The 144,179-nt window shown below is 36.7% G+C and overlaps 2 long non-coding RNA genes across 4 annotated transcripts; one reads left to right on the top strand and one right to left on the bottom strand.

Annotated features, from left to right (window-relative positions):
• Nucleotides 1–539: 539 nt before the first annotated feature.
• On the bottom strand, nt 540–64,357 carry LOC102552459 (uncharacterized). 2 transcript variants are annotated; one of them, XR_015644660.1, is made up of 5 exons: nt 64,240–64,357; nt 31,240–31,324; nt 16,332–16,462; nt 1,880–2,000; nt 540–1,770 (listed from the first exon to the last, which is right to left on the bottom strand). It is a non-coding gene; the product is annotated as an uncharacterized LOC102552459 (long non-coding RNA). The 2 variants fall into 2 exon arrangements; XR_015644661.1 differs by lacking the exon at nt 31,240–31,324.
• On the top strand, nt 64,175–106,222 carry LOC120098787 (uncharacterized). Of its 2 annotated transcripts, XR_015644663.1 has the most exons (4): nt 64,175–64,467; nt 68,399–68,510; nt 97,021–97,240; nt 105,870–106,222. It is a non-coding gene; the product is annotated as an uncharacterized LOC120098787 (long non-coding RNA). The 2 variants fall into 2 exon arrangements; XR_015644662.1 differs by lacking the exon at nt 68,399–68,510.
• The last annotated feature ends 37,957 nt before the right edge of the window (nt 106,223–144,179 follow it).

A 144,179-nucleotide genomic window follows, 5' to 3' on the forward strand; every position in this document is an offset into this window, starting at 1 on the left:
TACACATATCTTTAATATTTAGACCAAACACCATCTTTACTTTTTTTAGCTGTAATTCTAAGAGAATCACCTTGCCACCTGCTAAGTCCAATAATCACAGTCAGGGATTTTTCTAAGAGAAACAGCCATCAGCTCCCTTTCCACAGAAGCTGAGAAGCTGTTGGCACCTTTAAGATCAGCTCAGGCAGACACTCAGCCCTGGGGAACTTCTCCAGCTAAGCTAGGCTCCTAGCTAGCTATAGGTGCAGGGCTCCAAAGGCCGATTGAAACTCTTTTTTTATTTATTTGTCCCCTTTTTGAAACGATTTAAAACCAAATCAAGGTGTGAGAGACTGGCAGATAAAGATTTTACCATTTTTTTTTCTTTTGAACAAGAAACATAAAACATTTAAGCAACGAGAAACAAAGACCACAGACATAAACTGACAGACATGGGCAGCTTGGTGCACCAAGGACTGAAAGACCCCCGGAGCGGGGAGATCCTTACTCAAGTCTCGGGATGATGCGACCCCTCCCCAAGAACTCACGTGAGACCGTCCTTGCTGTAATAAACATGAGGTTTATTGATAGGAACCAGTGCACTGGGGTCGAGACTCATATCCCACGCAGGGGCAGTGGAGTTCGACCCTGAAAGGCTGGGAGAAAGGGTATTTAAAGGGAGAAACCACAATCTGAGGGGGCAGGGATGGTGTCATTGGAAAGTGTCGAGAATACTAATGAAAAATCACAAGCAGGAGCTTCCTGTTTCTCAAGATTGTTAAACTTTATGGCCTATCAGTTCCTGGGAGGAGCTTCCTGTTTCTCAAGATTATTCTCTAAGATTTTAATCTAACTTTATCGTCAGCTAGTACAGGTAGAGGGCAGGGTCTGGAATTTGAGGTATTTGGGGCTTTTTTAAACTTCTGACTTCTTAGCTGCATTTTTTTATTCTTTCAGGACAAACAATAAACATAGAGGGAAAGAACTAGATGGTGTCCCACCAAAGGGACCCAGATATCCTACCTATGGAACCCAGAATGAGAAATAAGCATTTCTCCAATAGGATCTAGCAAAGAGGTAGGATGTCTCCTGCCTTTCTTCTGTCCCTAGGAGAGCTCTGAAAAAGCTTAAGCTCATTTTCCTTCTCTTTCTCCAAAGTATCTGCAGAGTCCAGGAGGACTGTGTATCTCAAACCCAGACATGAGAGCATGTCTAGGGTGTAAACTATCTCTAGTCAGGGTCCAAAGACTAAAACTGAAAGACCTCCAGAGAGTACCTTTCCCTCAGGAGGAGACCCAAGCGCCCAATGACCGAGCCGAGGCCACTCGGATGCAATCAGCAAGAGGGTTTATTGGAAAACACAGGTACCTGCGGGCACACAGTCTCTTCGGAGGACTTGCGCGCCCAGCAGCTCCAGCATGGGGCTTTTATAGGGTTTGGGGAAGCAGAAGCGGGCGTACAGAAGCAGATGCATAGTTACGGGGATTGGTGGATTCAAACGAGGCACATAGACATGTTCACGTATGATTGGCTATTTCACATGATGAGGTAATAAGGTATAGCTACACACATTGGCAGGTTTGGGGCGTCCTGAATGTCGGGGGATGGGGGCTTATCCCTTCCTGCCAGGTGGCCTGTGAGTCAGATCCGGTACTCCTGGTCTGTTCTGCATTCCTTTCCTTTTATGGTCTGTTAGTGACTCAGCCCTAGGTATCTGGGCGTACCTGGGCTCCTTCAAGCCAGTTGCAGCTCTGAGTTAAGACTCATGGGGGGGTCTTTCAAAACATCACTCTAAAAGAACACATAGGCAAAAACACTTTACCATTACCTTGTCCCTTTATTTTTTCAAGTTTTATTCATGCTAGCCCAAATTACTGAGGCCTTTTCTGGCCCTTCTTACCAGTATGTCCCTCCTTCTCGGTTGGCCTGTGTCCCGGGACGATCCTGTCAAGAAATCTTCTCTTTCCCGGTTTTGGTGGAACCTCCAGTTGTCAACATGGCAACGAGAACCAGGCATAGGCCTGTGGGATTAAAAAACACACATATTAGGGTCATTCGTTTCTTAAGAATGACAAATCTGTAGCTTTATTCACCAAATATATACCCCAAGTTCACTGGGTGCAATATTCCAGGAAGCACAGGGAGAAAACCCAGCTTAAGGCTTCAGGAACAAAAGACCTAACACATGCCCCAAATTCACTGGGGAGAAATCCAGGAAGACCACCCTAAGTTCTAGGAACAAAGACTGAGAACAAAAGACAGGAAGAATGGACCCTCACCCAGGTGTACCAGGAGATGTGTTGCTACCAGGCCAGGGTGTTGTTCATTAGGAACAAAAGGCTTTCACAGGCATCAGCAGGGCTCAGCAGGGGTCAAACATTGCAGGGGACCCAGGAGAATCTGACAGGTCTTTTCATAAGGTCCTGGATTTCCTGGCTGTTTTATAGCAGGTATTTTTTCGTTTTAAGATATTTTTGACCGAGATATTTATTTCTTCTATTGTGTATTCAACATCTGATTTCTCTCTTTGATCTCTTGTATTCTTTTGGCTTGCCTCTCAAGTTCCTGTTAAAGTTACTAAATTTCTCCTTTCCATAGTTTTCTTAGTTTTGGGCTTCTTTATTGATTCTACTTTCACTTTTGGGTCTAGAACTTTTAAAATTATTTCCTTATATTCTCTGCTAGTGTTTTCAGTTTTCTTTAAGGACCTCTAATCATATTCATTAAGAAAATATAAAACCTTTGTCTTGTGCTTCTGCTGCATTACAATAGGCCCTGCTCTTGTAGGGTGGCTTGGCTCTTGGGGAGACATATTGTGCTGTCTGATATTAGTTTTGTTTTTCTCCTCTTGTCTAGACATCTGGGTGAGGAGGGATACATGCTCTTGTCTTTGTTATTTGGGCATTTAGTTCCTTGGTTTCTGACACACTCTGTGGATCTTGGGAGTGTGTGGTAGCTATATATTGCCTAGGAGAAAGTTCTTCTTAGTTCCTGATATGTGTGGCTACTTCTGATTCCAGATAAAATTTCTTTCTAGGTACTTAGAGCTGACCCTAAGAATGGGGATGTACTAGGAGTCATTGGGGTGGGGGTTGATGAAAAGTGTCACAGAAGGAAAGCAGTGTATTATAGCAGAATATGCTCAGAATGGGGCATAGAGTAAGGAGAGGCCACAACAGATACTCTTCTGCAGAACTTGGGATGGCACTTGTGGATTTTATGTGGAGGAGAAGAGGGAGGGTGAATATATGATGTTTTCCTACCTCGCAGACTACCTACTTATTCTCTGAAAGTCTTGATTTTGAAGTTGCAGAGAAAGTCTGAGAGACTCAGGACAGGGGAGTGAGGAGTTAAGTTGGAGGGGAATATCTAAGTGTAATTTTGGAGATGGGGTGAGAGAGGAGGAAGAGGTCACAGCAGATGGTCAGCTATAGAGAAGGGGATGAATCTGGGAGTTTGGACTTGGAGGAAAGAAGAAAAACATAATTCTCTGCAGCAAAGGGTAGCCTACCTGCTTCCCTGACCAAAAAGACCTGTGAGTTCCTAGAAAATACCTTTTGGAATTAGGGGCTGGATAAAGCAGTGAGTTGGGTAAAGAAACTTTTGAGGGAAGATCTTTGTGATCCACTTGTGGAAGGGAAGAGAGGAAAGGCTACAGCTGGTGGAATGCTGTGGAGCTGAGAATGAGACTAGGGGATTGGATTTGGAGGGAGTGGGTGAGAATTTTCAGTTAGATGACCTGCTCTGCTGGCTTTTAGAGAATGGCTTCTAGAGTTAGAGGTTCAGATAAACCAATGTGCAGAAGGTAGGAAGGTTGTATGAAGAGGTCTATGTGACCTGTTGAATAAGAAGGCAGAGAGGAAGAGGAAGGTTGTAACAAGTGGCCTGCTACAGAACTGGAGAAGAGACGTGGAAAAAAGATTTGGAGGATTGGAGAGAGAAAGGCAAAGATACACAATTAGAGGACCTGTTTCCCTGACTTGAGTGCATTAAAATAGCATCTCAATTTTTCATAGAAATTTGGAATTGATTCTTTGAGAGAATTGTTAAAATATTGTTACCAAGCAGCCAGCAAGTTTCAAGTTAAAAACAGAACCACTTAACTGTATAAAGCTAGAACTTATTAAAACCAAATTATACTTAATGATGCACATGAAACACAAAATTATTTAGTATGTGGCTTCAACAAGGTTAGTTATTGATGAATGCAAGAGTTTCAGGCGCATTCATTACTTAGTTTGCAATCAATTCAGTGTTTTCCAAAATCATTAATAAAGATTATTAATTGCATTTTTACTACTTTTAATTATTCATTGATACATTTTGAGAAATGTTTGATTTAGAGAACAAAACGTTCTTTCCCTTGAAGTTTTTGAAAAATAAGCAATCTGCTTTAGTGATGTTTGTTTGTTTGTTTGTTTCACAGAACCCTAAAGCTATGAAATTAGGGGACAACAGAGAGTAAAAAAAAATACTATTTATAAATGAGGGAGACAGAATAATCTATTTGACCCAGTCATGAAACATGTATTACATGTAGCATAGAACTCCTTTGGAAATTAAATGGAACCAATTTCTAGTAATCATTAAATTAAGGAGACTGTTATAAATATTTCACCCCAAATATTAGCAAAATGATGAAACATGATGGGTCTAGACCTAAATATAATGTGATATCAGTATGATATGAAAACAAAAAGGCTAAAATGAAGTAGACTACAACAAGAAAGCAAAGGATTACAGAGTACCTATTCTCTGAGGTTTCATACTGACCATCTTCCTTTGCACATTCTCACTCAGTTTTGCATCTCATACTTAATCCGCTAGTCACATTTATGTGCACATGTGGGTGCATGCTTGCATGTTTACTCTTGTGTACATGTGTGATTGTGTCTTGACTTTCAATTTATTGTGTAAAACGCCAAATTTTCCTTGAATATTTGCTGTACATTTTGGAGGTTGATGATATATACTAATGCCATGCTCAGCACAGCACACTCACATCAAGTCATACTTGGTTATCTTGTGTTGTAAAGAAACATTCATCATCATCAAAAAGATGCACTTGCATGCAAATCTCTATGTTAAGTTGTATTTTGATTGGCTAGTTATGAAAATAGCATTCAAAACGAATGTCACATTTGCATAAGAATAATAAAAACAATAATCACATACGGAAGGTGTCATGATGATCCAGAAGCTAAGACCTTATATTACCCTTAAAGAGGACTCAAGTTCAATCATCAGTGCCTTTGTTAGAAAGGTCACAACCACCAGTAATTCCAGCACCAGGAGTCTGAGGATTCTGGATCACACAGTTATCTCTGCCTTTGTGAACGCAAACACATGGACATGAACAGAATTTAAAAATGAAGATTTTGTAATCACAAAATCTCAGCAATGTGATCGCCTAAAGATGTGTTGGGGAAAGGTCATGCCCAGTGTGGTTAGAAAAAATTATACATGGTTCTACCCCTAGATGAAGGTGGTAAATAACAGTGATTGTTAAGAGTTGAAGAATCAAGAATCATCTTTTTCATGGGGTTGGGGATTTAGCTCAGTGGTAGAGCGCTTGCCTAGCAAGTGCAAGACCCTGGGTTCGGTCCCCAGCTCCGGAAAAAAAAAAAAGAATCATCTTTTTCAAGAATGTGTTCATTGATATCCTGAATTGTAAACTCTAAACACTTGTAATTAGAAGCAATACTAAATAATGTACTTGTGTGTGTGTGTATGTGTGTGTGTGTGTGTGTGTGTGTGTGTGTGTGTGTGTGTGTATGTTTTGGTGTGAGAGAGAGACAGAGAAAGTGAGGGACTTGTATATATACTGTATTTGTAATTGTAGGAGCCATAACTTTGAGCTGTTATGATACAAAAAAAAAAATGGAGAAGTTAGAATCGAAATAGGGAAGGGCAGAATCAATGTAAATGCAGTACTCACGTATGCAAATTTTTAAAAAACGTTATAAAAGGGAAATAAAGCAATGTTTACTGTCTTGTTCTGTAAAATGTTATAAATATGCTACTGTTGGATTTTTACATATAAAAGGAGATACTGGCTCCCATTTCTTTAAGGAGAGTTAAAGTTCAGCAGTAAATTCAATACGAGAATTTCACTATGATGTTTTCATATTTGTACAGAATGGAGTTTAATAGAAGTCACCCTGTTATTTAGCTTGGTGCATATAATATGAATAAAAACAAGCACCGGTATGAAAATAATTCCGCCAAATAATCTGAACTCTGTTAGTTTTCAATGGCAAACAAAATAAAAAACAAAAATGTAAAGACTCAGTAGATAGAGCAAATGAATAGTAAGGTATGACGTTTACGTTTAAGGTGTAGAAGGCTTAGTCTCTCACAAAATTTCTGTTCTTAGTTTGCTGATGGCCATCACCTTCCGTTGTCTTCACATAGTCTCACATGTGTGTGCTCATGCATTCCTGGACTCATCGTATACAAGGATAAGATGAGTTCCCACTGGGTTAGAACCTCATGCTCATTACCTTCATTAATTCCACATCTCCTCTGCATTCTATTACTAATTTCAGTAACTTTGACCATAAAACATGAGTTTAAGGGTGGCAGTTGCTCTGAAAAACTCTGTAGATTATTTTTTAACTATACTATATAATTATATATATTAACATTATTATATTACTACAATAATTTATCTTTAAATGTACAATTATTTTATTATTGCTAATATAATATACTATAATATAAATATATAACTTATTAATATAACACATTATGTTAATCTAATACATACATGGTACATAGCATTGCAATTATATATTATTTATTAGAAAATTTGAAATGCAATGGTTAAGTGAGCTATAAAGTTAGAGCTTTATAGGTTTCCCTCTTAGTAGGAAGACGATCTGAAACATAAAACTATGGCGAAGTCAATTTTTACCTCACGAAGTTTGCTTGACTATTTGAACTGATCCAAACTATGTGTTTGGCTCTCTGGGCTAGGCCTTGTCCAGAGGAGCTAGAATTGTACTTGAATGGACAGTGAAAGGATGGACTGGTCAGGTCTCTCATAGCCTTCTCTGTAATAACCAGGGTCAGTCAATCGTCTCTCCATATGAGGTCTGGCCATTCAGAATTTGAATCAAAGTCATTCACCATTACATGCAATCTCTAGTTACTTCATATGAGCTAATATTCTATCAAAACTATTTCCACAAACAACCCAGATTTAAAATGAACAATAACTTTATTATTATATTATGTATTATTAAATAGCACTAGCAATGATAACTGTGTGCGTAATAGAATACCCATGGTCAGCAAACCGGCTGCCTGATCTAGCTTCTATGCCAAGACTACAGGATTTACATTACTACAATTATCTTCCTCAAGGACTTGGGGATGATAAGTGTATTATTGCATGCCACTGGCTTCTCACATAATGAGTCTATCCCTATAACCAACTCTCTGGACTTCAAGTTGCCAAAGTCACCATTAAGTGGAGATAATAAATTGAGAATATAGTTATCACGATATCATCTATCCAATTCTGATAATTTTAAATCAATCTAACCCTAGGAAATAAAAGCCTGTGTTCAAAGCTCTAATGATTCCAAACAAATTTATCATCTTAACATTGGTAAGTGGTTCAGATTACTACACTTTTTTTACCTGCTAATCTTTTCATAATCAAAATACACCATGTATAATCTTAAAGAAGATGTGTTGCATGTGTGTGTGTATATGTGTGTGTATGTGTGTGATTGTGTGTGTATGTGTGTGTATGTATGTGTGTGTATGTGTGTGTATGTATGTGTGTATGTGTGTATGTGTGTGTATGTGTGTGTATGTGTGTATGTGTATGTGTGTGTATGTGTGTCTGTGTGTCTGTGTGTCTGTGTGTCTGTGTGTGTGTGTTACATGTGAAGTGCAGGCACTTCCTACTCAATAGTGGTTACTCCTGTGAAGGCCAGAAATTAAACTTCTGTGTCATCATATATTGGTACACACAAGCCAGGGTTTCTGGAGGATACTCTAGTACCTACCTTATACCCAACACTGAGGTTAAAGGTGTCTGCCACAAAGCTTGGCTTTTATGTGGGTGCTAGAGCTCCAAACTTAAGTTCTTATGCTTCTGAGGAAAGTACCTTATCCACTGAGCCATATTTCCTGATCCACATATTGCTTTTATTACTACTTTAAAAATATATTAGTATCAGCACTGAAAAGTTATACATATGTATTACTAGTCTTTGAAGATCCTGTCATTTCTGAGAATTAGAAGTAGAATTTTAAGTTCCCCAAGCCTCCTACAAATTCCCCATTTTTTCTTTAAATCAAATTACAGAAAACATCTTTATCATAATATCTTCAGTGCATGATGGTACCTGGTGCTTTAAACATGCAAAAGTGATGCAGAACTCTTACTTGCAATGTGGAGTCCCAGCATCATTGATCAGTTTCTTTGCATCCCTCTTCTATTCAGCCACTATTCCATAACAATTTTAGCTCTTTATGTATTCATGTAGTCTATAATTATATATGTGGAATCACACAGAACATAACCCTATATGTCTGTTTCTTCCACTTAGCGTAAAAAGAGACTAAACAGCTAAAATGCAAGATTTTAAGAATTGAAAATACTTTGCATAAATCAGTATTAAAATTTGTGAAATGCTGCTAGCAGATATTTGACAGATCATTATTCCTTTTACAGTGTGTTACAGAATACAGACTTAAGTTTCACATATTTTAAATTAGGATTCCTCTAAATATCTATATTTATTACCTCTTATCTATACACTATCTGGGTATCTATCATGTATAATTTATATTTTCATGCCCATCCACTATGTTACAAGAATTTCCAAAGATCAATCCAGACAATATTCAAATATTGAGAAGAGGAACTCCTGAGCCATAACCCCTACCTGAGGAGTTATTAAAGGTTGATGGCTTATGGGAAAAGAACAGTACATTTTCATTAAAGGTATATCCCTTAGTCTGTTATCCAAATTCCAGCGGCAGGACCAAAAGCCATGCATTTATGTGCAGCACAGATTAGATGACCAAAGTAGAGAAAAATAAAAGGAACCTGAATTTGGAACAGACGGATTGAATCTTGTCAGAATTAGAAAAGAGAAGGTAGAAATGATCAAAATATATTGTGTACATGTAGGAAACTCTCAAAGAACTGATAAAAATATTCTTTTTTTTTTTCTTTTTCTTTTTCTTTTTTTCGGAGCTGGGGACTGAACCCAGGGCCTTGCGCTTGCTAGGCAAGCGCTCTACCACTGAGCTAAATCCCCAACCCCTGATAAAAATATTCAAATAAAAATAAATTACTTTAAAAATGTTATAATAATGAACCATTTACTTTCAGAAATAAAATATATAATAATAAAATATGAATGGGACCTGATAATGAGAGAATGCTTATAACTCGATTGGCATATATATTTAATATTCAATTGTAGATCCTTTTTCCTCAGAGATTATGAGAATAATAGTAAACATTCTCTCTTTTCCTTTCATTTTTGAAGCACAGTCTCATTGCCAAACCCAGGCTAGAATCAAACTTGTATTCTTCTTTCTTCAACTTACTGAGTGCTGAGATGTCAAGTGTATGTAACCATTACTTACCGGAAAATGCTGTTTTACTAAACAAATGAACAAGTGAAAAATAAAAACCATAGATTCATCAATACTATTATGTCATCATTGAAACATACCATAATTTTTAAAAGAATTATAATAACAAATAACCTTCAAAGGAAAGACAGACAGAAAGACAGACAGACAGGCAGGCAGGCAGGCAGGCAGATTGGAAGGAAGGAAGAGAAATTACTTGTATAGATTTGTTTTGTTTTAATAGTTTATGGTAAACTACCAAAGTAAATGAAACTCATAAAAGAAGTGATAGAACAATTTTTCTAAAGAATACACACAATTATTTAAACGTTATTTTCTTACACTCCAATGCCCTGAATAGTTTTTTACTTTAAGTTAAATGGCATCATAAAATATTTTCCAAATATAAACCTGTTTACTGAGCTAATAAAGTAATTAGTTTGATTAAACTGATGGTCAACTCAAGCAAACAAATTCTGTCAACACAATCTGTGTTAACATAGGGAATATTTATAATTTAATACAAATTGTGTCCAAATGCAATAATTTATGTAGATGGATTCCTGGCCAGCCATGGCAAACTAAGCAACTGTTTGGAACATGCTTAGAAGCCAATTAAAAGATAAAACTGACAAAGATTAAATAAAATAAAACAGAGATAAGAACCAAATTCATGTACATTTATTTCATTTATGAGATGTACAATTTAATTTGAATCTAAAGATAATAAAGACAAAAGAAAAATGAGCACATACAATGCAGAAGTTCTGGCCAATCAGGGATTTTCAGGACTCTCCACCCATTCTAACCTTCTGAAGGTGTTGCTGTCTAGGCAGAGGGACATTGTGGGAGCTACTAGACTAAGAACTTGATTAATTTGGAATATCTAAGGGAAATGATGTAATGAGTAGAGCTCCTTCAATCTGGGAAAGTGGGTAGAAGAAAGTTAGTGACACCATTTGAGGACTTGAGTGAGAGTAAGGATTATGAGATGATGGAGGGAATCACGTGATAAGAAATGAGGTGGCTGGGTTCTGAGCAAAAACAGAAGGATACAGAGCATCTCTGGATATACTAAGGAAAATCTACAACCATAAGGTACCTTGATATATTGCCTCAGGGAAAATTAGCCAAACTTCATACAGTGGTAAAATAGTTTTATATATATATAAAATAGATCTTGGTAATTTGTGTGGACAGATTATTCTTACTAATGTATGACCACTTTGATAAGAAACTATTGACAGTCACTTGAGAATATGAAAGCTTAATAATGAATTTATAATGAAAAGTAACACCTTAATCAAAGCATCACATGCTTTAGGACATTGCGTCATTTATATTGTGATAACATTATAATTGTAATATGACCTCTCTTCAAAAGGAACTTTCATAATCAAACCACACAGACTGACAAGTCAGGAAAAGTCTGTCAGCATAATGAAGGAAAATAATTCCCCAAAATAAAATTAACTGTATCCTTGAAAACTTTATGTAAAATCTCCAGTAAAGTAGACAGTACAGTAAGTAAATAGTTGTTTTTTAAAGAATGTAGAAATGGCAGAGAATCAATGGCAGAGAAATTAGGAAAAACATTGTTTTATAAAGAAAAGCATTTAATTGAAGATGGTTTATGTTTCATAAGTTTAGTCCACTGTCCAAATTGATAATCACACTCAGAGAGTGATTTAGCTAGCCTTTTTTTTATTATTCTTTAAGTTTGTTTTACAGTCCAAACTTTATCCCCCTCCTAGTCCACCCTCTTTTCCAAATCTCATACCTTCCCCTCTACCACATCTACAAGAGGATACCCCCACTCTGTCTATCTCCACCCCACTAGACCTTCCCATTTCCTGGGGCCTAAAGTCTCTTGAGGGTTAGGTCCCTCCCTCCTTCCTCCTGTGATTGCTTTCTTCTCTCTCTCAAGTGGGTTTGAGACAGCAATGGAGAAGTGTTCCTCTTTCTCCACATCTTCACCAGCATGTGCTATTAGATGAGGCTTTGATTTTAGCCATTCTTATTGGTGTGAGGTAGAATCTCAGGGTTGCTTTGATTTGCATTTCCTTGATCAATAAAGACTTTGAACATTTCTTTAACTGCTTCTCAGTCATTTGAGATTCCTCTGTTGTGAATTCTGTTTAGTTCTACACCCCATTTTTTTTTGATTGAGCTCTTTGGTTTCTTGGTGCTTAGCTTCTTGAGTTCTTTAACACAATTCCCATCAAAATCCCAACACATTTTTTCAAAGACAGAAAGAGCAATTCTCAAATTCAACTGGAAAAGCAGAAGACCCAGAATAGCAAAACCACTTCTTAGGAATGAAAGAACTTCTAGTTGAATCACACGCCTTGACCTCAAACTCTAATACAGAGCAACAGTGATGAAAAACTGCATGGTAGAGGTACAGAGACAGGCATGTTGATCAATGGAATAGAATTGAAGGCCAAAAAATAAAGCCACACACTTACAGACACTTGGTTTTAAAGAAAGACGCCAAAAATATACAATGGAAAAAAGAAAGCATCTTCAATAAATGGTGCTGGTCTAACTGGCTCTCTGTAAGTAGGAAAATGATAATAGACCCATATTTGTCTCCTTACACAAGAGCTCAAGTCCAAGTGAATGAAGGATCTCATCCTAAAACCAGATACACTGAATCTAACAGAAGAAATTTTCCTGAATAAAATGCCAATGGCATATGCTCTAAGATCAAGAATCAACAAATGGGGCCTCATAAAACTGCAAAACTTCTGTAAGGCAAAAGACACTGTCATTAGGACAAAACGGCAACCAAGAGATTGGGGAAAGATTGTTACCAATCCTACATCTGATAGAGGGCTAATATCCAAAATATACAAAGAACTCAAGAACTTAGACTCCAGAGAGACAAATAACCCTATTAAAAATAGAGTACAGAGCTAAACAAAACATTCTCAGCTGAGGAATATCGAATGGCCAAAAAGTACCTAAAGAAATGTTCAACATCCTTAGCCATCAGGGCAATGCAAATGAAACCACCCTGAGATTCACCTTACACCAGTCAGAATGGCTAAGATAAAAATCTCAGGTGACAGCAGATGCTGGCATGGATGTGAAGAAAGAGGAACACTCCTCCATTGTTGGTGGGATTGCAAACTGCTATAACCACTTTGGAAATCAGTCTGGAGGTTCCTCAAAAAATTAGACATACTATTACCTGAGGACCAAGCTATACCTCTCTTGGGCATATGCCCAAAAGGTGTTTCAACATACAAGGACACATGCTCCATTATATTCATAACATAATATTTCCAATTTATAATAGCTGGAAAGAACCCAGATGTCCTTGAACAGTGGAATGGATACAGAAAATGTGGTACATCTATACAATGGAGTACTACTCAGCTGTCAAAAACAATGACTTCTTGAAATTCATAGGCTAATGGAATGAACTAGAAAATATCATCCTGAGTGAGGTAACCCAGTCACAGAAAAACACACTTGGTATGCACTCATCGATAAGTGGATATTAGCCCAAATGCTTGAATTACCCAAGATGCAATCCACAGACCACAGGAAGCTCAAGAAGGATGACCAAAATGCGAATGCTCCCACTCCTTTTTAAAAGGTGAAAAAAATATCCATAGGAGGGGATATGGAAGCAAAGTTTAGAGCAGCAACTGAAGGAATGGGCATTCAGAGCCTGCCCCACATGTGGCCCATGTGGACCATATATATACAGCCACCAAAACTAGATAAAATCAATGAAGCTAAAAAGTGCATGCTGAAAGGGACAGGATATAGATCTCTCCTGAGAGACCCATCCAGAGCATGTCCAATACAGAAGTCAATGCTAGCAGCAAACCACTGAACTAAGAACAGGACCCCCTTGGGGGGAATTAGAGAATTGATTGAAAGAGATGAAGGAACTTGCAACCCCATAAGAACAACAATGCCAACCAACCAGAGCTTCCAGGGACTAAACCACTACTGAAAGACTATACATGGACTGACCCAGGGCTCCAATTGCCTATGTAGCAGTGAATATCCTTGTGGGGGCACCAGTGCAAGGGGAAGTCCTTGGTCCTGCCAAGGTTGGACCCCCAGTGCAGGGGAATGTCGGGGGGTGGAGGTAAGTGCATAAGGGGGTGGGGGGGAACACCTGTATGGGGGAAGGGGAAGGGCATGGGGGCTTATGGACAGGAAACTGGGAAAGGGAATAATAATATTTGAAGTGTAAGTAACGAAATTTATCTAATAAAATATAAAATGAAATAAAAAATATTTTTAAAAAAGAAAGAAAAATGAAAGAGCCTTGAACTCATTGGTATTGGGGAAAATTCCTAAACAGAACTTCAATAATTCAGGCTCTAAGATAAAGAATTGATAAATGGGAATTCTTGAAACTGGAAAGCTTCTATAAGGCAAAGGACATAGGCAATAGGGCAAATTGGCAACCTACAGATTGGCAAAAAAACAAAAAAACAAAAACAAAAACAGAAACCAAAACCAAAACAAAAACAACAACAACAAAAAAGAAAACAAAAAACAAAACTTCACTAACCTCACATCTGTCAGTGGGCTAGCCTTTTTTCTTTTTTAATGTTTGAAATAATCAGATAGGGAACCAAGAACCAAGGAAATAATGAAATAATAGTATAAAATTTAATGTGTAATATATAAAAATAACAAGCACAAAGAAACATGAGTAGCAATTATTGTCCTGATTAAACACAAGATATATAAGTGTAGTGCTGAATTGTTAACCTTCTCTGAGCCCCCCAGTAGGTGACCCCTTGGCTCTGCACCTGCCCAAGATCTCTGGATTCACAAATGAAAAAAAAAGCACATGCAATGCTTATATTTAATAGCCTTCACTAGCACAATGGCTGGGCACTTTCAAACCTCCCTGAGACTATCATTCATTCCCCACCAATATTTCTGAATTAATAGGTGCTAAATCCCTACTTTATCTCTGTTCTCTTAGACCTGATTGGAGGAGTGGCACCAGAGGCCTTTTTTTGTGGATTCTTACAAATCTGTAGGCCTTTAAGTTTGATCTCTCTGCTTCCCCTTCTGTTGTCCTTTCTCCTCCTCTGCCTCCCTTGCCCAGGAATCCTAAAAGTCCCCCTTATTCCCTCTGCCTAACCGTTGGCTGCTGGCTCCTTACTAATCTATCAAAACCAAGTTAGGGACAGGGATCCTCAGCATTTGTTCAAGTAGATTCCTATGTGATTTTGGAAGCCGAAATACGGCAAAGCATTATAATCAATCACTTACAACCAAGATCATCCAATATAAAGCAAATGCTTAAATTTCTTGTCAATAAATTTAATATAACCTACACATTATAGAAATAATTCACTATGCCAATTAATTAAATGAAATGATTTTTCATCAAGCTTGGACAAGTTACAACATAGACTACAGCTCAAATATACTTAAAGGAACACTTACAGCAAATAATTTTAATTTTAATTAAAATTGATGCTGTAGATATGGTCAGTTTTACAGCATTTAACAAACATTTTCAAGTCCCCATGTTTAAAGTTATGCATCAGAAAACAAGAATAAAATAGCATAAAAATAAAGCAACTTGAGTTTCAAATAAGAACATGATACACTTTCGTTATTACCAACCATAGGTGGATATCTCTTTTAAACATTTGTTAAATGTATTTATTTGGGGCATTTGTCTGTCTATGTGTGACATATTCACACGGAGAGATAATTGATTCACTCCCTTCCTGTCATCCAGGAATCAGACTCTGGTTCTCAGTCTTGGTGGCAAATACCATTACATACTGAGCCAACTCTCCAAACCCCTCGATATTATTTTTAATGTTGTTAGAGCTTTGCTATGGATATCCAGAACATAGCAGAAAAAAGAATGATAAAGAGAAAAGTTGTTTAAAAGGCCATTAGTTCTGACAGTGAACTTATATGAAAATTCCAAAAGAACACATTGAAATTGTTTTTATTAAAGATATTCGGTACAATGTCTTACAATAAGGCAGCGGCACCAAAATCAATAAGTTTGCTGATATCAGAGATGGGTTGCTAATATTCTCTAACAAAATAAAAGCAATAAAATTTACATATATATGGAAGACTATATTTATCATAAACTCAGAAGTAGCAAATACACAGAAAACTGTGTCCTGATTCTCATTTATATGCTTAAATGTCACAAGATCAACTGTATTTATATAATTCAATCCTTATAATTCTCCTGTGGAAACTTTCACTCCTAAGTGTTATGATTTTCAAAAGTAGTTATTATTCCTAATAGAAGTATGCGAGAACTATCAAAGAAAAATACATTTTTTAAGAATATTATACAGTATATCACACTTTGTCACAGTCTCAATATAATGTAGGATAAGTGAAAATAATTATCTTCATTTGAACTTTTGGCTTTGGTTAGAAGTAAGCTAATTAAATCTGTATACATGGCATACTGGATATTGTGGATGGTGTATGTCTCTTCCCACATTCACGTGATGATACTGGAATGGTCTATTGTAAGGTCACTAGCTTGACATGAGTAACATTCTGTTATAGGAACCAAATAAAATAAAACTGTGAAATAAAAAAAAAATATCCTTTTGGAAGCCATTTTGGAAGCTGCCTCCCTGGCAGAGCTTCTTCTGGGTATCTCATTCTTTCAGAACCAACAATTCCAATAAAAACCTTGGCTCCAGTTGTTGGGGGACCTGTTTGAAGACTGAGATACAGATCTGCAACAACTGGAGCAGGGACTTAACCTGACTCTGTTTTCTGTCTGTGTATCCTCCTCCCACGACTGGGCAATCTTGTTTGGCCTTGGTATGATTGGATGTACCACGTCTTGCAGTGACTTGATGTGCCAGAGTGGGTTGTCAGCCACTTCTCAGACCTGAAAGGGAGGGGAGACGGAAGGAGGGGAGTGAGGGGAGAAGAGAGTCAGGGCTGTGATCGAGATGTAAAGTGAATAAATAAGTTAATAGAAAACATAAAGTACATGAAGAGTCTTGGCTCACCTCGTGGATACATTTTTTTTTTAACCACTAGACTACCACATGGGTTACGATACTACATACAGTCCCTGAAGGCAGCCTAAAGCATCCTATCTCCAAATGGAGCCTCAGTTGATTCCTGATGTTACGCTGCACCATCACAACATTCACAATTACTTTGATTAGACTAGGGGTCCTCGATCTCCCTAGTGCTGCAACCCTTTAGTACAGTTCTTCATGCTGTGGTGACCCACAGTGATAACATTATTTTCATTGCTACTTCATAGGTGTAATTTGGCTACTGTTATGAATCATGGTGTAAGGACGTGAAAATGCTATACCAGTGACAAGTTCAGGGTCATGACCCACAAGTTAACAAACACTGGCCAGATCATTGCAATTTTATTTTCCCAACCCTTTTCCTCAGAAAGGAGAGCTGGAGATTTCTTTTGCTACTTTGTAAATTTTGACGAGCCTAGTTTCCAGACTGCATGAGACGCAGGAGCCCCGAGTTAGTATTAATTAGAAGTTCCTGTGTTTAGTGACTTAATTCTCTAGTGAGAAATTGATCATTCTTTCAAGAGTTTCCACCATAACTTTCTGTTTGATAATTACATAAAATCAGAGTCAATGGAAAATTCACCTCATCTTTATTTTCTCTACACCTCAGTTTTATTGCATTGGAACTTCATCCCTTCATCTGCTTCTCCATCTCGGCAACTTTCTGACACAGTTATAATTGCACCTTTACCACTGGCGGTGATGAATGGCAATATCTTTACAATCTGACTCTGAAGCAAAGCAAGACTTGATTCAAATGTTAGCTGTATTGAATTAAATGAATTTTAGAGAAGGTAATAGATATGCATTTATAATCTCTACAATAAAACACAGTAGAGCAGATGGATATGTCTTGTGCTTCTCAAAATATATTAGACATTAGGCAAACCGTCTTTGTTTTCTATTATGACAGGCAAATCCTATAGCAGTGGTCCAACACATATCACAAAGAAACTCTGTAACAGTCTATTGCCATTAGGAAGTGCAATGCCAGTGTGTGTTGTGGTTTGTCCTAAAATTACTGTATTTTGATGCTAATTCCACTGCCCCAAGGACAGTTGTCTAGTCAAGGACTCAGAACTCAGGTGACTTCACCAGAACCACCTCTCCATTAAATTTGTAAGGTACTGGTAAGGGGCAGGTACAGGATAGAAGGAGGCCTGTCATTGGAGGAGAAGGAAGGATGGGCGGGAGAGAAGTTTGAAGGAAGAAGAGGAGATTAAGGGAGAGAGAGAGAGAGACAGGAGGGAGAGAGGGGAGAAGCCTTGGCAGGACAAGATGACAGGTGATGTTAAGATTCTGCTCTGTGTATTTACAGGTTGTTATTAATGTTCTCAAGGGATGGATGGTACCGGGTTTGTATGTTTAAGTGGGCAATCATATCTTACTCATTGGATCTAAGATTATTGTGTTGTGTGTTCTTTTATGTGAGGGTTTGAGTGTAAGAAAGTGTGCGACTGGGATGTGTTTCCGCCAAGATATCTAGCAGATATCTTGGGGCCCCGAGGTATAGACCCAGCGAGGTAAAAGACAACCATTACTTTTTTATTTTTATATTTTTACAACAACAAGTGTGCAATAATGATAAAATATCGCATTGCCTCTTACATCTCGTAAATGACTAGCACTGAAAAGTACCTTTAGTTTGTCAAGTATAAATAAAACCATTAATGACTGGGAAACTTAAAATATAATTTCTTTATATTACTAAAAGATACAACGGCAAATGTTGGTTCAGAAGAACAATGAGAAAACTGAGACAACATTAAACACAATATTGATGCAACTGTTTAATAGATCCAGAGTGTTTTCATTTGAGCTCTACATTGCAGAAATTAGCAGCACACAACTGTATCACAGGATTTGGATTTCCATATTCACAGAGCATCATTTACAGAAGGTCAAAACTATACAACAAATCATCACCATCTTTGTCTGCAGTGATTTAAAACCTGGTAAGAATGTCTAAGATTGGGACTAAAGAGATGGCTGAGTGGTTATAAGTCCCTACTGCTTTTCCAGGATGAGGTCCTGGGCTTGGGTTCCAGCACCTACCTGGCAGCTCAAAACTTCATGTAAATCTAATTCCAGGGATTCTGATTCTGTCCTCTGATTTCCACAAACACCAGCACAGACAAGGAGCACAGTCCTAAGCAGGCATGCACATACCCATAATTTTAAATAAAATCAAAAATTAAAATTGGTGCTAACATCTACTCTCTGTAACATCTGCTGACACAGCACAACTCGATGAACTCTAGCTCTGTGCCAGATTCATGTACTTTTCCTACAAGCTGACACTCACCAATGACATATACATGATAATTGTGCATTTCCAACAGCAATGCTCACAACTATTTTCTGTTAGCATGGGTCTTATTTTTTAAAATCCATGATATGATTCCAGAGGACACAGAGTGTTTCCAAACTAACAAAATCAGACATGAAAAGGGAGACATAACAACAGAATCAGAGGAAATTCAAAAAATCATCAGATCCTACTGAGGAAAAAAAGCCTATATTCAACAAAACTTGAAAATCTGAAGGAAATGGACAATTTCCTAGATAGATACAAGGTACTGAAGTTAAATCAGGAATAGATAAACCAGTTAAACAACCCCATAACTCCTAAGGAAATAGAAGCAGTCATTAAAGGTCTCCCAACCAAAAAGAGCCCAGGTCCAGACAGGTTTAGTGCAGAATTCTATCAGACCTTCATAGAAGACCTCATACCAATACTATCCAAATTATTACACCAAATTGAAACAGATGGAGCGCTACGAATTCCTTCTATGAAGCCACAATTACTTTTATACCTAAACCACACAAAGATCCAACAAAGAAAGAGAACTTCAGACAAATTTCCCTTATGAATATTGACACAAAAATACTCAATAAAATTCTTGCAAACAGAATCCAAGAGCATATCAAAACAATCATCCACAATGATCAAGTAGGCTTCATCCCAGTTATGCAGGGATGGTTTAATATATGGTAAACCATCAACATAATCCACGATATAAACAAACTGAAAGAGAAAAACCACATCATCATGTCATTAGATTCTGAGAAAGCATTTGACAAAATTCAACACCCCTTCATGATAAAAATCCTAGAAAGAATAGGAATTCAAGGTCCATACCTAAACATAGTAAAAGCCATATACAGCAAACCAGTAGCTGACATTAAACTATATGGAGAAAAACTTGAAGCAATCCTACTAAAATCAGGGACTAGACAAGGCTGCCCACTCTCTCCCTAGTTATATAGTTCTTGAAGTTCTAGCCAGAGCAATCAGACAACAAATGGAGATCAAAGGGATACAGATTGGAAAAGAAGAAGTCAAAATATCACTATTTGCAGATGATATGATAGTATATTTAAGTGATACCAAAAGTTCCACCAGAGAACTACTAAACCTGGTAAACACCTTCAGCAAAGTGGCTTGGTATAAAATTAACTCAAATAAATCAGTGGCCTTCCTCTACACAAAAGAGAATCAAGCCAAGAAAGAAATTAGGGAAATAACAGCCTCCATAATAGTCCCAAATAATATAAAATACCTCGGTGTGACTTTAACCAAGCAAGTGAAAGATCTGTATGATAAGAACTTCAAGCCTCTGAAGAAAAAAAGTGAAGAAGATCTCAGAAGATGGAAAGATCTCCCATGCCCATGGATTGGCAGGATTAATATACCAAAAATGGCCATTTTACCAAAAGCGATCTACAGATTCAATGCAATCCCCATCAAAATTCCAATCACATTTTTTGGAGAGATTTTTCAGATGTGGAGAAAGAGGAACACTCCTCCATTGTTGGTGCTAGTGCAGACTGGTACAACCATTCTGGAAATCATCTGGAGGTTCCTCAGAACATTGGACATTGAACTACCTGAGGACCCAGCTATATCTCTCTTGGGCATATGCCCAAAAGATACCCCAACATATAACAAAGACACATGCTCCACTATGTTCACAGCAGCCTTATTTATAATATCCAGAAGCTGGAAAGAACCCAGATGCCCTTCAACAGAGGAATGGATACAGAAAATGTGGTACATCTACACAATGAAATACTACTCAGCTATGACAATAAACCATGACTTTATGAAATTCATAGGCAAATGGATGGAACTGGAAAATATTATCCTGAGTGAGGTCACCCAATCACAGAAAAAGACACATGGTATGCACTCATTGATAAATGGCTATTAGCCCAAATGCTCGAATTACCCTAGATGCACAGAACACATGAAACTCAAGAAAGATGACCAAAATGCAGATGCTTCACTCCTTCTTTAAAAGGGGAACAAGAATATCCTTTGGAGGGGATAGGGGGGCAAAGTTTAGAACAGAGGCAGAAGGAATACCCATTCAGAGCCTGCCCTACATGTGGCCCATACATATACAGCCACCAAACTAGATAAGATGGATGAAGCAAAGAAGTGCAGGCTGACAGGAACCGGATGTAGATATCTCCTGCGAGACAAACCCAGAATACAGCAAATACATAGGCGAATGCCATCATTAAACCACTGAACTAAGAATGGGATCTTCGTTGAAGGAATCTTAGAAAGGACTGAAAGAGCTTGAAGGGGCTTGAGACCCCATATGAACAAAATGCCAACCACCCAGAGCTTCCAGGGACTAAGCCACTACCCAAAGACTATACATGAACTGACCCTCGGCTTCAACCTCATAGGTAGCAATGAATAGCCTAGTAAGGGCACCAGAGGAAGGGGAAGCCCTTGGTCCTGCCAAGACTGAACCTCCAGTGAAAGTGATTGTTGGGGGTAGGGCAGTAATGGGAGGAGGATGGGGAGGGCAACACCATATAGAAGGGAGGAGGAGGGGCTAAGGGGTTGTTGGCCTGGAAAGGGAATAACAATTGAAATGTAAATAGAAATACCCAAGTTAATAAAGAAGAAAAAGAAATTAAAAAATAAATAAAAAGGGATGTACAGATTCAATGTAATCCCTATCAAAATTCCAATCTACTTCTTCATAGTGTTAGACAGAACAATTTGCAAATTCATCTGGAATAACAAAAACCCAGGATTGCTAAAACTATTCTCAACAATAAAAGGACTTCCGGGGGAATCACTATCCCTGAATTCAAGCAGTGTTACAGAGCAATAGTGATAAAAACTGTATGGTATTGGTACAGAGACAGGCAGATAGACCAGTGGGATAGAATTGAAGACCCAGAAATGAACCCACACACCTATGGTCACTTGATTTTTGACAAAGGAGCCAAAACCACCCAATGGATAAAAGACAGCATTTTCAGCAAATGGTCCTGGTTCAACTGGAGGTCAGCATGTAGAAGAATGCAGATTGATCCATCCTTATCACCCTGTACAAAGCTTAAGTCCAAGTGCATTAAGAACCTCCACATCAAACCAGACACAGTCAAACTAATAGAAGAAAAAGTGGGGAAGAGTGTCGAACACATGGGCACTGGAAAAAAATTCCTAAACAAAACACCAATGGCTTGTGCTCTAAGATCAAGAATCGACAAATGGGATCTCTTAAAGTTACAAAGCTTCTGTAAGGCAAAGGACACTGTGGTTAGGACAAAACTGCAACCAATGGATTGGGAAAAGATCTTTACCAATCCTACAACTGATAGAGGGCTATATCCAAAATATACAAAGAACTCATGAAGTTAGACTGCAGGGAGACAAATAACCCTATTAAAAATGGGGTTCAGAGCTAAACAAAGAATTCACAGGTGGGGAATATCGAGTGACTGAGAAATACCTAAAGAAATTTTCAACATCTTTAGTCATAAGGGAAATGCAAATCAAAACAACCCTGAGATTCTTCCTCACAGCAGTCAAAATGGCTAAGATCAAAAACTCTGGTGTCACCAGTGGAATGGGTAGCCCTTGGCCCTGCCAAGCTGGACCCCCAGTGAAAGGGATTCTTTGGGGGGGAGGGTGATAATGGGCGGAGGATGGGGAGGGGAACACCTATAGAAAAGGGGAGGGGGAGGGGCTAAGGGGTTGTTGGCCTGGAAACCGGGAAAGGGAATAACTTTTGAAATGTAAATAAGAAATACCCAATTTAATAAAGATGGAAAAAAAGACAAAAGATATTATTGAACTTTATTTACTAAGCACAACATGCTCCAGGTTCATCTCTCTTTTTCTTTTTCCATAACTGATTTTTGATGAATTTTCTAAACTGCATTAATTTTTGCAACTGCTTTGAATTGGCTGCGACTATATGTTATCTGTATCAAACTTAATATTTATATAACCATCATTTATTTTTGTGCATGCAATAAAGAGATCATGTTCATATTTTACATGGGAAACTACTATTGCACAAAATAGAATGTGAACAAATTTAGGGCACTCAACGAATATTATTAAATTTGAATAGTGTTATTGCTTCTTTGTTCCGAACCTGAGGGTATCTTTCTGTTTGCTGTAAAAGATATTAGCAAGTATTAGAAGGATGTCAAGGGACAACACCAAATGAAGACTTTACTAAAAGCCTGCACTAGAAATAGAGCTGGAATTTTGTACTTTTTATTCTTTTGGTGCATTGCTTGAAATACTTGCAAAAAATACTGTTTCATTATTTTTTTAGTTTATTTGTTTCTACTGAAGTCATATTCCTATGATTATGATACCCCAGTTGGTTTCTTTGGAAATTATAATGATATTAGAAACTGATTATGACTTCTTAATGAGACGTGCGGTTGGACCAGGCTAAATACACAAGCAATAAAAAGAATGTGTTTTCAAGCAAAATCTTGAGTACTATTAAAGAACAAAGAGAATGGGAAACAAGGAAATGCAAAGATACAAATAAAAATAATAAGCAATTATGTTATGACTACCAATACCCCCTGCTGCTCCCATCAATGCCTCTGCTTCTGTTTTCTCTTCCAAATAATTATGCTTATCTGGGAAATATATCCGGCATACTCCAAAACACTGTAGCTGCTTTCCTGTGGTAATTAATCCCTTCTCTTTTAACCATACGACTTCACTGTATTTTTAAACACCATACATAAGATTTTATTCAGGGTCAATCTAAAAGCGCGTAAGTAATTTCGAGAGTTCAAAATTCAGAAAGATTCCTATTTCCGCAATGAAAAGTCCTGTAGAAAATAGAAGGGTGTGCTTCGTAAGGCATTTGTTTATTATAAACAGTTCTCAAAAGTTGTTCTACTGTCTCTAAAATGAACACACAAACGTTATCTAGTACATAGATTATAAAGAGCCAGTGAACCCAGAAATCTGATTTTGACTTCTGCCTATGACAAGGGAACCACATTCATGAAATTTCAACAGTATCATGCTTAAACAATAACTCAATAAACACAACACCAATTGACAGTACAATGTCAATGGGAGAAATCTCAATGAGTTTCACCCACAGAAGAGCTATAAGCAACTAATGACAGAGAGAGGGAAACTTAGTCCCACTCAGGGATGACTAACCTAATTAATTATCCAACAACAAGTTGTCAGCCCCAAACTATACACATACAAGAAACTTATCAGGCTGTATTTACATATTTATTTCTTTACATAAACAAGTCTACTTCTTTCTGTTGCTTTTCCCTGCTCCTGTGACACTTTTCTTCCCATCCCATTGCCTTGTCCAGCCTCAAAATGAGGTTTTTTAACTTGTATTATTATTTCTCTTTTCTCCTGTTTGTTGTCTCTGGAAGGTAAATATTTACTTATATAACACTCAGTAGCATAGTCTGACCACCACTCTCCTATACCACTAGTTCCTACACTGTAGATGTGAGATAACGAAGATGGCACTAAGGAAATACTAACTCAAAATCAAATGTGTGATGAATCTAATCTGCTTCCAGCAGTATCATTTATGGTTTATATCAAATGATTTTCATGTAGCTTGGGTTTCATCAGTCACTATGTACACTGGAGCCAGGGCATACTGTGTAGTAGACGATAATGCTGCCTGACATACCATAGCTGAGATTAGAGAGGATTGTATATTACTAACTACAGTGAAGTTACTGTACACACAAGGTTTTATGTGTTCATAAAACTATAATGCTTATTTTTATGGGAAAATGAGGCTTTTAAATTCTTCACTCCATTTTTAGCAGGTAAATATTAAATTAATATCTAAGGGTTGTACTGTTTTAGAATTATTAGTTTGAAAGTAGATGTTTTGATTGATGACAAGTTTCATAAAAATATTGGTAAATGACTTTTGACTTGTTGTTACTGTCTGATTTCCAGTAATTAGACAAATTTGGGCATGACAGGCTATGGAATGGTACAGTGTAGAATTATCAGAATCAATTAATAATTGCAAACATTTTTCACCTTTGAATAATGTTTAAAATGCTCCCCATTGTAAAGTATCAAACATTCAGCCGAGGTGTAATACCTGGGCTGGTGGGTGGTCTCAATGCCTAATAGATGTTGTGGCTCTGATTCTGAGCCCCTACTTGGAAGATCACAATTGTCCAAAATTCTCATTCCGTGACATTTCCTGCTGTCTTCTGACATTCACAGATGCCATGTATGTAAGTAGTACACAAGCACACATTTAGGCAAAAATACACGTAAGTTAAATGAATAATAAAAATAAATAAATGCAACAATATACTCTATGCATTTTGAATACCTTATATGAAGTTAAATATACATTCCTCATCATATTATATATAAATTAATTATCAGCTTTAATAAACAGAACTCTATGTACAGCAAAGTATTGTTTTAAAATAATGTTTTTATGATGTATCATCTATTTTTGACATAGCTTTCTTTCCATATTTATTCAAGAGAACTAGTAAAAAATGTGTAGGTGAGAAGAGATTGTGTGTGAAAAAAATTAAGAAGCCTTGTTGGAGATGATTCCAGAAGAAGAAAAAGATGTCTATGTACACTTACATGTTGTTGTTGTTTTTTAATTTTTAAGTTTAGTGTGTTAAATTTTTTTTAAGTTACTTATTTCCCCTTTCCCTTTCTTACCTCCGAAGCCTCCAAGATACTTGTCCTTGTTCTCTTTTAAGAATACATTTCCCCTTATTGTCTTTTTAAAATTTGAGTATGTGTCATGTGCCTATGTATAGACATGTTCACTCTAGCACAGGTGCCATTCAAACCAGACACATGAAATACCCTTGACTTGGAGTTACAGCTTGTCATGAGATCCCTTTGATGGTTCTGGGAAATGCAGTTTTGTCCATTTAAGAAAAGGTTATGTTGGTACTTTTTGAGCCAAGCCTCTAGTTCTCACATTTTTTTTTTGCTTTTAAAAATACTAAAGTCCCAGGAATATATGAAAATCGGTAAGAGTACTAGCTGCATGGGATATCGAACCTGAAATGGTCACCTCCTGAAACCAGGCAAGACTTCCAATGGAAGGATGTGGACACCAAACCAAACACAAAACCTAAGATACACAATTTGTCCTGACTATGCGATATGCAGAGATAACAATGGAGCAAAGATAACTGGTAGGGAGGGAGTAGACAACAAATAACTAGTCCAACTGGAGCACCATCCCAGGAGAGAGCCAACCCCTGATAATATTTATGATATTCTTTTATACTTGCAGATAGGAGTCTAGCATAGCTTTCCTCTGAGAGGCTTCACCCAACCCCTGATTGAAATATTAGGCAGAGCGAGGGGGGTGTTGTGGAAGAACGGGAGGAAGAATTGAAGGAGACTGAGACATAAAGGAGAACATACAGAATCAACACATCTGGGTCCTTAGGGATGTACAGAAACTGAATTCCAAACCAACAGGCATGCCCGGAATGGACCTAGGCCTCTTACATACTGTAACAGGTTTGCAGCTTGGTCTGGATCAGGGGCTGTCTCTGACTCTGTTGCCTGCCTTTAGATTGCTTTCCTCTATCTGGTCTGCCTTAGATAGAAAATGAGCTTACTCCTAACCACGATATGCCAAGGCATCTGGATATCCATGGGCGGTCTCTTCTCTGAAAATAAAAGAGGAGATGGGGGAAGCCTGTGTGAGAGGAGGAAACTGGGAGAAGAGAAAACTGAGGTAAATGAATTCATTAGTTAAAAAGAAACAAACAAATAAACAAAACCATTGAATTCTCCTCTTTCCCTATGATGTCTATTGCTCTGCTTAGTTGACACCAAGTTTCTATGTTTTTTTTTTATTTTTAATAAACAAACACACATTTCAAGGATACCTCACACACAGGAAACCTACAGTGAACCCTTTCTCATGACATGAGAGACACAAAGGTTTTGAAAGAATCATATGTCTTGGGAATTTGTAAGGAACATGATCATACTGGCTGAAGCCCTGCACCACATGCTGAATGATAAATATATCGGTACCTACGGAGAAACCAGTGCTACCCAGGTCTCCACTGAAGAGTACAGTTCCAAGTTATTTTTACTCTACTACCAAAATCATGCTAAAAATTTCCAACGAGCAGGAAGCATATGGATAAAATACTCAGGAAAAAAAAAACCTAGACTTCACTAATTCACACGTCTGTTACAGTACAAGAAACACTTTTGGTTTAGATCACCCAACTTTGGGCTGGTCCTACCACATCTGGAGTTCCAAGTTACCAACTAATAGAAAAGTAATCAAATCCCGTGTTATCAACCAAATAAAAAGTCAGGTTCTATAGACTTCCTTCTCAGCCTCATTTCCTTTAACCCAATCCTACCCCATTTTAAGAAGTGCTCCCTGACATTAGTGTAGCCTGGCATATTGAGATGAATTTAATTAATATCCCCAGGTTAATATCAGCCTCGAACTTCCTTCAATGGAGACAAGTTTCAGATTACTACAGTCAAAACTTTCTGATTAGTCTCAATCTCACCAAACCTTTCCCTAAATATTTGCCTAATTATTTCTTTAAAACTTTATTTTTCTCCTAGCTTATCTATTAAAAAGATTTATAGCTATTTTAAATCTACATATTCTTTTTTCACACATAGAAATATACTATAAAGGAAGAAGTTAGTTATTTTTTCTTTACTTCTTTTTTTGAAGAAGTGATATTTTTCACTTAACCTGGTGTGCTCTGTGTAAATCTACATTTTCTTTAAACTTCATCAACCACGTCTTGGGTGCTTCTATAACTTGACAGTTATAAACGGTGTCACAGTAAACACGATGTTATCTCAATTATCTAATGATTTTTGAATCTATCAAGTGGCATACCTGGATTATACAGTAGTTCAGTCTTTACATTTTCATCAGAAATAGTAGGAGGACTGTTTCTAGGAACCCCAAGAACTTTCTTGATAGACTTTAAGGCCTCTGCTATGGATTGGATATAAGCTGGTCAAAATAACATGGCTTGGGGATATACGAGCCCTAGAGAAGAGACCGTGGGTGTTATTTTTCTATATGATCATTAAAAATAACATTTGCTTTCTAAATATGAGTGTGTGTTTGCATGTGTTTGTGTGGGTCTGTTGGTAGGAGTATGTAGGAGTATGGATAGTTGAGTGTATGGTTTTTGGTGTGTACATATATCGGGTCTATGTGTGTGCTACTCCCAATCTTATTATAGTGAGGACTGAATAATATAGAGGCACGCTGTTAATCAAATTGTTAAATAAGAAATTTAAGTGCTCAAGACATAAACGGGACATCTATAGCTATTCTTCTCGAACTTACACCTCAGGGAACACATTGGCAGGAGGGCGAGGAAGTGCTATGCAGTACTGTTTTTCAGACACGATATGGCTATGGTAAGTTTTCAGGCATTTCTAGCTACCAACAAGGGTATATTCATTATAGTAGATGTTCGAACATTTTTTGAATTGTGATTTTGTGGTCAGTGCCTTCGGGATATTCTTGTTAAACTGATGCAAACAAGTCTTAGATAGATACTTTGATTCATTAAAAGTATAATAGCTGTTACAGTGCAAAAATAACGAGAATTGCAAAATGATTGAAAAAAAGAAGAGTCTAGCGCAATACATAAATCCAGAATACTATAAGCTAATAATATACATCGAAAGCTGATAAACATTTCAGTCTGTTGTCCCAGCAGTCTGGTCACCCTGGAGCTACTATTTCTCTGGAGTAGTAAAGTGAGCAGCTGTTAGTCAGATGAGTGACGTAAAATATCTTCACCTCATCATCGAAACAAGTTTCTCCAAAATTGGATTTTTGTAAGAAGCAACAATACTTCCAAGCATTCTCTGGGATCTTATTCAAAATCTTGTATATAACCACTGGCATGATAGTTGCCAACCTATCTGAAAGCATATTAACCCTTTTAGAACACACTACACCCATAAGCAGCTAACTATGCAACCTGGCTAGAACTGGCTCTGTTTGCGCCAGCTTTAAATGAGAATTAAAGAGGAAAGTACTTCTAAGCACGATAATAGTTTTAAAATAGTCTTTTCTGATACTACGTGGCAGAAAACTTACTCCAGACTTACTTTCTTTCTTTCTTTCTTTCTTTCTTTCTTTCTTTCTTTCTTTCTTTCTTTCTTTCTTCCTTTCTCTCTCTCTTTCTTCTTTTTTTAATTTTATCTTACCTTATCTTTCAACCAGATGATATGTGAACAGCCACTAATGTGGCAGAAATTAAATTGGGCCTGGAAATAATTTTAGGCATGCCAACTTTTTGAGTATTTAGGTTGCAATGCTGACTGGTATTACTGGAAAAAACAGTACCTATGAAATATTAGCATATGAGCAGCGATGGGCTTTTACAGGATGTGATCATTTGCCTGAAAATATTAATTAGATTGAAATAAATGTCTTCTTTGGAAATCATTTGTCTCATGATATAATTCAGTACTTTCTTTCTTAGACTTTTACCTGTTCCTGTAAATTGAGATAATTAATTTGAAGAATAAAAAATTGAAAATCAAGTGAAAAATACTAAAAAGCACCCCACTACTATTTTATTGTTTATTAGCTTTAATTACCCTTATTATTATTATTGTCACCAAAACATTATAAATAGGACATGAAAGAGACAGTGATTAAGGAAAGGTATTTCATGACATCCACCAGACTCTGTTCTTGGGTCATGTGATTTATCTGCCTATTTCTCCAGTTGTTTCCCTTTCTTCTCTTTTTGCTCCGCTGTTCTCACAACTGAGAGTGAATAGAAAGCACCGTTCCTTACAAGACATTAATGATTTAAAGGTCTGTTTTACTTTCCTTATACTCTTTATTTTAGAAGGATCCAAAGGACACAGTGAGAAATATTTATTTTGGAAGCTCTTTCTTGTAGTTTCGTGTAGACTGACAAGCTCTAAAAAATAAGACCACACTTGGGCATCTACAAACACCCATAATGCATATGCACTTTTTATATAAAAGAGAATAAGATGCTTAGTAATAATCATATGCATATGGTACTTATTATTATGCATTAACAATAAAATATCAGTCTATGAATGGACCAGCTGATTTTGAGTTTTGCCTCTGTTCCAAGAGGAAAACTAAAAAATAACCAGTGCAACATAGTCTCCAGGGAAAGTCTACTGAAATTTTTGAACAGTACCGGTTTTATTCATGAAATTTTTTGTTTTATTTTGTTCTCAGAATAAGAACTGTGGGGTTGGACACAGTAAGTTTATTTCATCACTTTTAATGCAAAGATTATTACCGTGATTTACATATCTCACTAGGAGCCGGAAGCTTCCTGCTGTGGCTTTTCCCACCAATGTGCTACAAATTAACAACCAGGCTACATTAAAACAAATGAAAAACAAAAGTTAATTCTTTACAATGTAAGAAAATATTCTGCCTTTGAGACTATAAAATTCCCTCAAAATTATTCCCAGAAAAAAGAAAAGAGAATTTTTTTTGTGCAAATTACATTAATGTTTTAGACTCATACAAAAGAATGCCATCATTCTCAAGAAAATGTAGTCGAACCAATATTGATCATCAGAAATGAAATCATTGATGGTGAGGCTGTGAACTAAACCAAAGTTTCAAGAGAAAACACTTGATACCGGTAATACTTCTCAAACCACTAAGGTCTTAATAACCTAACAGTAGTTATGCGAGCGATGAAGGTTTTTCCATAATCTGTAATCTCTATTTATACCATCAGTTCCTGGTAAGCTTGTAGTTAGATGATTTAATGTAGATCACCCTAAATCAAGACAAGGAAATATCACTTCTAGAAACTATGATATTATTCATTAGGCACCAGAGACATAATGATGATTTTTTTATGTCTCTTACTTCCTTTTGAAGCAGATCAATTTTACCCTGCACATTTATATTTAAATAAATTAAATTGCATGTCAAATGAAGTTAGCATATTTCTTTGAACTATAAAACACCTTCGAAAAGACTTTTTCGGATGTCATTAATGTTTCTCATCATAAAATAAATATACTGGTCCTAAAATGATCTCTCTATAAAGTGACTATGAAGTCACCAAAGCAAAAAGTTGTTATAACTCGGTTTAAATAACGTATCCCAGTTATTTCAGTAATTAATGAACTTAATTCAGACCAGATGCATCTTAACTTTTACACAAGTTTATTGTGTTCCTGGTAGAATAACAGAATTTCATTAATTTATATCCAATTTTAGGTATCTTCTATAAAAAGTAAAGAGTGAAATAATAAAATGAAATATGTTTTATGGGAAAACTGCTAATTAAGATCAAAGTATACCTTTGATGGAATTGTCTTCTGGCACATAATGGTGGACATCCTTCCTTAACAGTTATTCCTTCTCTCAGCTCACAGATGCCTCTATCTGAGGAATGACACATAGCTTCCATTAGTGTGTAGGATCAGTTTCCTCTCTCTTGATATAGCCTGTTCAGTCAGCACATGAGATTCCTGAAATGCTTTTCTATGCTAATGAGGCATTCTGCATAAGCCCTGAGCAATGACCTCTGCCCATCCTGGATGTCTCTACCCTCAGTCCCCCAAAATACTAAAAGCCTTCGATCACCCTAAGTAAAGTTAATCTGCTAACTGACAAGAGTCCCAGTATGCTCATTCTCCATACATACACATACCATACATGCACACTGTGCTTCTGAATCCCCTGTTCTACATCTCTGCTCCCACCACCCTCGGAGATAGAATCAGCAGATGATGTATGAGATGAAGGAGACACACGAGTAAGCACAAATAATACTCAGGAAACACTAGGTTTTAAAAGAAAGATTGAAATAGTTTTTATAACATTTAACTACTGTACATAATCATGTATTTATTGCTAACTGACATACAGATTAACTTATTTCCTATTGATGAAAGTCAACCAAGCAAAAGAAAAGCATTCTTACAATTTCCTTAGTGTCCTATAATACAAATATATTCACTAGACATTAAGCTATATTACATAAAGTGTATTACATGGACTTTTATGTATTTAAACAAAATTCATTTAAGAAGTCACTAAATCAGTTCAATATCTCCACTGTGTTTAAAATACGTTCCATAAAATTATAGTTTTATCTACATTAAAGCTATTTTTTTATTAACGAGTATTTCTTATATATATTTCGAGTGTTATTCCCTTTCCCAGTTTCCGGGGAAACATCCCCCTCCCCTCTCCCCTTCTTTATGGGTGTTCCTCTCCCCATCCTCCCCCCCTTGCCGCCCTCCCCCCAACAATCTAGTTCACTGGGGGTTCAGTCTTAGCAGGACCCAGGGCTTCCCCTTCCACTGGTGCTCTTACTAGGATACTCATTGCTACCTATGAGGTCAGAGTCCAGGGTCAGTCCATGTATAGTCTTTAGGTAGTGGCTTAGTCCCTGGAAGCTCCGGTTGCTTGGCATTGTTGTACATATGGGGTCTCGAGCCCCTTCAAGCTCTTGCATTTCTTTCTCTGATTCCTTCAACGGGGGTCCTATTCTCAGTTCAGTGGTTTGCTGCTGGCATATGCCTCTGTGTTTGCTGTATTCTGGCTGTGTCTCTCAGGAGCGATCTACAGATCTACAACCGGCTCCTGTCGGCCTGCACTTCTTTGCTTCATCCATCTTGTCTAATTGGATGGCTGTATATGCATGGGCCACATGTAGGGCAAGCTCTGAATGGGTGTTCCTTCTGTGTCTGTTTTAATCTTTGCCTCTCTATTCCCTGCCAAGGGTATTCTTGTTCCCCTTTTAAAGAAGGAGTGAAGCATTCACATTTTGATCATCCGTCTTGAGATTCATTTGTTCTATGCATCTAGGGTAATTCAAGCATTTGGGCTAATAGCCACTTATCAATGAGTGCATACCATGTGTGTTTTTCTGTGATTGGGTTACCTCACTCAGGATGATATTTTCCAGTTCCGACCATTTGCCTACGAATTTCATAAAGTAATTGTTTTTGATAGCTGAGTAATATTTCATTGTGTAGATGTACCACATTTTCTGTATACATTCCTCTGTTGAAGGGCATCTGGGTTCTTTCCAGCTTCTGGCTATTATAAATAAGGCTGCGATGAACATAGTGGAGCACGTGTCTTTTTTATATGTTGGGGCATCTTTTGGGTATATGCCCAAGAGAGGTATAGCTGGATCATCAGGCAGTTCAATGTCCAATTTTCTGAGGAACCTCCAGACTGATTTCCAGAATGGTTGTACCATTCTGCAATCCCACCAACAATGGAGGAGTGTTCCTCTTTCTCCGCATCCTCGCCAGTATCTGCTGTCACCTGAGTTTTTGATCTTAGTCATTCTCACTGGTGTGAGGTGAAATCTCAGGGTTGTTTTGATTTGCATTTCCCTTATGACTAAAGATGTTGAACATTTCTTTAGGTGTTTCTCAGCCATTCGGCATTCCTCAGCTGTGAATTCTTTGTTTAGCTCTGAACCCCATTTTTTCATAGGGTTATTTGTCTCCCTGCGGTCTAAGTTCTTGAGTTCTTTGTATATTTTGGATATAAGGCCTCTATCTGTTGTAGGATTGGTCAAGATCTTTTCCCAATCTGTTGGTTGCCATTTTGTCCTAACCACAGTGTCCTTTGCCTTACAGAAGCGTTGCAGTTTTATGACATCCCATTTGTCGATTCTTGATCTTAGAGCATAAGCCATTGGTGTTTTGTTCAGGAAATTTTTTCCAGTGCCCATGTGTTCCAGATGCTTCCCTAGTTTTTCTTCTATTAGTTTGAGTGTATCTGGTTTGATGTGGAGGTCCTTGATCCACTTGGACTTAAGCTTTGTACAGGGTGATAAGCATGGATCGATCTGCATTCTTCTACATGTTGCCCTCCAGTTGAACCAGCACCATTTGCTAAAAATGCTATCTTTTTTCCATTTGATGGTTTTGGCTCCTTTGTCAAAAATCAAGTGCCCATAAGTCTGTGGGTTCATTTCTGGGTCTTCAATTCTGTTCCATTTGTCTATCTGTCTGTCTCTGTAACAATACCATGCAGTTTTTATCACTATTGCTCTGTAATACTGCTTTGTTCAGGGATAGTGATTCCCCCTGAAGTCCTTTTATTGCTGAGGATAGTTTTAGCTATCCTGGGTTTTTTGTTATTCCAGATGAATTTGCAAATTGTTCTGTCTAACTCTTTGAAGAATTGGATTGGTATTTTGATGGGGATTGCATTGAATCTGTAGATCGCTTTTGGTAAAATGGCCATTTTTACTATATTAATCCTGCCAATCCATGAGCATGGGAGATCTTTCCATCTTCTGAGGACTTCTTCAATTTCTTTCTTCAGAGTCTTGAAGTTCTTATTGTACAAATCTTTTACTTGCTTGGTTAAAGTCACACCGAGGTACTTTATATTGTTTGGGTCTATTATGAAGGGTGTCATTTCCCTAATTTCTTTCTCGGCTTGATTCTCTTTTGTGTAGAGGAAGGCTACTGATTTATTTGAGTTAATTTTATACCCAGCCACTTTGCTGAAGTTGTTTATCAGCTTTAGTAGTTCTCTGGTGGAACTCTTGGTATCACTTAAATATACTATCATATCATCTGCAAATAGTGATATTTTGACTTCTTCTTTTCTGATCTGTATCCCCTTGACCTCCTTTTGTTGTGTGATTGCTCTGGCTAGAACTTCAAGAACTATATTGAATAAGTAGGGAGAGCGTGGGCAGCCTTGTCTAGTCCCTGATTTTAGTGGGATTGCTTCAAGTTTCTCTCAATTTGGTTTAATGTTAGCAACTGGTTTGCTGTATATGGCTTTTACTATGTTTAGGTATGGGCCTTGAATTCCTATTCTTTCCAGGACTTTTATCATGAAGGGGTGTTGAATTTTGTCAAATGCTTTCTCAGCATCTAATGAAATGATCATGTGGTTTTGTTCTTTCAGTTTGTTTATATAATGGATCACGTTGATGGTTTTCCGTATATTAAACCATCCCTGCATGCCTGGGATGAAGCCTACTTGATCATGGTGGATGATTGTTTTGATGTGCTCTTGGATTCGGTTTGCCAGAATTTTATTGAGTATTTTTGCGTCGATATTCATAAGGGAAATTGGTCTGAAGTTCTCTTTCTTTGTTGGGTCTTTGTGTGAAAGCTATTAATTCTAAGTGAGTATGATGGAATTTTCCTGGAAGACCAACACAGAGGAGGCTGAGAAGAAATGTGCGTTTCTGTGCCATATAGGATATTTTTATTTCATAAAATATTAAATATACAAAATTACATGGAGGCATAAAAAATAACTATGAATTCCATTCTCTCAATACTCATAAGATTTATATATCACATAATATAGATTTTACCTATGTAAATTATATATTATAGAGAAAATTATCTGTATTATATAGACATATGCATACATATTAGATAAAAATAGAAATAATATATTAATAATATACCTATATGTGTAATCTACATAAAATAGTTACATGTATACATGGGTAAATCTATATTATATAATATAGATATATCTGTATTATAGATAATATATCTAGATAATACAGATATATAATATAGATTTATGTAGATATCTACACAAATGTAGTAATTATGTAGAATTCTATAATTATGTAAGACATAAAAATGATATAAAACGTTAATTAACAAGTTTAAAAATGAAAACAATCCATTTTCATAAAATATACTTGGAAGAATGATTCAGCAAATTATAAAGGAATTTCATAGTTAAAAGAAATGGCAGGAAAAAGTTTCGCAATGTTCTGTGAATAATTGATCAAAATAAACATTATATATCATAAAGCTGGTGAGCGATTTTGAAGAGAACAACTTTAAATTACAGGAGACATGCTTAGCTTCATCCTGTTATTATAATATTATCCGGATATTATAATGATATCTAAGAGAAACAACAACAGAAGCCATGTGCCTGAAGGTACATGGATGGTGCATGATAAAATGTATAGAGCCAAAGCAATGACCTCATTTAAGTCAATTAGAAGAGAAAAACTGTGAACAACTGTAATTGGTCTTTCAATATTTATTAGAAAGATCTCCTCATTGAAATACCATGATACTAGAATCCAAATAAATTAATTGAGAAATGGAAAACAATAGATATAAAACCATTTTGTACAAGATCTTACTTATTCCAAATTTAGAACAAACTCATTATATAGAAAAGCAGAATTGAATAAAAAGCTCTGCGACCATTACATGGTCAATTGGGAAAAAAAAGACTGATCACTTACTTCATGATTTCTACAAATTACTTTAACTTTCATCATAAACATATCTTGGAAGTAAAGTGGTATAATTTTTTTTTCTGTATATAACATCCTCCTTTACAAACTGATAGAAGTAAAGTTTACTAAGTAGGACATAGAAAACACATAATTTGTTTGTTTGTTTGAAGCAGAGTTCATCAGAATATCCTTGGCTGTCATGGAACCCACTTTGTAGTTCAGGATGGCCTCAATTTCACGGAGACCTGACTGCCTCTGTCTCCTCGGTGCTGGGAATAATGGTTTGTGTCACTGCTTCAGCTACCGAAACAGCATTTTTATTTAAAAGTACACCGTGTTCAGTTTCATAATTAAATATAGATGATTTTGATCATCATAACAAACTACTATCAGATTCAGTAAAGAAGCACAGAATGTCACAAGGTATCACTGATGTTATGTCTGGTCTCAAAGAAAGCAGAACACAGAGAAGTCAAAGGTAAACCAATAATAGAGAATTAAAATTTTTTCTTAAATGTTTAAACATGTTAAATACATTTAAACCTGTGTGAAGATGTTCAATAGCTTTACTCTTCTGGGAAAAAAATGTTAACTATAGTCACAGTACAATATCAACATGACTATACCCATGACAAAACCTGAAAGCATACAGTGTGGGAGAAATGGTACCATGTCACCAGACAAAAAGTGGGAAGTTTGAGTGGATTCCAAAACCCTGGTAAATTCTCTTATCTGAGAATTATAGGCGTTTCATCTAGCACAGACTCGGTTCCAGTCCTGGAGCATGTGAACAGGACCCCTCAAATGAGGATTATGACAACTGGTCACATGACACAGAGCAGAGTTCTTCATGCTAATGAGGTGTCTAGATAGATGAGCCGACTCTGAGGGCTTAGACAATGAACTTCCCTTCTTGGATATTCCTTTCTGCAAAAGGTACTTAGTCTCTGGTCCACGCTGATTAAGTCGAATGCATCCATTCTTCATTACCAATAAAGTTTGGACAAGTAAGGACTATCGCTCTCGGGGTTGGGGATTTAGCTCAGTGGTAGAGTGCTTGCCTAGCAAGCGCAAGGCCCTGGGTTCGGTCCCCAGCTCCGAAAAAAAGAAAAAAGGGGAAAAAAAAAGGACTATCGCTCTCATCAAGAACAGTCATCCATTGGGGAAATCCTTGTCATACAGAGCCTCACATTTTAAGTCTCTGACAGAAGGCCCCTCTGCTTTCCAAACATGGAAACTCACTCCTAAGCTAAGTTGGAGTTCCCTCTCACTCTGGCCACAGGCTCATAGCTAGCCCATGGGCCCCCTCTGTTCCCGACCTTTGTGCTGGGTGTCCAGGAGTTAGGGAACTCCAGGTTTGGCCCCAGCCGATCTAGTCTCTCACCTGATCTGGGGTCCCCATCTTAGGTTACATTTGTAGCCTAGCAAGTGCCTCCGGTTTCTCTGCCAGAGTTGCATTCACATACAGCAGAGGTGAGGCAAAACTCAGACAAACAACACATGATTATGAATTACCTGCGTCAATTCCAGAAACACAAGCAAAACATTGAACCTATGCTAGGTTAAGTAGACAGCCAGATTCAATAATTTTTTTCAGATATATATCAAAGACAATTAGTATAAGCTAATAGAACAAGTTGTGTAGTTTTAAATGTTCCTTGAGTATCCTTCTACACCTTGGAGCTGCAAGAGAGCTGGTGTAGTTGGCTTGAGAAGCCAAGGGCTGACTGTACAGATTCTTGTCCTCCTGGAAATGGCCAAAGACTTGAAGAACTTAAGGCAGATTAGTTAGCTACACATTAAACACTGAGGCATAGGAACATATGCTCTTTGCTTTTTCTTCTTTCTATACAAACCTTTAATGAAAGGAATGATATCCAACCATTCTGGAAAGAGTTTCGTAATTCACTCATCTAACAAATCGAAATGCTAACTTTTATATGAAAACTTGTATAAAACCACACTGAACAGAAGATTAAACAGTATGATAAAAAGCAAAAGAAAATAATGAATGTATTCAATGCTAATTACTTTCTTTGGTCTAATGAGCATATTGAATGAAAATAAACCACTTAAAGATCATAGATAGCATATAATGGCATTCCAAGAAAAAGTTAAAGCTTATGCTAAATTTACACATTGGAACAGAAAATAGAGGAGGGACGTCTGTGGGAAATTCAGACAGGGAAGAGGTCCCATTGAGTGCTGGGTTGGAATTTGTTCTTCTCTTCCACTAAGTGGTGTCTTTGTAGGTTAAATATGTTCATTCCACTCAAAGTCCAACCTTTCCTATCTTTCGAAAATCTAGGCTACGCTTACTCTGCCACATGGTATGTTTAATGACTCTTGACTTCAAAACAGTACAGAGTTAAGGTAACAGTTTATGTACAAACTATTATAAATGACCTTTAAAGGGTTAGAATATAACATAAAACAAAGGAGTTTGTTTATATTTATGTCTGTCCCCATGCCCAAAGGACTAGGAGTGGACACAGCATTGCCATCTACAATGTTCTCAACAAGAACAAGACAAGTAAGTTACAGACCTACATAAAGGCAAAAGTAAATCCTAGTGTTTTAAATGGGCTTACGGTTGTGTTCTGGGCTGACATATAGCTATTTTTGGCTATATGTAGTCATATGTGGCTCCTAGGTTGAGCATCCCTTCAACCAAAGGAAAAGGTATCTCAGGTTATTCCAATTCCTGAAATAAATCTTAAGGGTTATTGTTGAAATGAGATAATTCATATGCCGTGATAACAATGCTATCGCCAAGCAATTAACTTCAGACTGTAATGAATCCTTGTTAAGAATAATGGTGAAGGACTGTTCATGAAAAGCTAAACTGTTTCTTTACCTGTTGCTATTCATCTAGAATAGCTTCGGTTATAGATCATTTATTAATATGGGTTATTTTAATGAGTAATTGAAAAATACAGCAATTTCTCACAAAAGCTGTGACATTTTCATTGTAGTTCCTTAGTTAAAAATTGATGAGAAGGACTCAATCAGCGAATAAATTGGTTAGAGATATTTCTGTATTCTCAACCTAGCTCCTTATCTCATGAATCCAACCATTTAAGGTCCTAGCAATGCATATATAAGTATAAAAAGTTAAGGCTTTTCACTTTAATCTGCTTTTTCACTTTTTCAAATGTGCTGGAACCCATTCAAAGTCTGAAGTATCAGGAGTAGAAGAAGTCCACTCAGAGGAAAAGGGGAGGAAAGATGGGGGGAGGTACTCCATGAGGGGACAATTGAGAGAGGGCAGCATTTGGGATATAAGCAAACAAACAAGAAAGGAAAACCTCATGTCTGCAGTGACTTCTGACTTTATCATCATTATCATAATCATTCTTATATATCACCACCATAATCATAATTCATATTAGTATTAGAACATTTAGTAAGTAATGAATTCCAGATAAGGAAACAAAAAGAGTACAATTCAATCTTCCTTAGGGGCTCATGGTTGACTGTTCTAACATACACTCACATTTGACTTCACAGATAAGAAGTCCAATTATGGGGTTGGGGATTTGGCTCAGTGGTAGAGCGCTTGCCTAGCAAGCGCAAGGCCCTGGGTTCGGTCCCCAGCTCCGAAAAAAAGAAGAAAAAGAAATAAAAAAAAAGAAGTCCAATTATTTCCTTGGAGTCTGGGTCACTCACCTAGCATAAGATGTATCTCCTTTTCACTTCAGAAGTTATGCAGAACCCAAGCTTTTTATTAGTATTCTTTTCTGAAATGGAGTTTTCAATCTGTCTCCTGCTGAAAACTTCCCTTGCTTTTGAAATGAGGCTCTGTACCAACCAAGAAGTGTAGGAAGGAGGAGTAAGTGCTCAGTGTAAAAGTGGATTGCTGGAAGTGACTGCCTTCAGCAGAGCCAAATGAAGTTGCTCTCCTAGATCCTATTTACTGGGCATTTACTACCCATGGAAATGAAAAATCAAAAGGAATCAAAAGCAACACTTCCCTCCAGAATCATTTTTAGCCATAAAAACAGGGTGGTATTAGCCTACCAACTATGTGGTATTTCATATTTGAATGCTGTGATTACATTGCAAAAATCTCTGCACAATAATCATAAATAATTAATGTACATGCTCAGACTAAGCCTCTCCCCATGTTTTGCTAATTAATTTCAATTGTCTACAATAGCTATAAGTGAAGTATTCTTGATAAATTTTATTAAAATTTAGTTTTTGTCATCTCAAAGTACAGCACTTTGTTCATCCTTAGAAGCTGACCATCATTACCTTCTATTCTGAGAATATTATTTTTAAGCATTGGAGGTTAGTAATATTCAGTTGTGATAATGAGGTGAAATGGTGCTCAAAATGAGGGATAAAATAATAGTATTAGTAAAAGTAGTGAAGTCAAGTTGAACTTCCTGTTATCGACAAAGAGATTGTTTTCTTCCAATGGACATGTGATTAAACTCTCAAGTAACTGTATTTAAATCTGGAAACTTTTGAGGACAACTGGGTTTATATAGAATTATGTGCCAGGTCTCATATAATAGAATCAATATCTTTGAGACAGTTAACTTCCTAGGTAACCTCTTTGTTTAAAGATATTTGAGAGAAAGCTGTGCGTATGAAGAAGTAGAACTAACTCTGCCTGCAATCTTGAACTTGGAATTCCCAGATACCATGACTATAGGAAATAAATAACTATTATTGAAGCCTGGTTGTCTATGATACTTTGTTGCTTCGGCTCAACCAAACACCTCTGCTAAAGACTTACAATGTTTCAGAAACACAGAAGTTAATCACCTAATTGTATTCACTCTCTAATGATTTAATTTATTCAGCAATAACAGGTTGCTATTACTTCCTGATTATACCTGAAGTAACTGAAATCAGGACTAAATAATTTGCACAAGTTTCCTAAACTAGTTAGTGAAAGAAAGTCTGTCTGAACTCAGTGTATTATATATACTTTTAAGAGTTTATTTGGTTTCAAGTTTTATCCCCATTCCCAGTTTCCTCTCTGAAAACCTCCTATCCCAACCCTTCCCCTCTGCTCCCAGTCCTGCCTCACTTCCCTGGTATTCCGCTATGCTAGGGTCAACAAGCCTTCACAAGATCAAGGGCTTAATAATAGCAACATATCACTATTCAATACATTTGTGGTTTTGACTCTACAGTTAGATTTAAAAACTATAAGAGATGAAGGAACAGCAAATATCTCAAAGGTGCAGCATAAATCAAGAATAGAAAACTCTAGCTGGTAATGTTGAAAATCGCTATAGATTTTAAAGAACAAATTCAAGGGTCATATGAGGGAATCAAAATATATGTCAATTTTGCACATTCATATGTGTGTGTAAAGTAGGCTTGCATTGTTTTTCTTTTGCAATTACTCAACCCATACAAGATATGGAGTACATGTGTAAGGACACAGTAATGAAACAGGAGGTCTGAATATGTAGTTAGCCTGCGTGCTAGCAAGAAAGAGGGGTGCAATCAATGATAGAAGATACTTAACAATTATCTAGGAAGTCAGAAGAAGTTTGAGATATATGTGATATTTAAATTGACCTTGCAAGATGAGGAATCGCTTTTGGAAGATGGGAAGTTTCGTAATTTCGAAACTGAAGTTGTCAGTTGAGGGATAATTAAAATATATTTTTGCTGGGTTTTTATTATCCTGTAATTCCCTGCCTAACACAGATGATGGAGATAAGGATACCATTTACCAAGAAGCTGAATGCGCAGAAACATTATCTATGTACAGCACCTTACAGTGCCCATCCTTATAAAATACACGGAATTTCAGAGTATTTTTATTTAAACAGTAAATTAAGCCTCCTTGTTCATAGATGGATGATAGTAAAACAACATATAATACCACTGTCATTATTTTAATAATTCTATATATTCATAATTACTGAAATTGATATGAATAAGAAAGATGTTACTCACAGTTTATTGTTTTGTACTAATTTGAAATTTTTAGCCATAAGACATTTTTCTCTTTAAAAATTTGACTTAACGTTCCGCTGCATCTGCATTCCTGGAGAGCTTTCAGCACCAGTGACAACCAGGCTTGCCAAAATCTGGGACAATCAGCTCACCATTCTGCCTGTATCCCCACTGGCAAGAACAACCAGATAGCTAAAGGGCAGTAAAAGATAGAGGCCTTTAGAGAGGAAATGAATAAATCACTTAAAGTAATAAGGAAATACAATCAAATGGGCAAAGCAAAAAAAAAAATAAAAATAAAAATAAAACTGTTCAAGACCTGAAAATGTAGATCAAAGCCAAAAAGATGACACCAACTGAAATAATTCTAGAGATAGAAAACCTATGGAAGAGAACAGGAAATACAGATGCACACATCACCAGCTGAATGAGTGTGGAAGAGAGAATCTCAGGAGTAAACTCTACAATCAAAGGAATTGATACATCAGTCAAAGAAAAACTGCAGCCTCTAAAATTCCTGACACAAAACATAGAGAAAATCTGGAACACTGTGTAGAGACCACAACTTAGAATAACAGGAATAGATTAAGGAGAGTCGCAGTTCGAGGACCCCAGAAAGTATCTTCAACAAAACCATAGAAAAAAAATTTCTCTAACCCAAAGTAAGAGATGGGTATAAACACACAAGAAGCTCAGCAAACATCAAATACATTGATCAGGACAGAAAAATTTCCCCACTTTATAATAAAAACACTAAATATATAGAACAAAGAAAAATATTAGAAGGTGTAAAAAATAGAAAAAAAATACTGAAGTAGCATACAAGGGCAGACATCAGAATTCCATGTGATCTTTCAACAGACTCTAAAAATCAGAAGTGCATGGGAATATGTCTTTCCATTTCAAACAATCTACAGTTGATTGCCCAGATTACTATATCCAACAATTTTTTCAATCATCCAAGACCAAAAAAATCCCCAAGATATTCCATGAAAAAACAAATGTAAACAATGTCTATCCACAAATCCAGCTCTATAGAATATAGTATAAGGAAATTTCCTACTGAACCCAAAAATGTTACAGGAAATATAAAACCCCACACAAGCAAAGCCAAAACAAGGGAAACATACACACATGCACATGCACATGCACATACACCAAGCAACAAGAAAATAACAGGCATTAACAATATGTTGTCTTGTTGAGAGATGTCGTTAAGTATCTCTCAACTTCAATGGACTCAATTTGCCAATAAAAAGGCACAGTATAATAGAATGGTTTCAAAACCAGGATTCACTATTCTGCTGCATACAAGGACTACACTCAGTAACAAAGATAGAAATTACCTCAGTGTAATGGGTTGCACAGAGCTTATCCAAGCAATTGGACACAAAAAGAAAGCTGAAGTAGCCATTCTAGCATCTAACAACACAGACTTTCAACCAAAAGCTAACAAAAGAGATAGGGGAACCCATGACTTCACCTGGATATGTAGCAGAGGATTACCTTAGTGGACATCACTGGGATGGGAGCTTCTTGGTCCTGTGGAAGCTAGATGGCCCAGGGTGAGGGAATGCTAGGGCACTGAGGCAAGAGTGGGTGTGTGGGTGGGGGAGCACCTTCATGGAGGCAAGAAGAGGTAAGGGGATAGGGGGTTTGTGGAGGGAAAACTGGGAAGGGGATAACATTTGAAATTTAAGTGAATAAAATAACTAATAAAATGAAAAAAAGAAATGAGGAAGGACACTTCATAATCATTAAAGAAAACACCAACCAAGATGATATAACTATTTTGAATATATGTGCCACAAATGCAAAGGTACTTACATTCATAAAAGAAATGTTTTTTTAAACTTAAACCATACAACAAACTCCATATATTAACAGTGAAAGACTTCAACTCCCCACTATTACCAATGGACAAGTCATCCAGAAAAGAACTAACAGAAATTATGAAACATACAGAGATTATGAATCAAATGACCCAAACAGATACATACAGAACATTTCACACAACACAAAACAATAAATCTCCTCTTTATCACCATAACAGACATTATCCAAAACTGACAATGTACCCAATCACAAAGCAAGTGTCGAGCGATATAAGAAAATTAGAACAAACTTTGTTTTTTTATAGTGTATAGTTTCTATTTAATACTATTAGCAGTTAATAACTATTCAAAAAACTTGTAGAAGGAATTTTTATTTTTTACTTTTTTTCCTTTTTTCCCCATCTTTATTAAATTGGGTATTTCTTATTTACATTTCAAATGTTATTCCCTTTCCTGGTTTCCAGGCCAACATCCCACTAACCCTTCCCACTCCCCTTCTCTATGGGTGTTCCCCTCCCAAACCTTCCCCCATTACTGCTCTTTCACCATGAAGCCCGTTCACTGGGGGTACAGCCTTGGCAGGACCAAGGGCTTCCCCTTCCACTGGTGCTCTTACTAGGCTATTCATTGCTACCTATGCAGTTGGAGCCCAGGGTCAGTCCATGTAAAGTTTTTGGGTAGTGGCTTAGTCCCTGGAAGCTCTAGTTGGTTGGCATTGTTGTTCATATGGGATTTTGATAGGAATTGCATGGAATACGTAGATTGCTTTTGATAAGATGGTCATTTTTACAATATTAATCCTGCTAATCCATAAGCATGGGAGATCTTTCCATATTCTGAAGTCTTCTTCAATTTCTTTCTTCATACAGTTTTTGTCATACAGATCTTTTACTTGCTAAGTTAGTTATTTTATATTGTTTGTGACCATTGTGAACAATGTCATTTCCATAATTTCTTTCTCAGCCCATTTCTCCTTTGAATACAAGAAAGCTACTGATTTGTTTGAGTTAATTTTATATCCAGCAACTTTGCTGAAATTGTTTATCAGCTGTAAGGAGTTCTCTCATGGATTTTTTGGGTTGATTTTGTATACTATCATATCGTCTTGGCTTCTTCCTTTCCAATTTCTATCTTTTTTATATCCTTTTGTTGCCTAACTGCTCTGGCTTCAATTTCGAGAATTATATTGAATACATAGGGGGAAGGACATGAACAGCCTTGTCTTGTCCCCGATTTTAGTAGGATTGCTTCAAGTTTTCTCCATTTAGTTTTATGGTGGCTGTTGGTTTGCTGTATATTGCTTTTATTATATTAAGGTTTGAACCTTGAATTCATGATCTCTACAATGTTTCTTTAATTGGATATTTTATTTATATGCATTTCAAATGTTATCTCCTTTCCTGGATTCCCCTCTGGAATCCCACTATCCCATACCCTACTTTTTAACAAGAAGGGGTGTTGTATTTTATCAAAGATTTTTTCAGCATCTAATGAGATGATCATGTGGTGTTTTTTTCCCTTTGAGTTTGTTTATATAGTTGATTATGTTGATGGATTTCTGTATATTGGACCATCACTGCATCCTTGAGATGAAGCCTACTTGATCGTGGTGAATGATCATTTTGCAGTATTCTTGGTTTGTAAGAATATTATTGAGTATTTTGCATCAATATTTGAGGGAAATTAGTCTGAAGTTCTCTTTCTTTGTTGGATCTTTCTGTGGGTAGGTATCAGTGTAACTGTGACTTCATAGAATATATTGGGTAGTGTTCCTTCATGGTATATACTCACTGATAAATGGACATTAGCCAAAAAATAAAAAGAAAAAGGAAAAAAGCTTGTAATACCCATGATACAACTCACAGACCATATGATATCCAAGAAAGTAAACCAAAGTGCTTCAGTCCTACTCAAGGGGGAGAAGAAAATAATCAAGGGAGGAGGAGGGAGAGAGTTACCTGGGAGGGAAGGATGGGGGGATTGGGGGCAGGATCAGGTGTGGAAGGAGACAAGAAGTACAGTGAGTCAGGAATTTGAAGGAAAGTGTGCAGCAGTAGGGGGTGGAGAGTTGGAGATAGCCACTATGTTACCAGATGCCCGAGACCCAAGAGTTTCTCAGGACCCAATAGGGATGATAGTAACTCAAAATACCCAACAAAGGGGAGACAGAACCTGTAGAGATCATATACAGTGGACAGGTACAGCTTCCCATTGAGGGATAGGGTCATTATCTCCTTTCAAAAATACTAATCCAAAATTGCTCCAGTCAAAAGGAAATTCAGTGACATAGAGTGGAGCAGAAACTGAAGGAAAGGCCATTCAGAGTCTGCCATAAATAGGGATCCATCCCATCTGCAGACACCAAACCCAGACAGTATTGTTGATGGCCAGAAGAGCTTGCTGAAAGGATCCTGGTATGGCTGTCCCTTGAGAGGCTCTGCCAGAGCCTGACCAATACAGATGTGGCTCACAACCAGTCATCAGACTAAGAGTAAGAACCCCAATGGAGGATGTAGAGGAAGGATTGAAGGAGCTGAAGGGGTATGCAACTATGTAGGAAGAACGACAATATCAAACAATCAGATCTCCCCACCTTCTAGCTACTGGGGACTAACTAGTATGCCTGGAGGGACGCATGGCTCCTCTACATATGTAGCTGAGAATTGCTTTATCTGGCATCAATGGGAGGGGAGCCCCTGGGTCCTATGCAGCATCAATGACCCAGAGTAGGGGAATGATAGGGCACTGAGATGAGAGTGAGTGGGGTGGGGCTCATAAAAGGAGGGGCACTGGGGAAGGGATAGTGGGTTTCTGGAGGGAAAGCTGGGAAGGGGGATAACATTTGAAATGTAAATAAATAAAATAACCAATCATCATCAACAACAACAAAAAAGGTGGATATGTGCTCTACAGGAAGGCCAACAAAGTCAAGTCAGCTGGATCTGTGATCTCTCAGAGACTGACCACCAACCAAAGAGGGAGCATTGAACTGGACTCAGCCCCTCTCCTTCACATATATGTAGAGGATGTGCTTTTGGTCTTCATGCAAGTCCCCTAACAACTAGAGAGTAGACTATCACTGAATCTTATATTTCTTTCCTCTAACTTGGGCTGCTTTGTCTGGCTTAGTGGGAGAGAATGTGCCTAGTCCTGAGGAGACTTGATGCATCAGATGAGATGATATATAGTCAGCAGTCCCCTTCTCAAAGAATGGGGGCAATGGAAGGAGGAGCTCTGTGAGAAAGGGACTGGGATGAGATAAATTATGGAAAAGTAACATGTATTCTGAAGCACACACACACACACACACACACACACACAAAATCAGTGTAAAATCTGAAAACAGATAAAATCTAATTTTCTCCTAAACAAAAGAAAAAAATCTAAACTATGAACAGCAATCCTATACAATGTACAATAAAGGAACTTCTAGAGGTCTTGCCATCCCTGACCTAAAGCTTTACTATAGAACAGTAGAAATAAAGATGACAAGCCACTGGCATAAAAACAGACAGGTTGATTAATAGAATTAACTGAAGACCCAGAAATCAACCCACACACCTCTGGACACTTGAGTCCAGTCCCCTATTTCCTAGTTTCCCAAATTCCCTTATTCTTCTCTTCTGAGAAGGGGGTGGTTTCCTTAGGATCATGAGTCCTGGCACATGAGTCATTCTTTGCAGGATTAGACCCAAGACTAAATACATAAAGATATCCAAAATACATAAAGAACTTGAGAAATTTAATGTCAACAAACCAAACAACTTAATACAAAAATAGAGCAGAGACCTAAACAGGGATTTCCTACACTGGAATCTCTAACAACAAAGAAGTGCTTAAAGAAATGTTCAATATTTGTAGGTATCAAGGAAGAGTAAATCAAAATGACTCTCATATTGTCAAAACAGCTAAGACCAGAGCCCCAAGCAACAGCACATTATGGCAAGTATGTGGAACAAGGGACCACTACAACATTGCTGATAGGAATGAAAACTTTTATAACCACTTTGGAAATCAAGACCCAGCTATACAACTGAGTATATATCCAAAAGATGCTCTACCATCCTACAAAGTATACTTATTCAGCTGTACTCATAGCAGCTTTAATTTTAATAGTCATAAACTACAAATATCCTAGATGTCCAGGAATCAAAATTAGATAAACAAAATTTAGTACGTTTACACAATGGAATATAATTCAGCTATGAAAAGAGATATCATGAAATTCTGCAAGCAAATAAATTGAACTAGAAAATATCATTCTCAGTGACATAACTCAGACACAGAAAGACAAACATGGAATGTACTCATTTATATGTGGATAATAAACAGACAGTGTAATCATTCTACAATCCATAGTTTAAAGAAGCTATATAAGCACATATGGCACATGAGCCACTGGACAGCCTGGGATACAATCCTCCAGTCTCTATCTGCGACTAGAACTGGGGCTAACCCATAGCTATTAGAACCTAAACCTGCTAGCAAAGAGCTGGTCTGTTAGGAGCTCTCTCCCTTCTAAGCACACAGGGGGACACCATTTTCTCTTCATTGACTGTCCAAGGGGAGACACGCCAGTGGCATAAGGGGTGCAGGAACCTCAGGGCAGCCTAGGAGAGGACCCCTCAGGTCTCCATCTGCACCTAGAACCTGCTTCGGATCCAAAACCTGCCCACAGAGAGCTAGTCTCCCCAGATCTCTCTCACTCCTAAGATCACAGTCTCACAGACTTACATGGACAAACTCGAGTCAGAAAAAGTAAGACCAACTAACATGAGATAACCAGATGTCAAGAGGTAAACAAAATAACCCAAGCAACAGAAAACAAGACTACTTGACACCATCAGAACCCAGTTCTCCCAGCAAAGGGAATACTGGATCTCACAACACACATGAAATGCAAGATGTGGATATAAAATCACATTTCATGATATTGATGGAGGACTTTAAGAAGGACATAAATAACTTCCTTAAAGAAATACAGGACAACACAGGCAAACAAGTAGAAGCCCTTAAGGAGGAAATACAAATATACCTTAAAGAATTGCAGAAAAATGCAACCAAACAGGTAAAGGAATTGAAAAAAACCATTCAGGATCTAAGAAGGGGAATAGAAACAATAAAGAAATAAAAAAGGGAGACAACCCTGGAGACAGAAAACCTAGGAAAGAGATCAGGAGTCATAGATGTAAGCATCACCGACAGAATAAAGAGATAGAAGAGAGAATCACAGGGGCAGAGTACCGTAGAACATATTGACCAATAACCAAAGAAAATGCAAAATGCAAAAGCGAAAATGCTCCTAACCCAAAACATCCTGGAAATTCAGGACACAATGAGAACCTAAGAATAATACCTAATCAAACCTAAGAATAATAGGGATAGATGAGAACAAAGATTCCCAAATTAAAGGGCCAGTAATATCTTCAAAAAAATTATAGAAGAAAACTTCCCTAACCTAAAGAAAAAATGGCCATGAACATATAAGAAGCCTACAGAACTCCAAATAGATTGGACCAGAAAGGAAATTCCTCCTGTCACATACTAGTCAAAACACCTACAAAACAAGGAAATAATATTAAAAGCAGTAAAGGAAAAAGGTCAAGTAACATACAAAGGCAGACCTATCAGAATCACACTAGACTTCTCAACTTTCATCTAAGAAAGCCAGAAGATTCTGGACAGATGTCATACAGACCTTAAGAGAACACGAATGCCATCCCAGACTACACTATCCAGCAAATCTCTTACTTAACATAGATGGAAAAACTAAGACAAAACCAAATTCACACAATATCTTTTCACAAATCCAGTCCTATAAAGGAAAATAGATAGAAAGCTCCAGTACAAGGAAGGAAACTATACCCTAGGAAAATTAATTTTCTAGCAACAAACTCAAAAGAAGAGAGCCAGACAAATGTAATTCCACCTCTAACAACAAAAATAATGGGAATGAATCACTATTTCTTAATATCTCTTAACATCAATGAACTCAATGCCCCAATAAAAAGACATAGATAAACAGACTGGATATGAATAAAGGACCCAGGATTTTCCTGCATAAAAGAAATGCACACCAGTGACAAAGACAGACACTACCTCACAGTAAAATGCTAGGAAATTTTTTTCCAAGCTGAAATCAACCAAGTAGAAACAAAAAAACTATTCAAAGAATCAACAAGACCAGGAGCTGGTTCTTTGAGAAAATCAACAATATAGATAAACCCTTAGCCAAACTAACCATAGGGTACAGAGCCAGTATCTAAATTATCAAAATCAGAAGAGAATAAGGAAACAGAACAACAGAAAGTGAAGAAATTCAAAAAAAATTTCAGATCCTACTACAAAAGCTTATTTTCAACAAAACTGGAAAATCTGGAGGACACGGACAATTTTCTAGACAGATATCAGGTACCAAAGTTAAATCAGGATCAGATAAAGCATTTAAATAGTCCTAAAGAAATAGAAGTCTCCTAAATATTAAAATTCTCCCAACCAAAAAAAGTCCAGGACTAGATAGGTTTACTGCAGAATTCTATCAGTCCTTCAAAGAAGACCTAATACCAATATGCTTCAAACCATTCCACAAAATAGAAAGAGAAGGAACACTACCCAATTCACTCTTTGAAACCACAATTATGCTTAAACCTAAACTACAGAAAGACCCTACAAAGAAAGAGAACTTCAGAAAAAATTTCCTCATGAATATCTGTGAAAAAAATAATTTAAAAAATTCTCTCAAACTGAATCCAAGAACACATCAAAAAGATCATTCACCATGATCAAGTAGATTTTATCCCAGGGATGGAGGGAAGGTTCAATATACAGAAATCCATCAAAAAGTCACTATGTAAACAAAGTAAAAAAAAACCCACATAATCATTTCATTGGATGCTGAGAAAGTTTTTGAGAAAATTCAACACCCCTTCATGAGAAAAGTCTGGGAAATATCAAGAAGTCAAGAGCCATACCTAAACATATTTTAAAAAAATACACAGCAAACCAGTAGCCAACATCAAACAAAATGGAGAGAAACTTAAAGCAATGCCACTAAAATCAGGGACTAGACAAGGCTGCCCACTCTAGCCCAACCTATTCAATACTGTATTTGAAGTCTTAGCCAGAGCAATTAGACAACAAAAAGAGGTCAAAGGGAAACAAATTGGAAAGGAAGAAGTCAAAATATCACTATTTGTAGATGGTATGTCTGTATACTTAAGTGACACCAAAAATTCCACCAGAGAACTTCTAAAGCTTATAAATAACTTCAGCAACGTGGCTGGATATAAAATTAACTCAAACAAATCAATAGCCTTCCTCCACTCCTAGGAAAAACAGACTGAGTAGAAATTAGGGAATGACAAACCTCACAATAGTCACAAATAATATAAAATACCTGGTGTGACTTTAACCAAGCAAGTGAAAGACCTGTGTGACAAGAACTTCAACTCTCTGAAGAAAGACATGGAACAAGGTGTCAGAAGATGAAAAGACCTCCCATACCCATGGATTGGCAGAATTAATATAGTAAAAATGGCCATCTTCCTAAAAGCAATCTATAGATTCAATGCAATCCCCATCAAAATTCCAACTGAAATCTTTATAGAATTAGAAAGAGAAATTTGAAAATTCACTTGGAAAAACCAAAATAATAATAAAAAACAGGATAGCAAAAACTACTGTCAACAATAAAAGATCTTCTGCTGGAGTCACCAGCCCTGACCTCACGTTATATTACCACACAATCATGATTTAAAAAAAATCTGCATGATATTGGTTCAGAGATAGGCAGGTAGAACAATGAAACAGAATTGAAGACCCAGAAATGATCCCACACACCTATGGTCACTAGATTTTGACAAATTTGCTAAAATTACCCAAGGGAGAAAAAAGAATAAATGATGCTGGCTGAACTGGAGGTCAGCATGTAAAAGAAGAATGTAAATTGACACAATCTTATCTCCTTGTACAAAGCTTAACTCCAAATAAAAGACCTCCACAAAAAACCAGATACACTGAAACTAATAGAAGAGAAGGTGGAGAAGAGCCTCCACCACATAAGTATAGGGGAAAATTTCCTGATCAAGAATCAACAAATGGGACCTCATAAAATTGCAAGGCTTCTGTAAGGCAAAGAATACTGTCAGTAGGGCAAAATAAAAACTGACTCATTGGCAAAAGATCTTTATCAAGTCTACATCAGATAGAGGGCTAATGTCTGATACAAAGAACTCAAGAAGTTAGACTCCAGAGAATCAAATAACACTATTAAAAATTGGGGTACAGAGTTAAAGAATTCTCACCTGAGGTATAACCAATGACTGAGAAGCACTTAAGGAAATGTTCAACATCTTTAGTCATCAGGCAAATGCAAATAAATACAACCCTGATATATTATCTCATAGGTGTCAGAATGTCTAAGATCAAAAACGCAGGTGATAGTAGATGCTGGGGAAGGTTTGGAGAAATAAGAACACGCCTCCATTGTTGGTGGGTATGAACACTCTGGAAATCAGTCTGGCCATTCCTCAGAAAATTGGACATAGTACTACCTGAGGACCCAGCTACATCACTCCTGGGCATACACCCAAAAGATGCTCCAACATATAAAAAGGATACATGCTCCACTCTGTTCATAGCAGCCTTATTTATAATAGCCAGAAGCTGGAAAGAACACAGATGTCCTTCAGCAGAGGAATGAATACAGAAAATTTGGTGCATTTACATTATGGAGTACTAATCACCTTTAAAATCAGTGAGTCAATGACATTATTAGGCAAATGGTAGGAACTAGAAAATACCATCCTAAGTTAGGTAACCCAATTGCAAAAGAACACAAGTAGTATGTATTCACTGATAAGTTGATATTAGCCCAAAAGCTTGGAATACCTGAGAAAAAAATTCATGGATCATAGGAAGCTCATGGATGCTTCATTCCTTCTCAGAATGGAGAACAAAATACCCACAGTATGAAATACAGGAACAAAGAGTACAGCTGGGACTGAAAAAAAAGTCATCCAGAGACGGCCCCACCTTGGTATCCATCCCACCTACAACCCCCAAACCCCGTCAATAATGCTGATGCCATGAGGTGCTTGCTGATAGGAACCAGACATGTGTTCTGAGAGGCTGTGCCAGAGCCCTATTAACGTAGATGAGGATGATTGTAACTAACCACTGGACTGCACAAGGGGACACGATTGGAGGAGTTAGAGAAAATACTGAGGGAACTGAAGAGGTTTGCAACCCCACAGGAAGAACAGTATCAACCAACCAGACTGCACCAGAGCTAGGTCTAAACAACCAATCAGTGAGTACACATCGAGGGACTCATGACTCCAGGCACATATGTATCAGACGGTTGGAGATATATATATATTACATCATTTGCCCTTTTTATTAAAAATTTACATTTTTCCTCTAAATTTTTTCCTCTTATTTTTTTAACCATCCTCTGCTACATATGCAGTTGGAGCCATGGATCAGTCCATGTATAGTCTTTGGGCAGTGGTTTAGTACCTGGGGGACTTGTTGGTGGGCACTGTTGTTCTTATGGGGTTGCAAACCCCCTCAGCTCTTTCAATCCTTTCTTTTTTTTCTCCAACCTCTATTGCCCAAATCTATGCAGTTTATTCATGATGTTCATTTTAATGTTGTTCAACCATTTTATTATCCATTTGAAATATGGGTATATGGTAATATAATATCACGTTTGAGTTTTAAATTTTCAGACAGCATATTATTCACATGAAAATGTTATAGTTGGTGACATTTTAAAGATAGTCTACATTCTTTATTTGATAACTTTATATTTTTATTTTTTTATTTTTTTCCTCCACCATTATTAAATTGGGTATTTCTTATTTACATTTCAGTTTCTATTCCCTTTCCCGGTTTCCAGGCCAACATACCCCTAATCCCTACCCCTCCCATTCTATATTGGTGTCCCCTCCCCATCCTCCCCCCATTACCGCCCTCCCCACAACAATCCCATTCACTGGGGGTTCAGTCTTGGCAGGACCCAGGGCTTCCCCTTCCACTGGTGATCTTACTAGGATATTCATTGCTACCTATGGGGTCAGAGCCCAGGGTCAGTCCATGTATAGTCTTTAGGAATTGGCTTAGTCCCTGGAAGCTCTGGTTGCTTGGCATTGTTGTACATATGGGGTCTCGAGCCCCTTCAAGCTCTTCCAGTTCTTTCTCTGATTCCTTCAACGGGGGTCCTATTCTCAGTTCAGTGGTTTCCTGCTGGCATTCGCCTCTGTATTTGCTGTATTCTGGCTGTGTCTCTCAGGAGAGACCTACATCCGGCTCCTGTCTGTCTGCACTTCTTTGCTTCATCCATCTTATCTAGTTTGGTGGCTGTATATGTATCGGTCACGTGGGGGGCAGGCTCTGAATGGCTGTTCCTTCAGCCTCTGTTCTAAACTTTGCCTCCCTATTCGCTCCCAAGTGTATTCTTGTTCCCCTTTTAAAGAAGGAGTGAAGCATTCACAATTTGGTCGTCCTTCTTGAGTTTCATGTGTTCTGTGCATCTTGGCTAATTCGAGCATTTGGGCTAATATCCACTTATCAATGAGTGCATACCATGTATATTTTTCTGTGTTTGGGTTACCTCACTCAGGATGATATTTTCCAGTTCCATCCATTTGCCTATGAATTTCGTAAAGTCATTGTTTTTGATAGCTGAGTAATATTCCATTGTGTAGATGTACCACAATTTCTGTATCCATTCCTCTGTTGAAGGGCATCTGGGTTCTTTCCAGCTTCTGGCTATTATAAATAAGGCTGCGATTAACATAGTGGAGCACATGTCTTTGTTATACATTGGGGCATCTTTTGGATATATGCTCAAGAGAGGTATAGCTGGGTCCTCAGGTAGTTCAATGTCCAAAGTTCTGAGGAACCTCCAGACTGATTTCAAGAATGGTCTGCAATCCACCAACAATGGGGGAGTGTTACTCTTTTTCCACATTCTCACCAGCATCGGCTCTCACCGGAGTTTTTGATCTTAGCCTTTCTGACTGGTGTGAGGTGGAATCTCAGGGTTGTTTTGATTTGCATTTCCCTTATGTCTAAGATACTGAACATTTATCTAGGTGCTTCTCAGCCGTTCAACATTCCTCCTCTGTGAATTCTTTGTTTAACTCTGAACCCCATTGTTTGATAGGGTTATTTGTCTCTCTGCAGTCTAACTTCGTGAGTTCTTTGTATATTTTGGATATAAGCCCTCTATCTGTTGTAGGATTGGTAAAGATCTTTTCCCAATCTGTTGGTTGTCACTTTGTCCTAACAACAGTGTCCTTTGCCTTACAGAAGCTTTGCAGTTTTATGAGATCCCATTTTTCGATTCTTGATCTTAGAGCATAAGCCACTGGTGTTTTGTTCAGGAAATTTTCTCCAGTGCCTATGTGTTCGAGATTCTTCCCCACTTTTTCTTCTATTAGTTTGAGTGTATCTGGTTTGATGTGGAGGTCCTTGATCCACTTGGACTTAAGCTTTGTACAAGGTGATAAGCATGGATCGATCTGCATTCTGCTACATGCTGACCTCCAGTTGAACCAGCACCACTTGCTGAAAATGCTATCTTTTTTCCATTGGATGGTTTTGGCTCCTTTGTCAAAAGTCAAGTGACCACAGGTGTGTGGGTTCATTTCTGGATCTTCAATTATATTCCATTGGTCTGACTGTCTGTCTGTCTCTATACCAATACCATACAGTTTTTTATCACTATTGCTCGGTAATACTGCTTGACTTCAGGGATAGTGATTCCCCCTGAAGTCCTTTTATTGTTGAGGATAGTTTTTAGCTATCCTGGGTTTTTTGTTATTCCAGATGAATTTGCAAATTGTTCTGTCTAACTGAAAAATTGGATTGATATTTTGATGGCGATTGCATTGAATCTGTAGATAGCTTTTTGTAAAATGGCAATTTCTACTATATTAATCCTGCCAATACATGAGCATGGGAGATCTTTCCATCTTCTGAGGTCTTCTTCAATTTCTTTCTTCAGAGTCTTGAAGTTCGTATTGTACAGATCTTTTACTTGCTTGGTTAAAGTCACACCGAGGTACTTTATATTATTTGGGTCTATTATGAAGGGTGTCGTTTCCCTAATTTCTTTCTCGGCTTGTTTCTCTTTTGTGTAGAGGAAGGCTACTGATTTATTTGAGTTAATTTTATACCCAGCCACTTTGCTGAAGGTGTTTATCAGCTTTAGTAGTTCTCTGGTGGAACTTTTGGGATCACTTAAATATACTATCATATCATCTGCAAATAGTGATATTTTGACTTCTTCTTTTCCAATCTGTATCCATTTGATCTCCTTTTGTTGTCTCATTGGTCTGGCTAGAACTTCAAGAACTGTATTGAATAAGTAGGGAGAGCGTGGGCAGCCTTGTCTAGTCCCTGATTTTAGTGGGATTGTTTCAAGGTTCTCTCCATTTAGTTTAATATTAGCTACTGGTTTGCTGTATATGGCTTTTACTATGTTTAAGTATGGGCCTTGAATTCCTGTTCTTTCCAGGATTTGTATCATGAGGGGGTGTTGAATTTTATCAAATCCTTTCTCAGCATCTAATGAAATGATCATGTGGTTTTGTTCTTTCAGTTTGTTTATATAGTGGATTATGTTGCTGGTTTTCCATATATTAAACCATCCCTGCATCCCCGGAATGAAGCCTACTTGACCATAATGGATGATTGTTTTGATGTGCTTTTGGATTCAGTTTGCAAGACTTTTATTATCTTTGTCAGACAGATGTTTCACTTGCTTTGCTAAAGTCACACCAAGGTGTTTTATACTATTTGAAACTATTTTGAAGGGTATCATTTCCCTCATTTCTTTCTCAGTCTGTTTATCCTTTGAGTAGAGGAAGAGTACTGATTTGCTTGAGTTAATTTTATATTGAGCCACTTAACTGAAGTTGTTTATCAGGTTTAGTAGTTCTCTGGTGGAATTTTTCGGGTCCCTTAAGTATACCATCATATCATCTGCAAATAATGATATTTTGACTTCTTCCTTTCCAATTTATTTCCCTTTGACCTCCTTTTGTTGTCTGATTGCTCTGCCTAGGACTTAGAGTACTATATTGAATAAGTAGGCAGAGAGTGGGCAGCTGTGTCTACTCCCTGATTTTAGTGGGATTGCTTCAAGTTTTGCTCCATTTAGTTTAGCTACTGGTTAATGTTAGCTACTGGTCTGCTGTATGTGGCTCTTGCTATGTTTAGGTATGGGCCTTGAATTCCTGGTCTTTCCAGGAATTTTATCATGAAGGGGTGGTGAATTGTGTCAAATGCTTTCTCAGCATCTAATGAAATGATCATGTGGTTTTTTTCTTTGAGTTTATGTAGTGGATTATGTTGATGGATTTCTATATATTTCATCACCCCTCCATCCCTGGGATGAAGTCTACTTGATCATGATGTTTGATCATTTTGATGTGTTATTGGATTCGTTTTGCCAGAATTTTATTGAGTATTTTTGCGTCGATATTCATAAGGGAAATTGGTCTGAAGTTCTCTTTCTTTGTTGGATCTTTGTGTGGTTTAGGTATAAGAGTAATTGTGGCTTCATAGAAGGAATTCGGTAGTGCTCCATCTGTTGCAATTTTGTGGAATAGTTTGGATAGTATTGGTATGAGGTCTTCTATGAAAGTCTGATAGAATTCTGCACTAAGCCGATCTGGTCCTGGGCTCTCTTTGGTTAGGAGACTTTAGAAATTGTGGGGTTTATCTGTTCCTGATTTAACATTGGTACCTTGTATTTGTTTAGGAAATTGTCCATTTCCTCCAGATTTTCCAGTTTTGTTGAATATAGTCTTTTGTCATAGGAGCTGGTGATTTTTTGAATTTCCTCAGATTCTCTTGTTGTGTCTTCCTTTCATTTCTGATTTTGTTAATTTGTACATACTCTCTATGTCCTCTGGTTAGCAAGAGTTTATCTATCTTGTTGATTTTCTCAAAGAACCATCTCCTGGCTTTGTTGATTCTTTGTATAGTCCCTTTTGTTTCTACTTGGTTGATTTCAGCCCTGAGTTTGATTACTTCCTGCCTTCTACTCCTCTGGGGTGTATTTGTTTCTTTCTATTCTAAAGCTTTTATATTTGTTGTCCAGCTGCTGAAAAATGTTTTCTCCTGTTTCATTTTGCAGGCACTCAGAGCTATGAGTTTTCCTCTTATCACTGCTTCACTATGTCCCATGTGTTTGGGTGTGTTCTGCCTTCATTTTCAATGAATTCTAAGATGTTTTTAATTTCTTACTTTATTTCTTCCTTGACCAAGTTGTCATTGAGTAGTGCATTGTTCAACTTCCATGTATATGTGAGCTTTCTGTCATTATTGTTTTTTATTGAAGACCAGGTTTAGTCAGTGGTGATCTGATAGGATGCATGGTATTATTTCTCTCTTCCTGTAACTGTTGAAGCCTGTTTTGTGACCGATTTTATGGTCAATTTTGGAGAAGGTACCATGAGATTCTGAGAAGAAGGTATATCCTTTTGTTTTAGGATGAAATGTTCTATAAATATCTGTTCAGTTCATTAGGTTCAAAACTTCTGTTAGTTTTTCTATGTCTCTGTTTAATTTCTGTTTCCCTGATCTGTTCACTGATGAGGGTGGGGTGTTGAAATCTACTACCATTATTGTGTGAGGTGCAATGTGTGCTTTGAGATTTAGTAAGGTCTCTTTTATGAATGTACGTGCCCTTGCATTTGGAGCATAGATATTAAAGATTGAGATTTCATCTTGGTGAATTTTTCCTTTGACGAATATGAAGGGTTCTTCCTTATCTTTTTTTGATGACTTTTTGTTGAAAATCAATTTTATTTGATATTAGAATGGCTATTCCAGCTTGTTTCTTTGGACCGTTTGCTTGGAAAGTTGTTTAGTACCTTTTTACTCTGAGGTAGTGTCTGTCTTTGTCTATGAGGTGTGTTTACTATATGCAGCAAAATGCTGGGTCCTCTTTACATATCCAGTCTGTTAGTCTATGTCTTTTTACTGGAGAATTCAATCCATTGATGTTGAGAGATATTAAGGAATAGTGACTGTTCCTTCCTCCTAATTTCATTGTTAGACGTGGAATTTTTTGTGTCTCTCTTTTGGTTTCTTTGCAAGATTACTTTCTTGTTTTTTTCTAGGGTGTAGTTTTCTTCCACCTATTATCCCTTGTATGGCTGGATGTGTAGAAAGATATTGTTTAAAATTAGTTTTGTCACAGAATATCTTGGTTTCTCCATCTATCTTAATTGAGAGTTTTGCTGGTTATAGTAGCCTGGACTAGCATTTGTGTTCTCTTAGGGTCTGTACGACATCTGCCCAGGACTTTCTGGCTTTCATGTTCTCTGGTGAGAAGTATGGCGTAACTCTTATAGGTCTGCCTTTATATGTTACTTGAACTTTGTCCCTTACTGCTTTAATATTCTTTCTTTTTTTGTGCATTTGGTGTTTTGACTATTGTATGACATGAAGAATTTACCTTCTGGTCCAATCTATTTGGAGTTCTGTAGGCTTCATGTATGTTTACAGGCATCTCTTTCTTTAGGTTTGTGAAGTTTTCTTCTATAACTTCGTTGAAGATATTTACTGGTCCTTTAAGTTGGGAGTCTTCACTTTCTACTATACCTATTATCCTTAGTTTTGGTCTTCCCATAGTGTCCTTTATTTTCTGGATGTTTTTGGCTAGGAGTTTTTTATGTTTTACAATATCTTCAATGGTTGTGTGGATGTTTTCTATGTATTGTCTGCCACTGAGTTTCTTTCTTCTATCTCTTCTATTTTATTGGTGATGCTTGTATCTAAGATTCCTGATCTCTTCCATAGGTTTTCTATCTCCAGAGTTGTCTCCCTTTGTACTTCCTTTATTTTTTCTATTTCCATTTTTAAATCCTGGATGGTTTTGTTCAATTCCTTCACCTGTTTGGTTGTGTTTTCCTGTAATTCTTTCAGGGAGTGTTGTGTTTCTTCTTTAAGGGTTTCTACTTGTTTACGTGTGTTGTTCTGTATTTCTTTAAGAGAGTTATTTATGTCCTTCTTAAAGTCCTCTGTTGTCATCATAAAATGTGATTTATATCTAAATCTTGCTTTTCTGGTGTGTTTGGATATCCAGTATTTTCTTTGATGGGAGAACTGGGCTCTTAGGATGCCAAGTAGTCTTGGTTTCTGTTGCTTATGTTCCTGTCCTTGACTCTCACCATCTGGTTCTCTCTAGTATTAGCTTGTCTGGCTTTCTCTGACAGTGTCTTGACCCTTCTGTAGGCCTGTGCGTTGGCCCTCTTGTAGACCTATTTTCTTTCAGCAGGATCTGAGAACAGAGAGCTCTACTCTTAGGTGTGTATATGCTCCTGGTTACTGGCTTTCAGCTCTAGGCATAGAGAAACCTGAAGTATCATGCCCCTGACTGTTCCTAGGTCCCTGTGCCCAGGGGGCACAGCTGGCACTAGGCAATTTTCTCTTGGGTCAGGAATGTTGGCAGAGAGTAATCTCCTCTGACTTCTCAGGAGTGTTGCACTAATGAAGGTCCAGCTCTCTCCATCACTGGACTTGGGTCACCTCTAAATTATTAAAGGAGTTCTATAGATAAAATATTATTTAAAAGAATTATGGATAATATGTAGGACAGTTCCAGAATAAAATATGGCTATAATGACCCAACAAAAGGAAAATTATCAAGTAGAAAATAATACAAAATATATATTTTTACAATACCTTAAATGGTCGAGCCTAATATATATTTCTCTCTACCAACCAACACCTAATGTGGCAAAATAAGTGCCAATGTAATTTTTTTAAATTGTTTTGATTGCTCCAATTCATCCCCACATTTAATCCTACAGCCTACTGTTTGTCACATCTGCTGGTCTGCATTCTAACACATGCATTTATATAGAGCATACAATGTGGGAAGCTATCTTCTGGATATGAACCTTGTATGGCATGGGTAAAATGAGGTAGAAATTCTCACTATAAGTTGTTGGGTCTAACACATGAACTGAGCTAGACAGCCAGACAGAAGTGTTTTCAATGTGGTCCATAGGGAGTCCTTCAAGACCAGGAAAACAATGATTCTAAGGTCCAACTCACAAGGAACTTGGGGGTTATTCTGAATTACCCACAAATGATAGTTTAAGATGTCTCCATGTGGAACAGATGAGAAAAGTGTGTATTTAGAAACATTCAGAAAATTTAAAGGATATTTATAGTGGCAAAAGAAGAGAAAAAAGAGGAAACTAATAAGTATAATACAACCTGCATTGATTTAGTACTCCCTTCATACATTTTTATACTGTTTATTAATAGTTTGAACATTGGAATAAGATACTTACCTCAATTTTAACTGATAGCATACACTACCCAATGTTTTCTGAATTTTCTATTTTCTGCCACATTAAATATTTATCATATGGCAGAAATATTCACTTGTCTAAAGTGAGTGTATAAGAATCAGTTCACAGTTGAGGAAAAAATATGTTGAAAGATGAAATTCACATAAAATTAGCGGTCAATTAATACATTAACATTTAATTACTGTTTCCTTATCAATTCACATTATGTGGCTTTCACCAAGGAGTGGTCTTTCTAAATTGATATCGATAAAAATAAACTCTTACAACATAAGTTTTTCAGGTGTAGTTAACCATAGTATGTAACATAAATACCTCAATGTTAAAAAAAGTCTTCATTCTTTCCCCACATTATTTTCTTTTATTTCAAACAGTGTTTTAGTCATTTGCAAATATGGTACATGAATAGTCTATATGGAATGAGAATATATAACTGTGTTAATAATTCAACAAAGAAGTTCTTGGTTACTTAAAACAGATGTTGATGGCTTACACAATGATGAAGATATATGCCATTTCTGTCAGGAAAATACAGAACAAGAGAAAATTATGTTTAACTGAAATATTTTTGAAAATCATTCCAATAACAATATGAAAAAAATCATTGAGAGTTTTTTACTAAAATAAGATTCCAACAGGGAATTGCATATTGGAACTGTAAAGAGTTTGTGCAGGTGCATAACCAGCATGCTTTATATAACATTTCATTAAAAATTATTTACCAATCAATTATTAATACTTGTGATGTCCAAAACAGCTTGAATACAAAGCATTCATTTATTACCTTCCTTCTCTTCTTCCCTAGAAGTTATATTTGACTGAGCACGAACAGTATTTGACAGTATATTCAGTGTAAGTTTTGTGATTTATTAACCTCAGGATAAAGTAACATGATGATTTGAGGGAAAAGAATATTATGACATTTATTTATTTAATGACATAGTCGTGGTCCTTTGCAGGCCACCATATGTGTGGATGTTGGAGGACAATGTGCTGAAGTATCTTCTCTCATTTTCCCTGTTAAGTCTGTAGTTCAAATTCAGGTTGTCATATTGGTAGGATGCGACTTTATACATTTAGTGACCTCACTGTCCTCACAGGGTCATTTTCAACACACCACACATTCATCCTTCAGGGTATAAAAATACTGGCCTGACCATCATAGTAGGTATCTCATTTTATTTGGATTCATTTAATTCAATATTGTATATGTTGTGTTTTATAGATCAACTAAATTTATTTCTTGACTTTTGGAGGCTAGAATTCAAAGTAAAGGCAAAATTGGTGTCTCCTGGGAGCCTGCTTTTTCCTTCATTAACCATGCTTTCTAGAAATGTCTTTAAATGTAGAAAAGATCTTAGGTTGCCATTCTAGGAAATATGTTAGGAACAATAACTCCACATGTAAGCATCCCACTCTGCAAAAGCCATCTCATAGTTATCTGTCACTTTGTTACCCATTTTTCCATAATCAAAAATTAAAGCAGCACAAAAATGCCAACTATAATAAATATAACGTGCAGTTGCCAACCACTGAACCCTGTAAGGCTATGCTATATTAGGTACACTGACATATTTTTTAATTCAGTGTTTTCACATGGGAGTTATATATTTAGTTGCATGGAAAATTTCCCTTTGAACAGTAGGAGAAGTTACATTTAGTGAATGAGCTAACTAAACAATCTACCAAGGAAACTGTAGATAAACATAACACAAATATTTGGAAAATGTAACAATTGTCTGTGATAGAATTAGGCTGTGACTTTGCAGTCTATGTTCTTTAAGGCATGCTATTTGTGGTGCAAAGATTTTGCAATGTGAAAACAATGAAATAATATAACTAAATATTTTCTCTTTAATACTGGCTTCAATGTTACCATAACCATAGCTTCATATTTCTCTGTTGAGTAGAATCTGACATTTTTCAAAATACCCCAGATGCCAAAATGTACTTGGCTTTGTATGCTAAGTGATTACCACAGCTATTGTTTACACTCAGAGGAAACAGCATTGAAACCAGAAGCCATGATCTTGTGTGTGCATATCTTTTCTCTCACTTAGCAAGTAATTTTCAGCAACAGAATTATTTTAAGTATCCTCTTATTCAACACTAAAATGAAAAATTTGCATTTAATGAAGAATCTGCTTTTGTCACGGGATGGAACAAAACGTCCTTGGCAGAGGTTTACAGCACAGAAGTAGTCTATTTTTATACTGTACATTTAGCAAATAGTAAAAATAAAAATTCCACAAACTGCATCCCAAGAACTAAAAAGAAAAACAAAAAACTAGCAGGCAGTGACCTGTGTTTAGTTCTCTTTATTATTGTTCAGAAACCAAAATAGCAGTAGTGATGTCATTGTGAGTCCTTTAAAGGTCAGAAAATTGTGAAGATTTATTTTACAAAAAAAAATTTAGAATGGTAAAAATAACCCATGAAGGAATACTAGCATAGTTCTGTGCCTATTTCCTTGATAAAAAATTAATTTAATGTTTAAAGAAAACCATCTAAAGAGCATCTTTAGAAAAATTATCAAGGGGAGAAGAATGTTTTGCATATTATAAAGAAAACAACTTAATAAATGTCGTTTTTTGAAAATAGGACACTGTGGCAATGCTGTATAGAACTGAGAATTTACACTGGATTGTTCTGGTATTAAGTAATACCTTCAGTACAATAATAATTATAGTTTATACTGTATTTAAAAGAATTTAAAGGATGTTAATAAATTATGTAAGCTGTTTGTGAAGTAATGAACAGAGCCACAGGATAAAGCTATAAACAAAGTCTTGGGATTGCTTTTTCTTGTGATTTAAAGGAATCATTTCACTGACGATTAGATGTTTCACTTCTATTTTTAGACCTAGCGACATCAAAAGAACTGCTTTCATGGTGTAAGTAGGAAACTCTGCCCTTCAGAGAACTCTGAGGTACAATACGGAGGCCGAAATGTACACAGGGAGCTCTTTGGAAAATTCTTACCGTATCTTCTGCAAGGGAATCTTCCATCTGGTTCATCAAAGCCAAAGCAACCTCACACTTCCCTCACCCTGGCACACGTTTCTCCCTACGGGTGCAAGGAGCAAGAAACAAAAATAACAAAGAAAATCTGTGACAGATGAACTGTTCATTGCTGGAATGTTCCATAGTCCGCTGCTTCGCGGGGGACCTGTGCTGTGCATGATGTAGTACCGTCCTCCACCTCAGAAGGTAGAGTAATGTCAATCTATAAGGAAGGAAGAGATAAGGCTTTTTTATTTTTATTTTCTTGTTACTGGTGTTAATGACTAAACAGGAAGTTAGTTTGGTGTTAGAAATTGTATCATTTATATTTCCTTATGTGTATATTTATTTATTACCTATTTTGCATTTACTCATTTGATCCTAGATCCAACCCTGTTAATATTTGTTTGTTTTTACATAACAATATAATACGCTTTTCTATTCTGTCCTCAGCTTTTGGATTCTGATTTGTAATGTATAGATACCACCAATTTGAACCTGTCCTAACATGACATTTTCTCAGTAACTGTCACATGTCTATGCCTTGTCCTAAATTGTATACCAAGCATGTCAATTCAAAAATACTTTTACCATTTTATTGGGATTGCTTCAAGTTTCTCTCCATTTAGTTTAGCTACTGGTTAATGTTAGCTACTGGTTTACTGTATGAGGCTCTTACTATGTTTAGGTATGGGCCTTGAATTCCTGATCTTTCCAGGAATTTTATCAAGATGGGGTGTTGAATTTTGCCAAATGCTTTCTTACCATCTAATGAAATGATCGTGTGGTTTCTTTTTTTTGAGTTTGTTTTTGTTGATGGATTTCTATATATTGCATCATCCCTCCATCCCTGGGATGAAGCCTACCTGATCATGATGTTTGATCGTTTTGATGTGTTTTTGGATTCGGTTTGCCTGGCTCCCACAATGAATACAAGGTATCCTAGCATCCCATTGATATCTCCAGCAGCTGCTATGGCTTGTTTTTATTTGTAACGACCATTTGATTGGTGATTTTCATCCTACTTCCCCAATGAAATTTATTTTGAATACCTTTTTTTATTTTTGTGTGTGTTCTTTGCATCAAAACTTCATGCAACATGCTTCTTCGCACCTTTGCCCGATCAAATTGTGTAGTAAGAATTTTCAATCTTAATTAACCTGAATAAAAATACACAGTGAGTGAGGGACCTGGGAGGGGAAGGGGATGGGGGCGGGAGGAGTGGAGAACATGATCTGGTATTGGATGTAGGAAAAGGACTGAAGCCCTGAGGGCCAGCAGAAAGAGTGGAAACAGGTAACCTTGGGGGAAAAGTAGTTTGGAAGGACCCTCCAGAATGTACCAGAGACCTAGGAAGTGAAATACTCTCAGGACACAAGGAGGGAGGTAGATGAAATGCCCTACAGATAATAAAAAGAATGTACAAAACCCAGATTTTTTTATAAGCCAAATACTTAGATTGGACAGATCTACAGCTACATGTATTAACTTATTCCCCACTGTAATGCCTCTTGTAACGTGCTGTTTCTCCTGGCCTCATTGTTCTGGCCCATGGAGGCTTCTTCTGTCTTCTTTCTCTCCTCCCACTCCCTCTGCCCTTCCCTATGCCCCTCTCTCTCCCCCTTCCCTTCTCCCTCTCCCTCTCATCTCTCTTTCTCCCTTCCTGCAACACCCTCTCTCAAACCTCCAATCCCACTGTTCTCCTTCCACTGCCCAATCACAAGCTCTAGACTTTTATTGACTAGTTAAATGGGGGAGAAGATTCACATGGCATCACTTCAATATGTAAGGATCTGCTGATCAGGGGAAAGCACACCTTGAAGAACCAATATTTAGCATTAAAATACAAGCAGCATCAGTATTGAGTCCCTAAAACATGTGCATATTTTGTAAGTGGTGAGAATGATTGAGTTCATATACTGACAAAATTAGCCCGAACATGCTATGCGTCTTCAGTATATTAAAGGAGAACTTGAGAAGGAGAGAATGAAATCAGAGTCAGTACAGATATGACGGAGGCTAAGATTAAAAGAAGAATCAGGAAAGGGTATAGTTGTTTCGCTGAAGCCTCTGGAAACAATACACACCTGCTAACCATATTCATATTTGTAACATAAATCTGTTTGATAAAAATGGCACATTTGTGGTCATTTGTTGCAATAGGGACAGGAAGCTAATAGAGTTTATTTACTTGGTCATGAGAAAGTTTTATAATTGTATTGTGCTCTAGTTTCTTTTCTGTTACTGTGAAAAGACACTCTGACCAAAGCAACGTTGAGGAAGCAGTTTATTTGGCTTAAGATTCAAGGTGACTATCTCTATGAAGACACCAACTGGGTATTCAAGCAACTAGTTAACATCACATGCACAGTTTAGAGCAAAGAGAAAACACATGCTTGCTAATTCTCTGCTTAGGTTCAACTAGCTTTCAACATTCTTATGAAATCCAGGGTCTACCCCCTTAAATGATACACCTAAGCTATGACAGTTAGCAAGTGAGACAAACCTCTGTAGATGTGCCCCTGTGCCAATTGAATCAAGAGAATTCTTCAACTGAAGCTCTCTTTCCAGGAAGTTTTGTGTTGGGTCACGTTGACATTTAAAATCCAAGGATTATGCATTATATCATCCTTTCAAATTTTATAAACACTTTGCTTATGCTCTGTACATTTTTATTCTGTAAACTCCCCATGACTTTATTAAAGTGCATATTTACTATTGTTTTAAAAAGATCCCTATCTTGGCATTACTTTTAAAATGGTATTAATCCAAACTACATGCAATATTTTGCTTCATTATTTTCTTGAAAACATTCAGTAAACTTACCAAGACATCAGGATTAAACTGTAATAAACTGTAATAAAACAAAACATTACACTCTTCTTCCTTATTTTAGAAGAACACATAGTAGAACTCTGTATAACTTCTCACTATCAAATACATGGATAGTATATTTTAGAACATTACAATGCAATCTGCGTAGATATTATTCATCAAGTCAAGGAAAGTTCACATTATTGCTTAGTTTTTGGATATTTTTATTATGAGTGAATAATAGATTTTTGTCTATTCATTTATTTCTATTCAAATGGTAATGTAGTATTTCTTGGCTATCTAGACATAACAATGTTGGTTTATCGAAAACGTCTTATGTTCGTGCACTGATATTGAACTCTCCAGTCTCTGGAGCAATGAGACAATGCACTTTTCAGTATAAAACAGCACAGTCTCTAGTTTTCTGAAATAGCTTCCAGAAGTAGAATAACAAAGACATATATAATAATAAAAGATAAATGTAAATAGTAGAAAGGCCTTTGAGAAAATCAATAAATAATAGCAGAAATAATCTCAAATTTAATGTAAGCACTTCATCTCTATGTGCAGAAATCTCGAAATCCTGAGTAGGTCCAACAGTTTCTCATTCATCTTAAGCAATCAACTATGAAAATAAAACTTTAAAGATTCCAAGAGGAAGTGTTTTCATGAACACGCGTCCTCTAAGTGATCAACATGTATGGAAGAAAAGCTTTTGTAAGTGTACTGACTCACTTTTTTAAAAGAATGGATTATCAATTAAGAGTTTTATATGCTATGAAATTAACATGCCTTATACATATTATGTTAGGATATAGAATACCATGTCCCTGGGAATATAAAGAAGAGATAATCACTTTGCTCATTGTCCTGAAGATTTCTGACATCAAGATACGAGCAAAGCAATTGAGTTACATAATACTTATGGGATCATAGATAAAAGCAGAAAGGTCAGAGGCTGACTAACCAGCAGTAGAGACCTAGGCTAACTCTTGCCACATCTATCTCTTGGGTAGCTGTTTCCTCCAGATAGATACATTAAATAAGCAGTAACAATTAAGCTGTCTGAATTTCCAAGCTCCCTGCGAGGGAGCAGTATGAAGCAGAAGTTCAGCTTTTCTAGTTTACCATGCATGCTGGAGGTGAACGTTTTTGGAATACACCTCTCTTTAAGTCATTCATATTTCTGTAATCAAGCCTTAATCTAAACTCCTACAAGCATCTGCAATAAATAATTTGTGTCATTAAGATTAAGTTGTATGGGGTTATGTTTTCAGCTCTTGTTTCCATCCTTGAGTTAAATAAATCTCCCAATACCTTCTAGAAAAGTCACATAACACAAATAACATCTGAAGGAGCCAACAGAATCCAAGGTGGAGAGAGGAAGGCATGGTTCTTAAAATTCATACTGAGGTATACAGCAGAAGTTTATTCGGGTAAGTTTGGAGTTTCCTCAGGAATGATTCTGTTAATAGATACTTCCATACGGTATGGGATGATACACAAATTTAATTGACAGTGTCCTTTGCCTTATAGAAGCCTTGCAATTTAATCAAGTCCCATTTGCAGTTTCTTGATCTTAGAGCACAAGCCATTGGTGCTTTGTTCAGGAAGTTTTCCCCAGGGCCCATGTGTTCAAGGCTCTTCCCCACTTTTTCTTCTAATAGTTTGAGTGTTTCTGGTTTTATGTGGAGGTCCTTGATCCACTTGGACTTGAGCTTTGTACTGTGTGATAAAATGGATCGATCTGCATTCTTCTACATGCTGACTGCCAGTTGAACCAGCGTCATTTCTTGAAAATGCTCTTTTTTTCCACTGGATGGTTTTAGCTCCTTTGTCAAAGATCAAGTGACCATAGGTGTGTGGGTTCATTTCTGAGTCTTCAATTCCATTCCACTAATCTACCTGCCTGTCCCTGTACCAATACCATACAGTTTTTTATCACTATTGCTCTGTAATACTGCTTGAGTTCAGGGATGGTGATTCCCCCAGAAGTTCTTTTATTGTTGAGGATAGTTTTAGCTCACCTGAATTTTTTTGCTATTCCAAGTGAATTTGCCACTTGCTCTTTCTAAATCTATGAAGAATTGAATTGAAATTTGGTGGGGATCCCATTGAATCCGTAGATTGCTTTTGGCAAGATGGCCATTTTTAGAATATTATTCCCGCCCCAATCCATGAGTATGGGAGATCTTTCCATCTTCTGAGATCTTTGATTTCTTTCTTCAGAGACTTGAAGATCTTGTCATACAAATATTTCACTTGCTCACCAAATTCTTCTAAATTTCAACAATAAGTGTAGAGACAAATAGTAGAATGTAGTTAGGGATTACACTGCTTTTGTAGCATCTCATCTATCTGTTATCATCTGAAATCTGTAGATTTGTAGCCCTATTTGGCTTCCCAATACGAGACATGGATTTCCTTCTATTGAACATGTATTAAGTCCAGGTAGAGAACAGCCAAGGTGCATGTGCCATAATTCTATCTTAGAGATGTTAGGATGTGATGATGATTGCTGTGGCTTTTCATAGCTGGATAGGATTGTTGAATGCTTCCATTTTTATGGAAGTTTGCATGGTGCCAACTCAACATAAAAATTAATACATAAAAATGAAGTTTCAGGTTCTAAAGAACTCTAAATGCATGACATCTTCAACAATAATGACTGACCTATTACCCAACTAGATCAGCAATAGTAGCCTATAATGTTTGGACAATTTATAGCAACAACTAAAAAGAAGAATTCTCAAGCCTGGTATTGGGATTTTGGTAAATGGTCTATGGCTCTTGAGATTATCACTATAACTCAAGCGATAAAATTTCATTTAAAATATATATGTACATTTTGTCACTAGGTGTCATACGCCATAGGTAATTTTAGGTCAATAGTTAATAATATGACCTTTTCAGGCAACTTCATATTTTTCACATACCTTCTTCCTCTTCTGAATTTATCTGGCCCTTCTGTATTGAGAAGCCAATGCTTTTCTGATTTTCTTTTCTGATAATGTTTACCATCCTATTCCTTTTTCTGTTGATGCTTTCCAATACACACTGTCATCATTTTGTCACTTTCTTAGCTTCTTAAATTACAACACATTATATACTCACATCTGGATGTTTTGAACAAGAAATAGAAACCATCACAGAAAAGTGCAGCAAATTAAATGTGGGATTGCAGAGCAGCGATTTAATTGATGTATCTACAGCACAAATTCTGCACCTGAGGCTCATGGAACATTGAATAAGAAGGGGCAGAAAGACTGTAAGAGCCAAAAGAGAATGCAACATGCTGGGAGAGTGTGTCTCCTAAGAATTTCAGACACTACTCCATGAATTATTATAAACATCAATTCCTAAACATGAGCTGAACACAGACAGATTTAACAGACATATTAAGGTTGATTACAGATAGCCCATGCTACCCCAACTCTACACGAAGCACTATTAGCTACTAAGGAATTTGAAACTTACAAGAAAAATCTCCCACAGAGAAGAGCACACCAATTATGTATAAAACATCATACAAGTAACATTATACAGACTAAACAGGCTTCATACGTGTGTTTTCTTTATATTTTACAATATAAAACACACCACCACCACCACCACCACCATCACCACCACCACCACTACCACCACCGCCACCAAAAACAATAACTGCATTTTAAAAAATGAGACGATGAATCTGAAAAAAAGCAAGGAAAACACACGGGAAAGCATGGAGGAAGGAAGAGGTAAGTGGCTTATTATCTTGTAATGTAATGAGGTAGACATTCATGTGTATATCAATTAGAATATCTTAAGTATTTGACCTGATGAAATATCCTCTATATAAAATTTAATGAAGCATGATTATAGCCATGGCAAAGGCAAACATCTTAGTAAGACTTTGTAAAGTATACATGTGGAGAATGAACCAATTCATCCATAACCTTCCATTCACATGAAAGACATCCATTTATTTTAAATCCAAAATAAGAGTTTGTGAAGTCAAATTGACAAGATGTATCTCGATGTTTTATGGTTAAAATTTTTGTAATGCTTTATTTCACTTGACTGGTACAGAAACTATCATAAATTTATGATAACGTAATATAGCTCTAACAGTGGTTGTTGACATTTTTATGTAGCAATTGAAAATTTAAAAGCATAATTTGCATAATATCAATGGTATGGCAGGGAAATGTTATCTATATTGTTCTGCACTAAACTTCAATTGCTACATTGTAGGTGTGTGGTTGCAGAATTATGTTTTTCACCTAAATTCCTGGGATGATATTATACTCTAAATTCTATTTAATATAATATATGAATACACTTAATATAAATATACTGTGTTTAGGATGTGACTATATTAAGTAATAGTGTATTTAGAAGATTAGCTAGATGAAAGGGTACTGTTGGGGTGAGTTTAATTCCACTGATATGTGTCCTTGCAAGAAAACCACATTTGGAATCATGGAGACATATAAAGTGTACTCTTTTTTATACACATACACCCAGAGGAAAGATCTCATACAGACAAAGAGAAAGCAGCCACACACAGTCCAAGGAGAGCAGCCTCAGAAAAAAGACTGGCAACCTCTTCTTACCCAGTCTGCTGTCTCCACACCAGTAAGAAATAAATTGCTATTATTTAAGGTGTTCAATCTCTTCAATACTGTTTTACAGTGTGCTCAAAAATTAATAGAGTGGCTCAAATAGCTGTTGTACAAAGTAAACATTTTGTAGAGATTCCCAAGATCTGAAATTTAACATGTGTATAATCAATCTGCAGTCAGGATCCCAGCAGGTGTCCCCATCACAAGGCATGTAGGAGCTCAACTTTCATGTTACTATAGCAGCCTCATCTTTTAGGAGAATTCTAAATTAGGTTCCTTCTATTTCAAATTTCTTTTACCATAGGGATTTTTTTCAACAATTTATAAATAATTCATTTTTATGGACTGAGTATATATTCCAGCTTTTCAATGACACTAAGAATAGAATCTCAGTCTCATTTATCTACTAAGGTAAATAGTGTATATTCTTCAGGGATTACAAATACAAATTTATTTTTCTGCTATAGGAATTACTAGACAAAATATTGGTAAAATTAAACAAATGGTAAATGGAATTAGATAGTTATAAACCTACTACACATAGATGCACAGCATCAATACCATGGATATACTTTAATTTTTATGTCACTTATATACACACATAGAAACAAATCTGAAAATATTGAAGTTAATAAAATGATAGTCTTATTTTCATTCCTTTTGCTGAATTAAATCTTGAAGCGTCAGCTATCCAATGGACAAGATTTCACATCTAGTTCACCTTTGCAATTTAACTGCGCATCCATTCCATGTGTGCTACAGGATTGGCTGTAATGGTGAAGAAACTGAAGTAGACAATTCCCTTCATCAATATTTTTTAAGAAACAAATATCTGGGGATAGAGCCAGGCATAACTGGAAATTTACATAACCAGGTACAGGCATAAAATTATTAAAAACTATTGAAATAAAGAATATGTACAGTGCCACTGAGGATTTTTTTTCTGATGACTTGATTCTTTTTCTGCACACTTAAATTTAAAGCTCATCCCTTTCATAGTTTAGAAGCCGTAACCAGAGTCAATATTTTTCCTAACCGTGTCTTGCCCTCATATTTTTTTTATGTTGTACTGTTTTCACATCAGAACTTCCTCCGGGAGACACATTTACCAATCATTGTCTATGTCCTTGAAAATCTAAATAATGTTTCAAATGATTTCACTGAATAGCACTTATGTTAAGAGCAAGTCTCCCTTCCCAGTAATTTATGTTTGGATTTTTGAGGTGCATAATGTAGCGCATTTGAAAAGTTAATAATCAAGAAGATGTGTCACAAATGAAAAAGAATGTAATGAATGTGTGCTGTTTGTGTGTGTGTGTGTGTGCGTGTGTGTGTGTGTGTGTGTGTGTGTGTGAGAGAGAGAAAGAGAGAGAGAGAGAGAGAGAGAGAGAGAGAGAGAGAGAGAGAGAGAGAGATGTGTGTTTATGTCTTTAACTGCTATTAACAGTACCCATTCTGATGAACCACGGCAGTTTCATGGCTCCTAAAAATAGCTTGCCAAAAGCTCCGGCTTCCAGCTTCTATTCTTAGTAATTAGATAGAGAACAACTAATCAGCACCAGCTATTCTAATTGCACTGTATCTGGATTCTTGAGAGACCCCTGCTACTTTACCTTTTAATAGAAATTAAATATAAAATGTATCTCTTATATTTTTTACAATTTGCCAAAATTATGACTTAATAGTATTTTTTTTTTGCTTTTTGTTTTAAACTGGCAGTTCCCTCCCCACCCCAGTTTTTATCCTAACATCACATCAAGTGAACCCAAGTCCATGATGAATGTCTACATTAAAGCTATCATTGCTAATAGTATTCCATATCATTTGTCTTTGGTTCCGTGGGACCAAATTACAATCACCACATGACTGTAGCTTATCTTGTGATTAATGATGGTTTTACTAAGTCACTGACAGTGAAGCTTCTGGGAGGAAAATGGTAATATGGTTTGAAATTTTAAATTGCACATTTAAAAAATCATTACCTAGTTTTCTAAGAGATGCTTAATTTGTTCAAGATAGGGGGTAAAATATCTAGTCCTTTTAACCACAAGAGAGAAAAATTTCTCAAGGTAATTACTCGGGGTTTTAAAGGTTGAATGATATTATATATAACAAAGGGCTTCACAAAAAATATTCAAATATATTTAAGATAATTTACAAAGTTTCAAAGATGACAAAATTTCCATATTACTATGAAAAGAAAGTGGGAAGATTAGAAGGAATCCCTGTAGTAGTATTTGGTTGGACAATATATGGATGTTTCTGTATGACAGAATATATATTCAGAAAACTGCTCTGCACCATTTCCTTGAGAGTCATTTGTGCACATCCAAGCCATTAGTAAAGAAATACTATCAGCATCCACTGATCTTTTGATGTTTCCTTCTAAATTACCTCAGTTTCAGAACTAATATGAATTTACATTATTACTACTGAGACTAATTGGCACTGATTCTGTTTAAGCAAAGAGAGACATTTAAATTCATTTTGCCTTAGGAAATAGGTAGCCGATATTGGCATTTATTTTGATTGCAACTTTATCTCTTTTCCTACATGAAATTCAAAATGTGCTTTCCAAAAGTACCTTCAGTGAAATTCCACGATAATAGCCTATTTGCAACTCAGATGCACGTAAAACAATCTTGAAATTCTAAAGATAAGTCTTGTGGATTCGTTGTTCTCTAGTTTGGTAAAAATAGAACCGTTGGATCTGAAACTCTATTTCTACTCCTTTCTACAAGTCAATTGACCATAACTTCTATGATTGAAATGGTCAAAATGCGTCCATCTTTCAAATGCCCATAATCATCCAAGTGACTACAATGCTAGGAACGACAGCTTGAATTGTTATTTTATTTCTGTGCTTTTCATGCTAGGTTAGTTACAGAAAAATATTTTTTGGTAGCATGTTGATCTTCTATGTATATTCAGGCTGAAATTTTTCCACTGTCATTTGGTATGACAGTGTCTACATAATAAAAAAAAATCCCAAAATCGATATTCTCTTGTCATGAATGTTCTCTAAACAATGGTGGCTTCTGTTATTAATGGAAGTTATCAAAATGTTCGGGGCTTCATTGAAAAATCTGGGCACGTGATCAAGCCTACTTGTGCTCACTCTACTGTTAAAAAGACTAATTATTGTAACAATATTCAATGATTTTAATGTGCTAAGAGAGCTTAATGAAGACCATTAAACATTTATTGCAAACATATTTGCCTCTGTAAACCTCTAATGCGAAGATATTACTGCATTTTAACAATCCATTTCTTAGTGACGATGCCGACATTAATTTGTTGGTGCTTATAAAGACGTTTGTGTTTCTTCTTATAACCACTTAATGCAGCACTCCAAACAAAGAATAAATGATGTAGTCAGTTGCCATGGGGGTGCAAGACTGTGTGTACTTATAGTTATGTGAGGATAAGGGAATGGTGCTACTGTTTGGAGACAGAGTCCTATTGTCCTGAGGCTATCTTATTTTGCTCAGAATGGCTCGTTGAGAAGTCATTTGTATCTATGTATCATCTTTTATACAAAGATGGGATTACAACTATGCTATTTGGGAAGGTAAAATTCAGGTCTCCATGCTTGTTGGTCAAAGAACTTATTGACTGAGTCATCACCTAGCCTTTGTATTATACCTTTTTAAAACTTCCTTTCTGATTAAAAAATTTTTGAAGCAAATATTATTATTATTCCAAAATATAATATTATCTAAGGAAGAAAATGTGAGAAAAGAAAATCCATGTAATAGGAATATCAAATTGCTAAATTGTATATAGACAATTAAAAATACCTGTTCCTGGAAATCTAGTAGCATTCATTAATATCATGAAAGTCTGAGGTATTTGAAGTAAAACTGCTTTCTTCCTACTCTTTCCTAGCTCAGCTTATGGAAAAAACAAATAATTATTGGCCCAACCAAAAGCACTTGCTCCCTCCTTCAGCTTAAGTTCTGGCGTCTAGGAGAATTCATGTATTCAGGATTTCTCATCTTGGCATTTACAAAGGTATGTCACCTTTTGCAAAAGAACGAGGCTCCCTCTTTTTCTGTGGAGGGAATTCCTATTATGAATATGGTTCTACTGAAATACTGGAATTTCAAACATCAAATCTCAGACTTATATGATAATTTGTGCATTAATAAATAATATGCCCCTAAAAGCTGAGGGTACTGTGTATAGACCTTCACCTAGAATTCAGTTCTCATAGACAACATATCAATGAGAAAAGTCCCTCGAGCTTAAACTCAGCTATGAAACGTAGATTCAGAACATGCTGTGGACAAAGGTGGAGGTCATGAAATAAGATGTAGGGAAGAGAAGAAAGTCATGAAACAAAGTTAATGAAAGTAATTAATTACATTTGTGGCAATTGTGATGTGGAGACAAGAATGAACAGATATTGGGAGGAATTTCATAGTTCCTTTCGAGACCAAAGCTGGAATGTTGACTTGCTGTCTGCTTGTTGACTGGAGAACACAGGAAACAGACAATGATGAGACCTTTCTGCATTCAGGACCGAACGTAATACCTAATCTCTATGATTATTCCTTTGAAGCATATTGGATTTGTTTGGATTAATCTCGAGTAGCCTATGCCTCTAAGGCATAGTTGTAAAATCACAGAGCAATTAGCTAGCAATTAGTGCACCTCCACAGTAATATGTACGCTGCCAGTGAAGGGGAAAAAGCTTTGAAGAATCAACTATTACCCTGAAGTCACTGTGGACATTCTGTTGAAAGACCCATAATACAAAACAATTCTCACCTCAAAGAGAATAAAGCGTGTTTATTCTGGAGCCAAATATGAATGACAATGTCCTGTGGAAGACAGACTGAAGTTACCCCAATTACCATATCGCACTGTTCTGTAGAAATGCAGTTTCTATAGTAGCATAACAAAGAACATCATAGACAAAGTCACTCATCAAACACAGTGATGGAGACAACAAGTGAACAGTTTACAGCAAACGAGAAATATGTAATGTAGGCTTTCTGCTCACCTTCCCAGCATTTGAGGTAATTTTTCACTATCTGTGTGCTTCAAAAGGATTTATAATATTGTCAAACAGGTGAATCTTAGGTCAAATGCCAAAGTGAACGATGAATGGCTTTTGAGTAAACTGAAGACCTCTGGCTCTTCCTGCTGCACACCAGCTCTCCACAAACACAGACCTTCCAGTCAGTTCACCAGCTTTGTGAACTCGTTAGTATACATAAAACTTTTTCTCTGAGAAGTTCAACTCACGACTTAAGAATCAGACTGTCAATAACTAGTCAATGTGTGTGTGTGTGTGTGTGTGTGTGTGTGTGTGTGTGTGTGTGTGTGTGTGTATTCAGTTTATAAAAGAGCCTATAGAAAGAAGATATTGGGGGATAAAAGTGATTCATACCCTTGAAAGTACAAACACCAGAGCCTGGCTCAGGGGTTAAAAGCACTGTCTGCTCTTCCAGACCCAGGTTCAGTACTCAGTACCCACAAGGCAGCTAACAAATGTCTGTAAAATCCAAGCTATGATATCCTCACACAAACACACAGGCACGCAAAACACCAATGGACATAAAATAAAATAAATACATTTTGAATTAAGAAAATACAAATAGCAGAAACTATCTTTGGAAGTGGCTAGATACAGGACTTAATATAAAAAGTACCCTCAAAGATAGCATTATAAACATATCCAAATGGAAAAATATGAATAAAGAAGTAAAGAAAAAATGTTAACAATGAATCATTCAAGAATATCAATACAAAGAAATTATTTTGAGAGGTACAAATAATTATGAAAATTTAAAAGTTTAATAACAAGTTATCATAATTATATCAGTGATATACTTTGGTTTATATCACAAATATTTCTAGATAACACATACAATATATTTTCAACAATTTTGATAGTAAAAAATGATCAGAGACCAGTACATCAGTTTTAAATATAAAAGTATAATTTTTGAAATAATATTTTTGTGTCCTCCAATGTTCAGAGCAGAAAAAAAAATAGAACATGAGCTAAATCTCAAATATAGAATTTGTTGTGTTTCTGGCAAAAGGCAGGAATTGATGCCAGAAAGGTCCTGAGCCCATCTCATCTCTCTAATTTCTCTTTGATCCATCTCATACCTTTCACTTTACATATAATCATAACTCTAATGTGTAGTTTTGTGCATCTTTGTGTATGTTTATGATTGCACTTAAATATATACTCAAGATATCTGTATTTCAATGATAGTACCTGTGATCCTATGTTAGTAATAAACACTACTTGTCTTCTTCAAACCTTTTGAAAGGATAAGATTTCTTAAGACATGAAGATGCTCATCTCATTCATTTTAGCCACATTTTGCAGTAGCTTTTATTTAAAATACATCAATGTCTCATCAGTGCTTCTCAGTTGGTATATCTATGCCCTTTCTTTCCTTAAAACCGTATTTCCTTTCAAGTACTTTAAAGGACACAGTGAATCATGCTGATTTTGTTGCAATGTTACTTACCCACTTAATTATTTTAAACTTTTTTAACCGAGTCATTGCCAGATATAGAAATACTCCGGATTATTTTATACTTTGGTGTTGTATTCTTTGATTTGGGATCTACGCTTCGTTGGGAATCTTTCGAGGTACTTAAAAGAACACCCTCACCAAAAAGTGACAAATCCACTTCCTCCTTACATGTTTAAATTTGTGGCCGTTGTTTCTTCTGCCTTCTGCTTTCTCTCTATGCCGAGCACAAATGATAAGTGTGTACATTTTCCTGTTCTTTTTTTTTTCTTTTTTTTTTCAGAGCTGGGGTCCAAACCCAGGGTCTTGCGTTTGCCAGGCAAGCGCTCTACCACTGAGCTAAATCCCCAACCCCTTCCGTGTTCTTGATAGAAGAAATGCTCTCTCTTTTTTCAACCTTGGGTGTTAAGTTAATTGCCAGCCACTTCTTTATACACTTCTATGGCTACAATCACACTCATTCAACGTCTCATTCTTTGATGGCGTTTACCTTGGAAGAATGACAAAGTTTTAACAATGTCTGCTTCTCCGAGATGAGCAGATCATATTCTTTGTCTTTTTTTTTTCTGTTGCTAAATGGATCAGTCACATCTGGTGAAACGTTCCTTTGCCAGAAGTACTGGCTACTCGATCACAGTGAACGAATGTTCTATGTGTTATCGAACTTAATGTGGTAGTAATGTATTGAGAAGATTTACTTCTATGTTTAATGTGAATATTGCTCTACAATCACATTTAATTTTGGAATGTAGTCAAAACTTTCTTTGGGTATACTACTGGCCTCCTAAAAGGAGTTTTAAAGTAATCTATTTTCTTAACAATCTTTGAAAAACTGATTAAGATAATGTCATTTTTAAAAATGTTTGGCATTCAAGGAGATCCACACCTTACTTGTACGTCTTTATATTATCTAAATATAATTGATTTGATTTTCAAAAAAAGTGAGTAGTTGAGGAAGAGCTAGAAAATGGCATTATGAACAATCATAAAAGGTAGGGCTTTATTGATCAAAAGTTATTAACACTGAGTAATATGTCGGAAATGGATCAGAAGGGTTACCTTCAAACAACTAGGGGTGATAGTATACTTTTATAATCCTTGTACTCCTGAATGGAGACAGAATGATCACTCTCAGTTACAGTACAACTGAATCCTGTTCTAGGATATAAGACTCTCGCTCAACCCCTTCCAAAGAAGAATATAGAAAATAATATTTCAATGATATTTGATATAATTCTTAACTTTATGCTCATCTGTTTTGAAGATTGCTATGTAATATTATTAAGTTTACATTTTAGTGTAGAGCTCCATGTTGCCACACAGTGAGCCTAGAACTGTCTTGCATTCCTGTTGACAAAGTCTTTGATGTACTTGGAATGATTAAGGTAACGCTTCAGGAAGTTCTGCGTCTAGAGAAACCAATTGGAAAGAGTGAAAAATTGGTCAGAAAGGACAATAATCCCTGTCATGAAAGGCGCACCTGCTGTACCGCTGGCACATTAGAGAAAAACTGAAAAAAGGAGATGGAAGAAAAAAGTAGGGTGTGAACTTGCTTGAGCATAGGAGGAAGCACAGTTTTCTATATCATCCTAGTCATCGGAAAAGTGAAGGAAGCTGGGAGAAAGCCTAAGCTCCAAGCATCCCAGTCAGAACCATGTGCTTTACCCAGAAGTAACTCATTCAACAACATTGGTTTAAATTCAGAGCTCCGCACTGTTGAGACTAACAAGAGTATCATACTCTCAGATGAGAAAAATGTTTATTAGCCTAAGATGTCTTTATTGTTATTAAAAATGAAAACTAATATGAAATAAATAGATGATGTTGCAATGTTATAGATTCATGAAATATTCATAAAGCAGCAAACCGAAGAGTCTACAGAGGAAAAATGGACACTACAAAGCAGAATTGCTCCATTCTGATTGCTTAAATTCATACATTTCTCTCTTAGATTATTTATAGAAACAAATTACTCTCTATATACAAAATACTTTTCATATGTAATAATTCCTTTTAAAAAGAAAAAATATGTTTCGCATTTATTATTTTATTACAAACTAGCCATTGAAAAATCATTAGCCTATGATAAAATGCACTCTTTCTAAGAATAAAGAATAATCAGGATTTTACAAATGTTTGACCCCAGTCTAATCTCTACCATAAATATATTTACTTTTCATAATATTCAGAATACTATACTTCTTCCTTTATATTAAATAGTTTTCATACTCATACTCTCCAGCAATAAGCAATTATCTTCCTATTGTTATAGGTAGTTATTCTTACAGACAGAAGCCTAGCATAATTGTCCTTTGAGAGTCTATACCTAGCAGCCAATGAAAACAGATGCACAGATCCATAGCCAAACATTACATTGATCCTGAAGAGTCTTGTGGAAGAGTTGGAGTGGGAAGGACTGAGGGAACTAAGGAGTTCACAGGAAGACCAACAGAGTCAACTAACCTTGACCCTGGACGACTGCCTGAGACTGAACCGCCATCCAAAGAGCAAGCATAACCTGGATAATTCCCCTAGCACATATGTAGCAGACGATCAGCATGTTCTTCATGTGGGTCTGCAAATAACTGGATCTGGGCTTTCCCTGAATTTGTCGCCCGCTAGTGGGTCCCATTCCCTTAACTGAGCCACCCTGTCTGGCCTCAATTAGAGAGGGATAAACCTAACCCTGAAGTAAGTGATGTGTGGGGGCAGGAAGGGTGATATGGGGTTGGGAGAAGGAGAAGAAGGAGAGGGGAAAATGGGAGGAAGATCTATGAGAGTGAGGTTCAGAGGAGATGGAAGGCTGTGGGTAAAATGTGACATGAATAAATATATTAATTAATACCTTGCTTAAGAAAGAAATTCCAGATATTCCAAAGTTATGTAAACGTGTTTCTATGGGACGTTCATAGTTTGATTGAATTTACAAATACGTATGTGTACATGGATGTGCATGTTTTTCTTAACTTTGATCTTATTTTGGTCAATTTTCACTTATGAGCCATTTCAAAACTTCATATTCTAAGTATCATTCTCTCCCACACCATTTTTACAAGGCTCCTTTGATTATTCAGGGCTTGTTCTCAAAATGAATTGCTATTTGTAAATTCAATTTTTCATTTCCCAAGTACTAGCAATATTAAAGTTGACATTCCTTTTATGCATTTGGTGCATGGTTATATATCTTTCTTAAAGACAGGCCTATTTTCACCTCTATATAACTAGGAAAATTGCTTAGTAAAATGACAGTTAACCAAACAAACTACAAAAAAGCCAAAATCCAAAATATAATACACCAAGACAAAACAAACAAACACACAAAATCCAACATCTGACAAGGATGATAGAGAAAAGGTAGAACTCTTTTTGCATACTGCTGCTGAGAATGAAATAATACATTTGTTAGCCTAAGAAATATGAATGTTTCTAAAATGTGAGATACTTGTCTTATAACTTGCTGCTGAAGTGTCCATCAGAAAAGTACAGAAATTAAGATGCCCACAATTCTTAGTGCTCCCATGGTTATTGAAGCACTGGTCAAGAGCCAAGATACAGGATGAGCCTAAATGTCTATAACAGAAAAAATATGAAAATAGTACGGTGTCCCTCAATTTAGAATAGTATTCAGAAGATAAAAGCAGAAAAGTATACAACATGAAACAACTTGGATTAACCTTGAGCTCATAAGTCTAATTATATAGGATAATCACAGAATAATAGAGTTCATCTAAGTATCTTCATATAAAGTACATAAAATCATCTAACTCAATGAATACAATGAGCTATCACTGGTGAATGGGTACAATGTTTCAGGATGGCAGACAGATAATCTCAATGGATCTACACAATAAAAGTGCAGCTCTGTCAACTGTAATGCTTTATCCACTTAAAAATAAGGCACCACGCTTCATGTCAACTGTTCTTACTGCAATAGAAATTTTAAAAATCAATTTTCCATTACACACGGTCATATATCTGAATTCTCTCCACCCTTGAAGTGATCTATTTATCTGTCCTAGTGCCAATACCTATTGTAGACTATTGAAACTTAGAGCAAGATTTCAAATCATAGATTGAAACTTTAAGCTCTTTAAATTAGGTCACAATGAAGTTTGTATCTACTCCTCTCTTTGTCTCCTACAGTTCTGAGATTCATCTTCTTTTTATATATTGCTCAGGGTCCCTGCTGCATTGCATGTCTAGTTATTTATATTTGAATACAGATGTAGATATACTGAGATTTTTTACATCAGTCTATATCTAGACTTATTTCAGAATTGTGTTTATGGAAATTTATGTATTTGCTCAGTCAAGTTGTTTAATATACTTGGTAGTTTTTAGAAGAGTACTTTTGGAATTTTATTAGAGAAGTCACAAGTAGTCATTACCAGAGATCTACTTTAATTCTGGAACTATCTACCCATCAACACCAGGTTTGTTTATTGAATATTCAGTAAGGCATAGTTCCCTGGACTGGCGGTATTTCAAATATTTCTTAGGTGTATGTTTTTCTTAAGAATGATTTAGCTTAGTGATTTCTGATAGATTTTCTTGCCCATCCTGGTGTAACTTTACCAAAATATAAATAGCTTGGATGTTCAGTGTAGTATGTAATAAGATTTTCAAGTAAATGTGTAACATTTTTCTTTAATAATTTTCTCTTGTTTGAAACACACTTTACAAATTCCACCCATCATGATGGACTCTACCCTGTATTTTCTCATGTTTGTTAGTTGATTGTTTCCCCAGTACAAAAACAATGAAAATCAAAGAAGTAGAGAGTTCATACAGAAAGGATGCCAGGACTTTTTCTTTGCATCAGAATCTCCCTATAGTTTCTGGTCTATTGTTGAGAAATCTTTGTTTGTCTGTTACTTTGTTTAATTTGTTTTATATTTGGCTGCAGTGGGAGGACCAGTGAAGTACTAGTTACTTAATCATGTTCAGAAGTGGAACTCTCTCCAATTTATTACACAGTAATGTGACAGTGTCTAAGTCAAAACACAGAGCTCTAGAATAAATCACAATTCAATTTTATTTATGAACAAGAGCTCAGTGATCTTTAATAAATTAATGCCAATTGATTCTAGCTATATATTAAATAGTAATAGACTGAAATCAAATGGAAATTATTTCAGGATTTCTATATAATGATTCAATGCTACGGAAGCTTAGAGTCATATGTACAAGTTAAGAAAGAAAATTGTTTTAGTTGCCGTAATAGCTCTCAATAAATCTTTAGCATACAGTTAATAAAAATAAATCTTTTACATAAAAAGCCATATTTATCTCCAATCAAAATAAGCACCATAAATAACAACCTTTGAGGTAATGTGAAATAAAAGTACAAAGCAGTCAAGAATGCTCAATGTAATTATATCTATCTAGCAATCCTTTGACCAAGCTTTTCTGAAAACAAACCAAAGAAAACCCTGAATATCACTGCAATTATGTTTGTATTGATTCACATGAAAATATAAATGTTCGTGACTGCCAGTGATGAATTAAACTCAAAAAAAATGGAGACAGTTCTAGAACCAGCTGGTTTGAATTTCGTACCTGTTGGTATGTCACCAGCAATGTACACATGCATTCTATTTATCTTAGAATGTTTTTTTTTCATCTTTATGTTTGGCATTTAACTATGTTTTCTTCCTCATACATTCAAAAATGAAATGTGGTTTTTGGCTATTCTACACACAGATAAGATTTCGGTAAGGTTAAAAATGTATATTATGGAAAATTGTGGCAATCTCATGTAATTCCTCAAGAAAGAAGTAAAAATATTCAAAACAAGTAACACAGCTAGATTTTCATTTAGATGCATGAGGAAAGTAAGTCCATGAACTATGTATATGTAATATAAAAATATCACTCAGAGTAATACAAAAATAAAATAAAGTTTGTTACAGTAAATGCATTTATCACTTTTGGAAACATCCAAAGGCAACTTTTCATAAAGCCAGAACACAATTAAGTAAGAAGGAATAAAAATAAATGGAACAAATGTATAAAAACTATTTATATAGGGTTGGGGATTTAGCTGAGTGGGAGAGCGCTTGCCTAGCAAGCACAAGGCCCTGGGTTCGGTCCCCAGCTCTGAAAAAAAAAGAAAAACTATTAATATTAAACAAAAATGAAAGTTATAAACATATTAAAGTACAAACTGGGAGTGACGATGGAAAGACATTTATAGGAGAACAGGCATGACATATTCAGATGGAAAAGAACTTAGTGTCAATGCTACGTGACAGTTTTATCCCTCATAAGAACGTTTGCCAAAAGTGCTTTCTTCTTCTAAGTTTGTATTTCTCCCAGCTACTTCTCTAAGGCTGTGATGAGACTCCATGATAAAGGCAACATGTAGAAGAGATTAGTGTGCTCCCAGTTTCAGGTGATGAGTCTATAACCATCAGGCAGTCACGCTTTCTCCTGCAGCAGTATCTGAGAGATTTCATCCTTATCCAAGTGGATAAGGCAGAGAGATCTATCAAGGGATATCATACTCTTTGAAATGTCAATGTTGCCCTAGTTATACACCGCATAGACCTTCCCAAACGGACCCACCAACTGACAGCTAAGTATTCTAACTTATAAGCCTATGGGGGCATTTCATTCAAACCGTCAAGGCAGTAATCTCAATTTTCAAAAAATGTTAATAAAAGTCACATAATGTGGCACATGTCATCTGATTGATGGCGACAGAAGAAAATGAAGGAAGGGCACTGACAATTCAAGGACAGTTTGATCACCAAGACAAGATTCAGGCCAATCTAGGATATACCACAAGATCCTCCCCCAAAACAACAACAACAACAACAACAACAGCAGCAGCAGCAGCAGCAATGAATGACAATGACATTTTTTGTAATTTAAAGAAAAAAAATGACACTATATTTCATCTCAGGTGAAACATCTAAAAACAGACAAAACATTTTGAATAAAGTGCCAGGGAGGTAGGGTGGGAATGAGTGGGTGGGAGGGGGAGCATCCTCATAGAAGCAGAGAGAGGGGTGATGGGAGAGTAAGGAAATCAGGAAAGGGTATAGCATTTGAAATGTAAATACATAAAATATCCAATAAAAAACAAAAGAAAAAACACTATTTGGAATGCAATGGAGTATAGATTTTAAATTTAGCAAATGAAACACTGCTGGCATTAGAATAGAGAAAACTACAAATAAATCAGGAAAAGAACAATGATTCATCTGATGTGTCAAGTATTGTAAATTATATTTAAAACTAAGTTACTGCCAAATGCCAAAACAAGTTTTGGACACAGGGGTTTGAAAAAGAAACCGGAAACACACAATGGGAAAAGGAAAGCATCTTCAATGAATTGTGCTGGTCTAAATGAATGTCAGTATATATAAAAATTCAAATTGATCCATATTTCTCACCCTGAAAAAACTCAAGTCCAACTGGATCAAAGACATCAAAAAGAAATGAGGTATATTGAACCTAAGAGAGATGAAAATCAGGGATACCATTGAACTCATTAGAACAGGAGAAAACATTCTGAACAGAACACAGATAACACCAGCAATTAAGGACAGCAACCAGTAAGTGAAATCTCATGAAACTGAGAAGCTTCTATAAGGCAAACAAGACCATCACCACCTCCACATCTGACAAAATATATAAAGAACTCAAGAAACTAGACATCAGCAAATGAGATAATCCAATTAAAAAATGAGGTACAGATCTAAACAGTAAATTCTCAACAGAGGAATCTCAAGTGGCCAAGAAATACTTAAATAAGTGTTTAATGTCTTTAATGATATGGGTAATAAAAGTGTTAACTACTTGAGATCCCATCTATACCTGTCAGAATAGCTAATATCAATAACACAAATGACAGCACATGCTTCCAAGAATGTTGAGAATGGGGAATACATCTTCATTGCTGATGGGAATGCAAGTAGTATGGCCAGTAAACAGGATTTCTCTTTGTCACAGTCCTGGTTGATCTTTAAGTCACAGTATAGAGCAGAACGGCCATGAACTCACTGAGATCATCAGCTTACCCCTTTACCTCCTGGGTCTGGGGATTAAAGGCATATGCCTCCAAATCCAATAAGACAAATTCCTTAATACCTCTAGATGTTGGTGAATAGGCCATAAATGTCATTGATAGCACAATCTTGTGCCATTAGGACTTGAGGTGATGTGCACATACGGTCTCATTTTTGACTGATGTAAATGATAGCCACTGTGCTGTTGCTTCCTTTACTTTAAGCAATAGAAAATGCATGCAGTTAAATTCCTGTCTTTTGATTGATTTTTTTTAAAAAAAAAGCACTTTTATCTGGCTTCCCATCTATTGCTAAATTACATGTAAAAAATCAATATGTTGTGAATTTCTATTTACCTTGACTAAAAGAAAAAATGGTTTAATTTTGGTAATGAGAGTGTCTGAGATACCTACAATGTATTTTTATGAAATTGCTTCTTCCGGTTGACTTACGTTTTTTATATAAAATTATCTGTGTTACTAAGAGACTGATGTTCACAGTTTATATAAATATCTTTTCATTAATATTTTCTTTTATATTTTGCTAGGGTAAAAGATCTACTAACCAAAGATCTACTAACCAAAAATAAAAAAGAATAAAGATAAAACCCTCCTTGTAAAATTATAGAGTTCAAGCTTCCAAGTGGCCTTCAGCCTAGAGGAAAGTTTGGCAGTGTCTCTCACACCTGTTTGGCTGACTTATTTTTGTGAGCTTCATCTCCCTTCCACCCAGTCTGTGCTGTCTTTGTTGGACACCTTTTTTTGGGTGGTGACATTTGCATATTTTTGTGTGCATTCAATAGCCAAAGAATCATAGTCATTAAAGATAACTCATTCTATAATTTTTAACACACAAGCAAGAAAAGATGCATTTGGACACTGGTGCTCAACACCTTTTACCAAGATAAAGTACATCTTAAACACCTACAAAGCAAATGAGATTGGAGAAGACTCAAAGTCTAAGCTGTGAAGTGGTCTTGCAACACTATTCTTTAGTGTTACTCTTCTCCAGATTTTCTAGCACTAACACAGTACCAGTCTGTCTCCTGCTTTTTTGTCAGATTCTTGTAGTTTACTCCTGCAGCATCCCTTATGAGATAGGGAATATTCTGAATTCCCAGTACCCACTTTATAGATCATGAAATGGAGACACAGAACACATAACAAGTATGGATACACAGATACCAACTCACAGGAAAATATATGCAATACTTTATTGGAACGGAAAACGGATCTCATATTTAAAAATAATTCATTTCACACACACAAAAAAATCATCACATAAGGAAAATGTATATTCTTTACATAAAATTTCTGAAATGAAAATTTTCTTGGTATTTTCAACCTTTTAATGGAGACATGCTGTTCTTGATGATTGTCCAATGGCTGAGCCAAAGAAGTGCCTGTATCAAAATTAAATTTGATGATAGGTAGGAAAAACACAAACCGTCATAATTCTGAATTAAACAGAAAGACGTAAAGTGGAAATTGTTGAGTTTCTTTGCTATTATTTCTTTTGAAACATTCAAGCTTGCTACTGTGCCATCTCACCATCTCCTGGCTTCCTTCACCATCAAAATTTACCTCAAAAGCAAACAAAACCAGCCTCTGCTGGAAGCCAGGGGACTCAAAAAAATGGCAGATCCAATAATCATCTATGGTAATTTGTATTAGTTTATACAACTTTCTATTTCTCAATCTAAAGAATCATGTTTAAGTAAAATAAGCACTAAGACCTAAAGAGAGAAATAAATTCCATTATTTGGAAAGACCCAGACTAGTCACCTCTTTACCTTTGCTGGTAAATTTTAACTTTGAAATTGAATAAAATTAGTTATCATGAAGCTTAGAATATGTTTCATATAAGCATTATGAAAAAATAAATCTTTCTTTCATTCAGTTGATTTTTCTCGGGTCACATTAAAAACTGACTAAGATGTAGGGGAGTATATAATTCCTTAGCAAACTTTGCTATTTGGTAACAAGAAAAGTCATAGTGTGGCATATCATGATGTAATTTAAGCTGAAAATATTTACTTTGAAAACTAAAGCAGAAAATGATAACAGCATTCTGGTTTATAAGTTAAATGTAATAAAAAGCATTCATATACAATTAGCATATATGAAAAACATGACTCTTTACAAAATTAATAATGCTTTTATTTTTTAATCAATATGTTTTCCAGGTATCTAAAGATTTGCTGTGCAGGACTGATACATCATTTGTTTGTTTGTTTCTTTCTTTCTTTCTTGTTTTTTTTTCCTTTCACTAGATAGTTTTGGCTAGCCTACACTGGCTTTGTAGATGAAGTTGACTGTCAACTCACAAAGATCTGCATATTTCTACCTCCCAAGCTCTAGGATTAAACTTCTATGTTTCACCACAAATAGGTCATGCAACACATACCAAGATTTTAAAGGGCAAATATGGCTCCATTGTTTCTCCTGAACTCAAAGGAGATAGCTATTTTAGCTTCATTGCTTTTACTCCATGACTCTTCTGTTTAACTTATATCATATTATTATATGATAAAATGAAATTATATGATAATATATATTATTAAATAGTTATAGAAAAGCGGTATGAAACAATGTATAGTATGAATGAGATTATTGGACTGGGAACCCAAGAACATTGTAAACATACTCTAACCATATTGTTCACTTTTTTAAAAACTACTTTTAAATTACTTTGCACATGATGGCACTTGTGCCTTACAAGCTTGCTACTTGTCATCTACTTACCTGGCCCTCTGTAAGGAACTGACATAAAAATAGACAGACCTTTTAAGTTATAAAAGTTTGTGCTAGTGAATGTCATCTAGCAAATAGCAGACTTTAAGTAAGGAATGAATTGTTAACTAATAAAGTCATAAATCCTGGCCATTTAAAAATCTTATGTTTTTTTTCCAATTTAAACCTCCTTTAAATACTTAATATGCATTTAATTTACTTCGGATTATGTAACTGTTAGGAAATGACCTAAGTAGATATTTCCTGTACAGAACAGTAAAGCTCTCATTTTTATTTGGATCTACCTTGGTCCATAAATAACATTCAAGTACAGATATTGTTAAATGACTTATGCTTTATATATTAAAGACTATTTTAGAGCTAAGCCTACAAAAGTTACTAAAGAGTAGATATAAAATAAGGCATTAATACACTTATTCTGTTTATTGCTAGACTCTGCTTTTTCCTAAGAGTATTTGTCCTTACTTTAGTAATGTTAGATACTGCATTACATGGACTGTGTGCAGGGCCAATTTATAACCATGTTCTATTGCTTTCTTGTACTTCTAGAGGTTTCATTTGCATTGGTCCTAAAGAAAAGATGAATTACCTCATAGCAAGCTGTACAAATAAAACTTTACAGTCATTTACATAAGGCAGAATCCTGGAACTATTAAGTCATCAGACAGCACATGGTCTTGGAATTTTGCAGATCTGAACAGAACCTGCACTGTGGCCAGAAACATGGAGATTAAGTATCAGAAGATATGCTGCAGAAAGACAGTTCCTGCACTGGTGCATTGTGCTATTAGCAAAGAACATCAGTATAAAGTCTTAATACTATGTTTTTTAATGTAATTGATCCAATTGAACCATCAGAATGGCAGAATACGGGTTCAAAAATATAGATTTTTAAATATTTTAAAATTACTTTCCAAAGAGATAATGTTTTGCCTACAATATAAAATCAGTCAAAATGATACTATATTAATTTATGTTCTTTGATATTATTTTACCACTTGTTTTATTTTAAGAGCTGGACTCTATACAACTTGTAGCATTAGAATTTTATTGGTGGATGGAAATTTAGCATTTCATTTAAAAATGTGCTTTTATTTAAAGTGTGTTTGATAAAGTTTTTGAGCTACAAAATCTTAATACCTCATTTTGTTTATATGTTTCTGGATTTTATTATAAAAACTAATGACATAAATTAAGCATATTTGATTTAATTGAGCTGAAATGAGTCCACAAATTAATTAAGTTTGAGTACTATTTAGAAAGAGAGTTATACCTTTGTTTGCTTTTAAAATTAACCAATGTTAATTTTTTTACTAAATCTTTTTTCTTGCTGTTGTTTTCATTTTTCATATTTAGAATGTGTAAATTACCATAGAATAAAAGTGATATCTGTCTTTGGTTACATATACATGTTCACTTAAAAGAATAACTATAGTAAACCATATTTTCTTGTGTTTTCAAAAGACCTAAGTGTGTCCAGGTAACAGGACATATGATTGACACATGAAGCAAGCACATTAAGTGTTAAAAGAATGCTAAACACATTGATAGAATGACAGAAAAGATTCATCTCCCACCTGCAACAAACATGGGAAATTAGCTGTGCCATGCCTGGGAATGTTATTTAAGGTCTGATTGACTACAGCAGGGCAATCCTTTGTGCAAAAAAAATTGTCCCTAACAATGTTTCCTCAAAGATATCTTCAGAATAAATGTTACATTAACCAATGGTTATGACCAAGTATCATAAACAAAAGGGGAACAAGAAAGAAGAACAGAAAGAAAGAAAGAAAGAAAGAAAGAAAGAAAGAAAGAAAGAAAGGAAGGAAGGGAGGAAGGAAGGAAGGAAGGAAGAGATCATATAAGAAGTTGTTAAGATTTTGGCTTAAAATTTTGGTTTCTAAAAAGGCATCAATAGGAAGAGAAACCATTAGTCCTGCCAAGGCTGAACACTCCCACCATAGTGTAGGGGAATCTCAGGGTAGGGAGGTGGGTAGGGGGATGGTTGGGAAGGGGGAACACACTTATAGAAGAAGAGAAGGGGGATTGGATAGGGGGTTTATGGTCAGGAAACACGGGAAAGGGAAGAACATTTGAAGTGTAAATTAAAAATATCCAATAAAAATAAAATAAAATCATACGCAATGTCTACTAATAAAAGTTAAATGCATGATAGTGTTCATACATAATAATACATGCAACCAAGAATGACAAAGACCTTTATGTGCTTATGATGGAATAGCTTCTAGGATTTAAAAAAACATTAACAGTGTTTAAGAGATAGCGACACTGGGAGCTGTGGAGAAATTTTTAACTGGAGTTCAAATAAAGCTCTACAATACCGATTATTAAAAAAAAAAAAGAAAAGAAAAAATTCCAATGAGGGAGACAGGTAGACCCTCAGAGGCACAGACAATCCTGAGAACTCAGAAGAGACTACCATTTCTGCTCACACTCCTGGAACAAGAGGAACCTGCCTACTGGCCTCTGGATACAGGATTATAGGAACAGTCAGTGGCAGGGACTTACTGGTTTCTGCCTGTGCCCTGGACTGAACTGAATCAATCCCATATCCACCTGCACCCAAATTCCATAGGGGAGAAAGCTGGAACCTCAGAAGTGCAGACAATCATGAGACCTCAGGGGAGACCTCCACTTCTGCTCACATTTCTGACCCAAGAGGAACCTGCCAAGTGTCCTCTGTGTCCTCTGGGCACAGGGACCTATGAACAGTCAGGGGCAGGACTCTTCTGGTTTCTGCATGTGCAGAGAGCTGAAAGTCAGTCACCAGGAGCACCTAAACACTTAAGAGCAGAGGTACGACCAACTTTTCTGCTCTAAGCGACCCTCCTGGATGCTTCAGATCACATAAATCCAGGAGAAACTCTCTGCTCCAAGATCCAGCTGAAAACAAACAAACAAACAAAAAACCAATTGACTCACAGGCCTACAGGAGGGTCAAGCCACTGTCAAAGACAGCAAAACTAGCTAACACCAGAGACAACCTGATCGCAAGAGGCAAGCACAAGAACCTAAACAACAGAAACCAAGACTCTGTCCCATCATCAGAGCCCAGTTCTCCAATCAAAGCAAATACTGATATCCAAACACACCAGAAAAGCAATATTTGGATTTAAAATCACATCTCATGATGATGATAGAACACTTTAAGAAGGACATAAATATCTCCCTTAAAAAATACAAGACAACACAGGTAAACACATAGAATCCCTTAAAAAGTAAACACAAAATCCCTGAAAGAATTACAGGAAACCACAACCAAACAGGTGAAGGAATTGAACAAAACCATCCAGGACTTAAAAATGGGAAGAGAAACAATAAAGAAAGCACAAAGGGAGATAACCCTGGAGATAGAAAACTTAGAAAAGAAATCAGGAGTCATAGATGCAAGCATCATCAACAGAATAAAAGAGATAGGAGAGAGAATCTCAGGGACAGAAGATACAAAAGAAAACATCAACACAACCATCAAAGATGATATAAACCGCAAAAATCGCCCAGGCCAAAACATCCAGGAAATCAGGGAAACAATGAGAAGATCAAAGTCAAGTATAATAGGTATAGAAGAGAGTAAAGACTCCCGACTTAAAGGGCCAGTAAATATCTTCAACAAAAGTATAGAAGAAATCTTCTCTAACCTAAAAAAAGAGATGCCCATAAACATACAAGAAGCATGAAGAACTCCAAATAGATTGCACCAGAAAAGAATTTCCTGCCGTCACATAATAGTCAAAACACCAAATGCAAAAAATCAAGGAAAGAATATTAAAAGCAGTAAGAGAAAAATGTCAAGTAACATATAAAGGCATATCTATAAGAATTAAACCAGACTTCTCACCAGAGACTATGAAAGACAGAAGATCCTGGGCAGGTGTCATACAGACCCTAAGAGAACACAAATGCCAGCCTAGGCTACAATATCCAGCAAAACTCTCAATTAACATAGATGGAGAAACCAAAATATTCCATAACAAACCAAAATTTACACAATAGTTTTCTACAAATCCAGCTCTACAAAGGATAATAGATGGAAAACTCCAACACAAGGAGGGAAACTACAACCTAGAAAAGGCAAGAAATTAATCTCCTTGCAACTAAACCAAAAGAAGGGTGACATGAAAAACATAATTTCACCTCAAAAAACAAAAATAACAGGAAACAACAACCACTATTCCTTAATATCTCTTAACATCAGTGGACTCAATTCCCCAGTGAAAAGATAGATTAACAGATTAGATATGTAAAGTGGACCCAGCATTTTGCTGCTTACAAGAAACACATTCCAGAGACAAAGACAGATACTACCTCAGAGTAAAAGGCTGAGCCCAGGACCAGATGGGTTTAATGCAAAATTCTATCAGATCTCCATAGAAGATGTCAGACTAATACCATCCAAACTATTCCACAAAATAGAAACAGAAGGAGCACTACACAATTCCTTCTATGAAGCCACAATTACTCTTATACCTAAACCACAAAGACCCAACAAAGAAAGAGAACTTCACAACAATTTCCCTTATGAATATTAATGCAAAGATACTCAATAAAATTCTTGCAAATAGACTCAAAGAACACATCAAAGTGATCATCCACATAATCATTTCTTTAAATGTTGATAAAGCATTTGACAAAATTCAATATCCCTTCATGATAACAGTCCTGGAAAGATCAGGAATTCAAGGCCCATACATAAACATAGTAAAAGCAGTATAAAATAAGCCAGTAGACATTAAACTAAATGGAGAGAAACTTGAAGCAATCCCACTAAAATCAGGGACTAGACAAGGCTGCCCACTCTCTCCCTACTTATTCAACATAGTACTCGAAGTCCTAGCCAGAGCAATCAGACCGCGAAAGGTGGTCAAACGGATACAAATTGGACAGAAAGAATTAGAAATATCACTATTTGCAGATGATATGATAGTATATTTAAGTTACCCAAAAGTTCCAGTAGAGAACTCCTAAGACTAATAAACAATTTCAGTAAAGTGGCTGAGTACAAAATTAACTCAAACAAATCAGTAGCCTTCCTCTACTCAAAGGAAAATGGGCTGAGAAAGAAAGTAGGAAAATGACACACATCACAATAGTCACAAATAACATAAAATACCTCCATGTTTCTCTAACAAAGGAAGTGAAAGATCTGGATGACTAGAACTTCAAGTCTCTGAAGAAAGAAATTGAAGAAGATCTCAGAAGATGGAATGACCTCCCATGCTCATGGATTGGCAGGATTAATACAGTAAAAGTGGTCATTTTGCTAAAAGCAATATACAGATTCCATGCAATCCCCTTCAAAATTCCAGCTCAATTCTTCATAGAGTTAGAAAGAGTAATTTGCAAATTCATTTGTAATAACAAAAAACCCAGGCTAGTGAAAATTATCCTTAACCGTATAAGAACTTTGGGGGAATCACCATGCCTGCCCTCAAGTTTTTTTTACAAAGCAGTAGTGATAAGAACTGTATGGTAATAGTACAGAGACAGACACATAGATCTATGGAATAGAATTGAAGACCCACAAGTGAACCCACACACCTATGGTCACTTGGTCTTTGACAAAGGAGCTAAAATCATCCAATGGAAAAAAAAAAAGATAGCATTTTCAGCAAATGGTGCTGGTTCAACTGTAAGTCAGCATGTAGAAGAAAGCAAATCTACCCATTTTTATCACCCTATATGAAGCATAAGTCCAAGTGGATCATGGACCACCACATAAGTGGTCCATATACACTCAAACTAATAGATGAAAAAGTGGAGAAAAGCCACATGGGCACTAGCGAAAATTTCCTGAACAAAACATCGATGGCTTATTCTCTAATATCAAGAATCGGTAAATGGAACCTCATAAAACTGAAAAGTTTTTGGAAGGCAAAGGACACTGTCATTAGGACAAAACACCAATTAACAGATTGGGAAAATATCTTTACCAATCCTACATCAGATAGAGTATAATATCCAAAATATGAAAAGTACTCAAGGAGCTAGACTCTAGAGAGCCAAATAACACTATTAAAATATGGGTTCCAGAGCTAAACAAAAAATTCTCAGCTGAGGAATATCAAATGGCTGAGAAGTACCTAAAGAAATGTTCAATTTCTTTAGTCACCAGGGAAGTGCAAATCAAAACAACCCTGAGAGTCCACCTCACACCAGTCAGAATGGCTAAGATAAAAAACTCAGGTGACAACAGATTCTGTCAAAGATATGGAGAAAGAGGAACATTCCTCAATTATTGGTGGGATTGCAAACTGGTTCAACCACTCTGGAAATCAGTCTGGAGGTCTCTCAGAAAATTGGACATAGTACTACCAGAGGACCCAGTTATACCCCTCCTGGGCATATACCCAAATGATTCTCTAACAAACAACAAGGACACATGTTCCACTATGTACATTGCAGCCTTATTTATAATTGCCAGAATCTGGAAAGAACTTAGATGCCCTTCAACAGAGCAATGGATACATAAAATATAGATCTACACAATGAAGTACTACTCAGCTAACAAAAACAATGGCTTCATGAAATTCATAGGCACATGGATGGAACTAGAAAATATCATCCTGAGTGTGATAACTCAATCACACACACACACACAAAAACTACACATGATAGGCATTCACTAATAAGTAGATATTAGCCCAAAAGCTCAAATTACCCAAGATAAAATCCACAAACCACATGAACCTCAAGAAGAACAACCAAAGTGTCGATGCTTCAGTCCTTATTTAAATGTTGAACAAAAATATTCATAAGAGGGAATATGGAGACAAAGTTTTGAGCTGAGACTGAAGGAATGGCCATTTGGAGCCTCTTCCACCTGGGTATACAGCCCATTTATATATAGTCACTAAAACTAGATAGTATTGATGAAGTCAAGATATGCATGCTGACAGGAGCCTGATATAACTGTCTCCTGAGAGGTTCAGCCAGAGCATGTCAAATACAGAGGAGAATGATAGCAGCAAATCATTGAACTGAGAATGGGATCCCAGTTGGAGGAATCAGAGAAAGGATTGAAGGAGCTGAGGGGCTTGCAACCCCATAAGAACAACAATACCAACCAGAGCTCCCAGGGACTAAACCACTCCCAATGACTACACCTGGAAAGACCAGTGGGTCCAGCTGCATATGTAGAAGAGGATAGCGCTCTTGGGTACCAGTCGGAGGAGAAGCCCTTGGTCCTGCCAAGGCTGGACCCCTCAGTGCAGGGGAATGCCACAGGTGTTGGGAAGGGGGATGTAGGGTTGGTTGAACACACTCATAGAAGACGAGGAGTGGGATGGGATAGATGGCTTATGGCCAGGAAACTGGGAAAAGGAATAACATTTGAAATGGATATAAAAAAATCAATAAAAAGGCATTTTATCCTCAAGGTAGGGTATTCAATGTGAAGAAGTCTTATCACGGTATCAGCAAGCAGGGAATAAGAAACTCCATGATGTGCTTGCTTTCTCCTTAACATCCACCATTTTATTCCATGAGGGTTCTGATAGATGGAATGGTTCCTACCATATCAAAGTTAGCTCTTTCTGTAGAAATGCCATAAAGGAAACAAACAGTTGTGTGATTCTCTAGTTTCTGTGCAGGTTCTAAATCTAGTCAAATTGATGATGACAATTAATCAGCATAAAAAAAGAGAGAATCCTTTCTTGATGTCTTCTCTTCTCTAGGCCACTTTTCCACTACAGTCAACATAGATATGTCACAGAATTTCAAAGAATAAAAATAACAGGGCACCAAGTGAGGGATGGGGTTGCTATACCACTGTCAAAGCTCTGACCCATATTTCTTCCTATCTAAAAGAAACTCAGGAATGGAAATGGAGAAGAGTCTGAGGAAAAAGATCCAGCAACAGGCCCAAAGTGTTATTCAGCTCATGGGGAGGCCCTAAGACCTGACACCATTACTGAGGCTATGGGGCATTCACAAAAGGGACCTATCAGGACTGCCCTCCAAAAGATCCAACAAATGGTTGAAAGAGTGAGATGCAGATATGTGTACCCAACCAATGAATGAAAACTGCTGACCCCTCTCGTTAAATTAGGGAAAAGCTGGACGAAGATGAGGAGGAGGGCGACCCTGTAAGAGGACCGACCAGCAGTCTCAATTAACCTGGGCCCCTGAGATCTCTCAGACACTGGATCACTAACCAGGCAGCATAAGCCAGCTGAGATGAGGCTTCCGACACATATACAGCAGAGGACTCCTGGATCTGGGTTCAGTCAGAGAAGATGCGACTACCCCTCAAGATACTAAGTTTAGAGGTCTGCTGTGGTGGGTAGGGAGGGGACATACTTGTGGTGACACTGGAAGTGGGGAGGACGAATGGGATGTGGAACTGTGGGATGGAAATAAAATCTGGAGTGTAAAAATAAATAAGTAGGGGTTGGGGATTTAACTCAGTGGTAGAGCTCTTGCCTAGGAAGCGCAAGGTCCTGGGTTCGGTCCCCAGCTCCGAAAAAAAGAACCAAAAAAATAAATAAATAAGTAAATAAAAAATTAAGAAAAGAAGCAAGCAGTAAACAAAACAAAACAAATATAACATTATACTCTAGAATTGTCAAATTAGAGATCTTGTACATCTGTCCTTCAAATTTAATATTCTTTGCCACACAGTTGTTTCTTATAGAAAAAGTAGTTACTAATATAATTCATATATATATATGTATATGCTATAAAATGTATGTATGTGTATGTGTATGGATATTTGAACTGATATCTACCAATACATTAAACAATATCTATGCCATATTTTATATATTACATGACAAAAATGTTGAAATATTCTTGTAAGAAAGCTTTTTAGAAAGTAAATATTGATGTAGTTTGATTCCCAACTGTCTGAAAGACAGCTACATATATTTCAAAGTGGCTGTACAAGTTTTCACCCATGCCATAATGGAGGAATGCTCTCCTTGTTCCACATCCTCACCAACATGAGCTGTCCCATGTGATTTTTACTTTAGCCATATTGACAGGTATAAAATGTAATCTCATTTTGATTTCTATTATCTGAAGGCTAAAAGTGTTAAATACGTCTTCAAATGCTTCTCGGCTACTTGATTCTTGTGTTGAGAATTCTGTTTAGATCTATTCTCCAGTTTTAATTGAATTATTTATTTGTAGATGCCTAATTTCTTGAATTCTTTATATATTTGGAAGATGGCCCTCTGATAGACGAAGAGTTGGTGAAAGTCTTTTCTATTTATGTAGGGTGCTGTTTTGTCTTATTGAGTGTATCTTTTGTCTTATAGAAGCTACTCAGTTTACATGAGGTCCCACTTATTAATTAATGATCTATGTGCTACTTATGTTCTTTTCAGAAAGTTGTCTCCTCTGCTAATGTATTTAAGGCTATTCCCTGCTTTTTAGTCTATCAAGTTCAGTGTATCTGGTTTTATGTTGAGATCTTTGATGCTGGAACAGGCAATGGAGCATCCCAATGAGATAGAGACAACACCATATCTGGCTACTTGAGAGCCAATGAGATGCTGGGAGGGGGGCATAAAGATTTGCCCAGTTCCTGCAATCAACAAGTCTGCTTTTGCTATTTGACTGACTTCTGGAATCCGTGTCATTGACTCTTCAACTTCTTTCCCACCCCCAAAAGTATTAGTCAGTGTCATAAGCAACACCACTTGTAATTGACTTTTGTGAAGGGTAAAAGATATGGATCTTTTAGAAGCAGAGAAGATTTCCAGTTGTGGGTTTAGGGAGAGAACCCCGCCACAAAACCTTCAACCTACCATTTATTTGTTGCCTGTATGATGTGCTAGGTCAAAAGTAGCAGAGAGGGTTGGGGATTTAGCTCAGTGGTAGAGCGCTTGCCCAACAAGCAAAAGGCCCTGGGTTTGGTCCCCAGCTCTGAAAAAAAAAGAAAAAAGAAAAAAAAAAGTAGCAAAGAAATTGTGCACTTGGCTAACCAATAACTGTTCCAAGTTGAGACGCATGCCACGAGAGTGAAACAACCCCTGATGTTGCCTGGATGACCAGAAATCAGAGGATGAATGGCTCAGAGACCTAGGATATTACCAAACACAACCTGTAAAGTATCATCATCATCATCATCATCATCACCACCACCACCACCATCATCACCATCACCAACATCACCATCACCATCACCATCCATCATCATCACCATCACCACCATCACCACCACCATCATCATCACCATCATCATCATCAAAGAAATTATTACTAATGGTTATCTGCTATACTCACAGATTGATGCCTAACCCAAAGGTCATCAGAGAGTCTTCACCCAAAAACTAATGAATACAGATGCAGATACACAGTCACACATTTAAGCAGAGTTTGGGAAATCCTAATGAAGACAGTGAGGAAGGATTGTAGGGGCCAGCATGGTAAAGGACACCACAGAAAAGCTACAAGAATAACAAACTTACCTGGACTCACAGAGACTCACAGAAACTAAACTAAATGGAATCAGAGCCAGTGTGAGTCTAACTTTGGCCCACTGTATATATGTTAGAGTTGTATAGCTTGGTGTTTTATGGGTCTCTTAATGGAGAGAGCAGGGGCTATTTTTGATGCTTTTCCTGCTTTGGGTACCCTTGTCCCCCCGCTGAATTGTCTTGTCCAGCCTCAATATGAAGGGAGATGCCTAAACCTTTTGCAATATGACTTGACATGTTTAGCTAATATCTGTGGGAGGCCTGGCCATTTCAGAAAGGAAGCAGAGGAAGAATAACTGGGGAAGAAGAAGAAGGGAACATGAAGGAATGGGGGCAGAAGAAAGGATAGGACTCTGCAGTCAGGATGTAATATATGAGAGAATAAATTAATTAAAAATTAAAAGTTAAAAAGTGAAAATTTTAACCCTAAACAATTAAGAATATCATGGGAGAGACCTAGCTGCCCCCCTGCCATGAGGCTCTTGAAGGTAAAGATGCTGAGAGCCCTGTCCTCTGCTCTAGGGCACCAGTAGCCTTAGACACACAGAGGCCTGCCTGTAACTGCTTGAGGCAGTGTGGCAGTGCAGGAGGGGGAAGATATCCAGAGACTCCTCTGCTGTCATGCTGCACCGGTGGGCTGTAGAAGCCTAGAGGCCCACTTGCCAACATGCATCGTGTCACAGACAGAAGTCACCCAGAGGCCCCCAGACATGTAACCCACCTGCAACAGGAGTCACTAGAATATGCAAGTCTGTGGTGAACAGATGGGAGAGAAAAATGTGGAAGAGTTTTAGCATTATGAGGAGAGACGGAACTAAAGATAAGAGAGTGGTGCCTAGACAGGTAGCACAGTGGACCCAGCTTTGGAAGTCTGGGTGTGGGTGAGCTGGCCCTAAGAGAATGAGAGTAAGAGAGCTGACCTCCTGCTCATGGTAGCACTGGGTGGCCTAGCTAGGGCAGTGTTAGAGAGGTAGCACTCCTGTGCAAGCAAGAGAGAGCCAATTGGTGACCAGCTCAGCCACCAGCCATGCCCAGATCTAGGAAATGAATTGGCCCACCCCCAATTCTGTGAACTGTTAGGGCTCATGAAAAAGTTGGTCCTGCTGACCCAAAGATGCAGAATCTCCTTGACACAGGGCAACAACAGGATAACCAGGAGAACTTCCAGAGAGGATCCAATATTGATGATATGACAGAAGCCAAAGACCTCTAACCAGGCTAGTGACTCATGGCAATGATAACCTACAAGTTAAGATGTGTGGAGAGAGAGAGATACTCCAAGAGACACTGTGATATACTACAGCTTCCACTGCTAAGTATTGTTATGGTCTGCTTGGTTTAATTGTTTGTTTGTTTGTATATGTTTCATTTTCTATTGGCAGGGGAGGCTGCAAGGGAGAAGGGCTGGTACAAGGGAATGGGAAAATGAGTGAGACTGAGTTACATGATAGGAAACAGAATCAGTGAAAAGTTATAAAAAGAGTATGCTGGGTTTGCTGATTCCACAGTGATTTTAAGGTAAACAAAGACTTTATGCACAGCCATTTTTAATGAGGTTTTATTTTATTCTGAGGTAACTCACTGTATCAATGACAGGCATTATTGTAAGGTGATTTTATTTATCTTTCAAATTTTTTAGTATGATTTGTGAGGGAGCGATTGGAATATGGTATGTTTAGGAATGGCCAAGTGACTATGAAGACATAAACTTTACAGATAGAGCTGAAGAACCTCAAAATTCTTCACGAGGAGAAAGTTAAGTTAAAATATGAATCAACTTTTCAAAGTAAATTTGACATAGAATTAGCATTAAAAATGGACGAAACATCTTCTAGATTAGTTCATTTCACTCATAGATGGTTATATTGAAGATGAAAATATCCTGGGTAGTTATATCCTAGAAAATAGACTACGTCAAGGGGGAAGTAGACAATCTTCCAAAGAAAGGGATATAAACTATAATGCTATAAATGGATAAACAGAAAATTAGGAAAGGTGTTCTGCAAAAGATATCTTTTATCCCCCTAATGTAATTGTCATCTCACAGGCTTATTGTCTCCATCTCCTAACCTAGGTCTGGTCCTGGAATTTCTAGCCTCTGTACAATCTTATCTACACCTAGAATGTTTTCAGCCTCTGAGACTCACTGCTGAATAAGCTCACCCTTTCTAGCTCGATCTGAACTCCTGCTGCTGGTCCGTGGTGCCGTTCTTGCTCAAAACGCCCTGCCAACCCACCTGATTCAGTCTGGCTTCTCTCAGCTTCTCCTGAATTGCTCAGCTTGGCCTCAAACTAACTCTGGCAATGTGCTCTAATCTTCTGACTCCTTCTCATTCTCTGGCCCATTCCATCTTCACCTGTGTCTAGATTGTTCTTTCTCTGCCAACCGTGTCTGTACAACTGTCCCTGTCGTGGTAAAACTCCTTCCTTTTATTCTCTTTCTTTCTGTGCTGCTCTGGTTTTTGTTTTATTATTATTATTTTTGCCCTGCTTATTCTTCAGGGTAGCAGGATTCTTATCTTCTCTACCTGTTTGGTTCTGAGAATCAGAAGGCAATGCTCTCAACTACTGCACTGCTCTCCATGAGCTCTACTGTGCTGTACTGTATTCTCCTCCTGTACCATTTGTTTCTCCCTCAAGTATCCTCCCTTCTTCCCTTTCCTCTCTCTTCTCTTAAGGATGGGCATATCCTATTCTGTCAAACTGTTCTCTGATTCATTCCTTTGTCTGCTGCTCAATTAGATATCACTTTCAAACTTGTGTGCTTCCTTCTCCAAACTAACTTTACCTTCGTTATTTGGAATTGAAGGTGTTTACTAAGGGTGCGTCTGTATTCCAGCCAGAGGGATTAAAGGTGTGTACTGCAGGCTGAGCCACACCTCTAGAAACCGGTCTTTTCAGTAAATAACATAATCGCAGGGTTCACAGTGTGATCAAAATCATGCAACAAGAAAATCAATGTGGAGTGGGTTGGAAGAGCAGGTTAGAAGAGAGAATATGGAGAAGGGTAACGAACATAGAAAATTTTTTTAGAAGCCATATGAAAGTGTATTACAAAAGCTTTATTTAAAATATATACATAAATGAATAAAGTTTAAATCAAGGTACCTTATAATGGGGAGGCAGTTAGATGTCATATGCCAACACATAAGAGTCCAGCACCAGGGATAAAGTCATTATTTTAGTCTGTGGCAAAAAGGGTTCCATACAGCCCATCCTACTCCTTAAATTTTATAGATTATTGCAAATTCTATTGCTTACTATTCTATTACTACAATAAAACACTAAGGCAACATATAAGGGAAAGCATTTATTTGGGTTTCTGGTTTCGGAGGACTGAGGGTCATGATAGTGGGGAAAAGGCATGGCATCAGGAGCGGCTGGGAGCTCACTACAAGCAGGAGGCTAAGAGCAGCTTGAGAGTGCCCTGAGTCTTTTGAAACCCAAAGCCTGTACTCAGTGATAGACTCCCTCTCACAAGGCCATACCTCTTTTTCTTTCCTGTTTTTAGATCACATCACTTTTTTAAAAATTTCTTTCTTTTTTAAATTAGATATTTTATTTATTTACATTTCAAGTGTTATCCCCTTCCCTGGTTTCTTCTCTGAAAACCTCTATCCTATCCTCCCTTTCCCTGCTTCTATGAGGCTGATCTCCCACCCTCCCACCAATTCCCATCTTCATGCCCTGTCATCTTCCCCTACACTGGGGCATCGAGCCTTCATAGGACCAAGGGCCTCTCCTGCCATTGATCTCGACAAGGGGCCAGACCTCTTCATACTTCCCAAATAGTTCCACCAGCTGGAGGCCAAGTATTCAAACACATGAGCCTATTGGGGCCATTGCCATTGAAAGCAGCACAGTTACCCTCCACAGCCTGATAGTAAGGCCCTGCTTCTGAAAGCATCACAAACATGTAACATTGAACATAAAGAAGTCAAGCTTGTGCTCGACTAGAACCTTCACCATGACTGACTTGCATTTATAGGATTAAAAGTTGCTATAGACACCTCCAGAAGGAAAAAGTAACCATCAGCCTTACTCAGGTATGAACACTTTGAGCTAAAATAGTGACCTGCTGGCAAGAAATACCAACTGTTGCAGTAGCAATATAAATGTTATTGGAGTAACCAAACACTTTTTTATTGGATTTAAGGCCCAACCATGGGCTAGAACCTTGTTTAAAAGTACCTGATACTTTTTAGAAGGCCATGGACATACAAATGGTAAGGTTATGGAATCTAGGAGAAAACCTACTCTTAGTACACAGCTCATTGAACATAAAAGTAAAAAACAAAAAACTACTGATTAAATATTATTGTATGCATAGCAGTGCATTGCTCAACCATCAGAGAAAATTCCTGTAGTAGATGTTAACTAGCAGAGGAGCCCACAACTTGTCTGTTTGTAGATAGAAAGCAACTTTGAAGAACTCAGTTTCAAATGAGAAGTCTGGATTGTAACTCCTGCACTCAGGGCTAAGGGAATCTTTGTGGAAGAGGAGACCAAAAGATTGTAAGAGTAAGAGGTAGTGAAAGATCCCAAGGAAACTACTTTTTTCAGACACGAGACTTAAACACAAAATCATAGAGACTGACAGCATTTCAAGACTTGCATTTTGGGGTTGGGAATTGTCACACAAACCACTAAAACACCAGTGTCAAATATGGAGGGCTTATTGAATACCACCCCCAAACTGATCGATCAGGCTTGGGAGCTGAATCGTGGCCTTGATGTAAGGTCCAACAGGCTTTTTTATTCTCAGATCTACAAATATCTGCACTAAGTTATCAGAAACCGTTTAAGAAAGATTAAGATACATAAATTAATTTTTATGCAAATGAGATAGCCTACCATTTTTCATGGTTGTAGTGGGTGAGCTCTAAGAGTCAAGTTCCCAAGACACTTCATCCAGGATTGCTTTGTCCTGCTGATATGCTTCACCTATCACTATGATATAACTTAATGATTATTCCTGGGCATTTTTCACCATATTTGGAAGATTTTCTGTGGTTCAATATGAAGATGTACTCTCGTGTAGTAATAATGCTCTGTAGATAAACTGATGGTTTCAAAATTCCTGATGATGAGTTTATAAAATTCCCAAATCAATTCAAGTAATCTCAAGCCCCCTCTAGAATGAAAGTCGCAAATAGAGCTCTGTAAACCTTCATGTGTCAAGGGCTAATTGCACTAGGAAAAGAAATCATACTTGGAACAATCAAGGAAAATATTCCTTCTAGGTTATGTATGAGACCATTATCTGGTAATTACCAGGCAATGGACTTATTCTAATAGCTTCTTATATTGGTGTAGGTATCTGTCTTATGTTGGAGTCCATCCCAGGGGCATCTTATAAAAGGAAACACCATAAAAGCTTATTTACAGGTGCAGGAAGTGCTGCTGGGTGATTGGTTCAGATCTAAGCTTATTGAGGGCAACTATACAAAACAGTTCTACTGACTTCTATCATGATTGGTCTCCAAGGGCATGAAAATAACAGAATATGTAATCAATGTGGGCATGAGAGAGTTTCCTAGTAACAGCAAAAACATGCAAGAAGGTTTCTTTTTAATGATAGGCTATGCAAGTAACAGTTACCTGAGTTTTAACATTTTACCTAGGTCTTACATTTCCTCTTATCACCGCACAATTTAAGCTAGATAAACCCTAACATGAGGGAAGATAAGTGGGCAGAAAATTTCACCTCTATCCCAGAAGTTTTTTAAAAATAAAACCCTTTGTAAATATCACTTTTATTTCCTCAGATGAATTGACAAGAGAGCACATTGACTGAGCCCAGAGCATTTCTTCCTCTGTATTAACTATTCATTGGTCTAAGGCTCATTTCAATCTAAGAGCTTCCATTTGCTTAATGTTTAAGCCTCTGATATTTACTGCTTAATAAGCTCACATGTTCTAGTTTTGTTTTTGTTTTTGTTGTTTGTTTGTTTGTTTGTTTTTTTCTGAATTCTGTCTGGTTCAACTCAGTTCTCCTCTCTCAACTCCTTTCCAAGATGACTGATTCAAATTGGGTCTCTCAGTGTTGGGCTTCATTAATCACCACACAAACTATATAAACACCGATTTTAGCTCAGCAAGAATAATTTATTGAACGCACACCTCAAGACTGACATATCAGGACCACAGAATATGACTCAGGAGCATAATTGTGAAACAAATCTGTTCTTAGGGCAGACTTTATATAGGAAAATCCAGTTCAAAGTTCAGAAGTCACTGGTGGAGACAGTACTACAAAGTAACTCGACAAAGTATTATTAGTTAACCCTTAAGCTAAGGTCCTAAGTGAGGTAAGGGGGGATGGTAGATGGGTGGTGAACAAGGGAGTTAAAGAGTATTGATACAACAGAGCATAAGTAAACAGCCATCGCATCCAGACCATTTTAGAATTTTTTTCATCTTTATTAACACGAGTATTTCTTATTTACATTTCGATTGTTATTCCCTTTCCCAGTTTCCGGGCCGTCTTCTATGGATAATTACTTCTGGGAAGCAGAGTCAGAGAATCTGAACTTAATTTTACCCTGTGAGAGAAATGTAGACTGAACACAAAGTGGCCACAGTTGTGTTAAAAGGATCAGACTTCAACACCCACTCAGCTTCTGACTGAATTGCTCTGCTAAAAAAAAAAAAAAAAAAAAAAAAAAAAAAAAAAAAAAACTGCCTCTGACCTCCTCAAAATGACCTCCACTGACCTCACTGATTGCACTAACTGGACAGAACTGAATGAAACAGAACAAAATGGAAAAGAAAAGAACTTCACAAACTCAACTCTACTTAATTGAAATAAATTCATTTTTGACTCACTCTGTGCTGCTCTCAATTACTCTCTCCTGTACTGTTCTCCTCAAGGTTGACTGATTCTGCCAAATCTTTCTCTGATTCATCACTTTGTCTTCCCTTTAATTAGAAGTCACTTTCAAACATGGCTCTTTCCTTCTAAAACCAACTTTACCATCATTTTTCAGGATTAAATGTGTGTCCTAAGGGCTGTCTGTATTCCAATTAAAGGGATTAAAGGTATGTCTGGATTCTAGCCAGAGGGATTCAAGGTGTGTATTAATAGAATATCTTTATTCCAGGCAGATAACAAAGGCATACATTTTTGGACATCATTCCTTGCCAGAGCAACCATATATTACTGGATAAAAATTCCTCTACATCCTCATACAAGAAACTCTTAGTAATTCATCATTGCTAAAAGAAAGAAGCCTGGTCTCATGTTCAGGAGTAGTTGTTGAACACAAAATACATTTCACAAAGTGTGCATGATTGTGTGTGTGTGTGTGTGTGTGTGAGAGAGAGAGAGAGAGAGAGAGAGAGAGAGAGAGAGAGAGAGAGAGAGAGAGAGAGTATGTGTGTGTAATCTTTGGTTTGTTTGGTTTGGTTTTGCAAACGGAAAAAGATGGGGGATAAAGAAAGGAAAGGGTGGAGGAAGAGCTGCAACATGGGAATCTGAGAAAATATATTGTATAAAATTAAAGAAAACACAGAAAGTCTGACAGAAACAAATACCAATATAGTCATGTTGTTATGGGTTGGGGGCCCAGAAAGCAGAAGATTCTTATTGGAGGATTTTAATAGCAGTTAGACATAATTGAGTTTATCTTTGACTCAGAGCATTTCAGATATAAAGAATATTGTATGGAAATCCAGCGGGGAGGAACGTGGGACACTAAACCTAATTAAGAAAAACGTTGAAATCATTAACCTATATGAGTGGGTTAATTAAAATGCAAAATAATGGCTGACAATGTGCTCAGTGATTAAGAGTACTTGCAGTACAGTCATAAAAAGTGGGGTTTGCTTTTCATCATCTAGAAATTCCTGTTTATTCAAGCTACAAGTGATTTGATACCCATGTATTCTCCATGGATACAGAGTTATATAAATCCTCACAAAACATCCATACATGCCCATACAACTGTAAAATCCTAAAGTAAGTGAGTGAATACATAAACTAACTTTTTAAAAAGAATACCAATAAAAATGAAACAAATTATTGAGGCAAACAATACTATCTCATACTGACCCTTAAACAGAGTGCTGAGTAAAAATGATTTGGTACAGTAAATTGTATTAAAATGTGACACAGAATGTGATACTAAGATTAAGTTTTAAAAAGATGGGTAACACTCAACAAAGTACAAGTGAGCAATTTGTCTATTGATAAACCATAAGCAGATAACCACAGAGGAAATTTAAAATGTCTAGTATGAGGTTTCTTTATATGTTTCTATCACAATAATGGGAATAAATCTACCTAAACCAAATCGTTATTATTTTGCATTTAGTTCTTTTAAAGTTCATATAATGTCTGGATCGTATCCAATTCCTTCCCAAACTTTACCCAGATTCCCCACCTGCCCACTGAGCATTATGTCTTTTTTTTCCCCACTTCGTTGACTCTTTAAATCCAACTTCTGATGCCCATAAATTCTGGGATGTGTGGCCTTCCACAGGACTTCTCCTTACAAAAAAGACAACATTCTTAAAGATGACTGTCCCTATACCACACTCTTGTCAATAACTCATTACCTAAGGTGGAGCTTTATGTCCACTCCTCCCTTTCATGCTCGGACTTGGATTGGTTTGAGTTTGCATTAGGCTTATGCATGCTGCCACACCACTGTGAGTTTCTATGTGCAACTGTTCTACTATGTCTAGAAGACAATGTTTCCTTGCATTAATCCACTGCCTTGGACACAATATTCTTTGCCCTTTCTTGCATAATGATTCCCGAGGAGTTTTGGAAGAGGGTGTGAAATAATTGTCTCATTTGGGCCTGAGAATTTACATTCTTTGAATATTTTCTTCTTTGCTAGTTATGAGCCTCAGTGTTAACACCTACTGAGATAGAAACTCTTCTGGTGATGTTTGAGAGTAAGTATTAATCTATGGATACAGTGATGAGATATTAGTAGTCAAATCAAAATGATGTCCACTTAGTCTAATAATGGTAATAGTCTCTCCTCTTGGGGCCATGACAAATCTAGCCACAGGATTTTGAATCAACAGTGGTGCCAGTTATGGGTTGGATCTTGTGGAGCAAGACTGAAATCTAAATGGAAAGTGATTGCTGGTTACTTTCAAGATGTAGGTGCCACTATTGTACCATTAGGAATGTCTGCTAGGCCAGTGGTTATTATATGTACCAGTTTGCAGCTGGATAAGATTAATGCTTACTTTTCTTCTCTAATAGTTCCCATAGCACCTTCTAGCATTACTATTTGTAAAGACTGGCACTTGACCATCAAAACAAAAACTAAACAAATAGGTTATTGTTTATCTCTGTGAAGTGGTTAAGGGTATGATTTAATAATGTTTATCTATTACCATTCTATAGTCCTATTTCTATACTTCTATTGACTACTTGGACAGACACAGAAGACATACATGTGTTTGGACACACATATTTAGTTCCATAATTTTATCTTCATCCATACAACATGCCACATGTCACATCACTGACACCTGCATAGTAGATGGAGTCCGAATGCTAATCTAAATTAAATTCATCGATGAGAGGATAGGCCCCACTCCACTTGTCTCAGGCAGCATTTTTCTCTACTAGAGAAAAATCTCACAGCTGTTGTTTAAAAGAAGCTTCAATTCCACCCCTATCCTTGTTATGACATTCCAATTTTCTTCCTGAAATTTTGCTTCCAAATTCTTGATCCCAACCCCAGAAATTTGCATATAAAGTTCTTCCCCGGGCTGCTCTAGTATTGAAACAGCTGTGTGATTACTCTAGCAATCCCTCTTCCACCTTTCAACTCTTGCAGCACCTGCATTTTTCCTCCTTAAGCAGCATGCCTTTCATACAGCCTTAGAAAAAGTTGTCTGTGGACTAGTCTTATCGCTGCTGCTAAAATTGAACATTGTGAGAGGGCAATAACCCGCTTCATGCTTAGCATACAGAAGGGACTTAAAAATAGGACATATTTGACAGTCGCCTAAATTGTTAAATGAAAGAACAACTTTATCTGTGAAGATGTTTTAATTGTTTGACATTGTTCAAGTAAACAAACAGTCTCAGATGTGCTCTGAGCTCCATCAAGGGTACGCGAAGTGAAATGGGATTCACACATCAAGAAACAAACAGAAAAAGATATTTGCAAGAGCTGGCATCTTTCTAAGGGAGGCTATTGCAAAAGGCATGCTGTTTTGTTTCAGTTCTTCAAATAGACTCTGAAGAAAAAACAAGTTCATATGTACTAAATAAAAATTATACTCAAGTAGTGTTCATATGTTGCATGTGCTCAGATTTAAAGAACCATTGTTGAACTGTCATATAGGTAGAATTCTATTTAAGGAGATGCTAAAGAAGTCAGAAAATAAAATAGAAAACAATATCGTCATGGATATTCAGTTCCTAGTGATCTTGTACCAATTTCATCCTCATCTTACTATGTACATGTTTATATATATATATATATATATATATATATATCATAGATAGATAGATAGATAGATAAATAGATAGATAGATAGATAGATAGATAGATAGATAGATAGATGATAGATATTACTAATACCTCATGAGCTTTTAAACTCATTTAAAATGTTAGTGATATATGCTACTGAGAATACTCTTCCTTTTTCTGGTAGATATCTACAGAGCTGAAAGTCATAGTCTCTGAATTGTCAGCATCTTCCAATATCCCATATAAGGTTAATATTTTAAAAGTGGCTTTAAGAAATCATTTGAATATCTTATACCTGTTCTGCCTTTACCGAATGCCTTCAGCAATGTTAGGGTTTTTTTTTTTTTATTTAATTTCTAATTTTTTATTCATAGGGAATTTTTTTATTTAACTCTCTTAACAACTCTTTGAGGTAGAACTATTTTCAATTCTATTCTGGATATGAAGCAACTGTGTTCTATACAGTGACTTAGTCATTGTGTGCTAGAGGGCAAAGTAGTGGAAACCACTCTGAAATCTAGAAAGTTCAAGGTGTTGACATGACTCTGAGGCTTTTCTCTGCTTCCAAGACAGCATCTGGGAGCTGTGTCTTTGGTAAGGAGGAATAGCATGAGATTCAACCTACCTAAGATGTAGTTTAATATGTTTTTGAAGTTTTAGGGTCTGCATATAGTGGAGCTGGAAAAGAAGAAATATGAATCAAGTTTTGGATTTCATTCTCTTAATTTCTAGTTTCCTTTATATTTCTTTCATTGTCTTTCCTATTGTTCCACTTCGTTAAAATTTTGCCAAGTTTTTAAAATGAAAATTGATTAGTGCTTTCACATTTTAAATTATATAAATAGAGGCATTTAATGCTATATCTTAAGCTCAAATTAATTTGAAGTAGAAAAGTCTTACTATGTTAATTTAACGACTAATTGACTTACTATGGCATTATTAAATAGAATTGGAATGCAATATGCTTATTCTAGCATGTTTTATGTAACTTTATGTAAAACAAATTTAATTAAACTAGTCAAGATGTGTTAGGGCAATGTGACAGATTAAGAGGTTTTAATGAAGTGGTTGTTAGCTGCAAGTATGTATACTTAAGTGAGCCTAAAATAGGAATATGTATGCTTTGAAGTCCTACTTCCTGTATTACATAAGCCCCTAAAATATATGGGCTCAACTCTTGACACATACTTCTCTTTTAAAAGTCATTTATTCTACTACCCCAAATATAACTTAGCTTTAATTTGTTTAAAAAATGTGTATAATATTTACCATTAAAATCCTGTGGCAGAGCCAAAGAAATAAGCAAAACTCGATAGAATAAAATTTTAAGTGCATAACCATAAAGTTTAATGATCAATACTCTTTTATAAAAAGAAAGTAAACATACTAGTATTCCATGTGGCCATTGTGGAGTGTAGAGACATTCCTTCTAAAAGTACATTTACACAGATTTTATCTTTTCTAGGGACTATTTGCAATACATTTTTTTCCTTCTGGAAACTAAAAATAAACAAGTAAAAGATCAGAAAGACAAAAAAATGCCCATCTAAAGCAGGATGAAACAAAAAGACTACAAAAATATCATCGAGTTCATTTTGTTTTTTGTTTTTTGTTTTTTTTTTTTTGTTTCTTTTTTTGTCTACTGCCAGGAATGTGAACTACCCTAAGCTTAGTTTATAGACCCAGTGAAGCTCTTTGGGTGAAATGTAATTTTTTTCTTTGCAATCAGCTGCCAATGGAGACAGCTTCTGGGTTAAGAAAGTTCACTTGAGCCTCTTAGTCTCTCGGGCTCATCTAGCTCGAACCTCCAGAGGCCTTGCACACACTGCTAGAGCCTCTCTGTGTCCATACATGTGTCAGTCCTGCTAGGTCTGAAGAGCACTGTTTCCTTGGACTTGAATATGCCTCTGGCTCTTACAATCTTTCTTCCTCCTATTCCAAAATACTCACTGAACTGCGACAGGAGTGTTTGATGACTAATCACTAATATTTAAAGAGTTGATAAATGACCTTTAGAGAAAGTGACATTTTTGGAAATGTGTACAGAACATGTACCCTTGATTTAGACGAGTGGCCATGATTAAGCTAAGAAGATTAACAGTTACCAAGGTTGGATTGTACCAATTATTAAAACTCTTGTAAATGAGCCTTCCGTCTTTACTTGAAAAGCAACATTCTGGGATTTTTGTCAACACGATTATTTTGTTTATATGCTGAATTGAAGAGAGAGCAGTACCCAGTTGCTGGCTGATTTCTCTGGAAATGAGTGATGTTATAATACTTCCTTTCTTTGAAGAAACATCAGTGTGAGAATCAGAGGAACAGCAACATGTTGAGAATTACAATGTCATAAGATACGTGTCTTTGCAGTTGTGTTATTATGGTCATTAATTCTTAGTATCATAATAGTCATTCTCTTGGCTTTTAGCTTTCCTTTAGTTGTTGGCCTTCCTCTTTTACACACCTGGAAAATATAATTCCAGAGCCAAGTGGAGTAATAGCACATGATTGGCATATCCACGTGTGAGTAAAGAATGGCCTCGTACAGGTTTCAATACACTTGTTTCTGCTTTATCCTCTGGAACTAATTTAGATAATAATTATGAAAGCCACAGCATCAGAGTGAAAGGACGGATACAAAGACAAGGAAGCCATGCTGGTCTGTGAGCAGCTTTGTAGACTCGCTTTACCACAGCGATTGCTACAACACAATCAACAACATGTTTCCATGATCTTCAATATATACATTAATCAATCAATTGATAGTTTTATATTAAATCATATTCTGCAGAAGCAGGTAGCCTGAAATCTTTATTGCCAGCTGGTTGAATACATAGCTTCAAATTTTTTCACTGTTATTGCTTAAGTAAAGAGACACAGGGCTTTTGTACTACGATGCCTTTAAAGTTTGCAATCACTGAAATATTAAGAGCACCTCTCTGCAATGGTATACTTAAAAATGTATTTTTTATCACATAATTTTTTCAGTTTTATTTCTAGGGGCATGAAAAATATGAGGCCTTTTTTATTAATTTATTGATAAATTAATGGTTGTTAGGATCTAATTTTACCATTTTAGTCCCTAATATTCACATGCATAAACATATATAATGTATCCATAACTCACCATAGTATCATAATAGGAAATTGCAATCTATTTAAATATCTTTTGAATGTCTTATGATAAGTACAGTTTTTAATGTATACTCTGTACATTGTAATCTATATTTAATCAATGAAAGATATTTTGTTAAGAGAAATAGGCTATTAAACATTATTATGTTAAAAATAGGACACTAAGAAAAAAAATCTGTCATCAGTGACCAAAGATTCTGTGGCACCCATCATGCCTGTTTTCTAAGTCATATACATGAAACAGCCTTGGGAATATATCTGAAATGAAGAGAAAGACTCAGTTCTCAGAATTCCCACATTCTATAGATGCTCACACAGTCCAGTTTCCATGGCCAAGTGAATTATCTTGCCTACAATTAGAGTAGATATTCTTCTATCAATTAATATAATAAAAACCATTCCTCATTCGCATGCCAAAAATCTCATCACTCAGATGCTTCTAAATGCTCTACGTTGAAAATTAACATTAATTGACATAGCTACCCTGTCAACTTAAATTTCAAAGAACATTATTCTATGATGCTTTCTAAGAAATATTGATTGATATATAATATTAATATGTATATAGTATTAAATTTAATAATTTTACACTGGGAAAGAGAATTATAATAACAGTTTTAGTTCTTCACATATAAATATCATATGCTTAGTATGCATGTTACAACTGTCAATAATGACATTAGGCCCCCCTAGTATACAAGGATGGAGTAATTTAGATACCACATAATTTTCATGGACAATAAGTTAAAAAACAAAAATACCAATACATAGAATTCTACTTACAGTTAATATGACTATATTTTCTCTGACAAGATTTTTATCTCCTTTTTGAAGATAATTTCCTTGGTTTTATTCATATATTATTTTTATAATCCCTAATAATCACATGTATTAATATCTAGTGCAATAGTTATCAACCTTCCTAATCCCGCAACCCTCTGATACAGTTCTTCATGCTGTTCTGATCTGAGACCACAAAATTAATACATTGGTGCCTCACAACTGCAATTTTGCTAGTCTTACAAATTGTAATGCATTTATGTGATATGTAGAATATCTGCTTTGCAGCCTCAAAGGGGTTGTGACCTACAGGTTGAGAACCACTGGTCAGTATATAAACTATTTCTCTATCAAAGTTTTCTCAACCATTGTCTTTTACATGTTTTCCCTTTTTCACCAACGCACTTCTTTCCAAGACACTTTCCAAATGTCATGCTTTCTTTGTTGGTGGCCTACTCCATTCACTTTTGATTGACTAGAAGAGCATGTGAAGAAATCATTTGCTTATGCAGGGCTATCTACTAGTAGTAAGTACACTGGACAGTATCCTACCATCACCACCACTTTCATCTTTTAACTTCCTAAAGCTCCCTTTGGGAGAGGTAGAGGCTTATGAACCCTTCCCCATCCTCAGTGAAATATAGATATCCACAATCTCATACAGGTCAAGTGTACGTAGACTTGTTGCTGTGAGAAATGCAGTCACCAGTCATGCATTTCCAGTAGATAGCAATATACAGTACCATTTCCCATTCTCTAGCTCTAGCATTTGTTGCACCCACATTCTTATTATGTTCCCAAGCTTTGGAAAGGTAAATAGATGCCTCATTTACAACTGAACATTCAACAGCTACATTAGACTCACTATATCCACAAGTTATGAGACCTTCTTATCTCTTGTCCTCAGCAAACAGACGCTGCTCTGACTAAAATTCAGAACAGCAGTAATCTATAAAAAAAGTATAAGGCACTTTTATATCATGTCCATTTACTGCATATTGGCATTAATTTTCTCCATAGACACTATTATTTCATCAATCATGGCCTTTTGACTGGACTTAACAGTACCAGGCATGAGTTTCTCCATTGTAGTGGACCTAAAATCTGATGAGAAATTAGTCAGTTATCACCAAAATGGCCATACCAAATTGGTACCAGTGCATACATATTACCAAGATGAATGGGATTTTACTCTGAACATGGCTCAGATCTGGGTTAAGATCACTGATGACTTTTATCATCTAGCTAACCATATAGTACTTTAAAGGACCATGAAAACTTTTCATTGGGAGAAAGTTTCCAGCAAAGTTCTTATGTTCTGCAATAAAAATGCTCCTTTCAAAAATAGGGTCTATGATTAAATCCTGGTATGTAACTGGATGAATGGCAAGAGCCTATCATTTTAGGATCCTTTGGATTCTCTTTAATAATTCATACAGAAGTATTCCATAACTGACATTGGAATTTCCCTTCAGCAACCAGACTTCTATGAACAAAATTGTGCACCCAAAAAGCGTATCTTGTTTCACATTCTGTTTCATAAATATTTTACTTCTGTTGGATTAAAAGTAATAGGATTTTATGGACTGGGCATTGGGGAAGTATGCCTTTAATCTCAGCAGAGATTAATCTGGAGGCAGAGCCAGGGAGATTTCCATGAGCTCATCAGTCTGGGATACAGAGCAAGTACGAGGATGGTCAAGGCTACACAGAGAATACCTGCCTTGAAACACAAAATGAACAAACAAACAATAATATTCCATGTAGGCTTCTGACAATCTTTAATTTCAATTTAGCTTTCTCCTGCTAACATGTTGTCCTCCTTTACTCACAAGCTTGTCTTACTGAAGCTTTCCAGGCATGCTAGCCCAGCCCCCACTAACACTACACCTCCCAAGCTTGCAAAACATGTGCACAGTGTTAGATTGGATGGAGCCTCTAAAGAGTCAGAGTTTGCCCTCAAAACACCTTTCCTATCATTCCAGTGCTACTCAGGGATTTCTATTTAATAGTACAGTTTATTTGTTTGTTTTGTTTTTAATAATCACAGTCCATTTCTCAGAATAAATTCAAATGCTCACCAATACTGAATTTTTTATATAAAATAAATTGTCATTAGTTTGAAATTCAATGTCAATCAAGTCCTCAGGACACAGGCAGAATGAAGTCACATTTTTGGCCACAATAATTTATGAATGGCCTCCAGCCTAGTTTATGGCCCCTAGGCTGTGCCCTTCTCTGAACATTTATGAGATACTCTTCCCCCACAATGTCCACAATTCCCTCAGCATCTTTACTATCTAACTTCCACTACAATGGCTCATTAAAATTCGCTTACAGCATGTGGAGCATGTTATAACCAAAAGTTTGAAACTATTCCTTGTTCTGGCCATAAAACAGTCACAATGTCCTTACAGTCATGTTTCTCATAACAGACGTCCCACTTATTAGTGTCATATTTGCCTTCTTTGCCTTCATTTCTGTTCCTCTTGCTGATACACAATCCTGGGAGAAGCAACCTTATGGGGGACATAACAGTTTTGGTGTACGTTTCAAGACACAGTCCACTGAAAAGGTCAAGTCAAGGTAGCAGGAACTTGTAACAGCTAGTCACATCACATACACAGAAGAAAGCAAGGAACACACAACATTTTTTGGCCAATCCTTGATGACTATTACCCACAATTCATATATGTATTCTTATTTCAGTTGATGTAATAGAGATAATTCCTAAGAGTAATGCCTGGTAGGCCATCTACCAGATGATTCTAGGTTATGGCATGCTGGAATGAAAATATTTTGCTAAAATTGTCACATGTCTCTACTCAAGTCCTAGGAGGAAATGACAAAAAACATGAATAGACAGGTACAACTGAAACAAAGCATAGCAAAACACTGAAGAACATGGATAGATCTCTTTGCATATGCCGGTTTAAAAAAATAACCCATCGAAAAATCTATCAAGATATATTGTATCAGAGGTCCCAAAGAGTAAGATACAACACACACACACACACACACACACACACACACACACACACACGCACACACACACACATGCACATACAATCTGTTCATATTGTTCAACATCAGATCACTGAAACTCTGTGGTAAGGTTAGCTTTAAAAGCCAGTTTTAATGAAAAGAAGCTAAGGTAGCTTACAAACCATATTGTGGAATTTGTGTCTAAAGATTGCCCATGCCAATCTGCAAGTGTGTGTTAAATGTCAGGTATATTTTATCTTGCTATCTCTCTTTGGCGTTGGTCTTTTATGTTTTCTCTATTTTCTGTCAGAGTTGCCGGGGGTTATCAATTTTATTTAATATATAAGAGAATCATCTTTCACTTTCACTAATCCCCTCTGTTTTCTCAACTTATGCTGAAGACAAGCTTCAAAACAAAATCAATTTTCTCCCTATACTTCTGAAGTTTGGACGTTAAATATCAGGATGGCTACACATAGGGCATCCTTAGAAGCTTGTTTGTTTCTGCTGAACTCCATTTTAGGTAGCTTATTGTCCTGTACATTTAATGAGTAATATTGTTATTATCTGTTCTGAATTTTGGACACCTGGCCTAAAGGTCTTGCAACCTATTCTTTTCTTTTCCTCTGTCTTTATCAAATTGGGTATTTCTTATTTACATTTCAATTGTTATTACCTTTCCCGGTTTCCTGGCCAACATCCCCCTAACCCTTCCCCCTCCCCTTCATTATGGGTGTTCCCCTCCTGATCCTCCCCCCATTACCGCCCTCCCCCCAACAATCACATTCATTGGGGGTTCAGTCTTGGCAGGACCAAGGGCTTCCCCTTCCACTGGTGCTCTTACTAGGCTATTCCTTGCTACCTATGAGGTTGGAGCCCAGGGTCAGTCCATGTATAGTCTTTGGGTAGTGGCTTAGTCCCTGGAAGCTCTGGTTGGTTGGCATTGTTGTTCATATGGGATTTCGAGCCCCTTCAAGTTCTTTCAGTCCTTTCTAAGATTCCTTCTCAGTTCAATGGTTTGCTGCTGGCATTCACCTATGTATATGCCATATTTTGGTTGTGTCTCTCAGGAGAGATTCACATCCGGTTCCTGTCAGCCCTTGCAACCTATTCTTGAGTTGGGATGACAATTGTAGTGTGTTGCACCAGCATGTTTCATGGTCTCTGTTTTACCATTTGCTAAATAGTTACCGGGGTTGGGGATTTAGCTCAGCGGTAGAGCGCTTGCCTAGCAAGTGCAAGGCCCTGGGTTCGGTCCCCAGCTCCGAAAAAAAAATAAAGTCCTATGTTTTTTAAATTAATAATGACACTTGAAATTGATTTCAGAACAACCAATAATTCCTTTGGCTTAAGATTCTCAGTTATTGTACTTTTATAAGCTTCCTCCTTTTGTTTTCTTGAAAGGAAACTTGCATCTTTTATTTTTCATAGACCAAGGAACACATTAACCATACACTTTTGAACTTTTCCAAAGAAAGTGCTCTCACGGGTCACCAGTCTGCCAAATTCCTGTTCTGGGGAAGAAGGAGGATGAGCGAAGTGAGGAAAGAAGAAACACTGGGAAAGAGAGAGAAGCTTGTAGCTTCAGGCTATGTGTCCTTTTGTTCGTGGCCTTTTCTCTGACCCTCCCTGAGAACTTGCTTTACTCTCACCTGTGCAAGCACATACCTCAACTCTCCAGAATTTAATGAATCTTCACTCTGCTCTCAGTTCCTTCGCACCATACGTGATCTATTAAAACCAGCTTTGTTTGTTTGGTGTTTTTGTTGTTGTTGCCGTTGTTTTTAGTTGTTGTTGCTTTAAATGTAAATTTTCCTCATTGAACACAAAACTACTAACATTACATAATAAGAACTTAAAACTAGATATAAAGTATGAGATCTGTTTTATTCTTCCTTTGGCATCTTCTTACCTTCTGTCATCAGAGCACAGCTCCATTCTCCATACACATTATATAGAGAATAATTTGAAGTGGTTAAGTAAGTAAATTTCGTCACATACACGCAAACATGCACACACACACAAACACACACACACACACTCAGAGGAGAGAGAGAGAGAGAGAGAGAGAGAGAGAGCAGTGAAGCATTTATGAGTTCCAAGTGCACTCTTGTAAGAAGATGAATTTATCAAATTTTAAAATTCTTCTTTTGTAAACAGAGCAATGGGTTCCAAGAGGACCTTAAAAGGAAAAGTTATTTGAAAATCCAAGTTTATGATGATCAACAGCAACTTGGGTTTAATATGTAAAAGGTCATATTCAAAGCTATTCTGTAAAACAGTCCAGGAATCTTTCTTATTACAAATGTTCCTTGAATATACTCCTAGAGAAAGAGATACCTGATTTGTAGGGATTTAATAAATAACAGATATAAATAGTTACTATAAATAATAACACTGATTATCAGTGTAATCAAACCCTTCACCTGCTGTGATATGTACTGCATTTATGCAGATCAGCTGTAGGCCTTTCATCCATGAAATTATAGAATGTATAATGTGATGTGCTATGATATACTCAGTGTAATTGCTTATTTATAAAAAGAGCTATCAACAGCCCACTTTAAATAAATTCAGAAATCACCATAGGGCATTTAGAAATGAATATTTTATATGACATTTAAAAAAGATTATGAGCATTTCCTTGAACAGTAAAATTAATGTCTGTTTGGCTGTTTAAACTCAGCCAGTGTAGATTCAGGATAATAACATATAAACTATAATTACTGTGTCTGTGTTTTCATTAGGAATAACCATCTACCTGAATAGCAGTGTTAATTTTATACCTAAAGTATGAATAAAAAGTAAATAATTTATAAAACAAAGTATAACATTTTCTCATAAGTCTTAGCCTATTTTAGCCTATTTTAGCAACAATGTCAGTGTACTTTGTCTCTGTGTGAGATTCCTCGATCTGCACACCTACATTTTCCTTATCACTGGAATCTCTATACCCTCATAAGTGTGAAAAAATTAACACTCAGAAATAATAACTGTAGTAAAAATTTCAAAATATCTGACGTAACCCATATTCTGTGTCTTTGATCTTTGGCATGAAAGAAGTCACATCAGTTTCTGTTGTATCGTAAAGTTAGAATTACTTATGAGATCCTGAACTCTCCAACCTCGAAGTGAGACATACTGAAAAACAAGGACCTGATTATTAACTCCATAACATTGAATAACTGACTCAGTCACAATGATCGTTATGATCATTATGGCCTCAGAGTAAGTAAACGGATGTAGTCATAACTGGTGAAATGTAGATGATGTAAAGAATTATTCATATAAAATCAAGGTCTAAGACACTTTCCCAACACCAGATTACCACAAAGGGTTGAGGGAAGTACCCTATGTTCTCTGAACAACAATAAAATTTTGTTGTTTCTTTAGAATATTGTTTTCCATTTGCTCATGCAAAGTCACACAAAAGTGACTTCTTGTTGATCTTACACATTGCCTGTTGCATAAAGAACATGACTGTCATTCACAGCAAACAAGAATATCAAAGAGTGAAAGAACAGTAATTTCAAAATGTTATGAGGCCGTGAAAGCAATTTCTACAATTAAAATTTCAGAAGCGGCTGTGAATCTCTTGAAATCTCTATTTTTAACACCTAAGTAGTAGTATATTGTATAATGTACCAGAATTTCTGTATCCATTTTTCTCTGAGGGACATCTGGGTTCTTTCCAGCTTCTGGCTATTATAAATAAGGCTGCTATAAACACAGTGCAGCATGTGTCCTTGTTATACGGTGGAGCATCTTCTGCGCAAATGCCCAGTAGTGGTATAGCTGGTTCTTCAGGAAGAACTATTTCCAAGTTTCTGAGGAACCGCCATCCATATTGATCTCCAAAGTGGTTTTACCGGCTTGCATTTCCACCAGCAATGGAAGAGTGTTCCTTTTTCTTCACATCCTCACCAGCATCTGCTGTCACCTGAGTTTTTGATCTTAGCCATTCTGACTGGTGTGAAATGGAGTCATTTTGATTTTCATTTCCTTAATGACTAAGGATGTTGAACATTTTTGAAGTGCTTCTCAGCCATTTGAGATTCCTCAGCTCAGAATTCTCTGTTTAGGTCTGTACCCCATTTAATAGGGTTATTTGGTTATCTGGAGTCTAACTTCTTGAGTTATTTGTATATTTTGGGTATTAGCCCTCTATAGGAAATAGGGTTGGTAAAGATCTTTTCCTAATCAGTGGGTTGCTGTTTTGTTCTATTAACAGTGTTCTTTGCATTTCAATTTTATGAGATCCATACAAGCAAGCAGAGAGAACTAGAAAATATCATGCTGAATGAGATAACCCAGACACTTTCAATGATAAGTGGATATAGGCCCAAGAGCTCACAATGCCCGTATTACAACCTACAGACCATCCGGAGCTTAGGAAGAAGGAAGACTAGGGTTTGGATGCTTCAAAATAGAGAGGAGAAAGAAGATGATCATGGGAGGTGGAGTAAGAGGTCACCTCGGAGAATGAGATGAGAGGGGAGGGATAAAAGGAGAGCAGGATCAGGTACTGGAGGGAACATGAGGTTCAGAGGGTCAGGAAATTGAATAAAAATATGTAGCAGTGGGGGATGAGGAACTGGGAGGTAGCCACTGCAGGGTCCCACATACCAGGGACTCCAGAGATTCCCAGGACCCAACTGGGATTACTTTAGCCAAAATGTACAGAGAAGGGGAAGTGGAAGTAATAGAGATTACCTCCAGAAGATAGGTACAGCCCCCATTTGAAGGATGGGGCCACCCATCCATCTCAAAATTTTTAATCCAGAAATTTTTTTGCCCAAAGGAAAGACAAAATTAGAGCAGAGAGGACTGCCTCACCTGGAGATCCATCCTGTCTGCAGACACCAATCCTGGACACTGTTGCTGTTGCCAATAGGAGCCTGGTTTGAATGTTCCCTGGGAGGTCCTGCCAGCACCTGGTCAATGCAAATGAGGATGCTAACAGCCAACCACCAGACTGAGCTCAGGGACCTTCCTGAGGGAGTTGGCTGGCAGGAATGGAGGAGCCAGGATAGGGGATGATTGCAAGCCCATAGGAAGAACAATATTGACTGGCCAGAACCCAGTGTTCCCAGGGACTAGACTACCAACCAAGGAGTATGCAGGGAGGCATCCATGTCTCTAGATACATATGTAGCAAAAGACGGCCTTGTCTAACATCAATGGGAGGGGAGGCCCTTGGTCCAGTGGCGGCTTGGTGCCCTAGCGTCGGGGAGATGTTGGAGCAGTGGGGTGGAAGTGGTTGGGTCATAGAGGCAAAGGGGGAGGGAAAGAGGATGGATGGAATGGGAGCACTGTGGAGGGGTAACCAGGAAGGGGAATATCATTTAAGATGTAAACAAATGGAATGATCAATAAAAAAATTAATAAAAGATTAAGAATTGGAAGATTCTCTAAAAGTGAAGTGGGTGATTTCTATAATAGTAAGAAAAGGACAACAGACTTTCAAAATTTGTGTAATCATGAAGGTTGAGGGAAGACAAGTTGGTAAAATTATTTAGTGGGTGCTGTATGATTTTATTGCCTAATGCTAATATCTGACACGAAGTTTGAAGATAAAGAAGAACATGACACATAGGAATGTGGGACTAAAATATTTATTTTTCTAATATTCTAGAAAGAGAGCATTCGTTTTGGCTTTGATACAAGATCAACTATATATATATAGATATATATATCAGTTTGTAACTTCTTTCTTGAAATTAAAATGAATACAAACACATGTTGGAGGTGATGGTAGAACTCTAGAAATTAAACCAATCTTTAAATCCCACATGAAGATGTCTTAGTTTGGCTTTCTTTGCTACAAAGAGACTCCTTGAACAAAGTAACCAATATAGGACAACATTTAACTGCAGTTGGTTTACAGATTCAGAGGTTCAGTCCATTATAGTCCAGATGGGAGCATGGCAACATTCAGGCAGACATTGTGCTGGAAGGGCCAAAAGTTCTACATCTTTCATCTATGTACGAATCTATGTATGTATATATGTAGGTATGTATGGATGTATTTCTATTCTTTAATATTTTTCTTTTTATTGATTATTTTATTTATCTACATTTCAAATATTATTCCCCTTCCCGGTTTTGTTTCCTCTCTGCAAATCCCCTATCCCGCCCCCCTGCTTCTATAAGGGTATTCCCCCACCCAAACACCCACTCCTGCCTCATCACCCTAGCATTTCCCTATGCTGGGGCATTGAGCCTTCACAAGACCAAGGAAGGGCCTCTCCTCCCACTGATGCCATATAGGGCTATCCTCTGCAGCGGGAGTCATGGGTCCCTCCATCTTTCGTTAGTGGTTTAGTTCTTGGAAGCTTTGGGAGTTGGGAATTGGTTGGTTGATATTGTTGTTCTTCCTATGTTGTTGTAAACCCCTTCAGCTCCTTTGATTTTTCCCCTAACTTCTTCATTGGTGTCCCTGTGCTCAGTCTGATACTTAGCTGTGAGCATCTGCATCTGTATTGGTCAGGCTCTTGATCCAAAGGAGACAAAAGAAGTCTGGGACCCTTGTGACTAGGAGGAGTTGTCTTAAAGCCCAATTTCATATTGACATATTTTCTCCAAAAAAGCCACACCTACTCCAATAAGGCCAGACCTCCTAAAGGGCCAAGTGTATTCAAACCACCACAAGGAGTAAAGCTCAAATTTAATTTGAGCACATTAAGAGAAACGAGACTAACAGATTCTTTTTTCTTTTACAGTAATTTTGGTTTGTAACAGCATTGAAGGACTTCTCCTATGTCTTGCTGCAGATAAGCACACGCTCTCTTATCTTTCTTTTTTGAGCGGTGTGCATGATCAAAATTCCAAGTCGTATTAGTTTTCACTCTAACTATTATACATATTGTTAAATTGCAGGATAGAGGACATGATCTCACATTGTAAACCTGATTGCCTTGTAACTTGTAACGTGCGTGAACCGGAAGTGTCGCAAACTGAAGACATCTGCCTGATTCTGTTTGCTGGGTGCTGGACTTAAAGCCATGTATCACAATGCCTGGTCATTCTATAGCTTTGCTAAACATATCCTAAATTAACATCCTACACAGCAGTTTCAATGCCCCAAACTCTCCATGTTTTGCCTTTTCACGCATAGCCACTCATACCCGATTCTTGAAAAATATTGCTCTATTTTACTAACTTCATACTTTTTTTTTTTCATTTTCGTGAAAGTCATCTAGTTGCAAGCATACAGTATATATTCTTTTCAGATTAGCTTTAGGATGTGAATTTGACATTAGTTCTTTGATAAGAGTTGAAACCAAGTTTCAGTGTAAATATGTATGCTTTGATTTGCAGAAGCCTGAGGAAGCTGTTGTGTATTTGGTTATCTCTCTTCAGTAACGCTCTTCACTCACTTCCGTTTTAGGGAGACGTGGTACATTTAGGTCTGGCTAAAACACTACATTGAAAGAAGGAATAGAAAATAACTGTAATGTGTGAACTGAACTCTCAGTCTTTATCTCATCATGTTTCCTTATTAAATGTCACTCTAATCATGAGGTCAGTAATACAGACATGCTTTCTACATTTTTGCATTTAAATCACAAACGGTATTAATAGATAATTTAAATATCAAAACAAATAAAGTCACAATGATTCTATTAGCTTAATTTTCCATGTGGATATTCTTATTTTCAAGCCACCTTCATAGTTCTTAAAAGTTGATTTTTCTGATACTACAGGTTTGAAATCTGTTCACCAAAAGTGGTGGGTTCTAAGAAGTGAGTAAATAATCAGAAAGGTTGGTTTGATGTAGGAATGGACCTGACATGATAAGTCTCTTGCTATCTTCCTCAATAAATGTAGATATTTAAACTTTATATTGGATTCATTTCTTAGAAGGAATATGATGAAAGAGTTAATTAAAAGATTTTTTTCTTCAAAATTAACATGTATTTATTTCTTTTATAAAGTGTTTTACTTCTTATTTCTGTATTGAACCTTCTTTATAATAGCCTATAAAATCAAGCAATACCATTAAGGAAAACTATACAGATTGTATTTTTAAGAAGTTTAACTTTTCTTTACTTTCAGTAAGATGGAAAATTTGTCTGAATACCAAAAATCTCTTATGGCCCAAGATGATTGCCAGCAACTTTAAATGTGTTACATTACTAATTAATATAAAGATAATTTTTCCTTTCTTATATATTGTATTAAATAATATATAATGTTTTTACAATTTTACAGTATGCATTCATTTTCCTGCCATTATATAAGAAAACAAAGAAATATGAAAGAAGTAAAATGAAACCGAATAGGGAGATAGGCACAAGCTTGATCAGGATGAATTATATTTGAGGTAGTGACACAGTTTCCATAAAGGATTACAATGCGATTTCTACTGATTTGTCCTGGCATACAAATACTACAAACTGCAGAGAAGCAAATAAAATTTGAATGCAGCTTTCCCCAAAGCCTAACATTTCTTTCTATGGAAATATATGAATATTCTAAATGAATTATTAACCCAGAGAAACTCAAGAACACTTCATAGAATGCAGAAAAATTATTGATGAAAGAATAGATCATCTCCATGGGGAAGGTAAGTGGTTGCTTATGGCTTAGCTCACAGCACAAAGGCTATTTAGGAAGACACTGTAGGATTTTGTATGGGAGACAAATCTTGATACCAACTATGATGAAACACTTTCAAATACAGAATTCTAGATGTGAAGAAGTACACCCTAGACACTTGTGGGAATACCATATTAATAGAAAATAAAATACAAATATTAACAAAGAAAGAAAAATGAACAAAGTTGAAATTGATAAATAAAACATATTTTATAAAAGAAATATATTGCTATATGGCCAGGAATGAACTTAAGAAAAATCATTTGTTTTTGTGCAAAAGACAGTTGAGTGAAAAGATGTTTCAAGGATCAGTATTTCATCAAATTTCACAGAATTTAAACAAAAAGAAGAAAAGGTATTTGAATAAGATCAAATACTGCAATAGTATTTATATGAAATATTGGTAATTTACAATATATTGAGACTGGCCTCTTTATCCTATTGTCATGGGCAGATATATTCCAGTACTGTGCATACCAGGCCAAGATAGAAGGCATCCTTAGAACTGAAAGTGGCCTTGCTTCCCTCCAAGAAGAACCCTGTAATTGAATATTATGAGTAACATGGAGAAAAAGACAGGAGATGAGAACAAATGCAAGTATATTTAAAATTTGCCTTTTAAAAAATTATGAGTAAAATATCTATCTGTTTATCTATTATCTATCTGTATTTATATCTATACACACATACATATGCTATGTTCTATATATTATATTATAACATATTACATGTTATGCATATATCTTTGTATTTATATACTATATAGTTATGATAATATATCATCATTTCAATTGGTTATCATTTCAATGTCAGTTTGCTGGTTTTCTGTGCCTTGTTGTTTCATTAGTTTGTTTTATCATTTTCAAATTAATGATCTTAATGAATTCACTCAATTCAGTTCACGGAAGGTTTTCTAGTCTTACCCAGAAGAATGATGTAGATAAGGCCTCAACTGATTTGCAAAGATTTTAGTAGAAGTATCTGATTTTGTTCTGTTACGTTTTCTGCATATGAGGGCAACTGTTCAGGAAACAGTCTGAGAAGTTAATTAGTATCCCAAACTCTAAAACACTTTTCTCTTAATGCATACACCCAACAGTACTTAGAAAAACTTTTATGGCAATCTAGAAGGATGTGAAAATATGTCATAACCAATATAGTACCATAGTCCAAGCCAATGTTTCTCATCCTTTTCAATGCTGTCACCTTTCAATATAATTCCTCATGTTGTGGTAACCCAAAATCATAAAATTATTTTTGTTGCTGCATCATAACTGTAATTTTACTGCTGTTAGGAATTGTAGTGTAAATACTTTTTGGAGATAGGGCATTGCCAATGGGATCACAGTCCATAAGTAAAGAAACACTGGTCTACACAGTATGAAGAAGTATCTTTCTCACTAATTGCTAATTAATAGATGGAAGCTGAAACCTCAGTTTGATTTTAAAGATACGTTTTAATTAAAATACCTAAAGAGTATTAAGTATTAAGGTTAAGGCTTAATATAAAATGTTTATATTAATTGAAGGACACTATCTTTTTTAATTGGATATTTAATATATATACATTTCAGATGTTATCCTCTTTATCTCCTCTCCCCTCCCTTCTCCCCCTCCCCCTGCTTCTGTGAAAATGCTCCTACTCCCACCTACCCACTCCCACCTCAACACCCTGGCATTCACCTACACTGGAAAAAACCTTCACAGGACCAAGGGCTTCTCCTCCTATTGATGCCAGACAATTCCATCCTCTGCCAAATATTCAGCTGGAGCCAAGGGGCCCTCAAAGTGTAGATGCTCTGGGCGGTCTGATTGGTTTATATTGTTCTTTTTATGGAATTACAAACCCCTTCAGCTTCTTCGTCCTTTCTCTAACTCCTCCATTTGGGGCCCCTGTGCTCAGTCCAATGGTTAACTGCAAGCATCCTCATATATATCAGTAGGGCTCTGGCAGAGCCTCTCAGGAGACATCCATATCAGTCTCCTGTCAGCAAGCACTTCTTAGTATCAGTAATAGTGACTGTGTTTGGTGGCTGCATATGGGATGGATCCCCAGGTGGGGCAATCTCTATAGGACCCTTCCTTTAGTCCCTGCTCCACTCTATGTCTCTATATTTCCTCCTGTGAATATTTTGTTCCCCCATCTAAGAAGTACTGAAGCATCCGTATTTCGGTCTTCTGTCTTCTTGAGTGTATTGTCTTTTTATTTATTGATTTCCTTCTTGGACTAACATTGGCATAAATCAGTTTTCTATATTTTTACAAGTCGTCTGAATGGTAGGATGTTACACATATATTTATTTGGATGTAGTGGATTTTGTTAAATGAGGTTTGACTATATATGTATGCATACACATTATTTTCAAACTAGAGTAACTGCTAAATATGAACTTCTAGTAATTTAAATAAGAATTATCCACCATAGGCTCAGATATATGAAGAATGTCTCCCTAGTCGGTAGTGCTGCATGGGAAGGCTGTGGAACCTTTAGAAAGTACAGCCTAGTCGGAGGATATGTTTGACCCAGCAACAGCTTTAAATTTTTATAACCTGTGTCAATTTCTATTCTCTCTCTCCCTGTTTCATGAGTTAGGAGGTAATGTCATTGGCTGGTCTGATATTCCTGTTTCTTTGTCTTTCTCTCTGATAGACTGTATCCCTCTGGAAATGTAAGAAATAAATTCTTTTTCCTAAAGCTACATTTTTGTCAGGGTATTTTATCAAAGCAACAGGAAAAATAAAACCTATGAGGAATAGTGGAATTTGCTGATATGACTACAATCTTGACTTGGAGATTATCCTAGACTGTATGCATCACTTCCTGTTATTATTATGGTGTTTTAATAAAACAGAGGCCAAAGAATTCAATGAATTTTAGAGTCTATGAAGAAATAAGAATAAAATTATGAGGCTACAGTGATGCCATGCCAATGCTACATTGATATAACCCCAAATCAATCAAGGACCTAAGAAAATGGAGAAAAGAACTTCCACTAAACATCTCCAGGAGGTATCATTGGTTCTGTTTACGCCATCATTGTAATGCAATTAAAAAACACTTTTGACTCATATCTTTGTAAACCTGTGACAAAATAAAGGCTCCTTGCTTTAAATCACCAAGTTTATGATACTTTTATATTAGTCACATATAACTGATATACGGATTATTGTTACTGACAAATTGAGACTTATTTAAATTAGCATATCATTTATTTTATCAAAATTTGAATCCAAGGGGTATTACATTATTACTTAGAAATACTTTTCACATCTATGTTTTGATTATCGTGGGATCTTTAAGAACTGATTAATGTTTGGAAAGTTAGGAAGATATACTACTGGGTGCCTCTGCGAGATATTTTCAGAGAAAACTGGCATAGAGTCAGTGAAATAAGGTGCTGCAAATGTTTACTGATTATGGACAGCATCCTCCAAGTATTGGAGCAAGTCAGCAGGAGTGGGCTTTACTTCCTCTGAATGACTCTTTTACCAGCTACTACCCAGGGATATATACCTCTCTTTCTCCAATGTTGAACTAGCGTTTGTAAAGGTGATTTGCCAGTGTTAGAGTGGAGGATAGTTTAGTGCTTCTGCCTCTAACTGAATATATCACTTGGCTCGGGATTTCTGTGAGGATTATGGTTTATTGGATTTTCTTGGCTCTGCAACCTAAATATGGTGGCCTTGGAGGTGAACTTAGCTTGATCATATAAGATATTATGCTATGTGACTTTTCCTAGATTGGTATGAGCAAATATCTACTCACCAAATATAGGGTATGAGCAGTAGAGCAAAGAAATAATACAACCCAGATATGAAACAGTGAGTCATTAGTATACTTACATGGCTAAAAGGCAGATCCTAGATTGGGTAATGACCCATGGAGTCTGCAATCTAGAAACTCTGCAAAAGATACAGGCAGCTCACTGGAACAGCCCCCTCTCTCAATAATAGTTTACTTATGATATGAAGGTGGGAAGAGTGCTTGTGAATCATAGACCTTTCTCAGCATTCTGAGCTTATAAACTATGTTAGCTTTGATAACTGCACACCACAAAGCCACATGACAATTCTTTATATCCTGAGGGACTGAACTATCCTCAATAATGAACTTTTTTTTTCTTTTTTCTTTTTTTATCTTTATTGACTTGAGTATTTCTTATTTACATTTCAATTGTTATTCCCCTTCCCAGTTTCTGGTCCAACATCCCCATAACCCCTCCCTCTCCCCTTCTCTATGGGTGTTCCCCTCCCCATCCTCCCCCCATTACCGCCCTCCCCCCAAAAATCATGTTCACTAGAGGTTCAGTCTTGGCAGGACCAAGGGCTTCCCCTTCCACTGGTGCTCTTACTAGGCTATTCATTGCTACCTATGAGGTTGGAGCCCAGGGTCAGTCCATGTATAGTCTTTGGGTAGTGGCTTAGTCCCTGGAAGCTCTGGTTGGTTGGCATTGTTGTTCATATGGGGTCTTTTTATTAGTTTGCGATTCTGAATTTAGTACTTACCACTACCAAAACAAACAGATTTAATTGCATGTTGGCAATATGAAGAGGTAGGACCCGTATGCTACAGGGCCCCAACCTCACTAGTCATATTAGCAGCAATAGTGATGAATATCTTGTATTCTTGCTCATGACTTTTTGCTATAGTCATGAGAGAACACAGAAAACTTTAACAAATGCTAACCCCTTGATTTTTGATTTCCCATATTCCACTCTTAAAAGCAACACATTTTTGAACTATCCAATTTGAGACTTTAGGTACAAGCAGCCAAAACACCTGAGAAATCTGTCATGTTTCAAGAGCTAGACACAATCCCAAATAGCTCAGGAGGTAAAATTATGTATCAGGGAGGCGAGACAAACACTGAGCTGCTCACCTTGCATTAACAGGATAAAAAGCATATTCAATTCCCAAAAGCAATTTCAAAGTGAAAGAAATATAACGCTGAAATAGAGATGTGTGAATGTTCTCAGTCTGCATTTAAATCAGAAGGGATTTTAAAATTCTCCATCATGCTCTGAAAAATGGTTGTTTTATAAAAATATAAATTTAGGTCATATTTATTTTAAACAGCTTCTGTGCATTGTTTTATGTCACACTTAGCACATTTTATATAATCTATTAAAATCGTGCCTTTTTTGTAGAAAAAATTGTATACTTTTTACTCTCGCAATGTTTATAAAACTTCTAATGCAGAAAATGTTTGCCATATGTAGAAATGAAATCTATGTCATGTTTGCAAATGATGAAGATATATTTGTTTGCATGGTGTAATTATTTTTCTCCAGGAAGATGTCAGGAAATATCTCCTCTCTTGAGAGATGGCACAAAGGAAGGATTATGTTCAAGTTCAGCATGGTGAACCATTGATATTCTTCAGGCCCTACAAGAGCATGGATGACTCAGACGTGATTCTTCCCTGAACACCTCTCAGTGTTCTTGCCCTTCCTTTGTCCTGTAACATCTTTAGGGCATTGCAATCCAAGTAAAACTGGAGCAGAGTAGCTGTGACTGGATCCTCAGGATAGGATCTGCTCACCTTGGCTAAATTTTCCTGAATGGAAGGATAGCTGTTCTAACTGATGTTAGGAGAGTCCTAACTATTGTGTGCACTCTTCTGCTTTTTGGTCTCCTTGATGGCAAGTCCTTTGAAGTTTACCAAAGCAGCCTTTATTATATGCTAGGAACGCTCATTCTAGTATTGTATACTCAGCTTTCTTGCCTTTGATGAATTATTTTTAGTCCTAGAAATTCGTCCGAGTTTCTAGCTCTGGTGTAATATTTAGTTTACATGAAATCTTGACAGTCTCCATATTCAGAATCCCCTTCTGAGGCCTATAAAAGTCAGATATGCTCTTACCTATTTTTGGCTTATTATCTATAATATAATGATAGAAGCGAGATAAAAAGCAGAGTCAGTAATGAAGTAGACCTGACAGAGCAAAGAGCTCCTCTCCCAGGAGTCTGCCTAGGCTTTCTCACCACCCAAAAAGTAAAGGTTTAGCGCAAAGTTTGCCATGAAGGTTTCCTGCTCAGAAACAATATTCTGTTTCATTTTTTCAAATAGGAACTCAAAATGCCAGAAATAATACCTAGGGTCAAAGAAGATATAAATGTTTTTTTGAGTTTAACCATTCTCCCTTTCTAGTTGTAAACCCATAACTCCACAAGTCTCAATAAAAAAAAAGGTATGAGTTTGTTTACAGCTAAATTGTGACTTAACTCTTTTTTAATGATGTATGGTACACACACTTTCCAGCTCTGTGACCTGGGTTGTTCTTGTTTTGTCTTATGTCTGTTTTATTAACTAGTGTACCTCGTAAACAACTGCATGGCCTCATTTACAATAACAGATGGAGGGAGGAGGGAAGGGGAGGAGGAAAAGCAGGTGAAGAAGAAGAGGAGGAGAAGGAGAAGGAAGAGGAGGTAGAGAAAGAGTAGGTAGAGGAAGAGGAGGCGGAGGAAGAGGAAGTGGAGGAGGAAGAAGTTAAATATCCTTACAAACTTTCTAAAAGCTTTCTAAGTTTATAGAACTTAACAAGCTGCTACGACCCTTTATATGACGATTGTTACAACTCATAAGGAGTTTCCCCCCCATAAGAAGTCTGTACTGATGTCTTGGGTAGTGTGATGGTTTGAATATACTTGGCCCAAAGAGTGGTTCGAGTAGGTGTGTCCATGTTGGAGGAAGTGCGTCACTGTGGGGATGGGCTTTGAGATCCTCCTCCTAAATTCCTGGAAGATAGTCCTCTTCTGGCAGCCTTCAGAAGGTAGAACCTTCAGTTCCTCCAGCACCATGTCTGCCTGCCTGCTGCCATACTTCTCTCCATAATGATAATGGACTGAACCTTTGAAACTGCAAGCCAGCCCTAATTAAATGTTTCTCTTTATAAGAGTTTCCTTGATGATCTTGCAGATGAAATCTTTAGTTAGGGTTTCATATGAAAGGGTACATATGGAACACTGACCAAGACAGAAGCTGTCTCAAAGTTGTCCCACAGTGATACACTTTCTCCAGCAATGCCACACCTACTCCAGCGAGGCTCCACCCTGGGCCAAGCGTATCCATGCTACCAAAGGTATGTGCTATTCTCCTCCTATGTATGCCTCTCTCACTTATTCTTCACATGTCAATCTGTGCTGCAGAGGTTTCATAATAAATTTCAATCTTGTTTCACAGTGACCTGTCCAGAAACTCTTTATTATAACTTGTTCAAGGATCCAGGCTTCACCAGATTGTAATATTCTGGTTTACCACTTAGTTTACATGACACCTATGCAATCTCCATATTTGGAATCCTCTTCTGAGGCCTACAGAACCAGATATGCTCTCGCCTACTTTGGTGTTACTATTTATAAAATAATGATGGAGGTAAGGTAAAAAATAAAAGATGGGGGAACCAAGTAGTCATGCGGAAGGTGAAATAAATGAGGTCCTCTTCCAGGAATCTGCCTAGAATCTCTCATCACTTGAAAAGTGGAGTGGAAACCCCAGACTAGAGTCTATGCTCTAGGTTGCAGAATGGAGTTATTTATTCTGCCCTCAGATTCTGCTGTTGCTGACAATGACCATGTGACATTTTCAGTGAAATCAGATTTTCCGTCTTAATTTTTTTAAATGGGTTATTTTATTAGAATAGACATTGTGATGTTGTTTGAAAGGATGTAATACCATTTTCCAAAAACTTTCTCAGAAATACACTGACTGAAATAGTTATACAAAACTCTTCTACCTTGAAAAGATTATTATTGACAGAAGACAAAACAAATTTACTATAAATCTCAGTAAAATACTTAAGTACAAATGATTTCCTTAACTTAATGGATAGTGTGCAATTAATTTAGAGTGTATTAATAGTAAACACAGAAAAGTCCACTAGACAAAACTCTTTTCTCCTTCTTCTGGAATGAAATATTTGTGCATAATATCATGGCTAGTTCTCTTTCTTCTGCCAGGTATTTATAAGCACGTGTAGGTCCCCCAAAGAACCTAGTCTTGTTCTTTATCCAAGATAAATATGTATGCTTAAAATGACATTCTTGTGTGCTTATTCTTGTCACAAAATATTCTTTATTTTACCTGTTCATCTGTGTGACAAAATTCTAGTATTTTTTTAATGGATTGCAGTAATCACATGGGGTATCCTTAAATAATTTTAATATTTTCTTGTATTACATCCAACCCAATACTTATACTATTATACCCCCCAAAATCACAAAGAGATATACACAAATGGGTTCAGAAGCAAATAAATGAAGAACAGGCAGTTTCAGAATTAATAGTAAATATTCAAACAGAATGTTATATATTCTATGCTTCATGATGAGGATTTCTTTCTACACAAACTTGACTATTTTTGATTATTGAAAGTTCTATACAACCAGGCAAATATTAGCAAACTTGGAGGTCACTAAGGATAAACCTCTTTAGCTAATCTTGATATTTGGCAACCTAGTGCCTGAAATTGCAAGATTTTCATTATTGGTAAATAGGATGGGATCTCAGTTGTATCTCTTCTCATAGGTAGTGCCATAGCATCACTGACTCTCCAAAGGTCATAGATTATTTCTTATGCAGAGTCATTTTATATGGAACAAAATCATACTATTGTCCTTTCCTTAATAATTTATTCACATGAGCTTCTCAATCATTTGGACAAAAAGGAGACAACCAAGACCCTGCCTGGTCCAACTTTTAAAAAGAGTGTGAACCTAACTTAAAAATATAAGTTGGCACTGTAGTCCCTTTGGCCACTATCCAGTTATCTCTTGACAGATATTATGCACAGCAATCTTCCCAGATATCTTCATTTTTATTTTTTCATATTAATTTATTTATTTAATCTACATTCAGATTGCAGACTCCTTGATTCTAATCCCCCCTCACACATCCCCTCCCTATCTCTTTCTCCACTGAGAAGGGGGATCCCCATTCCTACTCCCACCAAGGCATTACCCCAGCACTGTGGGCCTCAAGTCACTGCAGATCTAAGCACATTCTTTCCCACTGAGGCCAGACAAGGCAGTTAAGTTAGGTGAACAGGATCCACAGGCAGACAACAGATTGAGGGACAGCCCTGGCTCCAGTTGTTAGGGGACCTGCATGAACTCCAGGCTGTACATCTGCTACATATATGTGTGATGTGTGTGTGTGTGTGTGTGTGTGTGTGTGTGTGTGTGTGTGTGTGTGTGTTAACTTAGGTCCAGGCAATGTATATTCTTTGGTTGGTGGCACAGTCTCTGAGATCCCTCAAGGGTTCAGGTGTGTTCACTTTGTTTGTCTTTTGTGGAGTTACTACCCCTCAGTTCCCTCAATCCTCCCCCTTCAACTCCTCCACAAAATCCCCCAAGCTCCAGTTGATGCATGGTTGTGGGTCTCTGACAACTTTTTCAGTCAGACGCTTGGTGGAGCCTCTCAGAGTACAATTATTCTAGGCTCCTGTCTTTAAGCATAACTCATTAATAGTTTCAGTAATTGCTACTTGCCCATAGGATATATCTCAAGTTGTGATAATAACTGGTTGGCCATTCCCTCAGTATCCGATCCGTCTTTGTCACTGCATGTGTTATAGACAGGACAAATTCTAAGCTGAAGTTTTGTGGGAAGTTTGGTGTCCTTATCCATGCACTGGCAATCCTACATGACAACAGGGTATGACCATTTAAGCTTCCTTAGCTTCCACTGCCAGGAGTCTCAACTAGAGTCATCTGTATAGACTGCCAGGAGCCTTGCCTATCCCAGGTCTCTGACACTAGTGGACATTTTCTTATCCTTGAGAGTAATACACTTTACCATGGGATACTACCTCCACCCGTCTTTTGCCCTACACTGTGTTTCACAGGATTTCTTTCGCTGTAGATCACAAGAACTTGAGAGCTTAAGAGAGGTCAAAGGATCACAATAACATGAAGGTCATTTATTATATTTGAAATTGTATTTTATAAAACAGTGGAAGAATAAATTAAGCTTGTTCTATATCGAAGATAATTCTCTGTGTCATTTAAATTCATAGTGAGGAACAAAATGATTTTGACTGCAAAGTGGCACAAACAGCAGGAAGTGAGAACTGCATTCTTTAAGTCTTCACTTGTTCTAAGTTTATTCTTTCCAGACCATTAATCAATATCCACCTCAGTCTACTAAATCAAGTATAGTGACTTTTTGGTCAATAATTATAAAGTTATTTCCTATTTATTTACATCACAAATGCTGATCTCTCTTCCTGTCCCTCTCTCACAGACCAATTCTACCCCACCCCCTCCCCTTCCCCTATGAGAAGGGAGTATCCCTCCACCATGGCATATCATGTCTCTGCCAGATTGGCTTCATCTTCTCCCACTAAGACCAGACAAGACAGCCATGAAAACTGAGCTTCCTGCCTGCTACATTTGTGCTGAGGTCAGGGAGGAAGAAGTTGTCTCATTCTAGCCAGTGTATATTCTTTTGTTGGTGGCTCAGATTTGAAGAGCTCCAAAAGGTTTGGGTTTGGTGACTCTGTTTGTCTTCCTTTGGGGTTTTCATCTACTTTGGGGTCTTTAATCCTCCCCAACTCTTCTATAAGTATCCCTGACTTCATTCTAATGTTTGGTTGTGGGCATCTGCATCTGTTTCAGTTTGCAACTGGATAGAGCCTCTCTAAGGACAGTTATGCTAGAATCAAGAATTAAAGTGTGTCATTAATAATATTATGAACTGGTGCTTGCCCATGGGATGGGTTTTGAGTTTGTTCAATTATTGATTAGCCTTGCCCTCAGTCTTTGCTCCATCATGGCATTTCACTTAGACAGGACAAATTTTTGATCAAAAGTTTTGTAGGTGGGCTAGTTTCCCTATCCCTCTACTGGGGGGTCTTTCCTAGCTACAGGAGGTGGCCTCTTCAAGTTTCATGTCAGTCCTGTCAGGTTTCTCAATTAAACTCACCAGCATTGACTCCAACATATCTGGCCTTTTGGGTCTGAGTTACCCTACTCTGGATCATATTTTCTAGTTCCTTCAATGTGTTGGTAGAATTCATGATGCCCTTGCTTTTAATAGCTAAGTAATATTCCATTTCTTTCAAATAAGTACTTCTTAATGTTTGTCATAGATGTATACTTCCACAGATGATAATTTATAATTTTCGGAGTAATCACATTTATTGTTTGCAAGTATGACATCCGTTTTCTCATCTTAACTGTGAGATGCACTGCATGTGATAGAAACAGTTTTTACTTAACCTCTTAGGAGTTTGTTTGGTATATTTGGTAGTAGTGGTAGACAGAATCAGGACCTCTTGCACAAGCATACTTTATATTACTTTGCTACATGCTTAACTGAATTTTTTCTTTCAGTTTATTTTAATAGTCCATCGAAGAATTATAGGCTATACCTAATAATACTCAACAAATAAGCTTTGGGAATAAAAGTGAAGCTAGCACATAGCAATAAAACATAGATTCCAGATAAACACCACAGGAAATAGTTTGGATGAAATGGAGAATATCTCATATGGTAAGAGAAGCAGAAACTGTGACAGACTGCATAGAGGAACTCAGTGTTTTCTGAGATTATGTTGTATGTGTCCTAGCCCAAAAAGCAACATATAGAGCTATTCCTCCATGAACCAAACATTACCTGCCAAATACAGAAAGTAGAAATCTTATTTCTTATTTTGATAGGAAAGAAACTAATATTTTATAGTGGAGAATCTGCAACACTAAATAAGGTAGGCAAAATAAATAAAGTAAGCTGGGTGATGGTGGCACATATCGTTTAATTTCAAATCTTAGATCCTAGAGGCAGGCAGATCTCTGAAATTGAGGCCAGTCTGGTCTACAGAATAAATATCAGAATAACAAGTGCAAGACAGAAAAACCTTGTCTCAAAAAGAAAAAAAGAATGAAAGAAAAAAGAAATAAGGCAAAAGGAAATTATTAAATATTAAGAGGCCTATGATTCATCAGAAACACATGAGAAAAAGTTGTTGGTCTAGAAACCATGTAGAAAATAGTCAAAATAGTAAGACACTTCCAATTGATAGCACTCATATCAGGACATCAAAGTGAGTTGCACTGGGGAAAGAAGAAATTGTATAGATAAATGGTGTAGAGAAGAAAGTGAAAGGTAATTTTAGGATTTAAGACCATGTGTAGCTTTTACTTGTATTACATTTTACATGTCTCTGTGTGCATTCCATTTATGTCTGCAAGTTTGTTTGTATGTGTGTTATTGAACATGTGTCCATATTCCTGAGTGTGAACATGAGTACAGAATCCTCAAACATGGTTTGAGGTATCTTCTATCATCATTTCTGCTTTATCTTGGCAGTGTCTATTGAAGAAGCCAGATCTTGTCAAAGCTGGTCTAGACAACTTGTTGTGCTTCTCAAAAGGCATGGTCCCCCAAAACTGTAATTACCGCCAACCAAAATGTCTGCCTGGCTTTCCTGTGGATTTTGAAGATAAAAATCTCTGGTCTTCATGGATTCTGAGTAAGTTACCTTATGCACTGAGCTCTCTTCCAAGCCCCATATGTAGTTTGGTGATATAAAAATAGCAGACTTCATAGTATCACACTGAGAACTAATATCTTTTTTCAAAATACATAATGACATAAATTCAGGAACAGATGATATCGTCATATACCAATAAAACAATCTGTGTAGGCAATATCAACATCTTCTAGGCACAGTTGCGAGTGGAATAAGACAAGACACATGTCTTAGGGGTTTTATTGCTGTGAAAAGACCCCATTACAAAGACAACGCTTTTAAAGCACAGCATTTAATCGGGGCTGGCTTACAGGTTCAATCCATTAGCATCATGGCGAGAAGCATGGCAGTGTCAAGGCAGGCATGACTGAAAGAGCTGAGAGTTCCTCACCTTGATCTGAAGGCAAACAGGAGAGGAGTGGCTCCTCAGGCAGCTAGGAGGAGGCTCTCTCAAAGCCTACCCACGCAATGACACATGTTCCCCAATGAGAACGCAAGAACTCCAACAAGCCCACACTTCCTAAAAGTGCCGCTCTGTGGGCCAGGATACTCAAACCACCACAACACACAAATATATGTATGTGTTAGTATAATTAAAACTTCAAACATGTTATTTTATGTAGGAACACCTAAGAAGACTTAATTATTTAAGCAACCTAATAAATCAAGTTTTTACAATAGTGATGACCTCACAGTGGAAAAATAGGAAAGCGAAGTGAAAGGAATGCAGTATCCCCTGAATGGTTAATGCTATAGGTGACTGACAGGAAAGAGTATATGGATATTTGTTTTCTTGTAATTACTAGTGCTTTATTTCCATTCCATTTATGTACATTATATTTATATTTACATGTTATATGATAATATAAAGTATAGAAAACTTCTCCAGACTCAAAAGAAAATAGGGATAAAAATAAAACCTAAAGACTTTTAAGTATATCATAAAAATCTGAAGTAAACAGTATAGTATGTGTAATTTCCATTAGAGACACTGTAGAAGGAGATAAAGGAGGAAGACTTGGCAACGTAAGAATCTGAGCTGTAGGGGGATGTTTGCCCGGAAACCAGGAAAGGGAATAACACTCGAAATGTATATAAGAAATACTCAAGTTAAAAAAAATAAAATAAAAAAATAAATAAAATTTAAAAAAAAGAAAAAAAAAGAATCTGAGCTGTAATAGAAGGCGCAAAGAATACATAGATAATAATTGAGAGAGTAGAAAAAAATGGAAGCAGTTTTCATCTTGAAATTAAGGAATATTATACACAGTAGATCCACACTTATAAAATGAATAGACAAGTTTGAAAACAGAACTTCATTGTATTCATTTCTATGTGTATCTTTGACACATATTGTAGTCTAAAGACTGGTAAGCAATTAGAACTTCTATATATGTTGATACAATTTTATGGCTGAGTTAGTTTTGTAGGGGGGGTGAAGGGAAGGGAAATGGGGGAGAGGGGAAGAGGGAACGGGAGAAGGAGGGAGGAGGGAGAGGGAGAGGGAGAGAGATATTTCTCACAATTATGGGCTCTTTGAGACTTTTTTATTGGATATTTCTTCATTTACATTTCAAATGTTATTCCCTTTCCTGGTTTTCTGTCCATATGCCCCTTATCCCGTCCCCTTCTCCTTCCATAAGGGTGTTCCCCTTCCCATCTACACCCCTACTGCCTCCCCTCAACAATCGCTTACACTTGGGGTCCAACCTTGGCAGAAAAAAAGGGCTTCTTCTTCCATTGGTGCCCAGCAAGGCCATCCTCTGCTACATATGCAGTTGGAGCCATGGGTCAGTCCATGTATAGTCTTTGGGTAGTGGTTTAGTCCCTAGAAACTCTGGTTGATTGGTATTGTTGTTCTTATGGGGTCTCAAGCCCCTTCAGCTCTTTTAATCCTTTCTCTAATTTCTCCAATGGGGGTCTCGTTCTCAGTTCAGTGGTTTACTGCTAATATCCGCCTCGTATTTGACATGTTCTAGCTGTGTCTCTCAGAAGAGATCTATATCGTGTTCCTGTCAGCATGCACTTCTTAGCTCCATCAATCTTATCTAGTTTTGGTGAAAAAAAAATATATATATACAGTCTAAACTTCTCTAAACTGTGCCTCCATGTCCCCTCCTATGGACATTTTTGTTGCCCCTTTTAAGGAGTGAGGCATCCGCATTTTGGTCATCTGGCTTCTTGAGCTTCCTGTGGTCCATGGATTGCATCTTAGGTAATTCTTTGAGACATGAGTATGACTTCATCATGGGTTTTTCTCCTAAGACTGTCTCTCCCTCCTGTTTTCATTTTTGTTTTGTTTTTGTACTTCATGCTGTTTTGTTTTGATTGTTGGTTGATTGTAAAGGTTTGGTGGGGGTTTTGTTTGTTGATTTAATAAATGGCTGCTTTCTCTTGTTCTTCTGCAGTTATTCTGGTATCCTAATATGCTCTGCTGACTCTCTATGGTACTGATGCCTTTTGCAGCTTAATCTGTTCTACCCCAATGACTTCCTTTGAATAAGATTGCCTGTGTACATTGAGTAGAATCTCCAACACCAGTCACATGATAGGACTTAGAGTTTATTATATATAAGTAGATATGTTTTAGAGAAACGAAATGTACTGGTTAAGAGTGATCTTGATTTAATATGTCAATGTATCCCAGAAAATGTGTAGTGACCTACAGCACACTCCTCAACTCATTTTATGATTTTACTTTTCTCCACTACTACCCAGCCACAATTTTATTTCTGGATAAACAGCAGAAGCATCCAATTTGCATCTAGGATAAAGAAAACCTTCTGTAAGGATTTGTAAGGAAATTTCCTACATCTAAAACATCTCACCAATTGGCCAAATTAATCTTGTTTCTTAATAGGCACATACATAAGGATTATGATACTTTTGTGTTATTTTCCAGGACAGCCTGGCAACCCTTCTCCTAGACCTTGGCGATTTTGTTTCTTACATCTGAACATCTGTTTCATGTATTTGTGTTAGGGGTGACATTTTAAGTAACTCAACTTTCAATTTTTAAAATAATAACCATTTATTCCATGAACCATTTGTAAATTATCATGAATACAAGCTGTGGTATTGTTGTTTCTGTGAACTTATCATGTATTGTCTAGTACCACATAATATTCAAGATACATATGGCCTCCAGGAGACTTCCGGGTGATTGCTTGGGAGCTCAGTATGTGGAAGCAAGAGAAAAATTGCATGCTGTGATAGTGTAAGTTCAGAGTCAAAGATATCATAAAAGAGTCAAGTTAACTTTCTGTTACTATCTAAAGTATCATATAATAACAGCAATAATAAAACTACTAATAGAAAAAGTATCATATTAGCTTGACTCAGAATGTATAGAAATTTAATTTTATGCTCAGAGCCTGGACAAAGAAATAAATGTGATTAGAGAATAATGTGAATCTGCAGGTAATGTTTTCATGGAGCTTGGAGAGAGAAAATTCTGATGGATACCTGAAATATGTACAATAACCATTTAAGCATCTGTCAGAATCCACATATTTGAACCTCAGGAGACTCTTGATGGATTTGCTTTGTGAAGGTCAAAGATAATTTGTGCTTATTCTACATCCTGATTTATATTTGTTATTATATGTGTGTGGCTAAAAAAGAAATGAGTACATGTGGAGAAGGCTTGGTTTCGGAGTCAATCTGTTCTGTGGAGGAAGGCTAGCAATGTTCAGTGTATTTATTTATAAATACAGGATATTCTAAAGTATGATAATTTGTTGCACGACAAGTCTCCTTTGTGCTTGCTTTACTCAATCGATAACAATTTCTCTCTATCATTCAGTATAAATTTGTTTTAGTTTGATAACTAACACCAACCATATGAGTATATATGAGGCTCTAAGAACCGAGGCTTCCTTGTAACAATATAGGAGGTTTTGGGAACTGAGGCTGGTCACGAGGCAATGCATAATGTTGTCTATCCAATTCTTCCATTCTTTCTCATGATTTTTCTCTGTTAATTGTTTTCTGTTAAAGAATTGTTCTTTAATTATATGAGTACTTTTGGTTGGGTTTGTGCAAATTAACCTAAGGAACAGTGAAGGTCAGAGGTGTCCAAACCACCTGAACTCCAATTTTAGGTGACCGCTCTGTCTGATATTGGTACTGCAAACCAAATTCCAGTCCTCTTCAAGAGAAGTAAGATCTTTCCTCTGTTAATGCTCTTTGTGGATTTTCCTTGTGATCTTACATGTTTAATTTAACTTTTAATCCTCTCTGCTATTTTCCAAGATATTTTACTGTTACCAAACAGAGTCCTATTATTTCCATGAATGTACATATTGAGCTGCAGAGATGGCTCAGTGGTTAAGAGCACTGGTTGCTCTTCCAGAGGTCCTGAGTTCAATGTCCAGCACCTACATGGTGGCTCACACTCATCCCTAAGAGGACCTGATGCCCTTTTCTTATGTGTCTGAAGACAGCTACACTGTACACACATACATAAAATAAATACAATTAGAAGAAAAGAAAAAATAGAGCCATCAGGCTTTTTCTAAGAAGTTTATCCTACAAAGGTTAAAAAAAATCTTATAAATATCATAGGAGAATTCTCCAGTTAAAAACTCTGATCAGACTGTTTTGCCCATTCTCAAAAGGTAGTTGACAGGTCCACAAGAAGGTTCAGTGTATATAGCTCTTAATTCTTAATTATAATTCTTAATTCTTGATTATGTGAGTTTGATTCCAAAATTCATATAAAGTTAGTATGAGTAAAGAAACTCATTAAAGTTTGTAACTTCTTTGTATATATATTATGGTACATCACTCAGGTGCAAGTTCCCTGTATACATATTACACACTTCACATGTAAACAACATACAAACATGGATGAACACATCAGCTATAACAAAAATGATGATGATGATGATGATAATAATAATAATAATATCTTTTAAGTAAGAAGGTTCTGGCACATTTGGTTTTATTGTCTTTGCTCTTCCTACATGGTCAGGTTTTTGTTGTTGTTCTGTTGTGTTTTGGTTTTTGTGACCTCATTGTACAATGTATTCTGAGATCTGTGGTTTCTTTCTTCCAGTCAGAAGAATCTTCTAAACTATTTTAATCATTTTCATTTCATAAATGATGGAATTCTAGAAAGTTCCACCAACTTATGCAAAGCCACATTGTCAGAGGAGCTCTATCTGGGACAAGCAAAATGGCAAAGGCTAGCCATTTCTTTTGGGTTGGATTAGATACAGCTGCTTTCCTTAAAACTTGGTATGTACTAAATTTGCAATTGATAAAAATATGAGACAAGAGTTATTTACTTGAAGCATCAAGCCTATATTTTCGATCTATAATTTGATTGTGAATAAATAGTGTTGACCTGATAGGAACTAGCCTAAAGCTAGTACCTTAGATTTCAAAAACAAATATGTCTTCTACAGTTTATCTTTCAAAGAAAAGCATATTTTGAATTAGAAATCTTTTGTCATTGTGCATTACTCAAATGAGTGTGTGCTTCTAAAACACAAGGCACTGTATATTATTCTAGTGCTTAGAACAGAGTTGTAGATATTTACCAAATATTGTATACTCGAATAAACATTAATAAGAAGCTAAAAGATAAGTAATTGAAGATGTGTCAAGTCTTACTATGATAGTTTCCAAACTCTGTAAATACCATTACTAAAGATTGTGTGTTATTTGCAAAAATCACTGACTCATCTCACTTCCACCAATATTGGTTCTTGCCTTCAATCCAAACAGTTTTCAAAAAAAAGGAAGCTTTAAGGATGAGGAACAAAGCTTGTTGCCAATCATTCCTAAAACCATTCCCTAATAACACAGAACATGATACAAGCTTTCCTATACCTAACCTGATACAGCGACAGAGAGGGAAGGATGTATAGCCAGAGGAATGAGGAAATAGAAGTTCGGGTCGCTACATAAACTAAACCCAGGGCTTTGTTTGTGTTGCTCCAGTGTATTAAAGGATTCAGATTGTTCTCTCCCCTAACCTTATATAGTCGCGGCACAGTTTCAAAAATAGCCTGTGCTTTTTTTTAGACCTTTAAAGACATCATCAATCATTGTCTTCTATGGTAATGCTTCAATTACCCAGGAGGAACAAAAATACAGTAGCCATGGAAGTGACATCCTGATGTGCAGAAAATCCCAGCTACAAAAGGGCAGTGTTTGCATGTTAGCAATGTAAGCAGTGCAGGGCTGCGATGACCATTAATAAGCCTCTCTCACTCTTGAAGTATTCATGAATTGTGCTGCCTGACAGGCCAGATCTTTATAGGATTAGCTTAATGGTTTGTCACTTTCTGCATTACTTGCTGCCTTTCTGCCTTTTTCATGCTAAACAATATCTCTCTGACTGTTCTGTGTGG

Source organism: Rattus norvegicus, chromosome 1 (genome assembly GCF_021556685.1).
Source record: "Rattus norvegicus strain SHRSP/BbbUtx chromosome 1, alternate assembly SHRSP_T2T, whole genome shotgun sequence".
Taxonomy (NCBI): Eukaryota; Metazoa; Chordata; class Mammalia; order Rodentia; family Muridae; genus Rattus; species Rattus norvegicus.